Below are 144,179 nucleotides of genomic sequence, written 5' to 3'. Positions count from 1 at the left end.
CCATCATCACAGGATCATTAGTAACAAACACAGTAGGAACGAACAACATTTTTCTTCATAACCCAAGCCCTTGCTAGAGTTCAAGGATAAGACAGGGTATGTCGTACCTGTGAGGCAGCCCTCACCAATCACTGGCTGGAGAGAAGCCTGTGACATATGCGATTTGACAGAGCTGTATAACTTTGCTTTCAGGGGATTTGAAAGTTTGGACGAAAGTGCTCAAGAGGCGTTTTGCCAAGAGACATTGCATATAAATCTTAAATTGCCTTGACACTGCAGAAAAAGGTTACAATAATATATATATAGTTTTGAAGATGATGATTCTTCATGTCAATTTCAATGGTTCTTTAGATAAAATTTAAACATCAGCCTTAATTATAAATGATAATTTCAGCACATTATTTTTATTGACATTTTTACCCTAATAATTAATCCAGTTAATTAGTATACTTTTTTTTTATCCTACTGTGCTGTGTGTTTTCTGGCATAGTTCAGAGAGAAACCTTAAAGGAACAGTAACACCAAAAAATGAAAGTGTATAAAAGTAACTAAAATATAATGTGCTGCTGCCCTGCACTGGTAAAAGTTGTGTGTTTACTTCAGAAAGTCTACTATAATTTATATAAATAAGCTGCTATGTAGCCATGGAGGCAGCCATTCAAAGGAGAAAAGGCACAGGCACATAGCAGATAACAGATAAAACACTATTGTATTCTACAGAACTTATCTGTTATCTGCTATGTAACCTGTGCCTTTTCTCCTTTTTTCCAGCTTGAATGGCTGCCCCCGGGGCTACACAGCAGCTTATTATATCAATTATAGTAGTGTTACTGTAGCAAACACACCAGCTTTACCAGTGCAGGGCAACAGTGCATTATATTTTTATTACTTTAAAGCTCTTTCATTTTTTAGTGTTACTGTTCCTTTAAAGCATGAGGTGGCCATACACGGGCAGATTTTTTAGGGTGGGCTTATTAGGGAAAGATCCTCTCATTTGGCAACATTGATTCCAAAGGTCATACATTGTCAGCTATTGTACCGTGGTGCTTTTTTGAGAGCACCTCAGTGATGAGCGAATCTGTCCCTTTTCACCGAAAAATTTGCTAAACGACAGGGAAATTTGTGAAATGGTGAAAAATCCATGAAATGCATTTGACAAGCACGTTTTTTTGCCCATGCCTATTTTTGATGCGACCGCACCTATTTTGATGCAACCATGTCTATTTTCGCAACTTTTTTTGGTGGCGAAGTTTTGCAAAACAACTTGCTAATGGCAAAATGCAGAAATTCGATACAAATCCATGCCTACCTAAAACATTCGCTCATCACTAGTGGGCATCACTAAAAGGGGTCAAGCTAAAAAAAAGAGCTGCATTTATTGGACATTAGTGATGAGCGAATCTGTCCCGTTTCCCTTCACCAGTAAATTCGCGAAACAGCGCAAAATCCGTGCAACGCATTTGTTGAAATATTTTTTGTCGGATGCATCTTTTTTGTTGGCCGCGTTTTTTTCGCAACCGTGCCCAATTTGACGCACCCGGCTTTTTTTGTTGACAGGCGATGAATTTTTCAGCAGCAAATCTCCACAGAAGTTTCGCAAAACAATTCGCCAATGGCGAAATGTGGAAATTCACTGCAAATCCATGCCTGTTGAAAAAATTTGCTCATTACTATTGGACATGTATTTCCTAATGAAGAATCACAGCAAGCAAGCCCAAGGGGAAATACGGAACTATTTTGCCTCCTTAAACCAACTCCTATATTCCATAACATAATGGGATCAAAGCAATTTCAACGTGTTTATTAAGTCTACAATAAAAAATAAAACCAAAACCCATAAAGCTAAGTTCAGAAATAAATAACGGGATCCCTCCAATAAAGATATCAATATAAAATTCCAGTCATGTTCAGTTGATAAAAAGGTACATTTTGCTAGATATAAATACAACAAAGAGTGCGAAGAACTGCAGCGTCTTAAAAACTTTTTGAAAATATTTGCCCATAGATGCCCAGGCATGGGATCTGTTATCGGGAAACCTGTAACTGCATGAAGGCCATCTTAATTAGACTTTATTTTATTCAAGTAATTTACATTTTTAAAAATTGTTAACGTTTTCTCTATAATAAAACAGCACCTAACACTTGATCCCAACAAAGATATAATGAATCCTTATTGGATGTAAAACAATCCTATTGGGTTTATTTAATGTTTAAATGTTTAAATGTATTTTTTATTTTTTTTAGTAGACTTAAGGTATAGAGATCCAAATAATGGAAAGATCTCTTAACCCCGAGCATTCTGGATAACAGGTCCCATACTTGTATTATATTTAATTAGTGTAACATAAATACTTGTTGTCATTTGAAGACCTGAATGAAGCCAGGTTGAGATGGAGGACAGAAGTGAGGGCTGGGTGCTTATGTTACTATATAATTAAGGTACCTTTAGTACATTTCTAACACCACTTTAAAGGGCAACTAAACTTTCTGGTTTGGTAACTGTCGCAAATGCCACAAACTAGAAAATTTTGCAGTTTACGCCACAGCTTTATAAATCATTAGGCCTATGTTGTATTTTCTTTTCTAATATGTATACACTTCAGGATTGGGTTCCAACCAAAGACATAGGGATCCAGGCTTTGACTGGGATTCAAAATAGGCTCTGGCATTTCAAGTACACAGAGGCCCAAACAGCTCCCACCAGCTTAAAAGATAGTGACGGTCTGTGGGAACATAGAGCAGCCCCTCTGGCATTTGCCATACCACAGTTTGCCAGTCCCGCCCAATAAACATAGTGAATAAAAAATCAAACACAGAAACTGTTCAATGTGCCATTCTCTGACAATCACAATAATGATAAGAAACAGTTGACCTGAGGCATATTTTCCTTATGAGTTGTCCTATTTTCCTTTCTTACTTTCAAAATCAGTTCTTTTCATTTAAAATGTTGGGGGAGGAGGACTTGCTGAGATCATATACAGAACAACAAATTCCTTGCAGATCTGATAATCCTCCAAGAACATTCTGACTGGGGAATAGAAAGAATAAATGTATTTCTAAAACCGTACTCTGGCTGATCTTATTCCTCGTAAAACATTCCAATTATACGGCAGATTATCTTTGACTTTAAAATACTGAGACAGACGAGTTTGACACAGAATTATTACACAATGTTCGCAGTCCTTCTATCCAAAAAGAAAATAAATTCCGAGCTAGTGTTTCAAGCTCTGCCCTATCTAAAATATACCTTCCATTGCAGTCTGCCTGCAGGCTCTAATAAATAATCATGCTGCAATAATTTGATCTCCCCAGCTGTAAATGTAGATAGCTTCCAATAGTTCTGCAGAGTGATTGTTCACTGTACTAACAAATAACAGACTGGAACAATTGGAGGAAAATGCGGTTGTTCTAGTGTAAAAATAATAAAACTAACCGTAATAGGAAGTTAAACATATAAAAGTATAAAATAACTGTTCAAGATGTGACCATTTCAAGCTGCATAAATCATTCAATTATATAGAATTGAGACAACTTACCTTAAAGGGGTAGTACACCTTAATTTGTATATGTTATAGAATGGCCAATTCTAAGCAATCGGTTTTCATTTTGTATTTATTTATTTATTTATTTTATAGTTTTTTCATTTGCCTTCTCTTTCCAGCTTTCAAATGGGGGTCACTGACCCCAGCAGCCAAAAAACTATTGCTCTGTGAGACTACAATTGTATTGGTATTTTTATTTGTATTCCTTATCTTTCTATGCAGGTGCTATCCTATCCATAAACCAGTCTCTCATTCAAACCACTCCCTGCTTGCTAAGATAATTTGGCCCTAGCAACCAGATAGCTGCTGAAATTCCAAACTGGAGAGCTGCTGCAGAAAGCAAAATAATTCCAAAACCAAAGATAATAAAAAATGAACACCAATTGCTTTAGTACCCCATGACTGCTGGAATGTGTTAAGACAAATAGACGGACCATACCAACACTGAAGTAGTTCAGATGGACCTGAATTAATAATAGTTACAGGCAGATCGCAAATATCACGAAAATGCTTACGAAAAAATCGTATTAGTCACGATAATATCGTATTGGCGATCCGAAAGTCACTAAATTTCCGTACCGTACTATTGTAAACAGCAGCAAAACCGGTCCGAGTTTTTTGCGCTAAAAATACGAAAAAGTTGCGCAACCATAGAAAAAGTTGCGAAAGCGCTGAAAAGTCACGCAAGTGTCGAAAAAGTCGCACAAGGTACTAAAAAGCTGCGGAAAATACCATTGGACTGATTGAATGAATGCTCGGAGCGTTCGTGGATAAGTAATTGTGCCCCTTAGACTGGAGAAAGAGTGAGAAGGGTGCCACCAAGTTGTCTCAAGTTACCTTTCAGTGGCTTAGAGCATATCTCTTGCTATTGCACCAGGAGGCCATTTTGAGAGTGCACATTGATACAACATTAATGGGCTTATGTAATAAAAGGCACTAATTTTGCCCAGGAGCAGTAACCTATAGCAACCAATCAGCAGAAAGCATTTACTGATCACCTGTTTAAAAGCAAACATCTTATTGGTTACTATGGGTTACTGCTCCTGGGCAAACTTAGTGCCTTTTATTACATTTGGGGGGATTTACCTTAAACGCTCCCAAGAAACCAATGTAATTGTATCTTATTTCAGAAGAATGCTTTATAAACATGGATGTATCTACATATAGCAGATCAGATTTTAACCTTTCTGCAGATTCTAGTATCTAGTCACTATGCTACTTATGTACTAGCAAAATTAGATGTAACATTTGCAACTTTAGAAGCTGAATCATTGGTTGTTTAGATTAAATGGGAAACCAAAATGTCCATTAAGCCAACAGTGTAACAAGGTACCTACAGTAGTCGCAGCCCCCCTCCCTGCCTACTCTTATGTGTATGCTCACCTACTGCTTATTGTTTGCAGCGGGTGTGCATAATTTACGATACTGGAGCAGCTATAAAGGGAGAAGACCACACGGTCCAGGCCCCCCTATCCCCCGCTTCCCCCGTGACCACGGGGTCTGCTTCCTCTATAGTTACGTCATTGCATTAAGTGCTATGCAAAAAGGGAAAAATATAGGGAAAAAAAAGAAAGGATGAGGCTAGAAAAACTAAGAACAAAGGAATCTTGTTCAGGGCAGAAAATGAAAACGAAAAATGAAAAAGTGTCAGAAACACTTTAAAGGGATTGTAAAACCAATAACAACACTGTCCCACTGCACCCCCTAGTTTTGCTATATTAGTTGCCGAAAAACATAATTATAGATGCAAGGAAATTCACCAATGAGAATTCTACTGACCAAGTGACCAGTGAGAATGCTGATTCCCAGCACTATGTCAGGCATCTTGCTGTTATCTTTCATATAGAGATAATTATATATTTTTTCCCTTCATTATATGACACTGGAATCAGACATGGGGATAAAGAAGAGACATGTTCAGTTCTGTGAAACTGCTTATTGCTTCCAACTTCAATTGCAGAACCAAAGAACAGGGAACCGTATTTGCACAGATCCGCTGGGATTCTCATTGGAGGATTTCTTGCATTTTAATGCAGCTGGCCCTTGAGATTTCATGCAGCAGGGTACCCCTTTAATAGAATTTAAGAAAATGAAAGAAAAATAATTCTGGAAGCTTCTCTTGGTGAATACAGTGTAAATAAACAATAAAGTTATACCTGTATGGGTCTTTTGTGCAAAGACTTAGATAACCACTGCCATTTACTTTAGCTATACTTTCTGCTAAAACATTAAATTACTGCTTTAATCCTCTGAAAAAGTCTCTCCTCCCAGCCTTGAATTCCTTTGTGTCTCTTTTGCAGTGGCACAGGAGATGTCCCTGCTCTCATTCTGCCAGTGATATCCTCATTTAATCTTTAAGACATAGATGCCACAGTTCATACTTGACCATAGTTACCACTATTTACTATTGCTTTGATGGTATTGAACAATAATTGCCATCATTCTCAGTTTCGTCCATCTGCATACTTATTGCTGCATACTTATAGCTGCATACTTATAGTTGCATACTTATAGTTGCATACTTATAGTTGCATATTTATAGCTGCATACTTATAGCTGCATACTTATAGTTGCATACTTATAGTTGCATACTTATAGTTGCATACTTATAGTTGCATACTTATAGCTGCATACTTATAGCTGCATACTTATAGCTGCATACTTATAGTTGCATACTTATAGTTGCATACTTATAGTTGCATACTTATAGTTGCATATTTATAGCTGCATACTTATAGCTGCATACTTATAGCTGCATACTTATAGTTGCATACTTATAGCTGCATACTTATAGTTGCATACTTATAGTTGCATACTTACAGTTGCATACTTATAGTTGCATATTTATAGCTGCATACTTATAGTTGCATACTTATAGTTGCATACTTATAGTTGCATATTTATAGCTGCATACTTATAGTTGCATACTTATAGTTGCTTTTCCGCATTCATATGGTCCCTGTTTCTATCTAGGTAATACATTTGCACACTGGGCCTGACCAGATACTGTTGAACTCAATTCCCAGCATCCCATGCAATCTAATTTTACAAATCAGCTGCCAAAGGCAAAATGGACATATTAAAAGTTGAATATTAACATGATATCTATCACCTAAGCACACACAAAGCAATGTAGTACAGTGTAGGGAGAAGTGCACAGATCTATACATTGGGGAGACTGAACAAGCACCCAATAAATGAATGGCCCAGATTGGAAGGACTAACTCCTCAAGGTGAGACTCAGTAATACTTTGCCAGGTCTCCAGAGCCAGCAGGCATCACAAAAATGCAAGAAAATGATACCTCCTCTGTTTACACCTTGTATGAAATAACCAGCACCCTGTTGTTTGCTCCGATAATCAGAACTGGAATCTTTAAACAGAATTTTTTCTAGCGCTGAATGGATGATTACAGTGTAGTAGCCACGAGCTGAAATTGCACAGTAATCTCTCTGTGCGATAACAAGATGCAGCACTAGTTTGGCAGATTTTAAATGCCTTTTTCTTTTATATTCATGTTTTAAAGGGCACTAGAGGAAAAAAGATGTCTTATCCCACTTTTATGGAAAATACAACTTTCTTTTTTACTGCATTGTCCATTATTTCTTGTTGTTGTGCTATAGAGATTCAAATGTTGCACTGTGTGTCTTTCCTCTCTCGTGTATGTAGAATATTGCTTTCCTCTGAATCCAGACGCAGATGTCATACATACATACATACAGGGAGATTTCCAGGATGCTTTACCTGTGTAACCACACCATCTGCATCATGGAAGGTTTATATTGCCCTCAGACTAGTAGTTGCTAAATAAACTGGATAATGATTTATGTATTATTATAGCGATCATAATAGTTGAATACAGTTTTAATCCATCTGGGAAGGAATATAGTGCTATTTGCACAGGCTTGTGCGTAGGTTGTGGTTTTGCCTATATACCTTGGTCATTCTTTTGTCACTGAGTTCCTTTTCTCTGTAATAATCAAACAGTACCTTGTACTTGATCCCAACTGAGATATAATTACCCCTTATTGGGGGCAGAACAGTCCTATTGGGTTTATTTAATGGTTAAATGATTCCCTTTTCTCTGTAATAATAAAACAGTACCTGTACTTGATCCCAACTAAGATTTAATTACCCCTTATTGGGGGCAGAACAGCCCTATTGGGTTTATTTAATGGTTAAATGATTCCCTTTTCTCTGTAATAATAAAACAGTACCTGTACTTGATCCCAACTAAGATATAATTACCCCTTATTGGGGGCAGAACAGCCCTATTGGGTTTATTTAATGATTAAATGATTCCCTTTTCTCTGTAATAATAAAACAGTACCTGTACTTGATCCCAACTAAGATATAATTAATCCTTATTGGGGGCAGAACAGCCCTATTGGGTTTATTTAATGGTTAAATTATTCCCTTTTCTCTGTAATAATAAAACAGTACCTGTACTTGATCCCAACTAAGATATGATTACCCCTTATTACATAGTTACATAGGGTTGAAAAAAGACCATTGTCCATCAAGTTCAACCCATCCGAGTAAACCCAGCACACAACCTATACTAACCAATCTATACACTCACATACATAAACTATATATATACAACCACTAATACTAACTGTAGATATTAGTATCACAATAGCCTTGGATATTCTGCTTGTTCAAGAACTCATCCAGGCCCCTCTTAAAGGCATTAACAGAGTCTGCCATTACCACATCACTAGGAAGGGCATTCCCCAACCTCACTGCCCTCACCGTGAAAAACCACCTACGCTGCTTCAAATGGAAGCTCCGTTCCTCTAATCTATAGGGGTGACCTCTGGTGCGCTGATTGTTTTTATGGGAAAAAAGAACATCCCCCAACTGCCTATAATCCCCTCTAATGTACTTGTACAGAGTAATCATGTCCCCTCGCAAGCGCCTCTTTTCCAGAGAAAACAACCCCATTATTGGGGGCAGAACAGCCCTATTGGGTTTATTTCATGGTTAAATGATTCCCTTTTCTCTGTAATAATAAAACAGTACCTGTACTTGATCCCAACTAAGATATAATTACCCCTTATTGGGGGCAGAACAGCCCTATTGGGTTTATTTAATGGTTAAATGATTCCCTTTTCTCTGTAATAATAAAACAGTACCTGTACTTGATCCCAACTGAGATATAATTAATCCTTGTGAAAGACAAAGCAATCCTACTGGGTTTATTTCATGTTTGGATCAGATTTTAGCAGAGGTATAGAGATCCAAATTATGGAAAGACCCCTTATCTAGAATGTTCATGACCTGGGGTTTTCTGCATAACAGGTCCCATACCTTATATGGAATATGTGGATAGAAATGCTGCAGTATATAGAGGAGTTAATGCTTTATTTCCACGCTAGGCAGCTGCAGTATTTTAAACAAGATCACTTGTTTCAGTTGTGTCAAATGAAATAACTTTCTTTTAAATATTCATCTTTCTCCTTTCATATCACGATACGTGAAAACCTGGCACAATGAGGCTGACCCTCTCGCCTTATGCCACAATTATCAGGTTCCTTTCTGGAGATGTTGATCGACCCTTGATCTAAGGAAGGTTTCCCGCTACCTTTCATGTTGCTAATTTATTCATCAACATCTGGTTCTGCCAATGGTACGCTGCCTTTACCTCTTTAGCTTTTAAATAATAAGTTAATGTTGCTCTGCTGAGAAGATGCTAATTATTACATTTCTGTTTAACCCATATTTTTTTTTCTTGTGCGTTTGTGTGTTTATGGGCAGATGCAGGTGTTCAATAAAGCTGTATTTTACTATGCAGTTGAGGATGCATCCCTAAGTGAAATTGAATATGTTATAGAATGTTCTATTCCCAACAAGTTTGCAATTGGTCTTCATTATTTATTATTTTTTTTTTTTTTATAGTTTTTGCATTATTTGCCTTCCTTTTCTACATCTTTTCAGCTTTCAAATGGGGGTTACTGACCCCGGCAGCCAAAAAACTATTGCTCTGTGAGCTTACAATTTTATTATTATTACTTTTTAATCCTTATCTTTCTGTTGTGTGCCTCTCCCATTCATATTCCAGTATCATATTCAAACCACTGCCTGGTTGCTATGGTAAACAAGACCCTAGCAACCAGATAGCTGCTGAAATTACAAACTGGAGAGTCACTGAACAAAAAGCTAAATAACTGAAAAACCACAAAAAAATTAAAATGAAGTCCCATTGCAAATTTTCTCAGAATATCAATGTCTATTTTTATACTAAAGGTTAATTTAAAGGTGAGCAACCTTAAATGAATATCTGTTGAACCAAGTGGATGTATCACTGAGCCTGGGATCAACGAGGCCCCAGTAAGTGTTCTGCCCTAGTCCTACTCTCATAAGTCTTACTTTCCGGACAGAAGATCACAACTTTGCCATCTTTGTGTCTTTATTGTTGTAGCTCTATATTTATATTTTTTCAGAGATTTAAACAGAATGAAATATGATATTGTTACATTTGTAAGTGTTATGATATTCTTGAATTTATAATCACATTGTGGTTCTCCAGAAATGTTCATGTCACCATGGAATAGGAAAACCTATCCTTTAAAGGAACAGTAACACCAAAAAATGAAAGAGCTTTAAAGTAATAAAAATATAATGCACTGTTGCCCTGCACTGGTAAAACTGGTGTGTTTGCTACAGTAACACTACTATAATTTATATAATAAGCTGCTGTGTAGCCACGGGGGCAGCCATTCAAGCTGGAAAAAGGAGAAAAGGCACAGGTTACATAGCAGATAACAGATAAGTTCTGTAGAATACAATAGTGTTTTATCTGTTATCTGCTATGTGCCTGTGCCTTTTCTCCTTTGAATGGCTGCCTCCATGGCTACATAGCAGCTTATTTATATAAATTATAGTAGACTTTTTGAAATAAACACACAACTTTTACCAGTGCAGGGCAGCAGCACATTATATTTTAGTTACTTTTATACACTTTCATTTTTTGGTGTTACTGTTCCTTTAATAAAGCAACGTGTAATCCTGAAGTACCATTTAAGATGTATGTGCTGCAAAGAAAATGAAACCAGGAATAGTGAAAATACAACTTAAACTCATGTTTGTAGCTCTGAACAGACAGTAGTATATTAACTCCTATTAAGCCTGACTATAGTAAACTAGTGTGTACTATTTGGCAAGCAATTATCACATGATATATAAGTATATATATAGCTTTGTGTAAAAAAAAAAATATATATATATATAGTTTATGTTGCTGCCTTATACACCAATGAGTATAATAAGTAATGATGACAGATACTATTAAATGATTGACATAGTGATAGAAGGGGGCATAATTAAGGTGGCATACTGATCATTACAAGTTAGGTGACATAAAGGAGTGATTTCTTGTAAAGGTAAATATATATCTTTTATATCATAGTCCTTTGTTAAGAGAACATATTTAAAAATGTGTGTGAAAACCATGTTGAAATAGCCCAAACATAGCAACATAAACATACTTTTTTTTTGCATAAAAACAAGCAACATAAACACCAAATGCCACCACTTTTCATGCAAAAAATTCCTTGATGCTTACATTTGTTCTGTTGATTTCAATCAGTTAAAACAGGTGATGCAAAATAGTCATTAGCTTGGTGTAAAAAAATTCCTTCCTAAATACACAGATGAAGTCCTTGGATAGTTTGCATGACCAAGATGCATTCTGTTAAAAAGGAGACTAAAGGTAAAAAACAAAAAAAAACTAAATATTATCTTTTAAAGAATATCAAGGTTTGGGTGTTGGGATGGTGTGGAGTTTATTTTCTGTATCTTACATAGACTATTTATCACAAACGGAGCAGCACATCTGCAGTTGCCCTGTGGGCAGACAAATATAATATAAATCTAATTGGTTCTACCCGGTCTAAACAATGATTTGAATAAGTTAATAATTTGATTACATGAAAGGCATTCTTTACATAGCATGCTCCTAGCAACTGACTAATCATAAGAGTATGAGGCAAGGACTATATTAAAATACAACAGTAGGGACAGGGGGAACTCAATTGCCAAAAATCAGAAAAACTTGGGAAAATGTATTGTTCTATTTTTTGAAATCTCCAAAAATGTTTTTTCATTTTTACAAATTCACCTGTTTAAAAAAATTTGAAGAATAAAATAGTTGAAGACTAGTGATGGGCAAAATTTTTTGCCAGGTATTAATTTGCAGTGAATCCCCACGTTACTCCACTGGCAGTTTTTTTTCACGAAACAGGTGACAACATTTGCCATGGAAAAATTTGGCGTGCAACAATTTTTGGGGCGCATGTAACATTTTTGCCGTTTCATGGATTTTTCACCGTTTCGAGAAACTTTTGAATGATTCGCCAATTTTTTGCCAAAGTGAAATGGCACAGATTCTCTCATCAGTACAGGTATGGGATCCCTTATCTGGAAACCCATTATCCAGAAAGCTCCTAATTACAGAAAGCCTGTCTCCCATAGACTCAATTTTAATCAAATAATTCTGAATTTTAAAACTGATTTCCTTTTTCTCTGTAGTGATAAAACAGAGCAGGTGTAGGACCCATTATCCAGAATGCTCGGGACCAAGGGTATTCCGTATAAGGGGTCTTTCCATAATTTGGATCTCCATACCTTAAGTCTACTAAAAAATCAATAAAACATTAATTAAACCCTATGGGATTGTTTTGCATCCAATAAGGATTAATTACTGGTATATCTTAGTTGGGATCAGTTACAAGATACTGTTTCATTACTACAGAGAAAAAGGAAATCAGTTTTAAAATTCTGAATTATTTGATTAAAATGGAGTCTATGGGAGACGGGCTTTCCGTAATTCGGAGCTTTCTGGATAATGGGCTTCCGCATAAGGGATCCCATACCTATACCTTGTAATTGATCCCAACTAAGATATAAATAATCCTTATTGGATGCAAAACAAATCCTATTGGGTTTAATTAATGATTTATTGATTATTTAGTAGACTTAACGTATGAAGATCCAAGTTACAGAAAGACTCCTTATCCGGAATACCCTTGGTCCCGAGCATTCTGGATAACGGGTCCTATACCTGTACTATTATTACAAGCATCAGTGGTAAGCAAACTTTCAAATATTGGTTAAAGTAAGGACTTTTTGATTGAAATATGTATATATTTATATTGGATATGGTTATTTCAAGGTGAATTGTAACTGACAAACCAGCTGTGTCCAATTCTTTGCATAGCATTGATGATAAAAATAAACGTAAATATAAAATGCCTATTATAGTTAATAAAATGAGAAGGATACAGAGAGCTTAACAATGGGTAAGTATTTACTTCCAACTAAAAAGACTGCTTGAAAAATGGATCATATTCTTTTATTGCAATTTCTGATGTTTATTAACTTAATATATTTATGTGAAGTTTGTGAATCCTGTTTTGCTTGCAATTTTTATTGGATTATTGACTGGTCCATCACATTAAAAAAATAACCCAAGCATGGCAATTTTTACATTAAGATCATTTTTTAAAGGAGACATGATCCTTTTCTAAAAGTATAGATGTACAAAATCCAGGATTAGGTTTGAGATCCAGCCACATTCTTGCACTTCTTGTCCGACTGGGATTCCAATGAGTGATAGGTGAAATTATTTGCCACGCATGGATTTGCGGTGAATTTCTGTGTTTCACCATTAGCGCATTGTTTGGCAAAATGGGCGTCAAAATTCGCCACAGGCATCCAAAAAATGATGCGTGTCAAAAAAACTGTTGTGCGCAGCAAAAACATGTTACGTGTGTCCCAAAAAATGACGGTGCCAAATTACTTTTTTGCCGTTTCGCGGATAGTGATGAGTGAATTTTTACAGCAGGTGTGGATTCACAGCAAATTTCCGCATTTCACCATTGGCGAATTGTTTCTCGAAAACTTCTGTGAAAATTTGCAGCGGAAAAATTCGGGCATCAAATTGGGCATGGTCACAGCAAAAAATTGTGTGCACAACAAAAAAAGATGTGGGTGACAAAAAAAGACAAGTGCCCCAAAAAATATTTTGCGTGAAACGTGTTTCGCGAATTTTCCACTGTTTTGCGAATGTTACTGTTGTTTTGCAAATTTTTCAATGTAACGAAACGGGACAGATTTGCTCATCACTATTTGCAAATCTTTTGAAAGGTTTGTGAATTTTTCAGCAAAGCAAAACCGAACAGATTCGCTCATCACTAATTCCAATCCTTAGGGGCAGATTTATCATTATTTGGATTTTCATGGCTGTAGAGTTTTTTAAAACCATGATTAATTTCCACAAAAACCACCGATATCTTGTCATTTATTAAAAGTCCAAAATTGAAAAAGCACAAATGAAAAAAGGTACTGAAGAAATGCGAACAACTTTTCTGTATTGTTGCACATGCACCCGGAAACCTCTACATAATCTCGACAGCTTTTAGATGGCGTATTTTTCCTTTCAGATTTTTCGCAGTTTTGTGACAAAAAATGTTTTTGTAGTGAAAAAAATGCTTTTGTTTATGTGACAAAATTGTAATTTTGCAGAAAAAAAAAGCAATCATAAAAAAAAAATTAACTTAGTAAATGTTCCCTTTAGGGGCAAGTTTATAAAAGGTTTAATATTGTGTTTTTCAGTAAAACTTCAGAAAATTGCGACAAAAACTAACTAAAATCCGGCAACTAAAACCTTTTATTGTAGTCAAAGGGAGGTGAATTTTCAACATTCAAACATCACAGCTATGGAAGGCATATGCGCCTTTTAATAAATAATCCCCTCTGGTGTTTCTACTTAAAGCAACACTGTCATGGGAAAACATGTTTTTGTCAAAACACATCAGTTATTAGAGCTTCTCCAGCAGAATTTGGCATTGAAATCTGTTTTCAAAAACACAAACAGATTTTATTATATTTAGTTTTGAAATTTCCCATGGGGCTAGCCATATTCTTCATTTCCCAGGGTGCCACAGCCATGTGACCTGTGCTCTGATAAACTTCATCACACTGTACTGCTGAGTCGTGAAGAGTGAATCTGTCCCATTTCGCCGAAAAATTTGCAAAACGGGGAAAATGTCATGCGACAAAAAGATACGTTTGAGAGGCAATTCTTTTTGGTGCAAGACAATTTTTTTATGCCAATTCAATGAGAAATTCGATGAGAGAGACAATTCTTTTGATGTGCGACAATCCATCCGACTCTTGCAACAATACATTTATTATTAACGTATTAACGATTATTTTGCCACGGGCGACAATTTTAAGACACGCGGCAAATTTTTTTGTGGTTTGAAAAAAAATTTGCCAATGATGAAACTCGTAAATTTGCCACGAATACGTGCCTGGTGGATTTTTCCGCTCATCACTACTGCTGAGCTGAAAGTTGTAGTGATTTCACCCCCCCCCCTCCCAGCAGCCGATCAGCAGAACAATGAGAAGGTAGCAAGATAGGATAGCAGCTTCCAGTAGGAATCAGAATAGCACTCAATAGTGAGAAATCCAAGTCCAGCTTTGGACTCCTCCATTTACATGGGAGTGGGAGAAACTCTAAAATAACAAAGCAAAGACAGATTTTCCAGTTCTAAAGGACACCTGCCATTGACTTCTACATAATCTCGACAGCTTTTAGATTGCATATTTTTGCTTTCGGATTTGTCACAGTTTTGTGGCAAAAAAAATTGCTTTTGTTTGTGTGACAAAATTGTAATTTTGCAGAAAAAAAAACAATCATATAAAAAATTAACTATTAGTAAATGTTCTTTTTAGGGGCAAGTTTATAAAAGATTTAAGATTGTGTTTTTCAGTAAAACTTCAGAAATTCGTAAATTTGCTGCGAATACGTGCCTGGTGGATTTTTCCGCTCATCACTACTGCTGAGCTGAAAGTTGTAGTGATTTTACCCCCCCTCCCAGCAGCCGATCAGCAGAACAATGGGAAGGGAGCAAGATATCAGCTTCCAGTAGGAATCAGAATAGCACGCAATAGTGAGAAATCCAAGTCCGGCTTTGGACTCCTCCAGTTACATGGGAGTAGGAGAAACTAAAGGTTACCTGAAAGCAGTTCTAATGTGTAGCGCCGGCTCCTTCTGAAAGCTCAGACTCAGGCACAATGCACTGAGATGGCGCCTACACACCAATATTACAGCTAAAAAAAAATACATTTGTTGGTTTAAGAATAAAATTCAAATTGTACAGTGAACTATTAACTAGTATGTAATTTAGAAATAAAAAGTACACTATAAAAATCATGACAGTATCCCTTCAAATATTGTTTTAAAGGCAATATAAACCTTCCATAGCAATGCTGATCCACCTAAATGTTCTGGACTATATTTCTCAGCATTTTCTTAAATATTATCAGGTGTTAAACCATAAATGGAGCTGCTGTCAACCAACAATAAAACAACTACACCATAAAACTTTTCCGGTTTTCTGTAGGGCCAGCAGCCCAATTGATGCAAGAGGATCTTCCACTAGAATCTTTAAAAAAAAAACAATGTGGGGGCCCTTTTAATTTCCAGTTGGGTTTGAGGAACCTATTGAATAAAGATTGCGAAAAAATTTCCACCCTGATATCTTTTATTGTGTCTTTTTAAGAGCTTATATCTTTTTTATCCTGTGCCGGTGGATTCGGAAAATAGCTTTAATATTGTTTGATGGAATTCTGATTGTTTTTTGTCCATGTGATGTAAACAGAGCACATCTGAGCGAAGAGCACTTTAAATTGACAGTTAAAATGCTCTTCTTTCTGAGCGTGATATGACCAAAATTGACTTTGTAGCTTTGATGCTCCTTCTTGGATAGACAGAAAGCTCTTTCATTTTATGAAACCCCAATGGTTCTGAGTTGTGTTATAACACATCTTAAAAGACTGTACAAAATCCATTCTTCTTTCTTTGAATGAAATCTGTCAATTCTTTTTTTGGCTTTACAGCCATAAAATATGTTTTAACCAGTAGGGAATAACTCTAGTTTGTCAATTAATGCAGCGTGCATAAACAAAGCAATTTTTCTTGCACTATTTGTCTTTTATAAAAGAGCATTTACCCTGTTCTGTTTATTTCTCCCCAATACATGGCAAATATTTTTCTATTGAAATGAGCTCACTAATTTGATTCCACATGGTACAAGTTTAGGACCTGTTACCCAGAATGTTCGGGACCTGGGGCTTTCCAGATAAGGGGTCAAACTTTCTGGATAAAGGATCCTGCACCTGTATATACTATATTTTATTTGAGGGTGTAAATGACTCTTTAAAATGTCTCCTGTAAAGTGCAGCCAATTCCATTACTCTTAGGGGCAGATTTACTAATCCACAAACGGTCCGAAGGTGTTTTTTTCACAATGATCGGTATTTTTGCGACTTTTCCGTCGCCGTCGCAACTTTTTCGTATATTTTCCGCAACTTTTTCGTATATTTTCCGCAACTTTTTCGTATATTTTCCGCAACTTTTTCGGCGCCATTGCGAAAAAAAATCGAATTTAGTTTTTCTGCCGTTTACAATCGCTCAATACGAAAAAATCGCGCCGGCGGCGAAATAGTCGCCCAAAATATGATAAAGTCGCGGCAGAGACGAAAAAGTCGCGACAAATACGAAAAAGTTGCGGCGGCGACGAAAAGACGGCAAAATTTTAGTTTCCAATACAAATTTTTGCCATTCGGGATTCGAATTCGTGCTTTGGTAAATCTGCCCCTTAGTTTAGGTAGATTTGTTATAACTGCTTCCCTGAGTGATTAGTAATTCATTTATTTTATATAAATATCTTAGTGGGGGATGTAAGATTATAATGATACCTTCTCATTATACATCAAGTTATACACCTATCAGGGGCACTAGCTGAGGGAAGCCAATGTGCTATGTAGCCTCTACCACATTTATTGAGGTTTAACATGAAATGAGTGTTTAAACAAAAAGTTAATAAAACTAAAAAATAAGTGTCCAGCAGAAAAAATTAATGAGCAGACAGAAAACAAGTCAGGTGGCAACCAATCAAAGTTCAAGTATTAGGCCACAGATCAAAACCAGGGACAAGGCCAGGCCAGGAACAAAACAAGGCCAGGCCAGGAACAGACTTACAGAAGTCCTGAAGGATTTCAGGATACAGGAACTAAGGAACTGTAGGATTGGTGACACCAAAGGTTTAAATAACCCCTTTAATTGGGCAGTTGCCTGCAGCTGGATTCCAACAGTTTGAAGTATCAGCCCAGGAGAGCAGCAGCAGGGGCAAAAGTCATTCAATGTAACTGCAAGTTCAAACCCATACTGCTTCCCATGGCTAAACCCAAAGGAGCAGCTGGCAGGAAAAACAGGGTCCTTGGTTCTAGACCACAGAGTTCCTCACCACAGAGATCCTGTTTTGCTTGTGAAAAAATTGTGAAATGGCAACAAATGCACTGAAGCCAACGAGCTTCAGTTTTTTCACTGCAACTTTTTCCATATTGCGCTACGTTTTTTTTTACCGCTTAAATTTTTTTCCCAACCTTGGAAGTCTATGGGGCTGATTTACTTATCCACGAATCCGAATCCCGAATGGGAAAAAATTGGATTGGAAACGAACATTTTGCGACTTTTTCATATTTTTTGCGATTTTTTCGTAGCCGTTACGACTTGTGCGAATTCTCGACTTTTTCACAGCCATTATGACTTTAGTGAATTGTCGCAACTTTTTCATAGCCATTATGACTTTCGTGAATTGTCGCAACTTTTTCATAGCCATTATGACTTCGTGAATTGTCGCGACTTTTTCATAGCCATTATGACTTTCGTGAATTGTCACGACTTTTGCGTAGCCATTACGACTTTTGCGAATTGTCGCGACTTTTTCGTATTGAGCGCTCGAAAAGTTAGCAACAATTCACGAAAAAGTCGCAAAATACCGATCATTACGAAAAAAACGCATTCAGACGCTTTTCGGACGTTCGTGGATTAGTAAATGTGCCCCTATGGGTTGGTTTTTTTTGTACTGAAACCTGGTTAACAAATTTCGCTCATCACTGCCTACTAATACTGGATAGTCCTGAAACTTTTAGGAGAAAGAGAAATACCTTTTTCCATCCCCCAACTTGGTGCAACATGGAAGCACTATGTTATTACTTCCCTCACTCACCCTCTGGACTTAAGTGAAAAACAAAAACTTTTCATTGTGATGCCAAGAGATCCATAGTAACTATTCATAATCAATACATATATAATGAGTTGCTATACATATTTTCTCTACTATATCTTTGTACTGAGTCGCTGCACAAGAACACCACCACTTAAAGGAACAGTAACACCAAAAAATGAAAGTGTATAAAAGTAACTAAAGTATAATGTGCTGCTGCCCTGCACTGGTAAAAGTTGTGTGTTTACTTCAGAAAGTCTACTATAATTTATATAAATAAGCTGCTATGTAGCCATGGAGGCAGCCATTCAAAGGAGAAAAGGCACAGGCACAAAGCAGATAACAGATAAAACACTATTGTATTCTACAGAACGTATCTGTTATCTGCTATGTAACCTGTGCCTTTTCTCCTTTTTTCCAGCTTGAATGGCTGCCCCCATGGCTACACAGCAGCTTATTATATAAACTATAGTAGTGTTACTGTAGCAAACACACCAATTTTACCAGTGCAGGGCAACAGTGCATTATATTTTTATTATTTTAAAGCTCTTTCATTTTTTAGTGTTACTGTTCCTTTAAGAGTACCATCTTCTGGTGTATTCCAGCTCTGTTGTCTTCTGGTGTCATGGACAGCTGAAAGATGGAAAGACCCTGGAACCATCAACCAGGAAAGGGACACCACAGAAAAAATTACACATCTTCTGGCAGTGTTCCAAAGAAACATTATGGGGAGCCATCTAATAGACTGTATTGACAATTTTATGGAAGGTGAGTTTGCTCTACAGTACAGTACAGTAAGGCGTCAAACTAGAAACATATTATTTCTGCCTTAATTGGAACCTTAATGTAATAATAAAAGTCATGATTGACTTGGAAACTTGCTTCAATAGGAATTCAGCCATCCATTATTCTATCAAATATAGGAAAAAGACATTATCAAGCACTGATATAATCAAAGTGGGGGGAAAAAAATATTTTTTTTTTAGTGATCTATATCTTTAGTTAAAAGTAATGTAGCAGGAAATTTAAATTACCAATCAAATCAGCATTCAGAAATAACTATACGTGTGATTAGTTGACGTTTTTACTTGATTTGATTTTTTATTCATTTGTTACAGATTAAACAGTCACACTTTAAAGTAATTTCTAAATTAAAGAATCAAAGATGATTTAAATGAAATCAAATTTACTGATGTACTCAGTAAATTTTTCTATATGTGTTAGAAATAGAATCGCACATGTGATGTGCTTAACCATGAAAACTGCTCTATTGGAAATAATGAATAAGAAATATATACAGTACAGGTATGGGACCTGTTATCCACAATGCTCGGGACCTGGGGTTTTTTGGATAAGAGATCTTTCTGTAATTTGGATCTCCATAATTTAAGTCTGCCAAAATTCATTTAAACATTGAATAAACCCAATAGGATTGTTTTGCATCCAATAAGGATTAATCATATCTTAGTTAGGATCAAGTACAGTGCTATGACAGTGCTTACATACAGTGCAAAATAATAAAAGTGCAAGGTTTCCCTTACCTGATATCTAAGCAATGAGATATACATTTCATCAAACCTGTGTGGGCCATGCAATCTAACCAGCCAGTTCTTAAATCTGTTCACAGACAGTGTTGAACTGAATGCAACAGATGAAATGCATTTGTTAGACCAGAACAATAATACTGCTAATAAAGTCTCAAGATTGTTTTTCTTGTTCTTCATTCGGTCCCATCACCCAGAGCCCACCCTATCGCTTTCTTCTTATACTGGACTATATTCTGCATACTTGGTATAAGGAAGATGTTTTTTTCCTTGTTGACCTGTAGTGGGAAATTATGTCTGTGCATTAGCATAACCCTATTAAGAGAAAAAAACATTTTCTTAGATCTGTCTCTTGTATAATGATTTTTGATGGGATGGATGAATATGTAAAAGCTCAGTAATCACGTGTATACCTTGAATCTCATTATGCAGTATATGGGTGTCATCATAAATTAAAGATAAGATATATTCATCTGCACATTTTCATCAGTATAATGGGATTATGTTGCATCACAAGGCTATGTTTTGTACCTGGTTAGGGTGTATAACATTTACATAACAGTCAATTATTTGAAGCTAGAATACTGATATTTGTATTCCAGGACCAGAGTTAGATATGCTTAGGTCCAGGAAAGTATTTAGGTCCAGTGCCACCCTAGGCTCCAGACATAAGTACGGCCCAGAGGGTGGAAGTGACATCACGTGCGCCTGCACTTCCGGTGCGTGCAACATCACACCCAAGCAAAGGATTTTCACTGGTAGGTCTTGCAGCAGCTGGGGAGGGTTCTTATTTTTCTCAATTTTTAAGCTTTATTGATTATATAGGCACCAGAGGCCACAAGCCCTCAGGTGCCTAAATATAAATATGGTTTTGCTTAGGTCCCCGTATTTGGGGGTTGAATGAACACATGTGAAAACACATAGTAAAATTCTAGCGCAGAGCCACAAAATTTATTTGCAAAGTGAGAATTTTGCCGCAAGTGTTTATCAGATGCAAAATCCTCACTTTGGGTTAAATAGTAAAAAAAAAAAAGTTTTTTTTTGCACTTTGCAACCTGATAATAAAAGATCCCATGTCCCAGCGTGTGTGGTACGCTGACTTTATAGTTACTTCATTTTGTCCAGCATCCAGGCAATTAACTACATGTTTAGGGTTATAAATATATATATATATTCACCAAAGAGAAGTCGCACTGCTGCAAACTCTAGGTGCAAAAGGACTTAGCCCAGTGCTACAGGCTCACATACAAAAATCCACAAAAGAAAGCCCTACACTCCAAACTTAAAAACACATAAAAAAGGCAGTGCTTCAGAGAATCCTACTCCTTTTTCAAGCGATATATAATACAATAGATGCCACACTTTGTGAAGGTTTTACTCTACCCTTTTCACATCATAATTGAATACCTTCTATTAACCCTTTTATGCACAAAACACATGTTCTCCTATTATCATATATCCATTTATGATTTATGATCCATTTATCTGTTAAAGATTTGTGTACATTTTTTTTTTTTTGTGAGGTTTCCCTTACCTGATATCTAACAAATGAGATATACATTTCCTCAAACCTCTGTGGGCCATGCAGTCTAACAATGTACTGCCTGTATATGTGTACACATGTATATATACACACATATGTTTTGGGGCACTGTGTACATCTGTATTTCCAATGAACTTGCTCATGGACAAACAGGAAATACAAAAATATGACAGCAAAACTAGCTAGATATTAAAAAAAAAAGTTCCTGTAACCAGTAATTCATATAAACCAACATTTGCCTGATTCTATGGCTGACACAATATCCCCAACTGAATGACTTATAGGAAAACTATACCCAGAACAAGGTAGGTCTCTATAAAAATATATTGCATAAACAAGCTCATATGTAAAACCCTGTTATATCTGAATAAACCATTTTTCATTTTCATAAATATATATTTTTTAGTAGTATGTGCTATTGGTTAATCCTAAATAGAAAATTGCCATTTTAAGAATTAAGGGCCGCCTCCTGGGATCATAGGATTCACAGTGCACCCAAACAAGCCAAGGCACACATACATGCTAGGCCCCATCAGCCAATGAATGGACAGAGGTCTGCCTTTTACTCCCACACTACTTCCTGTTACAGTTAGAGCTGCATTATTTCTGATCATGTGATCACACATCCCATCACTAAATGGTGGCTCAAGGGAAAGGATGTAAAAGGGCGATATTTACTGATATATATTTCAGTTTGGTAAGATACTTTAATAGGTCACTTAACATAATCTAAACTATTGGTTACATATTCATTCTGTGGGGGTATAGTTTTCCTTTAAGATATTTCAAGCGTTAAGCATCCATAGTACTGCATGAGTGGCTTGGTCAATAATGATAGCATTTATGGGATTAGAAAAAAGAAAAACTATATCAAAATGTATTTTATTTACTTTGACCAACATGACCATTTTCCAAGGAGCCTATCCATGCCACAAATATATACCTGCCAGCAACAGAGGGATATTATATAGAAGAATGTTTATCCAGGGTCCAAATGGATTCTGCACAGACAGTCAGTAACCTTGAGCCAGTTCTTATCTATCTGCCTGTGTGACAGGATTTCTGTTATTTAAAAGTCTCCCCTGGGACATATCCTCATAAGGGCAGACCAAAATAGAATCAGGAAAACATAGTGTTGGGATGAGAATGGTTTAGCTTAAGAGCTTCCTTTCCGTTTTCTTAAACGCCACTGACAAGTGACCATGCTAAAGATAGCCGAACAGAGACAGTCTAATAGATGCAATGCTGCCATTACTTAGAAATAGAGGGCTGAGAAGAATTAATAAGGACTCTGGTTTTCCCCTTGTTTGCATATGGCTAAGATGGAGAGGTGCATTATGGATAATGTAACTTTTCCTAACAAATCATTCCGTGCGTTCTCTGAATTCATTATCATAAATGAAAATGCATGCCATTCAACCAATTGGTTTTATAATTGCTAACTGCCACGGTGACACCGCCCAGATGTTGTTTTTATCGTATGCAGCACATTCGCAGATATAAAGCTCCATATGTTTTTGCTGGTACATTCGAAGCAATTTATGCTAATGGGGATGCTGTGCTATTTAATACTTTTCAATACTAATTTGTAAAATTATTGGTATGCCCTTGAAAAATCCTTTTATTTCCAAAAGTTTTTGCGACGAGATGCCATTGGATGAGATAAAGTTATAATAACTAGCTGTGGTGCCTGTGAGTCTTCTCTTGTTGGACTTGTTGGACATGGGTTGAACTGGATCTTCAATCCTTCTCCAGAGAGGGGTCTCTTGTTGATTTATAAGGTGGTCTAATGCCTCCATGGAACTGTGCCGCTTAGTGCAATCAACCATTTTTGAATGATTATTTTGGGGCTTCTAATGACTCAAACCACTGTGGCAAACCTTGAATTACCTCCATGTTCATGGTAGTGTTAGCTCCACAGATCCATAGGACCTCAAGGACACTTAATTCAGCAGGAGAACCAGGACAGATGCAATGGCACTTAGTGCAGCTTATATAGAAGTGCTAGGAGCATGTTTGGATTCATTACCTTTAATTAAAGTGTCAATAACGGCAATGTTTGCTTCCATTTTTTTCAGTTTTTTCCCTTCTGGCAAAACAAAATACACAAGGTTGCAGTCACGTTCCCAGACACAGTGAGCAAAGTGCAGTTTCAAAAGTGCATGTTTTTTTCCCTGCAATGCACCATTTTTTCCCAGAATTCATGTGTCATTGTAGATGCAATCTGGGCATTGAATCGGATGCAGTTGCGCTGCTTATGACTCAACTGAAATGTGTCTGGATCAACTACATCCTGCCCATCAAAATGGAGGTAACTGAGTATGTGCCGTATCACAAATCGGATGCAGTTGCACTGACTATTTTTGCAGTCTGCCTGGCATCATTTCTGGTGTTTGGCGAGCAAATAACATTGGCAACCTATACTTTAGTCGCAAGTGTGCTGCATCTATTGACGCAGGGCACTGAGGGAAACCTGGAGCTGCCACCTAATCAGGAGGTGATTGTAGCTCCAGGGTTGGCACAACACTGTTTGTCAAAAACCCCAGCAGCAGTTGATTTAGAATGGAAGGCAGGAAGGACTAATCAGCCCAGCACCAGGCCAAGCCAGCTTGGCACCTTAGGCATCCTGGCTGGCCTCAAACACGCTCACACCTCTGCGTATGCATGGACAAGTGTGCAGGGCTATACTGAAGGGGGGTGGAAAGTAATACAGGCATTCATGTGATGGGGGGACCTGCAGGTGGTGGGGACCAAGGATGAAAGTGGTATGTGCCTAGTGCCCTGCCACTGTTGTGCCCTAGGCACGTGCCTCTTCTGCTTACCCCTAGTTCTGGCGATGGAATGGTAGTGAGCTGAGCGCATATGATTGCAATTACTCTCTGTGGCAAAAAGAGCAAGTTGCCCACTGTGTCTTCGGATGAAAATGAGCCATATGGTACAATTCTAACATAAATTTAGCAAAATTGTCACTGAGAAAAAAGATTTACTCATCCCTACATCCCTAGTGAATATTTGCAAGTGACATTTTCCATCTGGTACAGATTCGAATGATCGAAAGTGGTTCTTAGCAATAGAAAAAATGGCAATTCCATTAATATAATTTCTCTCTATGCGTTTGGTTTTACCACACTGGGAAAAAAAACAGCCCTTGGCCCCAATGCATTTGGCAAACTTTTAGGAACATTTCATCATTTTGCAAATTTTGTGGAAAAAAGATGGCTCATCAGTAGTTAACAGTATAACTTTAAAGGAAAATGATAAAAAATAAATCATTGACACTGCATAGATTTCTTTTGAGAGCAAACCGGATTGTATTGCTGTAGCCAGTAAGCCGATAGCCACGAGGTGTGTCTGTGCATTCACGTTCCACAATAGAATATTTTTATATCAAGTTCACACTTTCACAGCAATGACCCAGAGGTGAGTTTCCATTACATGCCGGTTACAACCCGGTTTGAACTGCAGCATATATTTATCACAAACTCCTGCTTGTTTTATGGCCAAAACTCCAATTCTCGGAATAGCAGAAAGCTGCTGGTTTCTACCATTTATACTCTGACCATGTGAGCAACATAACTGTAACTGGTTCTTTTTCCAGTAAAACACGGTGTGTGTTTACTTCCTCACCCATGTCCATCCCCCCTGTGAATGGGATATTAGCCTAAAAGTCATTTTCAGATATCCATATTAGTGTCAGAATACATTCCTAACTCATGACTGCAGATAATGTTACGGTAAAAATGTATGTATGTATATATATTTATAAAGAGAGACAGAGAGGCTGGGAATTCACTTAAATATGACAATAACTTTTTCGAAGTAAAGAGACAGTGACATCCAGGGTAACTTCAAGTATGTATTCTATTGTGTCTTAATCAAGGCAAGTTTTTTTTTCCAGTAAATACATATTTCAGTGGTATATTTGCATATGCAACAGAGAAATCAATGGTAATTTGTGAAATTAACCCACTGTTGCGCCCTAGGCAGGGGCCTTTTCTGCCTACCCCTAGTTCCGCCCCTAGCTCTGCATATATAGGAAGCTTGATCCTTGATAGGGCTTCAGCCACTACTAAGACAAATTGTTCCATAAAAATTACAATACTTAACTTGTATTCCTTTTTCCTCAGTTTATACAAACTGCACAAGCTAATTGCCTCATTTTTGCTTCCTACCTCCTGGAAGAAAGCTCACTCATTCCAATGGGGCACTCCAATGGGCCTACCCAGTCAATATTGGTTAATCAGACAGGTTTAAAAATCTCATCAGAGCGGTGACCATATTGGCTTGTTGATGTGGTCTTCATCCAGATGGTCTATCGCTCCTCAAAAAGAATTGTCGCTCGTCAAAAGAATTGTCACACGTCAAAACTATTTTTTTTGACGCACAACATTTTCACACCGGAAATGACGCCGGACATCGTAATTGCATTTGATTAGTGATGAATCGCACACACAGTTGTGTTATTTTTGACAAATCGGATGCAATTGCATCAGGTGCAGCTCAAAGATTGACGAATCCTGCCACCTATGGCTGAGAAACTTTGCTCTCAAATACTGAGGTTCTCTTGTACTACTTCCCCCGGGCCAGTGTGAGTAAATATAGATGTATCCTTATAAAATGTATCCTTTATCTCATGTGTCAGTCATCAGTATATACTGTAGCTCTCAGTCGGTATAAAACAGCTTCCCTTCAGGAATTCATTTACACAAACTACTTTACCTTGTACATAAACAAATGGCTTTTATGTTTCATTCTTCTTTATTTATTTATTTGAATGGACTGCTGTCGCTTATATATAAACCTGCTATTTGTAAGAAAAACCCCTGTAATCTGTTTCTTCAAACAGTATGAATAAACACCATTTTTATATGCTGAAATCCAGCTACAAAACAGTTCTTCTCTGTCTGCATCATTTGAAACCCTGGCAGGGGAGGAGGATCTAAAACACTGATGTTACAAATTGTAACAACTTCTCCACAGCTTACAAACAGCATGCAGGAACTACATAACCCACAATGCATTGCGCTGTGATATTTCTTTCCTTATTGACATCACGGGGCAGATTTTTCAAAATGTGAGTTTAGAGCTTAAAACATAAAAACTCACCCATGTTCTGTTCATTCCTATGGGACTTTTAGAAGTGTATTTATAAGTGGATGAAAATGAGAATTTACCAATTGATAAATATGCTTCTTAAAATCCCATAGGAATGAATAGAACATGTAAACTGTGGGATTTGGAGGATGCAGTCTGAAGGCAGGCTGAGGACAGTTGAGAGCAAATGAACAGGGGGACAGGCCTAGGTAACTATTATTATTACATTTTATTATTATATTATTAAATGAAAAATCGTGAAAAGGCTGAATATTTTAAATTGATATATTTTGCAAAGTTGCTTGAAATTATGCTTACTTTTCAAAAAGCTTTGTTTGGGTGGAGTTCCCCTTTAAAGGTTACTCATAGAACGGATGTTGGTTCCCCTCCTAGATTAATCAGTTGAGCCATTTACTGTGCTAAAATCCTTCTAATTCAGTTACGTTTTCTAGCAAATTTTTATAATATTTTCCACCTAACATCTGCTGGAAGAGTGCAGGGGCTTGCCAAGAGAAATATTTAGACCAAGCATAATTTCATGAATGCGGCTTACTCAGTCTAAATCTACTTGGAAGTGCAGATGGTAGCTCATAGCATTTTATAGTTAAGGAGAACTGAAAGATGATATGTAGATGCTGTAAAATACACTGACTATTCATTGAGCTTTTGTACTATACACGTATGGGGGTCTCTTATCCAGATCATCTACAGTTTTAAAGGATAAGTAAACCTTGAAAAATAATGTAAAAATGCTCTTGGGGCTTTTCTAAGCACACTTGCAATTTACATTGATTATTAATATTTTTTTGTTTCAAAGTTATTTAAGTTTTTATTATCTGCTAATATAATAAATTTTGTAACCACAGCACCACCTGCTGGTCAGTTGCTGTAGCTGTGCAGTCAGAGAGATATACCTTCAGAAGGAAAACAGAGAAGTGTTCTGATGTTGCTCTGCTCAGGAAGGAGATGGGAAAGGGCATCTAAGGCGTCCAATCTCTTTCCTGAGCAGAGCAACATCAGAACACATCTCTGTTTTCCTTCTGAAAGTGCATCTCTCTAATACTACAGATATAGGAACTGATGGCGATGTTGTTACAAAATTAATTTTATGGGCAGTTAATAAAAACTTAAATAGCTCTCAAACTGAAAAACATAAATAATTTATGTAAGGGAGGGAGCGATGGAGGAAGGAAAAAGAATGGGTTAGTTGAAATGAACTCTGGGTAATGGTCTTTCTGTATCAGTGGCATAACTAAAGGAACCTGGGCTTCTCTCACCTGAGCTTGGGGACCGATAATATCAGTTGATATATAAAAATAAAAACCACAATTAAAGGCTAATTAGTGATTAATTCACTATACATCTGGCATTTCTAGCCATATTAATTTTTTGGCTTTAGTCGAGCTATTGAGCTCCTAGAAAGTGACCCAATTTAGAAAATTCCAGCTGCATAAATTGTAATGTTCCATAATATTTGACAGGAGAATAATTTTAGCAACCGTTTAGTAGACCTTTTTAAGTTGATGTATCACTAAACTGTAGCATTTATGAACTAAAAACCCCAGCTGTTTTGAAAATGAATGGTGGTTATCCATATATAATGGAAATATACAAAAATAAACCTTTCTTTATATTTAGATTCAGCATTCCTTCTTGTTATATAGAAGTTATTTTTACTTATATGGAATTTAATATAGGTTTATGGACATGTTGCAATGATATTAGTCAGCCCTACGCTCTTTTTAGCTACAGTCTTAATTTAATCAGCATCCTGAATTTTGATTGGACATTTGTGGGTTAGCTTAGTCCTTCCAGGACTGGGGGGGTCAGATGTATCACTGCTGTTCAATGTTCCTTATGATAAATAGTTCTGACTGAAGCCTTGGCACAAATTGTCATGTCTTTGTGCAGACTAGCTTGCGGTATGACCGTAAGGGAATATACAAGTAATTTAATGAAGATATAAGCTGAGGAGGATGAAATTTGCTAAAAGGAGATAATTATAGTTCTCAAGGTCAAACAGAAAAAGTAAAAGGGATGTTATGAAAATGAAGTTTGTTTTAGATCTTGAAAATAATGTGTAAACTTTATACTCAAAAGAGTATTATTTCAGCATCCATACACAAGGGGCATTTACAATCACAAGGTCATTTGCCAGACCGGTGGTATCTCCAGGGTTCCCTGCATAAATAGGCACAGCGTATTTGTGTCTAAAGAGTCAAGCACATGGTGTTTTTATGCCAAACACCAGAAATGATGCCACATGGACTTGGAAGACTATGAGCAATTACATCCAATTTGCCTCAAAGTACGAGCAAAATTGTGTTCATTTTGATTTTATTAGACCCTGGTGACTGTAACGCCACTTGATTTTGGGGGAACAAACTGCATTATGGGAAAAAAAACATAGTGATTGTGCTCAAAATTGCACCAAACCCATTGCACTTGCAGTTGTAAATGACCCCTAACATGTCAAAGAGAAAAGCTCTTTCATTTCACAGTGTACAATACTAAGCCAGCATGTGTCATAAAAGGCTTGTGCATAATATACATAGCAGAAAGCGACGGAGTTAGAAATGTAGATGGAACAGCCCTTATATCAGTAGAATTCAGTTTATCTTGAGTATTGTCACAATATTTCTAGCAGCTGAATATATGGCTGATTATGGCACATTTTGGACTGCTGAAAAGCACCACAGTTTGCAAACTGCTCACTTAATTGGGAGATGCCTAAAGGCATTAAACTTTGTATTCTACCTATGACACCTATGTGCACGTCCAAGTGGACCAAGGGGCAGATTTATCAAAACACGAGTTTGAATCCCGAATGGGAAAAATTCGGATTGGAAACGAAAATTTCTGAAGATCGCAAATATCCCGAAAATGCTTACGAAAAAATCATATTAGTCACGATAATATCATATTGGCGATCCGAAAGTCACAAAATTTTCGTACAGAACCATTGCAAACAGCGGCAGAGCCTTTCTGAATTTTTCGCATGGACGCTCGAAAAAATTGTGCGGACGCGCAACTTATTTTGCGCGAGCGTGAAAAAAACGTCGAGAATATGCTCGGACGTTCGTACGTGTTCGGGTCTTTGTAAATCTCCCCCCAAGTGTCCAAGGGGATGCCTTTGTGCCGCCCCTCACATGAAAGGTGGAAGCAAAAACTCTGATGTGAATATGCTGGAAAGCAAGATGGGTTACACTACTAAGGATAACCATTAATGATGGATTTCCTTGTATATAGAAGTTTGGGCCTGATTTGGAAAGCTAAAGAGCACAAGTCTATTTGATAAAAAGTTTCCTGCTCCTATAAGAGAAACTAATTCTAAAATCTTATATATCAAGTCTTCTGCTTTAATTAAAGTGTTTTTCAGTAATACACACAAAACACAATGCGTCGCTGTTAACCGTATGCTAAAATCGATAACTCAATAAGGTTACTTTTGCTTAACAGATCAAAGGGAATCACAATTGTGCTTCTTCTCAGTAAAACTGTCCTTTTTAATGGAAGCGCATCAACAATTTATAGGAAAAAAAGTGTCACTGAGAAAAAGGCACGGCAGATTTCCCTTTCTATGGTCTGAGCAATTAATGATTTTGTGCTTTCACAGCTGTTTTACACTAGTGAGTGAAGGAGACTGATGGAAAGATACCATGTACTGTCTCTTCTCTGTTCCAAAGGGTAAAATGAAACATTACAGAGGATTCGCTGCAGATAAAAGGGATGCTGAAGTTTCAGGTGAGCCAAGTGTATTGGGTGGATAGTGAAATTACCTTTGAATATAGCAGATACTAAAGGTAACGGCCTCCTGTTTGAATCATGGGTAAGTACGCATATTGGCACAGGGGATCCCTGGTCCCTCTGTCACAGCATCTTACAACTTTTTCAGCCCAGTTGCATTCTATTTGAGACGAAAATGCAAGGACTATTGCGCATTTTAAAGCATAATCTGCCTTTATGCCGGACGCACAATAACACTACAATTGTGTGTGAAAAATGCTGTGTGGTTAGGGTTTCCATCTAGCCGGTTTGACCAGCCTAGCTGGTAAATTTGTAATGCCCATTAAATCCCTCCCTTCCCTGACCCTCTCCACTGCAGATCACCCCTTATACCAGTTCTACCTCTGCTTCACATATTTCCCCTCCAGGCTGCAAATTTCCATACCAATATTCTGGCCCCATCTTCTTCTTTTCCACCAAACCCAGCAATTTTCCCACCCCATACATCATACCCCAGTCCCCAAGTGATGTCACAGCCCACCCTAGACCCAAAGGCCAGTATTAGTACAGAAAGAAAGGTAGCAACGCTTTACATGGTGAGTAATAAACATGGTGAATGGTGTCCAAAATTGCATTTGTGTTTGTAAATGACCCCTAGTGATTAGGTAAGGAAGAGCAGGATGGGAAGCTGCAACTTGCATTTGCACCCTATTTATCAGAGCAAACTGGACAGGCACATTGACTCTCCCCTATGGTATTTGCAACTTGCAAAGTGCATGTATTGGCGCAAGTGCTGTTTGTGAATAGCATCAATGTGCAATCAGTTTTGCATCCAAATGAGTGCTTTGTTCACATAAACGAGCCCTTTATTTAAAGCAGTGTTGGATGTTGCTCCCAGTGGCCTCAAACCAGGTGCTCATTTTTGAATTTCTGGTAAAGGAGGCACGTTTTGCAGCCATAAAAAACAAGTATAATGCCAAACAGAACCTTCTATAGGCTGCCAGTCCACATAGGGGCTATTAAATAGCCAATGATAGCTCTCATTGGCACCTCCAGGAACCTTTTTCATGCTTGTGTTGCTCCCCAACACTTTTTCCACTTGAATGTGGCTCACAGGTATAAAAGGTTGGGGATCCCTGATTTAAGGGATCATGTGTTCAACCACCAGCCAACTACAGGTGGTTTTACATACAAATATTCTTTGCAGAAACAGTGTTGCATGTCTTACAGTGAACATTATAGGGGAGATGTATCAGATGTATTTTTCACAATTCGAGTTTTTTTTGTGCTAAAAAAAACCCTGAATGTCTGACATTCATTAAGTGCAAAAAACTTTAATACAAAAATTCTTGGCCGTATTTTCAAATTGTTCAAGTTTTTTTATTCAAACAAGCAATTCCGTATTTGATTTAGAAAAACAAACAAATTCAAAATTTGATAAATAAGCTCATACCTGTTTTTATGCACTTTCATTTCCTACTGTTATTGGTTGTCCAATTACTGTCTATATGGCTCCCTTTTAAACTGAAGGATAAAGGAAAATAATCCAGTTTTTCAGTACATTAGCTAAATAAGGTGGCTATGGCACAAGCATGATCAAATCAAGATGATCAAATGAGATTTTCAGCGATACACAGGGGCAGCTTTACGGAATGCAAATGAAAAGAAGACCAATGGGATTAAGAACGAGTTTGTCCATTGCTTCTCTATGGTTAAAAAGGCACTTAAGGAAGGAAGATGATGGAGCTGTGACAGCTTTGGAAATGAGAAATGAGCTCCCATAAATGTGTGTACATGCATGGTGTGACACAAGTGCACACAGAGCCACCGCGCTATGAATGCTAATTGCACTGGGTAGGAAAATTACGCACAGCCATGGAAAATTCAATTTTCTTGCAGGACTCAATAGATGCAGAGTGGTTCAATCCCCATAATAAAAGAGGATAAAGGTCACGTCTTTTAGATGATTGGTTTCATTGCCCTGTGTTTTACAACACAATAATAAATGTGAATGATGGATTCGAAATGATTAATTAGTGTGCGATGAGCTCCTGGACTGAACAGAAAGTCATGTATTAAAAATAATTAGAAAACTATAAAAAATAGGTAATAATTGCTGCTGGTTGACAATATTAAGTGTTTCATTTTAAAAGGTATTTGTTGGTTCTCTAGTCTATTTATTCAGTCTTTTATTTGGATTTTTTATTAGCTAAATTGATGTAGTGCAGTATATGGACAATCGTAGATAGGCACCTGCCTGTCCAACATAGACTCTCAGGGGCTGATTTACTAAGACACGAATTCGAATCCGAATTGGAAAAATTCCGATTGGAAAACGAACATTTTGCGATTTTTTTCGTCGCCGTTACGACTTTTCGTAAATTGTCGCAACTTTTTCGTAACCATTACGATTTGCGCGAAAAGTCTCAACTTTTTCGTAACCGTTACGATTTGCTCGTATCTTGTCGCGACTTTTTCGTATTGAGCGCTCGTAAGCGGCGGGCGAAACTTTCAGACTTAGCATGATTTTGGAAGCCTCCCATAGGACTCAATGGCACTCTGCAGCTCCAACCTGGCCCAAGAAAAGTCTCCCATAGGGCTCAATGGCACTCTGCAGCTCCAACCTGGCCCAAGGAAAGTCTCCCATAGGGCTCAATGGCACTCTGCAGCTCCAACCCGGCCCAAGGAAAGTCTCCCATAGGACTCAATGGCACTCTGCAGCTCCAACCTGGCCCAAGGAAAGTCTCCCATAGGGCTCAATGGCACTCTGCAGCTCCAACCTGGCCCAAGGAAAGTCTCCCATAGGGCTCAATGGCACTCTGCAGCTCCAACCCGGCCCAAGGAAAGTCTCCCATAGGGCTCAATGGCACTCTGCAGCTCCAACCTGGCCCAAGGAAAGTCTCCCATAGGGCTCAATGGCACTCTGCAGCTCCAACCCGGCCCAAGGAAAGTCTCCCATAGGGCTCAATGGCACTCTGCAGCTCCAACCTGGCCCAAGGAAAGTCTCCCATAGGACTCAATGGCACTCTGCAGCTCCAACCTGGCCCAAGGAAAGTCTCCCATAGGGCTCAATGGCACTCTGCAGCTCCAACCTGGCCCAAGGAAAGTCTCCCATAGGGCTCAATGGCACTCTGCAGCTCCAACCCGGCCCAAGGAAAGTCTCCCATAGGGCTCAATGGCACTCTGCAGCTCCAACCTGGCCCAAGGAAAGTCTCCCATAGGGCTCAATGGCACTCTGCAGCTCCAACCTGGCCCAAGGAAAGCCTCCCATAGGGCTCAATGGTACTCTGCAGCTCCAACCCGGCCCAAGGAAAGTCTCCCATAGGACTCAATGGCACTCTGCAGCTCCAACCTGGCCCAAGGAAAGTCTCCCATAGGGCTCAATGGCACTCTGCAGCTCCAACCCGGCCCAAGGAAAGTCTCCCATAGGACTCAATGGCACTCTGCAGCTCCAACCTGGCCCAAGGAAAGTCTCCCATAGGGCTCAATGGCACTCTGCAGCTCCAACCTGGCCCAAGAAAAGTCACCATACTGAAGCTTGAATGAATCCGAAACTTTCATACTCGGCGCGAAAGCTGCGAAAAAGTTGCGACAATTTGCGCAAGTCGTAACGCGACATTTTGCGAAACATTCGGCCCGTTCGTGCATTAGTAAATGTGCCCCTTACACTCTCTACTCCTCTGCCGCCTTTCCATGAGAACATTGTTGAGGGAACTTGTTTCCTTTTATATGTAAGAGGTTGGGTGAGAGAAGGCTAATCAATTCATCTCATAGGTTTTCAGTTTGGTTGAGTTCAGGCTCTATATAGACAGGCAAGTTCTACCACCCCCATCCTGTATAGACCTGGCTTTGCACATTGGGGCATTATTGTGCCACAAAGTAGAAAGTATGGCATTATCAGGGTCATCATTGTATAATCTAGTGGTACCTGTGTTAGCAACTATGGGTGTGGTTTAAATAGCAAATTCCAGAGATGCCCACATGTTTATGACAGTATATTGTAGTATACTGTAGCACTTTCTTTGCCCAAAGCAAAGTTCCTAGCAACTGTAATGTCTCCTTGCCCTGAGGTAGGTCTTTTGATGATACCCACCTTGCTTTCCATAGGAGCTTTGGAGCCGGTTGAGGGAAGAAGGCAATTGCCCTTTCTGCACTAGAAGTTACAAAATTTTGATTGAAAAATCTGAATTTCAACTCCTAAAGTTTCCAGTAGAGGCTTTTTGTTGTCCCTGGTAACTTGGGAGGTGCTGCCTCCTGAGACAAATTTTTCAACTCTCTTCATGGTAACAGTGCCTCTGTGTGAAGCATTATGATTATGCTGTGTGCCCCAAGCCCCCCAGCAGCATCCACTATCTTTAGAAGCCATGTGCTCTCAGTTTCAATTAAACATGTCTCAGTCTAAACTAAACATGAACAAGAAATAACAACCTCCCTTGGCCAATAAGGAACACTATCCCATTCAGGGGCAAATTTTATTAGCCATTAGGGAATTTCTAGAGCCAGTAGGTGACTTACTCTATGGCTCCCTACAGTACCTTTAGAACAGTCATCCCCAACCAATGGCTCGCAAGCAACATGTTGCTCACCAACCCCTTTGATGTTGCTCCCAGTGGCCTCAAAGTAGGTGCCCATTTTTACATTCCTGGCTTGGAAGTAAGTTTTGGAAGCACAGAGACAGTTTTACTCCAAAAAAAGCCTCCTCTAGGCTAGTAGTCAACATGGGACTACCAAATAGCCAATTACAACCCTTATTTGGCATCCCCAAAGAACTTTTTTCATGCTTGTGTGGCTCACCAACACTTGTGAGTGCTCACAAGTAAAAAAGGTTGGGGATTGCTGCTTTAGAATCTTGGTGATGCCTGAATAGTTTCTTCTATGGCAAGGTACCCTTACAAAAATTTGCATTTGAACTTAGATTTGAGCTTCCTACAGTATTTTAGAGAGTTGTGGGGGATATTTATGAAGGGGGTACTGCCCCTTTAACAACACAACTGCATTAAATTGGTACTTTTTCTGCCAGGTATTTGCTGCCAGTATCTCAAAAAAAAAGAGTAATGAAGCTATTTCACCTTTGGCTCCAAGTCTCGTGCAATTATTTATAACATAAAATACAATTAAGGAGGGAGCATGCATGGAAAGAAGTATCTTTGTTATGTGTGAATGTAGTGTTGTGTGTACAGTATTAACTAATTGTTTCGGGGTGACAGGTTTCAGATGGAGAGGGAACGCCGTATATCTGTATTCTATGAGCAACTATACCAGAGGCCCGGAGAGATCAATAAACACCGCATCACTTACTGCTCTATTTTGAGAGAACATAAGATGGTGTCTGACACTGTAATTGTAGCTGAGGCCGGGCTGCATCCTGAATGGATAAAGAAGCAATTAACCCATAATGTCCCTTCTACCCCCTTTCTAGTCTGCCTGCTCTGCAGCAAAAGTCTTAATTTTTATGAGCTGTTAAGTAAGCTCTCATAACTCCATGCTGATGGCAACATAATTCTCTTGGGTTTTTAATGGTTAAATGGCTTTTAGTTACCTTGAAAGGACAATTTTCCCTCAGAAAACATATAGAGGCTCATTTTCAAATGAAGGCGAGGGTGTGCTAAAATGGATATAAATGTTGTATGTATTAACACCATTCATTGATACCTGTACTTGTGTCCAAAAATGCTCCTTGTAACTCCAGAGTGTTGAGTGTGGGGGGAGTGGAAAACGGGGTTCCCACATCGGCCTGCGTCACACAGCGGACTTGCACCTAAACAATCATGCTCAGACATTTTGACGCTGATCGCCAGTTGCATTCAGTTGCGTAAGTGCAATTGCTAAAATTTTAGATATTTTTAGAGAAGTATCTTGAGAGAAGTTGTCTTTCCTTTCCTTCTTATTCTGTAATTGCTCCAGTTTTGACTCACCAGACACCCCAGGTGCATCATCCCCTCGTGGTCACTATTGTGCTGGAATTGTGGGAAAAATTGCTGCATTGTGGATAAAAAAGCATGGCGATTTTTTCTAAAAATGTTACTCTGTGCACTATACAGTAATTACTATACTGTAATGCTGTCCTAAGGATGGGTGATTATTATTAATAAACATGCATCATATCTCTACATTAATTCACTAGTATTATATAAATAAGATCTGAAAAAGCCCAATGTATGCCCATGTTGGCATGCCCCTGTACCATTAGATGTCACCAAATCTGTCTTAAAAAGCATATTTATTTAATATACACTCATCCTAATTGGTTCATAATGGCATCCAGTGAGACATTTTGATAAGTGATGAGTGAATCTGTCCCGTTTCTCTTCGCCATAAAATTTGCGAAACGACAAGAAAATTTACGAAAGGGTGAAAAATCCCCGAAGCGACTTTTTTGTCACCCACATCTTATTTTTGTTGCCTACATCTTTTTAGATGTGGCCGCACCCAATTAGATGCGACCGCGACTTTTTTTGACACACAGGGAATTTTCAGAAGTTTAGCGAAACAAATCGCCAATGGAGAAATGCGGAAATTTGCTACGAATCCATGCCTGCCATAAAAATTATTGATGTGTTAAGTGCAAATAAAAAATTAGGAATAGTTGGGGGGGGGGATGTAAATCAAAGGACAAATACATACAATACGAACAATTTTGCCTTTGTGAGAGGAAAATGAATTTACAATTCTACAAAGGTAGTTATCGTTTGTGTCATTGCAAAGTGTATAATGGAGCCTCTTGCTGGAAAATTTGTTCTGTAAATATTACCCTGCAAAAAGTGCCATGTACCGACATTATTTCACATTTAAGAAGAAACCTTTATTATTATTAGTCCTTATTTATATAGTGCTGACAGGCTGGCGTCTGGTTTTTTTTTTTTTTGTGTGTATACTTTTCACCCTTCTCCTCCATCCGTAAGTGAGTCCTATATTCCATTGTGCTTTGCAGAGATAATACATCATTCCCATCAGTCCCTGCCCCAGTTGAGCTTACAATAAGTGGAAGGGGGTTGTGGGAGCACTCCAAGGCTAAATAGAGTATACAATGGAAGTGCGACTGATCTGGCCAAATTAACTACGAGCATACAAAAAAGAAAGGGGGATTGATCAATGCACATTCCCTGGTTCCCTGTTTCAGAAGTAAATTATCTATGCTAGTGCATGTATTTACAAAAACAGGGGTTTTTTGTTACAAAATAATGATCATAAGGTTGGTAAGCCATCAAGTCAAGGTAAACCCCGTATGGTGGTCCTATCTATATTCGTCTGGTCATATTTTTCAAAGGCTGGCACTCCCATGCACAGTAGCCATTCTTGACCTGGGGGCTGGTTTGAGTCATAGATAATTTACTTATGAAACAGGGGACCAGGGAATGTGCATTGATCAATCCCCCTCTCTTTTTTGTGAGCTTACAATTAGTGATGAGCGAAATGGATTCACAGCGAATCTCCATGTTTTGCCATTGGCAGATTTATTTGCTAAACAAAAGGACTGCAGTTTGCAAATAAGCATTTATCTTTGTTTTAAAAATGCCATCTTTGGCACTCTGGTTTCTATTTGTTATATAAACTGTATATGTCCAGGTATAAAACCACAAACATTTTGAAAACTGACAAGGACATACTCTGAAAACTGGGGATGAGCTTAATTGACTGCAAAACTGGAAATTCAGCTTCTAGTGCAAGGAGCTCACTTGCTTTCTCTGCACTAGTGATGTAGACCTCCAATGTTGAAAAGGTAAGGGTGAGGTCAGAGGTGGGGGTGGCATTGAGAAAACCACCTCAGATGGCATTAGGGCTAGAAATGCCCCTGATCAGATGTAAATAGCACTGTCCCACCAAACACCAGATAGGACACCAACCAAGTTGGCAAGTTGCAAGCAAAGTTGCATTAATCTTTACACATCTCCCCCTGACGAGTTCAACAATGCTGGAATTCTAGGGGAAAACGCTGCATCATGGGTAATAAACATAGCGATTGTGCTTGAAATTGCACTTTGCTCACTGCACTTGCGCTCATAGTGACCCCTATAGCGTTTGGACAAAGTTTTCCCTGTGCCTGGCATGTTGTTTTATCTACACCCCTTCTGTTCCAGTCTATCCTCTTCCCATGGCTAATGAGCTATGTACCAATCCCTACTCAACTGGCTTCCTTTTTTTGCTTTGATATTTAATAAGAAGCTAAGTTGCTATTTAGATAAATGAAGAGGCTGATGCATAGCAGGCTATTCTGCTGTTTCAACAGGCTTTCTCTGAAACTGCTGTGTTGATCTATGTTATTCTCTCTATTTCTATCACTAACATTGTTGGAGTTGATGTCTCCTTGCACATAAGATGAGCAGAACAACTGCTGTTACCCTGTGGGCAGATGCATTTGCTACAAATCCAATTGATTCTAATTTGTTGATACATTTAATAATGTAATTATTTGCATAAATTAAGTACCTTCTCCAGAAAAGATGATTATAAAGAACAAAGAAAAAAGCTTTCATGCCTCTGCCCAGATACACACAAAGGGCTATTCTAGGGTTTTAATAGCAGCTTATGGCCATAGTGCTTACCATGAGTGGTTCCAAAGTGCCAGGCTGGCATCCCTAGGGGTCTCAGCTTAATGGCCAGTTAGGGTGAGAGTTGGGAGTAATGGCCATTTACTCTCCTAGATACAATTGAAAGGACACTATTATCAGAATATCAATTAGGGTGAGATTTAGGGGGCCGATTTACTAATCCACGAACGGATCGAAAGCGTCCGAATGCGTTTTTTTTGTAATGATCGGTATTTTGCGATTTTTTTTTTCGTCGCCGTTGCGACTTTTTCGGAAATTGTCGCGACTTTTTCGTAGCTGTTACGATTTGCGTGAATTGTCGCGACTTTTTCGTAGCCGGCGAGAAAAAATCGGAAAAAGGTTGTAACGGCAACGAAAATGTCGCGACATTTCGCGCAAGTCGTAACGGCTACGAAAAAGTCGCGACAATTTGCGCAAGTCATAATGGCTACGAAAAAGTCGCGTCAATTCGCGCAAGTCGTAACGGCTTCGAAAAAAATACGAAAAAGTCGCAAAATGTTCGTTTCCAATCCGATTTTTTTCCCATTCGGGATTCGGATTCGTGGATTAGTAAATCTGCCCCTTGAATATGTGAATATGTATTTGTTGTCCTAGATATTGTTGGAACTATGGTTAATTATGCTTATGAATTATATACCAATATTTTTCAATTCATGTACCCATTTAATCAGCAGAGGTGAGCCCTGACCAAAGGTCAGGCCTTCAAAGGGGCACTGGACCAAAGGCTGCATCTTCATGGGGTGCTTTTACTGAAATAGTTTGACAAGCACTGCCATAAGCACATATCTGCTGAAAGGGTCAGTGGCAGTTGATCAGAGTATGCTTGTGGTCTTGGACTACTGTAAAAGTAGTAAGGGCAGTGTATTTGGGCATTAAAAGGTTTAAAGCAAAGCCTGTTTGAACCACCTAAGGACACACAAACCACATCCTGTTGAGTAGAGGAATAACTGAAAAATTACATTTATAGTTTTAGTTATACTTTAGACTTCCACGTAGAGGTTAATAAACAGCTCAAAGTTTATTGTGACAAAACGTTTATTAGTGCTATGGGAAATACAATATTTCACTCAACACTTGAAATGAACTGTAGAAAAACTGCTATTTCACAGTTGTTTTGCTATTCCAGCCATTGAAAATACCTGTTCTGCTTTGTTCCCAATGTAAACGTTGCTTCAGTGGCAAAATAGCCCTATTACATGCACATGAGTTAAGGAATATGGTTTTAAGTTAATAGAGTAATAGAGATTATAGAGTAATTGATAGAGGAAAGAGAAAAAAACACATTATGGGTATAGAAAGAATGTAACTGCTGCTATCAATCTCAGGAAATTGATGCAGATTAACTTCACAATGCACCTCCATTGTCTCGCTGTCCCTTTGTTTTACCAGATCCTTTAGGGCTCTGGCACACGGGGGAGATTAGTCGCCCGCGACAAAACTCCCTGTTCGCGGGCGACTAATCTCCCCAAGTTGCCATGACCCGCCATCCCGCCGGCGAACATGTAAGTCGCCAGCGGGATGGCACACGCGGCAGCGCGATTTCCCGAAATCGCTGAAGAAGCCTCGCGAGTCTTTTTCTGCGATTTCGGGAAATTGCGCTGCTGCGTCTGCCATCCCACTGGCGACTTACATGTTCGCCGGTGGGATGGCAGGGGTAGGCAACTCGGGGAGATTAGTCGCCCGCGAACAGGGAGTTTTGCCGCGGGCGACTAATCTCCCCGTGTGCCAGAGCCCTTATGTTCTTGGCTGCACCTTCACTACTCATTACAAACAGTTGTTTATTGGCAAAGGCACTGCCCATTAATATCTGATAATGTGTTTATAAGAACCCCCTATGTGTCTTTTGATAAATTGAATTTCACATAATTTTGAAACACTGCCACTTTCAGAAAGAAAGCAAAACACACCTACATATTATAGAGTAAGGAGCAGGATGAGTTGGAAGTAAAATAACCATAGAGCGGAAGGATCAATGGCCCTTGATGATCAAGATATACAGATTAAGCCTGAGTGCTGTGATTTAATTTCTTAGCTATTTTCAGAAACCTCATTCCATTAAAGCAATTGAACAAATGACAGATTTTACTTACGACTTGACTAGCAGTCAATAAAGGCCTAAGATGAGATAAAAAGGAGTGCAAAGAAGGGAGAAATTAGTTGAATTAAAACCATTAAAATCCAAAGACAAATGGAAGGAAATTTGCTATGTCACATTCACCAGTTATGTTAAACCCCCAAGATGTATTAAAGGTTGATTAAAGGCCCATCTTTAATGTGCAGGGTTGCTGTATAAATTACACTACAGGCATCAGCCCTATTCAGTAGAGACCTGCAGCAAAACGGGTATATGTGGACCAATGAAAATTGGTTGGGTTCAGGCGAGTAGCCTGTTAGGGTATCTGGGTAAACTGGGTTGATCCACATACAAAGTAACGGCAATTATAGTCCATGGTGACACCACTTCTGGTTTAGCGGGTACCTGCCATTGTGGGTGGGTTTGGGTAATGGGTCTGTGTAGTGGACATAGGGTGGAGTGTGTGGTCAGGTTGCAGGTCAGTCTTTGCAGTTATGGATATGTAATATGATGCATTTTATCCTCTGGTGGAAAAATACAACCTTACTTTAAAGGGGAAGGAAAGGCTAAGTCACTTGGGGGTGCCAAAATGTTAGGCACCCCCAAGTGACTTAGATCGCTTGCCTTGTACCCTGGGCTGGTGCCCCTGTTAGGAGAAAAAAGCACCAGCCCAGGGACCTTTTTCTTCTGCCGGTGAAATCCTTGGGCCGGCACATGCGCAGTAGAGTGAAAAGCCGACTTTCTTGTTTAAGTTCGGCTTTTCACTCTACTGCACATGCGCGCGGCGAAGACGGAAGGAGGAAGCGCTCGCAGGTACCCCGGGCTGGTGCTGTTCTCTCCCTACAGGAGCACCAGGTAATCGATCTAAGTCACTTGGGGGTGCCTAACATTTTGGCACCCCCAAGTGACTTAGCCTTTCCTTCTCCTTTAAAGGAGAGAGAAAGGCATTTTGGAATTTTATTGGCAATAGATCAGTCACTATAGTACAAGCTAGAATGCAATATTTATTCTGTAGAAAGCTTTACCATACCTGCTGCAGCTCTAGCTACTGGTAACTCAGATTATACAGCACAGTTGGGAGGGGGAGCAAGAGATGATGGGAGGGGGAGAGAGAGGAACAAACTGAGCAGACTAGTGCCACACTCTAAAGGATTTTTCTGAGTGCAGGAGGTCTGATACCAAAGAACATGTTTACACAAAAGAAGAAAAGAACTCCTGTGTTTGGTTTTAGAGGGCTCAGTGCAGCTTTTCAGTGAGTGTTTATGGCTTTATTTACATAATCAAGCCTAAAGTCAAACACTAATTTCTATATTGTTGTATCAGTTGCCAGGTCATTCATTCAAAATAAGATGCCTCTAAAATGTAAGTGTTGCAGGGCTGATCAGTGGTTACTTTAGTAGCATTACCAATTTTGCATTATGACTAAGTAATAAGTAAAACATAGTGACGAGCAAAATTTTTCTCTCCAGGCATCCAATTATGGCAAGATTCTGCTTTTCCCCAATTTTTTTTTGTAAAACCATAGCAGATAACTTTACTTTTAATGCATTTTGTGCAAAAGATGAATCAGCGCAAGACACCCATCGATCTCAATGCATTTTACAAATGTTGTGGTGAAGCAAAAGAGGATGACCCATCAAGCTCTACTATTTTGGAGTAAAGACTGTTATACTGTACTGCATGACCAACAGGTGCATGTACAGCAAGGTTGGGGCAAATTTTGACACATAATCCTGCTATCCTGGTGAATTGAGAATTATCTGTCTTGATGGAAATTTTCTGTTGGCTGCATAACAGCCACAGCATTATAAAATGCCTACAATTAAAAAAATATCAAATCAAAACACTGTCTCTAATGGCACTTTGTAGATGTACATTGCCTGGCTACATTCATTCAATAATATGCATCAGCTCTAGCCCAAAACATAAGCTACAATAAGCTACAATATCTCTAGCCCTATCCTTTTTTAAGCTTTGCTTCCCCTAGTAAATATCTTTGGCTTCATTTCAGTATTTAGTTTTATAAACATATTAAACTATTGACACACAAAAATAGTCTTAAATAAAGGTAACATTTAGTAGCCAATGACACACTGACCACCATTCCAATAATGCTGGCTACACTTAGAAGGTCAACAATCCCACAAGACTGTCAGGTGGATATTTGTGGGTTGGATGGATGACGATATTTCACTGATGGATCAGGACCGTATAGTTCTGATCTATAACTAAAATGATGGCAAGGCTTTATTTTTGTAGAACAATCCTAAAAGAATTTTAGATTGCAATCTGTTGGGCTCTGATATATTAACGTATACTAACACCCTGATGGAAAGTTGTGATGCTGGCACTTTGGAAATAAGAGAAAATAAAATAATAGTGATTAATAGCCCTTTTCTACTTTTCTTTCTTAATTCACCATCAGCGCCATAGAAATATATTAAACATGTCGGCAATAAAGGAAACGACTAGAGGGTGTCTAGCAGAGTAACTGGAAATGCTTTCCCAGCAATATAACTAAGCAATGTGTCCGGCATTCCATTTGCTAATGGTAGACAGCAAATGAGATAGTTCAGGGGAGTAGAAAATAGCAATTAGTAACATGTTCAGCAGTCGGCAGGAAAATCAATTAATCTCCTTGCAGTGTAATCACCTCATTTAGATTGCAAGCTCTTTTGGTCATAAATGATTTAAGAATATGTCAGTCAGCGCTACGCTGCTCTACACTGACTGTCAGTTTATGTCTCCTAGGAGTTCCACGGGGGGAAAAAATGATAGATATTTTTAGAGCACCTTAATTCAAAGATCTCTTAAAGTATAACTCATTTTATTGACCTACAAAAACCACAAGGCACGCAGTTCTTGAAGGTCAATCGCTGACATGGAATAAAATCAGACTTATCTCTCTTTAGGCTTAAGGTAACATAAATTGAAGTTCTAGTGGTGTTCAGTTGATAGTTTGAGACTGGGTTTCTGAATGGCAGCAAATATTTCATTCATTCATCACTGATACAGTGGCTGAGAAGGTACTAAGGGAAGGTGGAAAAATACAGCAATGAAATTGATGGAGGGAAGATGTCAGTATTAAACTTCTTGCAAATGTCTTTATGTTCTAGAAGTAAAAATTTTCTTTAAATATATTGGCAACAATTTTAAGACAAAAAAATGAAGAGATTTAGAAACAAGGGGGGGTCATTTATCAACACTGGGCAAATTTGCCCATAGGCAGTAACCAATCAAACTGTTGTATTTATTGTTCTACTTGCAGCTGGCTGAAAAAAAGCTAATTGCTAATTGGTTGCTATGGGTAGCCCAGGGGCAAATTTGCCCCGTTTTAATAAATCAGCCCCAATGGGTTTTGAATAACTACAGTATACTCTAAACCAGGTTGTAGGTGACCCTGTTAGAAACTGTTATGCTCTGAGCTTGCCAAAAGGCTTCATCTACTTTTTTTGTATGGCATCAAATCTAGCAAATTAGAGTTTCAATAAAGACTGACATTTATCAAGTTCAACCTTTTCTCCAAGTGATATTTGTGAAACCTCTAGTTCTGCTATCAGGCTTCTGACGATTTGGCCTCTGAACCTGGTGCCTGGCCCAAATAATAGAACATAGATAACAAGCCCAATTCATGGGAAAAAAAACCCTGCTCTAGTTCAGTGCCATCCAACTTATTACACCTAGTGGGCTGAATATTTTTTACATAACATGTTAAATGATAATGTCATACATTGAAGTATATGGAATCTTTAAACAGACTGGGGCCATAAGAATTCTTTGGAAGGGCACTTCCAGTTAGACAGCCCTGCTCTAGTTTATGTAGCTAATTTCTTATGGCCACTACAAAGTTGTCCCTATCTACACCACCAGTCCTCTTCCACCCCACTTATTTTATTGACAGGCCACCAGCGATTTTCTTTTTGACTACATGAATAGCTAAAATGTACACTTGTCGAAACTTTTTATCAACTTGGGAAAACAAACACATAAATATAGTTGGGTCATGTGTTGATTCTTTTAGGAACAGGCTATTTGAATGCCCAGGTGAGCATTGCAGAAGCTGGGGAAGAACTGAATATTGAATACATGGATAAGAGCTGGGGTAGGGGCATCATTTTTAAGTTAGAATAATACATATATTGGACAAAAATTAAGACAGGCACTCCAGTAGGGATTCCAGCATCAGACTCTTTCTTTATTTTACTTTTGAAGTTGCCAACATGTACATAGAATATGTAGATATTTCTATAGTGTGAAGGAGCAGTAATGTGTAAATGGTAGTAGTCAGCCAGCACCCTCTGCTGGGGCTCTAGTTTTTAATCACCTTCTAGATCATTTCTGAAAAATGCACATAAGAATTATTCACTGAGCAATGCTCACCGCATGTGTCTAATTCCACAGATTTCTATCCTTTAAAGACAATGCACCTGAAGAAGGCTGTTAAGCCTAAACATGTAGTGCAATGATGTCTCCACAAATAAACAACACTGTTATGAAGTATTAAGATACAGTGTGCTCTCCGGGTCATTGGTCTACGCATTTGTGTAGGGTGGCTAGGGGAGTGAAATAGTAGTGCATCATTATAGGTGTGGCTAAGGAGAGAAGCAGGCGTTTTTTAGTAGAAGATGGGGACATGCATATTTAAATGAATACTCTCATGGGAAAACAAGGTATTTTTTCAAAATGCATCAGTTAATAGAGCTTCTCCAGCAGAATCCGGCATTGAAATCCATTTTTCAAAAATGCAAACATTTTTTGTATTTAATTTTGAAATTTCACATGGGGCTAGCCATGTTCTTCATTTCCTTGGGTGCCACAGCCATGTGACCTGTGCTCTGATAAACTTCAGTCACACTTTACTGTTGAGCTGCAAGTTGGAGTGATATCCCCCCTCCCCTCCCAGCAGCCGATCAGCAGAACAATGGGAAGGGAGCAAGATAGCAGCTCCCAGTAGGTATCAGAATAACACTCAATAGTAGGAAATCCAAGTCCGGCTTGGGACTCCTCCAGTTATATGGGAGTAGGAGAAAGTATAGGTTACCTGAAAGCAGTCTAATATGTAGCGCTGGCTCCTTCTGAAAACTCAGACTTGGACACAATGCACTGAGATGGCGCCTACACACCAATATTACAGCTAAAAAAAAAAATACATTTGTTGGTTCAAGAATAAAATTTTAAATGGTAGAGTGAAATATTTGCAATGTAAACAGTGTAACTGAGAACTAAAATGTATACCATAAAAAACATGACAGTATCACTTTAAAAAGTGCAGTTTATATTTCTGAACATTTATTAAAACAATGGTTTAAGATCTCTTTCCTTGTACTGTATGTTACATATAAAAGCCACACCCTCACCTGTTTCCCTTGCAGCATTACGCCTGGTTTACCACCTCCACATCCTAAGGGACTCCCATGTCCTTTGGGTAATATTAGTTCCAAGGCTTTTGATGACTGCTGTGAATCCTTATGATACACTTGAAAAATATATTAGAACCCCAATTCTACATTCTCGGATTTTACTATTTCCCAGATTTGGGAAAGGTAAAATTGGGGTGCTACTGTAAAGGAAAACAAATATATTGATATACAAAACTGCTTAATGACATGAAATAAAATACTTTTCATAATTTCTTACTCAAACTTGGCTTAAAAGATCAAACAGTGATATTGGTTTGAACTATATGGTACATTAATCCCCAAATAAATGATGTGTCGTCTGTGACCTTTCCTGCTAGATTATATTTATTTACTTTGGAAAGTTTCTGTCTATATTTCCCATCATTTGCAGCACTTTTATGTCAGGGTCTAGCCTTTCTGCTCTTGACAAGATATTCAGCACCTTTTTAAATACAGATTAAAGGAAGACAAGTTGAAGAAGAAAAAAATATAAAGGCTCCTTTAGAGGAGCAAGTTTAGCTACATAAATGGGTGCTGAGTTGTGCCGTGACATGCCATACAAATGGAGCTTGCATATATATCTATTCTGTATGCCACTCTGCAGTGCACAGGAGGCCTATACATAACATCTGCCTTGCCCAGGGGGTAAGTATAGAGCTCCTTATATTTGTTGCACCTATAGGTGCTCCATGTTGCTTCAGGTAGTTGAAGTATCATCCAGGTACCTTCTGAGTACTGAGCCTACCCTCCAGTTGAAAGGGGTGGCTATTTAAGTGTAAACTGCCTTTCTAAGTAAGTTGACACGTTCATATTTTGGGCTTAGATCCCCTTTACATAGTTACATAGGGTTGAAAAAAGACCAGTGTCCATCAAGTTCAACCCATCCAAGTAAACCCAGCACACCTAACCCACACCTACCAATCTATACACTCACATACATAAACTATAAATACAACCACTAGTACTAACTGTAGATATTAGTATCACAATAGCCTTGGATATTCTGATTGATCAAGAACTCATCCAGGCCCCTCTTATAGGCATTAACAGAGTCTGCCATTACCACATCACTAGGAAGGGCATTCCATAACCTCACTGCCCTCACCGTGAAAAACCACCTACGCTGCTTCAAATGGAAGCTCCGTTCCTCTAATCTATAGGGGGGGCCTCTGGTGTGTTGATTGTTTTTATGGGAAAAAAGAACGTCCCCCATCTGCCTATAATCCCCTCTAATGTACTTGTACAGAGTAATCATGTCCCCTCGCAAGCGCCTCTTTCCCAGAGAAAACAACCCCAACCCTGACAGTCTCACCTCATAGTTTAAATCTTCCATCCCCTTAACCATTTTAGTTGCACATCTCTGCACTCTCTCCAGCTCATTAATATCCCTCTTAAGGACTGGAGCCCAAAACTGCACTGCATACTCAAGGTGAGGCCTTACCAGGGGCCTATAAAGGGGCAAAATTATGTTTCATCCCTTGAGTCAATGCCCTTTTTTATACAAGACAGCACTTTATTTGCTTTAGTAGCCACAGAATGACACTGCCTGGAATTAGACAACTTGTTATCAACAAAAACCCCTAGATCCTTCTCCATTAAGGATACCCCCAACACACTACCATTCAGTAGATAGTTTGCGTTTATATTATTTCTACCAAAGTGCATAACTTTGCACTTATCAACATTGAACCTCATTTTCCAGTTTGCTGCCCAGTTTTCTAATTTTGTCAAATCGCTCTGCTTAGCAATGGCATTGTGGGCAGTATTTAGCTATATAATAAAAATCGGGTTCATTTGAAACTGCCCAGTTAATACAGATTATTTATCAGTTATAAGTGTATAGCAGACAATTTTTTGTGTGTGCTGTACCACAATATTTTGAACAGTATTGCTTATTATTCGGCATGTACACTTTTTGACAGGACCTGGCTCCAAATGTCAGCCTGGCTGTGCCTGCGATCCTGTTTGTCTGCAGGGCTCTCCCGCATTCCTGTGTTAGTCACTAATGCCTAGCTGCAAATGGACTGTGTGTTCTCATTCCATGTCCTCAAGAATCTGCACATTTCTGCCTATTATCACTGTCCAAACAAACAAGGGGCTTTTTATAGTGGTTCCCACACACACAATGCATTTTATAGTGAATGTCCTTTAAGCAATTATTTTTGCAGACAATCTTCCTTTCCTCTGGTTTGTGAACTTTCCCATATTATAGAGCTAACCCCGTCTTGCTCACCCTAGTGAAGCTTACAATCTAAGGTCCCTATCACATTCGCACTCATCGTGGTCTGTTTTATTAGGGGCCAATGAACCTGCCAATTTAGTCGGTAACTATAATATATGGGTACACTTCCAGCCTTAGAGAAATACGATACCCCTGAACAATGTAGGTCTCTATAAGAACATATCACATAAAACAGCCCATATGTATCTGCTTAATCAAAATAAACCATTTTCATAAACATATACTTTTTTGTAGTATGTGCCATTGGGTAATCCTAAATAGAAAACTGCCAATTTAAGTGCTAAAAGCCATGATTCACTGTGCACACAAACATGCCAAGAGCACACATACAGGTGATCTCTGAGGGAGCACACAGACCAATATATACATATAAATATATATATTCCAGTTTGTTAACTCTTTAATAGGCCACTTAATATGATGGGTCAGTTGGTCAAGTATTTATCCTGAAGACAGGGTAGGACTGGGCTGCCGGGACACCTGGAAAATACCCGGCGGGCCCCAATGCCCCAGACCCGATCCCCGCAGGGCACTATACCGAGCCACAGGTCTACCTCCCGCCTCCCCCCCACACGCTGACTGTAAGTAGGTGGTCGGACGGGTGACAGGGGGCCATTGGGGGGGCATGGGCCCCCGAGGCAGAAGCCCCGGTGGACCCTGCACCCCCAGTCCAACCCTGCCTGAAGGTATCAATTTCCTTGAAAATAAGACAGCCTTCTCTTTGAGGCTGTTTCAGATCATGTGGAGGTAAGGGCATTTGTGGGACTCTTGTATTTCTAGTCCAGCAACAAGTGTTATCTTCTATAGAGAACCAAGGAGTAGAGATGAGTACATTTTTTCGCCTGGTATGGATTTTTTTTTTTTCAAGTGCCAAATATTTTTGAAAATGTGTGCTAGAATTTGACCTGAAATTTTCACCCGAATTTTTGAAGTGTCAGGAAAAAAATGCAAGAACAAATTCCTATTGACTCCAGTGCAAGAACACAGCTAGAAAACAACTATTGACTGGAATGCATTTGGCGAAATGTCACCATTTACTCATCACTACTAAGGAGGGCAGAGGGGCAGCTTTTTAGGGATGAGTTTGGTGTCCCAGTTTGTATACCCTAGGCTAGGGCAACCCTTTCTTTCATGGATGTAAGTTTATATACTGTATGGTCCAGGGTCTTAGAAAGGATAGCCTGTCTCACTGCTTAGACATGAACTAAGAGCCAAACCTCCTGTTTAAAGAGAAAATAAATCCTGCCTAAAACTGATTATTTTTTTACCCATAGCACTCCTAGATCTTGCCTCTGGCAATACTCAGTGCAACTGGAGGAGTCAAGGCTGGACTAGGATGTGTTACTATGGAGTGCAATTCTCTACCACTAGGTGAGGCATGGGAGCATTTGAAATGCTCTTTGTAAAAACAAATTTAATGCAGGATTCTGCTGGAGGAGCGCTATTAACTTTAAAGATAAAAGATAGCTTTAAATATATATTCACTCCATTGGAATGCAGCTAATCCTCCTCCTGCTGTGTATACCCATTCTCTGCATGGTTTAAGAGGTAGGCAGGGCGAGAGAGTGGCTATAAAGGGCGATAGAGGAGGCTAGGCTCCACAATGTTACAACTGTTCAGTCTAAGTATGAAAGCAATAAGAGAACAATTAAAAAGGCATATAGGACCTACATCTAAACTGTTTGATTATAAGAAAAAAGAAAGCTTGATATTTCCTTCTATGCAGTACTTCATCAGAATATATCAGCGGGGGGAGCGGACTACATTTCAGATAAATGTAGGCAGTGGAAAATGCATTTTATGAATCACACATTGGACAGAAGGGGTTAAAGAATGCTTTTGGCTTTGGGGCCTTTACATCAATAATAATTTGTCTCTTTTGCAATGGAAAACAATTGTGATATGTCTCTAGTGCAAAAGATTTGTTTTTTTTTTATTTGGTAGCTCTGTAGCTGGGAAGACCCAGAACACAGATGTGATCACGCCTAATCAGTAATGGAATGACTTCAGACAATTGAACATTTATTAGTGTTTTCCCCTGTGGCTTCCAACCCAGCCTAACAAATGGATTCGACTGTATCTTTTCCACACAGGTTTCAGTGGGAGGCGGAAAATGCAAGCCTTCGGTCCTGTATTCAGATCCTGTTCTCTCTACTAGCTCACTATGTCCTGGAGCTCAGACGAGAAATAGCTAGAACAAATATATTTCTATTCTACAAAGAAAGACATTTTCCAGCATGGAAAATTCATTGTTTAATCCTAGTTTTAGTATTGTTTTGAAGAGTGGTAACAATTATTTATAGTCATATCAGTCATTCATATTCACCTTTATGTAATAATATGGGGAGCACCAATTGATACCAGATAACACTTCTGTTAGATTATGGTAAATTATGACAGTAAATGATGCACTTGGTTTAACCCCAGCCGCTTCATGTGTTGACACCAGGAAGTCTTGACGGAAGCATTGACACTTGTGTGTGCTGGGTTTACTGGGAAGGGTTGCCTTTGATGGACTCTGGTCATTTTTCAACCCAACGTAACTATGTAATATATGGAACTACAATATGTGCGTTGGGTTTTAAAGCAGTTGCCATCCATGATTGTGAAGTTGCCTTTACCTACTCGGTGTGCAATGATAACCCATGAACTGGATCTTTAGTTTCTAACTTGGTTTCTTAGACTCTCATTTTTGCTGCCTGCTGGGAACCTTGCCATGAAGTTCTGCCTATGTATTCTGCCCCCAGCCCATCCTTTGATGAATCCTGATTTGGCCTTATCTGGCACTTCTTCATTAGTTCTATCTCTGTTTCACCTTTAGAATTAACTGTTTAGTTGGAGGTGTAGAACATAAAATTGGTAGTACACATCTATGAGTGATAGAACAAACTGTTAGGTGCTCAGTTAAGGGGTCACCTTTGAGATTCCCAATATAATACAAAATAAAATACTAACGGGTAACAAAAATAAATGATTTTATTTTATTTATTAGTGATGAGCGAATCTGTCTTGTTTCACTTTGGCAGAAAATTTGCGAAACAAGCAAAAAATATGTTGGTAGCTCAACGTCTTTATTTGACGCAGCTGATTTGCCGTGACTACTACCTTTTTTGACTCACGCATTTTTCAGCAGTGAATTTTTGCGGAAGTTTCATGAAATTCGCTGCAAATCCATGTCTGGGGACAAAAATTCGCTCATCACTATTATTTACACATTAATCCAACACCTTTTCATCCTAAAGAGAACATTAGGGGGGAAGGGCTGCATTTTCTGTGCCCCTGACAAAGAACCCCCCTTCAATTTTCTTGGGGGTCCAAACGCATTGGGTTAATATGTAAATAAAATACAGTGGTGACTCAGTGCAGCTCTGTGATACTTATAGGCCAATGTAAAAGTAACCTTGCTATTCTCTATGTACAATTCCCATTGTATATACTGTATTTTAAATACATTCCTTAGCAACAATTTTGAGTTTAATAGTACAGAGTACACTATTCCCAGCAGTAGTAATACTATTATAGGAATTGCCTAAACAAATAAAAAAAAAATGTCTGTAATGAACCCTATCACTGCACATGATTACCCAATTCCATGCTTTTTAACTGCATTATAAATGTAAATACAGTCAACTTAATGAGTCCTCATTGTGATAGAATTAATATCTCAAAACCAATACTATTCCTGTTTGCATGGTACTGACAATGCAATTAGGATCCGACACAAATGTAACATTTTCATTCGGCGCTGCGGAACAATGAAATCGGACCTACATTCGTCAAGGGTTATTGCACTAGGAACATTTTATAGAAAGTAGATTAAAACCAGGAAAATCCACTAGCTGCAACTGAAATTTAGATGATTATGATGACATGTCTTAATTTTGCTAATATAGACTTAATGAACGCTATAATGACCCACTAAAGAAGCAATCTTCAGAATGCAGACATTTAGAAGCTTAGTAACATATATATAGCAGATGAGGACTGCAATGAATTCACATTTCTGTTGTGTTCTTGCTGTGGTCCAGATTGTCCTAATAACAAGCCCCTCGCTGAACGTGGCCATACACACAAGATCTATTCCTTTAGCAAATAATATATTCACCTTAATAGGTTATCTGATTGGACTGATCAAATTGGTGGCCCATGTGGACCTGTCATTTATGGACCTCATCTACACCTCATGAACTTATTTTCAAGGTTAGTGATGGGCGGAAAAATTCACCAGGCGTGGATTTGCGGTGAATTTCCACATTTCGCCATTGGTGGATTTGTGCGTGAAATGGGCTACAAAATTCACTGCACATTCAAAAATTGTCATTACATATTGTAACATATTGTCGCGCGTCAAAAGAATTGTCTCTCTCATCAAAAGCATTGTCTCTCACATCAAAAAGAATTGTCTCTCATCAAAAGAATTGTCGCGAGTCAAACATATTGCCGCACAACATTTTCCCTGTTTCACGAATTTTTCAATAAAGTGAAATGGGACAAATTCGTTCATCGCTTTTCAAGGCATCTTTTTCCATACCTAAGCAACCTTCAGTGAGATATAAATAGAGAAGGGTATAGTGTTGGGACACATATGTGTCAACAAGTATATGGTCATCATTGAGCAAATGTCATACATAGTATTACATAGTTGTCCCCATTTGAGACGTCTCTACCCAACTCGCTTTTAATCAGCTGCCATCGCTCACCACACAGAATTTCCACTTTTGCACTAGTCACCTAATCAGAACAAAAACAAATGCTGGATACAGTATGCAGCCCTTGCAGTATGCCTCACAGTAAACAATCTACCATGTCTGATATTTTACCTGGGTGTTAAAGGGTAAATAATACATTTTGGATAAGTTAAACTGTTCTTTCTGGTAGACTGCAATGGTCCCAGGCAGAGATTTGTAAAAGTTTATGCTGTGGACCAGTGTTTGAAATGCAGTAAAGTTTAATGAAGCATCTCCTAGAAATAAAAGGCCACTTCATGGGTATTCCATAATATATTGTCTATTTTCACAATAAATTTGAAAATAATTGGACCATTACAAAGAAGAAAGTAGCAATGCAATAATTTATGATGATGGTTTCCATGAATGCGTTTTACATAAACTATACAAATTTCACTGGCAGCTGGATACTTGCTTTACAGAAAGATCTAGACTGCATTGTCAGAGACAGAAAAGGATTTAGGAATAATAGCAGAGAGCAAGCATGTCCAAGAGCCCGTTCCAAGGCTAACAAACTGAAAACTATAAATATGACTCCTTACAACTACTGTCATACTGTTAGGCAAACTTTTTAATACACTTTGGGGCTTCCTAAAACACAAAACCATTCCATGAAATGAACTTGATGAGCTAGAAACTGTAAAAAAACTAAAAATCAATGCAATTACAAGATGGCAGTAGTCTCAGTGCATTTAATGTAAAAAATACTGAACTTTGAGACACTTGTTATGTTGCTCATATATTCCTTGTTAATGTCGCAATCTCAGCTTTCATAACTATTTGTATTTTATTTTTTTGTACAGGTATGGAATCCGTTATCCAGAAAGTTCAGAATTACAAGAAAGCCATCTCCTTTAGACTCTATTATAATCAAATAATACAATTTTTTTTTAAATTATTTCCCTTTTCTCTGTAATAATAAAACAGTACCTGTACTTGATCCCAACTAAGATATAATTACCCCTTATTTGGGGGCAGAACAGCCCTATTGGGTTTATTTAATGGTAAATGATTCCCTTTTCTCTGTAATAATAAAACAGTACCTGTACTTGATCCCAACTAAGATATAATTACCCCTTATTGGGGGCAGAACAGCCCTATTGGGTTTATTTAATGGTTAAATGATTCCCTTTTCTCTGTAATAATAAAACAGTACCTGTACTTGATCCCAACTAAGATATAATTACCCCTTATTGGGGGCAGAACAGCCCTATTGGGTTTATTTCATGGTTAAATGATTCCCTTTTCTCTGTAATAATAAAACAGTACCTGTACTTGATCCCAACTAAGATACAATTACCCCTTATTGGGGGCAGAACAGCCCTATTGGGTTTATTTAATGGTTAAATGATTCCCTTTTCTCTGTAATAATAAAACAGTACCTGTGCTTGATCCCAACTAAGATATAATTACCCCTTATTGGGGGCAGAACAGCCCTATTGGGTTTATTTCATGGTTAAATGATTCCCTTTTCTCTGTAATAATAAAACAGTACCTGTGCTTGATCCCAACTAAGATATAATTACCCCTTATTGGGGGCAGAACAGCCCTATTGGGTTTATTTCATGGTTAAATGATTCCCTTTTCTCTGTAATAATAAAACAGTACCTGTGCTTGATCCCAACTAATATATAATTAATCCTTATTGCAGTCAAAATTAGTGAGGAGTGAATCTGTCCCGTTTCACTTCGCTGAAAAATTTGTGGATCTTTGAAAAGATAAAATGCAAAATGGTAAAAAATTTGTGAAACTGCAGAAATAGCGTGCAACTAAAAAATTTCGCTTTTTGACATAAATTTTCGGTACCCGTTTCGCGAAACAATCCACCAATGGCGTAACGTGGAAATTCAATGTGAATCCATGCCTGGTAAATAATTTGACTCATCACTAGTCAAAATAATTCTTTTGGGTTTATTTCATGTTTATATGATTTTTTAGTAAACTTAAGGTACAGAGATCCAAATTATGGAAAGGCCCCTTATCTGGAAAACCCCAGGTCCCGAGCATTCTGGATAACAGGTCCCATGCCTGTATTTTAAAATGGCATAAGCCAAACTACCACTGTTTTTCTCTTTGGTCTCATGATATTACCTTGTTATATGTATTTATGCTGAAATTATACATTATATTTGGGTTGAAGTAGAAAGTGTGGACCAAAGACTGCTACTAGACCCTCATATCTTGTACTATTCCCCATATATCAATAGACTTTTATGACTCTTGAACATTCTTATGCTGTGGAATTTAACCCAAGGGGGGTGTTTCTGCAGGAAGAAACAATCTAAGGCCAAAATGTTCTAAATCATACTGTTGAGATCATGAGGACATAAAAAGAAATCAACGCAACCTAAGTATTACGTTAAGGAAAACATTAAGAACTTTTAATTGTGCATTATATAATTGCAACCAGCTTCTTAAAAAGAAATCATTTTAGAGATTAATACAATTGGTGGATTTTAACAACCCTGTTGTTTAAAAATGGGTTTAATGTGAATAGTAAATTCTGCTTAAACAATGTGGTGCCATTATGGCTCAGTATGAATTCCTTTCTGATTTCCGTTTGTTACTTGGATTCATCTTTATCAAAGAGTTTCTAAAGCACACCCAGTAGGCTTATTAAGTACTTGACTCCCAGGGGGACTGTAAATGGTAGATGCAATTTATGCACCACCTCAATATGTGTAATACAAAATATGAAAATTGTACCTTTCAAGTAAATTCTAATTCAAAGACATTTCAAACACTAATATTTGTATTATTATTATGGATTGCATGCTATTAACCTGCAACTTTTTCAGTTCATCGCAATTTGTATCTTATTGCCTCCCTGGTTGACATTGTTGCATCTGGCAAATAGAAAAAATCAGTGGTAGACGAAGTGTTGTTGTTCTACTTTGACTTTGGATGTGTCCTATGTCGGGCCAAGCCCCCCACCCGGGTGTGTGAGCGTGAGCTAGGGGTAGGTGAAAGAGGTACGTACCTAGCACCCACCCCTCCTGTTTGCCCTAGGTATATGCCTCTTCTGCCCATTCCTAGTTCTGGCCCTGGATGTGTTGACTGTTTACTGCCACAACAAGTTACACTGCACAACAAGAGCACCAGACCATCATAATACAATGGGCCGGTACCTCATTACCCCCAAAAGGGCATCACAGAGCCGACCGTGTAATCAAAATGCAAAACCCATACTGTGTATTCAAAGTACATAATAAGAAAGTTCACATAAAAATAGTAATCCCAAAAAGAATATTATGATCAAAAAAAAAAATTGGGGGGGGGGACATTGTCATGGTCGGGATACACACAAGTATGCTTGGTTGTATATTTTTTCTGACCATTAAATAGGTCCCCAAAAGAACTTACCAAAATTGGTTGAAAGTGGACCATTGGCAACCTTCCCCAGTACTACTAAATACTAAGTTACTTGTGTTATACATGGAAAAATGGTATACGTCATAAGGCTCAAGATGGCTGGTAGCAAAGCTATATCTATGGCTGTCAAGAGGATTAGTAATGGTAGGTATAAGGGACCCCATGACTCCTGTTATAGAACAATCTAAAGTGTTAGGTAGACAGAACGAGCTAGTAATAGCAGTTTTAACTTCTACAGAACAGATTGTAAAATAGTTCCCAGTTGACAGGAAATTTAAGGTGCCAATCTGCCCAGGGCAAAAATATTACTGATGGGCACCAAGCAGCTGTCCAAATAAATTTGTGATAGCACTACATTCAAGCATGTGAACTAGAATATAATAAGTCAGGAAATAAAGTGATTGTCTATGTTTAGTACAACGTAGAATTTGGGGTGCAGCACCCTGAACTAACAGGATATACCATAATTAAAATGTGGGCAAACAAAAAAAATTGGAAAAACACACAGAGAGATTATATATATATATATATATATATATATATATATATATATATATATATTAGTATAACTCTTGACCTGCCTGAGTGGATTAAAATTAGGGCCTACCATTTCAGTTTCCACATCTATGGAATGAGTGATGCTCATTGTGAACTTGGTGTATAATGTGATATTGTATAAAATCTACTGTTCCCGCCGGCCACCTTTTTGCAAGAGTGACAGTTTTGAGAATTTTAGCTCAGCTAGAAGACTCCTATCCAATACTTCTATAATTGTCCAGCTCAGGTAAGAATTTAAATGTAACCCCTTGAGAGAGTTTAGTATTACAGGTATGGGATCCCTTATCCGAAAACCCGTTATCCAGAAAGCTCTGAATTACGGAAAGCCGTCTCCCATAGACTCCATTTTAATCAAATAATACAGAATTTTAAAACTGGTTTCCTTTTTCTCTGTAGTAATAAAGCAGAACCTTGTAAGTGATCCCAACTAAGATATAAATAATCCTTATTGGATGCAAAACAATCCTATTGGGTTTGATTAATGTTTTATTGTTTTTTTTAGTAAACTTGAGGTATGGAGACCCAAATTACGGAAAGACCCCTTATCCGGAATACCCTTGGTCCCGAGCATTCTGGATAACGGGTCCTATACCTGTATAGCCAAAAAGCGTTATACACAGACAATATTATCTAATTAGCCAACGGAATATAAATATTCTTTACAGACAACAAAAACACAACTAGAAAGTAGTATAAGATGATTCAAGCAAACTTTAAAATAGACACATACAGTATATGAAGCCACGCACACACAGATTATAAGCGTATGGTATGTGCATATATAAAGACCTCTCTATTGCACTCTCTCAGCTGGATTCCCAGCCCTCTCTGCTTGAGTCGTGCTGATGTATAGTCATTTACATTCACAAAACTGCATTAGGATGAGACATCTTTGAGGGTTGAGCTCTTTACTGCCATACAGTAGTATCTTCAGGCTGGTCGTGATATTAAAATAGTAACTGGAAAAATACATTATTGTAAGGGGCGTAATGCACATCTATTACTTGTATTTAAAATACAAACACACATAGTTTATATCATCTTATATATAAATCAGTAATTATTACCCTTTTATATGTTTTCCCTTGAGCCAACATTTTGTAATGGTCTCTGAACTCTCTCAGCAATCACCTGACAGGAAGTAATGCAGCTCTAACAGGAACAGGAAGTAGTGTGGCAGTAAAAGTCATTCCATTCATTGGCTGATGAGTGCCCTTGCACTGTGAATCATATGATCCCAGGTGGCAGCCCGTAGTACAGGTATGGAACCCATTATCCAGAATGCTCAGGATGGGGTTTTCCGGATAAGGGATCTTTCTGTTATTTGGATATGCATACCTTAAGTCTACTAAAAAATTATTTAAAAAATAAATAAACCTAATAGGGGTGTTCTGCATCCAATAAGGATTAATTGTATCTTAGTTGGGATCAAGTAGAAGGTATTATTTTATAATAACAGAGAAAAAAGGAAATCATTAAAAAAAATTAGAATTATTTGCTTATAAGGGGGGTCTATGGGAGATGTACTTCCCGTAATTAAGAACTTTCTGGATAATGGGTTTCTGGATAACCCAGTGGCAGATACTAATAAAAAAGTATATTTTTCTAAAAATGGTTTATTTAGATGAACCAGGGTTTTACATATGAGCTATTTTATGCAATATATTTTTTTTTTTGAGACCTACATTGTTGGGGTTTTCCTTTAATTGAACAAGAGAAGTGGCATTCATGCTGAAAAGGGGTTAATTAAAAGTTTGCAGTGTCCTTTCTTGTGGAGCTCCAAGTACAAGACTATTGTGCATTAAATAATACATTGCCTTTCTCAGTTAGGTGCCTTTCCCCCCTTTATCAAGGCTTCCGTTGAGATGGGCTGATACGCGGAGTGATTCTGAAAATATATTATTCTCACAGGACCAAATGATTCAACTGCAAAGTCACTGGACCATGGTAACTTGAAAAACCTTCCATAATAGAACCTTATCCCTCAGCCCCCCTGTGGTAATGATTATACCTGTTACCAAGGAAAATAGAGCTCTGAGCATAGCAATACCAGATTCTGTATATATATTTTAGCAAAGGCTGCCAGCGAATTTTGGAAGGTCTATATAGTATATTTGCTGCAACAAATATTTCAGATTACTGAGCATGAAGGAATAGGAAATTTGGAGAGGCAGGTATATCTATATAATGAAATGCTGAAATGCTTTAACATAATAGGGTTTTCCATAATTTGGGTACAGGTATAGGACCTGTTATCCAGAATGCTTGGGACCAAGGGTATTCCGGATAAGGGGTCTTTCCATAATTTGGATCTCTATACCTTAAGTCCACTAAAAAATCAATAAAACATTAATTAAACCCAATAAGAATTCCTTATATCTTAGTTGGGATCAATTACAAGGTTCTGTTTTATTATTACAGAGAAAAAGGAAATCAGTTTTTAAATTCTGTATTTGATTAAAATAGAGTCTATGGGAGATGGGCTTAAGATACTGTTTTATTATTACAGAGAAAAAGGAAATCATTTTGAAAAATGTGAATTATTTGATTAAAAAGGAGTCTATGGGAGATGGCCTTCCTATAATTCTGGATAACAGATCCTGTACCTGTACACTTTGGAGTTAAATTGCCTTTCCAGAACTACATTTCACCATACAAATTTGGAGTTTTTTTGGAGTTATACTCTATTTTGCTGGTGATAACATCAGGCTCAATAATATGAAGGCATAGTGGTTAAATTGCTTTACTCCAAATTTTTGATATTAATTGATTTTCTGAAAACACTTTACTTTACTCCAATCTAACTTCAAATTCAGCATAAAGGAAAGTATAAATGACTGGCAAATGTTAGGCACCCACTGTGATTGTTATTACTTGTGTGATACCCCAGACCGGTGATTTCTTGGAGCAGAAAACTGCACCGACTCTGCAGCAAGCACCTTGGAATGATCCTATTCCTGCTTCTTCCTTCTTTGCACAAGTGTGTATGCCTAGTAGAGCGAAAAGCTGAATTTAAACAAAAAAGCCATTTTTTCACTCTACTGCACCTGCATTGGCCCTGGGGGATTGAAGTCAATCCACCAGGGCCAATGCAGGTGCAGTAGAGTTAAAAAAAAACTAGGAAAATGAACCCCAGGCCAAGGCAGTATTCTGATAAAGAAGCACTGACTCGGGGTATCAGGTAAGTTATAACAATCACTGGGAGGTGCCTTGTATTTTATAGGAACACTAAAACCTACTCTGCTCAACTGCACTTTACTAAGTTGTTGCTGGACTATAAATGCCAGCATACGTTAACATATTATCAGGGTTAAGCCATGCTGGGTGCTGTAGTACTTCAACATCAGGGTCATATTCTTAAATTAATATTGATCAATAACACTTCTCCCCAGCTCTCCAGGAGCAGCGGCTGCATTAAAACACAAAATAATCCACCAATGAGAATACCAGCTCATTTGTATAAATCTATCTCCATGTTCTTTGTTCCGGCAATAGAGTTAAAACTCTAGTACAGTTTTTCTAGCACTGAATAAGACTGTCCTTCCTTCCCATGTCTGATTATAGTGTTATATAGTGAAGCCAAAATGGCAGAATAATCTCTGTATGTAAGGTAACAGCAAGATACCCGACAGTTCCCGGAATCAGCATTCTCATTGGTGCACAGTACAGTACTTCTTTCTCTCATTTCTCTGGCTAATAGCTTATTTTTGGCACATTTTTGAGTACTTTTAGCTACACCTAATAGCACGTCTAAAAAGTATGTACATGCAGCACAATATCACATGTAACTTTAATTCATAAAAACTATTTTTGACAGCTGCTAACATAAGTTAGCCAAGTCTAAGCTGCCAACACTGTTGGCCATTTAGTCCACTGTTGGCTATCTTCTGCATTTTCACAAGTGACAACATGATTCTAAGATTGTACAGTGCAATATGTCCTTGTAGCACTTCATAAATGAAGTTATACATACTGTATTTGCATGGATACGGTGAGCCAATTCTCTTTATTACAAAGGTATTTTCAGGCTTTTTCATTGGGAAACAAAATATTTCATATACCATTACCCTAATTAATAAGCTAATGATCAATGTGGTTTTCCACATACCTTTGTGCTAGTGACCAAAATGTTGCAAGTTGCAAAATTCGCATTCTTGTCAAAATGAACCTATAAGCAGGGGCGGGCCGAGCCGACCAGGCGCCCTAGGCAACCCAGTCGGCCACCTCGCCCCTGCACCTGTGCTAACGCAAACCCCATCCCCAACTATTGCGAAGCAATAGTTCATTGCCCCCGCCGAGCAATCACAAGCAGCGGGGGCAATGAAAATGGAGCGCACAGACTAGGGGTAGGCAAGAGAGGCTCCTGCCTGGCACCCACCCAATTGTTGCGCCCTAGGCAGCTGCCTCTTCTGCCTACCCCTAGTTCCGGCCCTGCCTATAAGGTACAGGAACCTTCAACTCCTACAAATAGTCCATAGCAAAACATAAACCCAAAATCTGTTCAGTAAACTGCTGTCAGGTCTGGCAGGTAGGAGCGCGTGTTCTAAATAACTAGAGATACACAGAGATAATGACTGTAAAGCCATGGTATATTGAAGACAAGATTTAATAAACAAGGAGGAAATTAACTAAATTATATGAGGTGCAAATGGAGAAACAATAAATACAAATACAGGTCTGGGGCTGAGGCTAGAGGTAGGCAAAGGCAGAGTCCAGTAACAGGCTGGGGGTCAGGGCTGGTAGAAGACAGGCAAAGTCTGAAAGGCAATTTGAGGTCTGGGCAGGCAACAGGCAAGTAGAAGCCAGGGGTTCCACAACAAACAAGGACATGGCACGATATGGGAACTGGAGAACATGAACAAGGAACCAGGCAGGGATACTCAGGAGTTCAGATCAGGTTCAGGAGCTTTAATGATCGAGCAACTGGGAGTCACATGAAGCTGGCTTATAAAGGCTCTTAACTGATAATTTGAAGCCAAATGTTATGCACAATTCAGGTGGAGGAGAGAAAGTAGTAGGGATTGATATCAGATGTACATCAGGATAACTGATCAGCATTAGCTGGCTCCAATGGCTCAGAATATTAAAGCAGGAGCAGTACAGCACATTGCCCTGGGCTCAATTCCAGTTCCTGCCATTTGCAATGTTAGAAACCCTGTGTGGGGGTGCAAATCATATCAAGATGTGTGTTTATATGAAAATTAAACTTTCCAAAGTAGTGTTTTTGCACCCAACTTCCAGTGTTCTTAAGAATATTAATAAGAGTTACAGCAGTATGGCTTCACAATGCAACACTGCACAATAAAACATTTTACAAATCCTCCAGAACCAGTGACCCAACAGATAAAGGTGAATCCTCCATTGAGAATCCTGCTCGCTTGCACTCTCGTCTTGGCATCATACAATCATTTCCAAATACAGCTCAGTGGGGTTTATTTATAAACAATGAGCAATTTTGCACCTGGGCTGTAACTTATGGCAACCAATTAGATAATGGCTTTCAGCTGGCTGGAAAATTCTAACCACTGATTGGTTGCTGCTGATTACTGCCCAAATAACCTTTTAATAGCTGAACCCAGAACTAGTGAAGAAAATAAATATTCCTTCATGGGACCATATTTTTGTTAAACCCTGTGACAAGGGAAAGATGCTACCTTGCCCCATCCCTGGTACATGAACACGCGAAATGAGCAACATTGGTTTGGCTAATGATGGCACCATATGGATTCCTTCACATTTCCTTGCCAAATTAGCTCAGTCTGTTTTCTTTAGAATGATGCAACGTGAATTTAACCATGTTTTCCGTTTCCCTTTCATTAACCAAGAAATGTCTCAATTACATGACGCCTGCTGTTTAAACATTCCGTTTAATGCCCGTTCAGAGCTGTTACTTCCCTGTAGTTGAGTTTAATAAAAGAGAAAAGACAAAGAACTCAAACCAATCTCACACAAATGACACGGTATGGGATAAGGAGGGTTCCAATCATACTAAACAGAAGCAGCAAGGATGTGTACATTAATAATGGAGTGAAATATGTTTGTAGTTGGATACCAGTGCACATGTGGGTTGCAATTCATTTCAAGACTACCATAACGTTGCCTTTTATTTTGTGAACCATGAAGTAAATATATCTACCAGTCACTCGAAATGACTTCAGTTCCTGTGTTTCTTCATAGAAAGAAGTGACACCTAACGAAGGATATTTTTCCATTTATTACTGTTTGAAAAGTGCAGTTGCGTTTGCACTTTGCTTTAAATTAGACATAATTGCACCAGTCTCGTTCACGTTATTTCCACTGTTTAGCATGATATGTGTACCCTATTCTTTAGGTGCAAGTGCACTACACCCATTGACCCAAGGGCTCTTAGGGATCCCTGCAGCTATCTCCTAGTCCAGAGGTGGTGGTAGTGCTAGAGTTGAACTTCATAAATTGGTGCAAGTCAACTGCAATTATATGAAAGTGCAAGAAGGCCATTTCATGAATGGGGTTTTAGGTGCAACTGACCGCAATTGCGCATATGGTCACAAATGACAAAAAAAAAAATTGCGAATCTTTCAAAAGATTTGCGAAACGGCGAAAATGTTGCGCATCAAAAAAAAATTGTCGCATGTGGCTATTATTTAGTCACACGGTTATTCTTTTGTCGCCCACGGCTATTATTTTGTCACGCGGCAAATTTTTTCATCCGTTTCGCGAAACAATCCGCCAATGGAGAAATGCAGAAATTCGCTACGAATCCATGCTTGGCGAAACATTTCGCTCATCACTAATATTGATCCAAGGATGCAAGTGCAAGAGCACTAAGTGGCATAGGTGCAGGGCATAGTGTGGGCAGTTTGTACAGGAAGTATCAGCATGCTGTACCCACAGGTGCATCTTTAGGTGCACATTAGGGGACAGGAATGGGACACACCTCATCATGAATACAGTGCTGAGGAATGGAGGTAGCTCTGAATTCTTGGGGGAATACTCAGGCCCGAATTTGTTGAGAGGCTACAAAGACCCGGGCCTAGGGCGGCAGAAACTTGGGGGCGGCATGCCACCCTGCCGCACAAAGATCTAAAAATTTGTGTTCCCATACGGAGCAATGGGGACTTCTCCCCACTGCTCCGTATGCAAGTTTGGCCTACGGCGCATGCACGCTCGCACCCCTCCCCCCGTTCGCGCACTCGCACCCCCCGCCTGTTCACGCATGCACCCACCCCCCCCGCGCTGTTCACGCACGCATGCGCACTGGGGGGGGGGGGGCGTGCGACCGGGGGCGGCAAATTTGTAAATCCGGCCCTGGGAATACTGTCTCATTTTGGAGTATAGAAACTTGCAGCCACTATTCTATTGCAGGGCACGGCACAAGGTGCAAAAAGGTGGATTGCACCTTCTTTTTGCATTTTACACCCTCTCTTGCATATAGTAAGTTTGCTTCAGATTGCTCTGGTCTTAGTCTGGTTGCTGAAAATATCTTGGATTAGTCGTTGGCCACATACAGTATGCCTGGTATTGACCCATTTTTTCAAAGGTATTGTTATTGACCACATCCGGCTTTTGGAATTCTCACCCTCCAGCTTCTCTCCCACAACTCTCAGCTCTGTCTCATCTTCAGAAGCCGTCGTGTTAGTGGGGAACTGCTTGAGTTGCGCTTCTCCTCCATTGAGCTTCTCTAGAGAACTTCACTGACACCGACTCCCTAATCGAATGCAAAGCACCCACCTTTGATGTTGAGATCTATACCTTTTATTTCAAATTTTAATAAATCGTCTCCCAAGTTCACTTATTTTAAAATGCTGTTTTGATGTTTTCCCATTTGAAGGCAGAGTGTGATTTGGCAAACAAGCCACATTATTTACAATGGTTCATATGCCACGATACAAATGTTCCAGCGAATATTGCTTTGATTAAGCAAAAAGCATCATCTCTTTTATCCTGGGATAGAGGATTTTCAAATATTAATATAATAACATGTAGGGAGCATTAAATATATTACAGGCACATCGCTTTTCTTTCCCCTCAGTAAGGCATCTGAGAACTGTTTTTATCTATGTCAAATTCTGTTTTATTTTTTTTTTTCTAATTAAACTCGCTTTCATGCTGTAGAAAGGGGCATTTCTAGTTCATCTTTAGTGCTGTAAATATAACTCTTAGATGGGATTAAGTAATAAGTCCATTACCCAGCCTACTAAGTGAATGAGGAGGGTCCTACTCTATACAGACCAGTCCAGCTGGACCTCTGAACAGCTGCAAGGGGTTCACCACCTTCCATACGTTTTTTCAGTTTCCTATAGGTTACAGGGTTAGTTGCCACCTTTCTTACTGGGCAGGGCAGGGGGTGGGTCCATGACATGGGGGTGTGGAGCAATAGCATAGGGCAAGGCATTAAATCAGTGGGTCTCATTCAAGGGAAAATACAGTAGTTTGAGGGTGGGCCAGAAAGGGAGCTGGGAGAGTGCATAGGAGGTGGGCTTGGGGTGGATTAGAGATGGGCCGGGGGCAGAGGACACTATATTACAAATTTACCAGCAGATGTCAGTAAACTTGTAATACCAGCCCCGGCCTTGGCTGGCATTCTACTGGCTAGGCCAGGTGGAAACCCTACTTCTTAGTCTGTCAACATCTTATGAATGTGTGTGACCAGATTTAGCCATAATATCCATGCAAGAAAAGTAATTAACAAGAAAGACATGGTACCAATGCAAAGAAAAAGGAGTCTGTAATTAAAGTGTCCACATGCGATATGAGATGTACCAAAGAGATATACAGCAGCTTGTCACAGTTTAAGCTTCAATGCAACTTGGACATGCAATAATGCAATTAAAGCACCTTAACAAAGTGCCTCAACTGGCTCAGTAGCAATGACTGCTATGGCACAGATGGAAAAGGCTCAGCTGAGGGAGAAGCCATCCTCCCTAGGTTCCAACAGTTGTACCTTAGGGACATACCTCCCCCTAGTTCCAGCCTTGAACAGGCTACATCTTTACCCCCCTCTTCTTCCAAAGCACCAACATATTGTAGCAGACAATTTTTATGTTTCTGTATATACACAATACAGCAAGCCAAAGTAAAGTCTCTGTATAAAGGAACCCTCGTCCTGTTGCCGCACTACAAATCCCATAATACTTTAACATATTATTAAGGTTCAGGCATGTTGAGATCTGTAGTGCAGCAACATCAGGGTTGTATTCTTAAAGCAACATTGCTTAATAATTTTTTTTCCCCAGCTCTCCTGGGCCTGCGGCTTCATTAAAATGCAAAGTGATTCTCCAATGGGAATCCTAGCTGATCTCAAACACAGGGCTCCCAGTGTACCGCTGCTTTCTTTTGATACCGTGAATTAAAACAATAGTTACAAAAATGATGTCTACCACAATCACTATTACAGTGAAATAATTAAGTCTAGATTGCCTACATTGGAAAGCTAAGGGGACCAGAAGTTGTTGGCAATAAGTACCCCTCTTGGGACAAATTAACTCTGTACACATCTAATTGTTGGTTGCTGTGGGCAAACTTTATGCCTTTTATTACATAGGGAGGTGTTAAAGTTATTATGAAGCAGAAATTGCTTTTTTAGCTTGCATACTAAAGTCAAGAAGTCAGTTTGTGTATATACCCAGAACAGCTGGATATTATCTGCATAGTTATATTTGTCTCATTGATTCCTTAACAAATGCTGGCTTCCCACATAACCCACAGACTTATATTTTTTACATGGGATTTAATCGCCTAGGCAAGGGAACGGTAATGTATTTTGCTAGAAATTACTGACTTAATCGCCCATGATAATATTCTTCAGCTACAGGTGTAGTAAATTAGCATCTCATTAAAAAAAAATCCTTTTCAGCGTCTAATAAGCCTCAGCTATATATGTGTGTGTATGTTATAAATGAAGCTACAAAGTGAAATAAAAGCAATGTTAGTTTTAATAGTAGTTTCAATATCATTGGTTCTTTGGAAAAACTGCTTTACTTTGTTACAAAAAAAATGTTAAAAAACAGTGTTTAATAAGTTGTGCACAGAGAGGTGTTTATCGTGCCAAGTAAATTAAAGGGGACATAAACATTCAAAAGCAGTTTTGCGCCACCAAATTGTTTGGTTAAACCACAAAAAAAATCTTAGTCCAATATATTATCAAGTGTAAAAGGAGAACTAAAACTCAACAAAGGAGTGGTCTAGGCTTGTTACACCAAATACTTTGGATTCTGTACCAGTTCGAGGCCATTACAGCCCTTAAGCAGTGAAGATCTGTGCCTCTCAATATGCCCCTTTAGCTCTTATTCTGTGGTGATACACAAGACATGTTCTGGGCTGCTTTTAGTTGTCTGAGCTTAGAGGCCGACTCAGACAATATACAGGATAAATACAATATAAAATTAAAGATACATACATAAAAATTCACATTACATGGCAGCAGAGAAACCAGTTCATCCCAAATCAGAGTTGAATAATAACCAATAGTGATGAGTGAATTTTTTTTGGCAGACATGGATTTGCATCGAATTTCCCATTGGTGAATTATTTTGCGAAACTTCCGCTAAAATTCAGCGTGTGTCAAATTGGTCACTGTCACGACCATTACTTAAACTTTTCATTCAGCACTCACTTTCCCCCTCTCTCCTCAGCATATAACTGTGTAGCCAGTGCATGGACATGGGTATCAGGTCCCCCATTCTGGCACAGAAACAAGATTTTGGGGTTATACAAAGCTTGTCTTAATAACAGTGCCCACAAAATGGCAGCTGCCTGCTTGCTGTGATTGTGAATTCCTGATGACTGAAGGAAACCAGATTTAGATTATTTATATAGTGAAAGGGAAGGTTATTTTGCTTGACAAATGCAATAGATAACAATTTGTAATTATTTCTTAGGGTGACAGGTCCCCTTTAAAGTTCTTTCTTTTGTCTCAGAACTTTAGAGATTTTCCTGGGTTTTGTCCAAAAACTTGAAATTCGATAAAGTTGAGATTTTTTGCGGTGACATTTTGAAAAAGCCGCGTTTTTTACGACTTTTCTCACACTGACTTTTCCTTGCAACTTTTTTTTTTAGTAAATATTAGACATTCCGGAAAACAAATTTAGTCAAATTTGAAAATTACAAAAAATGAGAAATTATTGAGTTTTAGTAAATCTGCCGCCAAAATCCAAACGTGTACAGGTATAGGACCTGTTATCCAGAATGCTCGGGACCAAGGGTATTCCGGATAAGGGGTCTTTCCATAATTTGTATCTCCATACGTTAAGTCTACTAAAGAATCAATAAAACATTAATTAAACCCAATAGGATTGTTTTGCATCCAATAAGGATTATTTATATTTTAGTTGGGATCAATTACAAGGTTCTGTTTGAATTATTTTATTAAAATGGAGTCTATGGGAGACAGGCATTCTGTAATTCGGAGCTTTCTGGATAATGGGTTTCCGGATAAGGGATCCCATACCTGTATATCCACCTTGAGATTTTCAAACCTACATGATAGTGATAAGCACATTTTTTCACCAGACATGGATTCGCTGCCAATTTTCTGAATTTTGCCATTGGCGAAACTGCCACAAAAATTTGCCAAGTGAGAAAAAATTGTGTCAAATAAGTTGAGGTTGTGACAAAAAAAAGTCACGCAGTAGGTGCATTTCATGAATATCTCTCCATTCCATGAGTTTTTCAGTAGTTTGAAATTTTTCAGCAAAGTGAAATGGGACAGATTTGCTCATCACTACTGACATGTATCTGCCCAATATTTACCAGGGTAGGAAGGACCCCAGAGAGCGGTAATTGAGCTGCTGACTCGGTGTGGGGGAGACAGCTTTTATCGCCCTGTGTATTGCCGGCTTAATGTAACAATATGAGAATTATACAGTTGGAATCCAGTATCATGCTACATTTTGCACTGCCATGTCTGGTAATTCTTTATCACTAAAGAAAAATCATAGACTGTTTTTGACATTCCGTAATCACCATGACTCCAGTTTTACCATGCTGTGGTTTCCAGGATGCTTAAACCCTTATTGACATGTGCAAACATATATCAACGTCATAGAAGTCTGGATTTCCCCAGAGGAGCAGCTGTTGAGCAAATATTGTTTGCCTATAAATCTTCAGTCCCATGTTAAATGGGCTGTGCATAAATTCAGTTGGCTCTGTACCAGTTGTGCTTAAAAAGTAACAGGGTTAGTGGTAGCCAGGGCTGGAACTAGGGGTAGGCAGAATCATTTCTTTGGCTAAAATTATGTTTAAGTGAAGTAGAATGATGGAAATTTTGTAATGTCAAAATTATGACAGCTGTAGTGAGAGCTATAGTTCAGATATCTAGATATCTAGAGGGCAATGAAGTAAAGCAGTAGCTGTAATTGCTTTCCTAGCCTGTTATGACATCAGTACAAGTGGAGACAAAGAAGAAAACTCTCCACCTAAACATGCGTGTGGTTGCAAGGTCTACACCTGGTAGTGTAAGAGGAACAGCCAGTCTAAAAAAAGCAATGGATCCCAAGCTTGGATCTGTATAGGCAACTGATTGTATAGGTTGTTAAAGGGGTGGTTCACCCTTAAGTTGAGTTTAAGTGTGCTATAGAATGTCCTAGGAACTTTGCAACTGGTTTCCATACTTATCTTATAGTTTTTGATTGATTTGCCTTCTTCTTCTACCTCTTTCCAGCTTTAAAATGGGGGTTACAGCAAAAAAACAGAGAGACAATTATTTAATTGATTTGGGTACTTTGTATTACTTATATTGCTATTTAGCACCCCTCCTAAACTTGTCCCAGTCTCCAGGGGTGGGCCAAGCCAACCGGGCGCCCCAGGCAACCCAGTTGGCCACCCGCTCAGGTCATTGTCCCCACCTCTTAATGACAAGCAGCGGACTAGGACTAGGTAGGCAGGAGAGGCTGCCTGGTGCCCCCCAATTGTTGCGCCCTAGGTGGGTGCCTCTTCTGCCTACCCCTAGTTGCGGCCCTGCCAGTCTCTAACGCAAACCTCTGCTTTTTGCTAGGGAGAATAGGCCATGGCAACCAGATAGCGGTTAAAATATCAAACTGAAAAGCTGCTCAATAAATAAATAAATAATTCAAAAAAACACGAGAATTCAAAAAAGGTGAACTTCCCCATTTAAAGTTTAACACAGAAACCAATAATGATTTTAAAGAACAGGGTGACATAGAGGGGAAGGTAAGTACACAGTTGTTAAAGTGTTGGTCACCAAAAGGTATCTTAGTTTGTGACAAATCCATACACTCATAATGCCACCAATTTATAAAAAAGTGTCATATACATGATAAACAGTTGTTGTCATTGGTCAGAGAAAATGTGTTTGTGCACCAAAAAATGTTCTCTATGCAGACTTAAGCTAAATTAACCTATCAACAATTTCCCCCCATTTTTTGTTATGGCGGATACACTTTGATGTAAAAAATGGCTGTAAAAATGTTGTGGTTACAATTTATACACAAAAAGTTGTACATACTCACAAAAATAGCCACGCCTACTTTTTAACAACATTTTAGGAAAATTGTCAGTAGAGGTGGAAAAATTACACAATAACATTGGTCTTTGAATAAGTCAGCACAAATACAACATTTTTATACAGGTATGGGATCCCTTATCCGGAAACCTGTATCCAGAAAGTTCAGCATTATGGGAAGACCATCTCCCATAGACTCAATTTTAATCAAATAATTCAGATTTTGAAGAATGATTTGCTTTTACTCTATAATAATAAAAGAGAAGATAGAATTAATCCTTATTGGAGACAAAACAATCCTGTTGGGTTTATTTAATGTTTAAATGATTTTTAAGTAGACTTAAGGTATGGGGATTGAAATTACAGAAATACCCGTTATCCAGAAAACCCCCAGGTCCAGAGCATTCTGGATAACATGTCCCGTACCTGTACAATATTTTTTCCTTACCGACAGTTTTGTCAATTCACCCTATAGAGATGAATTCATAAATAGTGATGAGCAAATTTTTTCGCCAGACATGGATTCGCTGTGAATTTCTGCATTTCGCCATTGGTGAATTGTTTTGCAAAACTTCAGTGAAATTTTGCTGCGAAAAAAGTCGCGGACGCATAAAAATGGCCACGGTCGAATAAAAAAACACGCGGGCGATAAATGCATTTTGTGGTTTTTTCGCCATTTCACTAATTTTTCTGTCGTTTTGAGAATTTTTTGTCGAAGTGCAAGGGGACAGATTTGCTCATCACTATTCATAAAGCAATCTTATTTTTTCTATATATTTAGTAGCCTTATGGTATGGTGCCCCATATTATAGAGTAGTGCTGTCCAACTTCTGTTGTACAGAGGGCCGGAATTTTTCCGGCCTACGTGGTGGAGGGCCGATAATGGAATCCAGTTTTGACCACTCCCCTTTTTGAAACCGCACCCACTTGAAACCACACCCATGTTATCACATGACCATACCCATATTAATGGTTGTAGTACAGCAAAAACCTGCCATACTCTGCCTGCCCTACCCTGCCTGTGTGCCATACTCTGCTTGCCCTATGCTGCCTGTGTGTATGGCACACACAGGCAGCCAACAGTGACACAATGCTGGCACTGCTCCTACAGTCTGCACAATAACTATATATTAAAAAACGTTTTAATTGCAGTACCACCTCAGTATATGTTCTTTTTGTAGTATGCAGGGATTATTTGTGGGTTTCTACTGCTTCTGAGGTGTAAACAGGGGAACAATGGGGGTGATTACAGCCTGAGCCTGAGGTGTGAACACTGCAGGGGGTGAACAATGCAGAGATTAAAAGGTGTGAACAACACAGGGGATTACATATTTAAACAATACAGCCTGATTACAGCCTGAATCTGAGGTGAGAACCATGCAGGGGGGGCAGTTAATCACAGTACTGATACCATTTAAAGCTTACACAAGGGTAAGCCATCAAAGCAGCCAGACAGGTGGGGGGCCACACAGAGGGGGGTCGCGGGCCGCCAGTTGGACAGCACTGGGAGCATCTATAAACTAAAGCCTCATACTCCAAGTAGTCTGTATAATAGATCCCATCCCACTTAAATGTCTAATAAAATAAACCATTGCAATGAATAATGATAATATTAATAAAACTAACAAGTTGAGCTATGTTATTATGTGCTTCCAGGGTCATTTGTGCATTCATACTAATGTGTGGCAAAAAATATAAAGAAAGGAATGAAAACATTGTTTAAACCTTCTAATTAAGCTGACAAAGAAATGCACGGGAATTCAAATGCTTAAGGTCGTGAAATTTAATAAAGTAATAACGAGCAAACGATCAGTATGATCACAGTAAATGACAGGTTACTCAGAGGTAATTAGTAGGCGGGGCTACTGAAACAAGAATGAAATAAATATTGGCTGCATTTGTGGATAGAATATGAGGCTTTCCCTCTGTGCTGCTGCCTCCCATGCGGAATCTCTGTCTTGGCAAAAAAGATTTGGCCGCTTACAATTAAGATGGCTTTTAACGACAAAGAATCTCATTATTCTCCTTTAAACAAATGTTCCTGGTACTGAAAGTCCCTTATACTTAGGGAAGGCAGCGGCAAAATGAAAAATGGCCTTCTTTTCATCTTTGATCAGCATTATCTGTCTAATGAATGGTCTGCTACTTTTATCTCCTCTCGCTCCAGAGCAGGTACTTGAGTTTACTGCATTAAGCCTTCTGCTGCCCGTGGTTTTACGGGTAAATCTGAAATTATAAAGATAGATTATCGTGGTTACATTTAGAAAAAAAAAATTAAAGATAGATTATCGTGGTTCAATTTATAGAAGAAAAATTATGTTTATCTTTAAACAGCTGTAAATATTATTATATTGCAATCTGTGGTTGTATCTTACCACAGTAATCCTGCTTGACTTGCTTTTGTTTGCGGCTATTCTCTGTGTTTCTCTAATAAATAACATTTCCTAATCATTTGTCCTGCTGCGGTTTCGTAATGCAATACATAAAACAGCTGATGTTTAACCCAAAGACACATTATTATAGGGATGTTTTTCTGTTGGCTGAGTCACTGGACCAATCTGTAGATCTAGGGTCAAAGATGAGTAAAAAAAAAAAGTTGAATGTAGAGGGGTTCATTTTGTTAGTTTGTTTTATTTGTTATTCCAGTGGGATACCCAACCTTTTTCACTGAGCCACACTCAGATGTAAAAAGTGTTTGGGAGCCACACAAGCATCAAAAACGTCTTTGGGGACACCAAATAAGGTCTGTGATTGGCTATTTGGTAGCAACATGGGGACTGCTGGTCACTGTTGGAGTAAAATTGTGTCTCTGTGCTTCCAAAACTTGTCTCCAAACCAAAAATGTAAAAATGGGCACCTACTTTGAGGCCACTGGGAGCAACATCAAAGGGGGTGGTGAGCAACATGTTGCTTCTGTGCCATTGGTTGGGGATCACCTTTCTAGTTTATTCTACATAGTTACATAGGGTTGAAAAAAGACCAGTGTCGATCAAGTTCAACCCATCCAAATAAACCCAGCACACCTAACCCACACCTACCAATCTATACACTCACATACATAAACTATAAATACAGCCACTAGTACTAACTGTAGATATTAGTATCACAATAGCCTTGGATATTTTGATTGTTCAAGAACTCATCCAGGCCCCTCTTAAAGGCATTAACAGAATCTGCCATTACCATATCTCTAGGAAGGACATTCCCCAACCTCACTGCCCTCACCGTGAAAAACCACCTACGCTGCTTCAAATGGAAGCTCCGTTCCTCTAATCTAAAGGGGTGACCTCTGGTGCGCTGATTGTTTTTATGGGAAAAAAGAACATCCCCCATCTGCCTATAATCCCCTCTAATGTACTTGTACAGAGTAATCATGTCCCCTCGCAAGCGCCTCTTTTCCAGAGAAAACAACCTCGACAGTTACTAGAGGGGTAAAGGTATCCCTGGTTGAAAGGTTCTAGAAGCAGGGGTCCCTCAGTGTTATTTAAGAAGGAGGGAATTGTCCTGGAAGTCCACAGAAGAAAGTGAGTAGTAGCCCCAAGTCTCTCTGGCTGAGGAAAGGAAGAACTGATGATACCTGAGGACCAGTCCAGGCAGGCATCTCACTAGAGTGCTTGTGTTGAAATCTAAATTGCCTAGGGTCCACCAAATTAGCAAGATACTGCATTCTATGAGATAAAATGTTGGTAATAGAAGGTATGGTTGAGATAGAGGCTGGATGGGTCAAGTGCAGACTTTTTATGAATAAAGGCCTGTTTGAAACATTCAAGAACCAGAGAATAACTGGATGTATGGCTAAAAGTTGGAGTAAGGACAGGATTAAGTTGAGTATTAACATCAAACGAAGATATAAGGGAGGAGAGGTTATATGTGAAAAAGGTAAACAGAGCTAATAAATCAACAATATGAGTATTCCAAACCAAGACAGGGAGGACATTAGATAAAGGATAAGAGCATATCCCCAATGTGTAATAAAAGTCACTAAGTTGTCGCAGGAGCAGTAACCCATAGCAACCAATAAGATGTTTGTTTTTAAACAGGTGACCAGTAAATTCTACCTGCTGATTGGTTGCTATGGCTTACTGCTCCTGGGCAAATTCAGTGCCCTTTATTGCATAACCCTTTAATGGAAAAAAGGCAAATATATTTTATTCTAGCTGCAGTCAGACAGGTTCAGGAAACAAAGAGGTGGTTCTGGCAGGGGGGAGGTCAAGCTGCTGGTATTGCTAGATCTGCCACCTTAATCCTTGGACCTACACTTGTGTCTTTTCATTGTGACCCCGCTTCCCCCGTGACATATGTGCCACCCCTATGTCTGGTTTCAAGCCATGGAAAAAATGTAGAATACCTTTTGTGTAACAAAGGTAGAGCAACACTGATATAAAAGGTTTATGTGCCCTTTAAGAAGCACTGGCATACCTACAGCAATTAATAGAAGTTATCATCCCTGAACAGAATCACACAAAACTTGTAAAGGAGCCTACGGAATTGATAACATTTCTGCCACAGGAGAACATATGGCAAATAATGATCTTTCCCTTATGTCATGCAGAGATTAGAGAAAACCAATAAATGTTTCTGTATAATTTGTTTCTTATTCTGTATTAATTAAAGTAGATTTATGCTGCAGGTCTCTTTTTGATCACAGAGAAGCCATGGAAGCTGCTCATTCAGTATGCAGTTTTCTGCCAGTTTCCAAATAATCAATCTTTCTGCCTTTGTTTGCAGCGTCTCGCTTGAAAGATCTGTCCTACAGTAACATAAATCCCAGCACTTTGAAGGGCCCAAAATATGCGTTTATGTTTTGCACATGAACATGTTTTATAGTTACTTACGATTATCCCTTCAAACTGTTTCAGAAAACCGGACTTGATAGCTCGTTGTCTGTTGTTTAATTCACATTAACAGGAATTGTTTTGCTGCCAAATTTGACAGGGAAACAAATATCAGAATGTACTTGAGGGATCATTTACATCCACAACGCACGGGGCAACTTGGGATTTTCCCAGCAGTAAATTGTAGCCTAAATTCGCTGTCATATACCTCCCCAAAACCACTTTGCACCCCCAGCTATCCACAGTTGCCATTTCAAACTTAATTACATATGTAAAAGAATTCGCTAATGAGAATCATTTCTACTAGTGCTGAATAGGCGTTCAGAGCTTAATATGTTTAATGACTACAGTGAAGATCATAGACCATCGACCAAGAACTAATCTTGTAGGCAATTATGAATAATATATGGTGCTGGTTTTACTTTGCTCTAAAATGAATCCTATCTGTAAAAATGACGCCTTTATTGGAGTTTCCTATAGATCCTCTCAGGTCTCTGATCGTGTTTTAAATAAGGGGTGGGCATGTCCTAATGGTCTCTGCCAGAAGGAGGGGGATAGCCAATCACAATAGGAGGGGGAGAGCCAATCACAGCCGTGCAGTCACACAAGCAAAGACAAGCTGCGGTTGCCTATCAGGTCAGCCTAGCTGCTGATTGGTTCCTATCCTACAGTGCAGCGTGCTGAGAGCCGAAGGCCCCCCCTGCATATCCACAGAATTTAGCCAGCAGGAAGTGGAACAGATGGGCAGGAGAGTAAGGTTCCTGAAAAACTCGAATATCTCAAGTTAAAAATATGGCTTGACTTTGCATAGGTCAACTCCCATTGACTTCTTCATTAATTCTCAAGATTTTAGTTGACAAATTTTACATTAAAGTTTTTCAGATTTTTTTGCACCTAATAAATAACAGATATTCGAGTTTTTAAACCATAACTCGAATTTTAGTGCAAAAAACTCAAATTGTGAAAAAAAATCAAACATTGATAGATTGCCCCCTTAGTTTGTTATAGAATGTTATAGTCTTATTAACTTTACAATTGGTGTTTGTTATTTATTTTTTAGCTTTCAAACAGAATCACTGACACCAGCAATAAAAAAAACTATTGCTCTGAGAGCTTACAATTTTATCATCATTTTTATTATTCATTCTCATTTAAACCACTGCCTGGTTGCTGAGGTAAACACGACCTTAGCAACCAGATACAGTAGCTGCTGAAATTCCAAACTGTAGAACTGCTGGACAAAAAGCTGTAACTACTGGACTACAATTCCCATCATATTATACCACCTCTTGTTATTTTGATGCAGAATTCTTAAAATTGTAGTAGTCCAGCACTAAAATGGGGCAACATCTTTGTCAAAAATAACACTTTGGATGACAACCCAAGGAAGTACAGCAAAATGTAACAGAACAAGTAGTATTCTTGTTGGAGAATCCTGTCAGGGTTGGGGCACTGGGAAAAAACCCATGGGACCCCCAGCCCTAGTGGGCCCGACGGCCCAGACCTGATCCCTGTCGGCTCTGTCTGTGCGTAAGCAAGCTCAGGGAGGATGTTGGGTGGGGGCCCCTGCAGGGGGTTAGGGGGGCGCAGCAGGGGGCCCTGTGGGGGATGCAGGGGACGCGGCCGACGGGGGCACCGGGATCCTGTGCTTAATTGTTGGCACTTTGCACAGTATTACACAGTATATTTTATAAACCTGTTAGAAAACCTCAGAAGACAACAGGATTGTAGAACCTGCACGGCGCCTAATAAAAGCTACAACAAACAAGATATAATTTACCCTTCGACAGCCTTCTGAATTTTATTAACTAGACACTAACCTTCAGGCTATGTACAAAGGCAAATAGAATAATCTTAACGAGTAATAATTGTTTCATATTAATTATCTGAACATGTGACTGTCACCAAGGTTACTGCCAAGGTTGTCCCTCCATTATCTCTTTTTTATTTGTAAAACGAGCTTGGCTATAGTTGCTGTAAGCTTTAATTAGAAGTGAGGTATATAATATATTGTCTGCTTTGGTGTACACAAGGAAGAACAGTTAATGACTTTTGCTTTGATGGTTAACGAAAGACAATTATTAAAGGGAATCTTAACACTGTTGCAAATCCTAGCATACTTTAGCATATTTGGAAGGGTTAATGCATGCTGGGAACTATTAGAACTGTGCCCAAGACCCTTGATCGCACTGTTCCCCCCCATCCATAAGTGCACACTGACTGTCAGAGTAAGAGCTGGCTATTTTGCACACACAACCGAAATTGCATTTCAGTGCGGACATCCGCTATGTGTGCCTGCATGCATTTGTCACCATAAAGCAGCTGCACAGGGTTCCATTATCTCCCAGTTATGTAGCAAGGAACACCTTATTATAAAGGTTCCTTTGTACTATTGCAAAAAAAAATCCTTTATATAGCATATATAGGTCTTATTCATAAAACTGGAGTAAATTCAAATGCACAAAAGTTGCAAAGAACACTGCTTGAACTTTGTACTTTGTCCCCCATGTTATGCTAAAAGGGACAAGTCCTTTAATCCTTGCTTTTCCTTAAAATAAAATTTGTTTAGAAATGGCTGGTGGAACCAGCAAGCCCCCGGAATGCACCCCCTATTGTGTGGTATTTAGTTGCTCTCAGGTCCAGGCTGGAAGTCTGGGGTTTCTGGTAAATGCCAGAGGGGCTGCTGTAAGATGCCATAGACAGTCACGATTTATTGGGCTGGTGGGGGGCAGTTTGGGCCTCTGGGTAGTTGAAATGCCAGGGCCTATTTTGAATTCCTTTCCAGATCTGGATGTAATGCTCTGCAATGTCAATGCACAGGGTCGGACTGGGCCATCGGGACACCGGAAAAATACCCAGTGGGCCCCAGCCTTAATGGACCCCAGCGGCCCAGAACCGACCCTGTTGCCACTTCCCCTGGCTGCCAATGTCCTCCCCTGATGCGTTTCACATTCAGGGGAGGATGTCGGACGGGGGCCCCTGCAGAGGACACGTCCGGTGGAGGTAGCCCCTGCACCCCCCAGTCTCACCCTGTCAATGCATAGGCACAGAGTAAAGCCATTGCCCCTAACACAGCTGCTTTGTGCATAACGTTTAGGGTGTTTACATTGTGTGTCCCTTTGTGGTGTTGCACATGCATTCAGGCTAATAATAAATGAGCCCCTATATACTCGTTTCGTAAAAATCACAAATTTTGCATACGATTTAGAAACCATTAGCAGCCAGATGCTTACTTGCAAGTAGGCGGCCAGTAAATGCTACCTGCTGATTGACTGATATGGATTACTATACCTGTGCTCCCCCCACCCATGTTGATAAACTTAAACAAACACCTGAAACTGTCAGAATTATTTTCCTTATAGGAGTATGTATCTTTCCGTAAGTGCAAGAGCCTCCCATTTGCTTACTGTTTACACAACCAGAGTTTCATAAAAGCAATGAAATAGTCTTTGTTTCAATCCAGACATTCCCATCTGCAAGTCATCAACCTTAAGCTAACAGACATATAATGGACATTATTATTTATGACAGGAAAGATTTTACAAGAACCAGTGTCTAAAACGTCTTATTTTAATATCTGAATTGACAGTAAATGGTAATAATTCCCAGCTGGCAGTGGAGTAGATTAATCAATACTTATATATGCTGATGTGGCCTTATCTGAAGCTGCGTCTCTGTGGCTGAGATAGACAAACAGCACTTTTAATATTTTTCATATCTATGTACAGTTCAACTACTGTATGCATAATATGGGGAAGATTTCCTGAAGGAATATTGTACAGAATATTTTATGAACAATGAAACGGTCTTTTTACATTTTAAAGGACGGTCACATAAAAAGGTAACGTTTCAGCTAACGATGATTGAATCTAAACGGCAAAAAAATCATGAAACGTGAAAATGTTGCACGCTTAAAAAAAATATCGCTTGCATCACGTGAGCCAATGGCAAAACATGGAAATTTGCTGCAAATCCATGCCTGACGAATGATTTTGCCCATCACTTGGTCCAAACCTGGGGGAATCTGGCGTTGGCGCTTTATAAATAAATGTTAATAATAATAATACTGGATCCACAACCTGATCCATACGCTGCAAGTCCAATTGTTTCCCTTTGGGGCCTGTCCCCGGTTTACCACAAATTTACTCACAACTTAAACTTGTAACCAGCACAAGTCCCTAAACAAGGAAAGGCATCATTAGAGGGGCAGAATGGGGGTATAAAGAGAGAAATAGGTGCTAAATCCAGCCCAGAGGATAGGGAAGAACATACAGAGATAATGTTATAAGAAGGGTTTTTTTTTTACTTTCTAAATTTATTTTATTACTGTTGTTTTGACCCAACCTGCCCCCTCACATTGTGAGAAGGTAAAATATGCATAAAACATTGTTCTATCAGTTATCCTACTACAGTTCCATGAACTTCTATAGCAGTACATAAGTGTTCACCATAAATATCAACCTAATTTTTCATAAAATTGTGATTCCAAGAATACTTAGGGCAAAACAAAAGAAAGTTAACCTGCGATCTCACCCTCATTTATCTTTTAACTGAGCAGTCATAAATAGCCCCTTGGCACCCATCCTAGAGTTGTACAAACCTGTTCTTAAAAGGGAATTTAAATACAGCAGTTCCGTCCTGCTCAGCCTCACTTTAGACAGTTGCTACTGGTCCTGGACTACATATCCTAGCGTATTTATTATTACCATAGTCCAGCAACAATCTAGCTCCTGCAGTTGGAGCTTAAAACATTAAGCACATTTTAATTAAATACGGGTATAGGACCCGTTATCCAGAAAGCTTGGGGCCAAGGGTATTCCTGATAAGGGGTCTTTTTGTAATTTGGATCTCCATACCTTAAGTCTACTAAAAAAATCAATAAACCATTAAACACAATAGGATTGTTTTGCACCCAATAAAGATTATTTATATCTTAGTTGGGGTCAATTACATTAAATGAATGCTGTTGTATTACTACAGAGAAAAGAGAAATCAGTTTTAAAATTCTGAATTATTTGATTAAAATGGAGTCAATGGGAGACAGGCTTTCCTTAATTCGGAGCTTTCTGGATAATGGGTTTCCGGATAAGGGATCCCATACCTTACAGTGTAAAATAATAATGCCAAAATGACACATTACCACAGCAGCACAGCATTATTGTCGGGTATTTGCTGTGTACTCTTATTTTGGCCCACACATTACTCATGATGGAAGTAGAGGTTCCATGGTATCCGGTAATTAAATTTAATTGCCATTTCTGGTGGCGAATGGCAAGACTTAGATTTTAACTGACACCAGTCTAGACTGAAAGCCAGGGCATTAATGAGACAGAAGTGGTCCTCAAGTATCTAGAATAAAAGTTAGGGATGCACTGAATCCACTTTTTTGGGATTCGACCGAACCCCAAATCCTTTGTGAAAGATTTGCCGAATACTGAATCGAATCCAAATCCTAATTTGCAAATGCAGTTGCGTATGAAACAGAAGGGTTAAAGAGAACAATTTTCAACTTCCATGTACTGTATATGTGAAGAAAAGCCCAGTGATTCTAAGGATTCGCATTTGGTTTGGGCAGGCACGTGGGTTCGGCCAAATCCAAATCCTGCTGAAAAAGGGAGAATCTTAGCCAGATCCCAAACCGAATCCTGGATTTGCTGTGTCCCTAGTGTGTGGGATCTAGAGGGAGTAGTTGTCCTCCCAAACTCTTCTGGTACTCAGAAACACCACCATTTTACTCTACTGCTGTGGCTTAAGATGGCCATACACAGGCCAATGAAAGCTTCCGACAGACTGAGTAGCTTATCAGCCTGTGTATGGGGCCCTTAGCCAGATGTCGATCATGCAGGTTTAAAATTCCCGGGGGTAAAAACACACTGATACGAACCTTGCCCCAGCAGCCTACATCCCATAAATGTTATTTGATTGTTTGGCTCTTGCCAGTTTAATCCGATATCACACACTTCAAGGTGGGCATACCATGAAATATCTACTCGTTTGTTGAAGTCACCAAAGTTTATGGCCACCTTTAGACTAATAGATACATAAGTGTGCCATCTACTAACAATGAATTAGCTGTCCTGCTCTCTTCACAGTACCCAATCTACAAGTTACGGTAATTTTCTCTTCCTATGCTCTCTATGAGGGACTACTAAATAGTAAGCCCTTTTTAACTATAATTCCTTTGGAAAGCCTGTTATTGCAGACATTAAAGGGGACCTGTCACCCTAAAAAATAATTCCAAATACTTTTCTATTATGTTAGTTGAGCAAAATAAACTTAACTTACACTATATAAACTATTTATATTGTTTACCATTCAGTCTTGGAGTTTACAGTCACAACAAGCAGGCAGGTGCCATTTTGTGTACACTGTTATTAAGGCAAGCTTTGTAACATCCCAAATCTTGTGCGTTTGTCATCTAAATAATATCTAGGAAGTGCTGAATGGAAAGTTAAAGTAACTGTAATTAAAAATCTGAGCTGTCAATCATATATTGCCTGCACTGTGGCATAGAGGCAGAATAGGCAATATACGATTGACAACTCAGATTTTTTATTGTGCTAACAGTCATTAATTTGTGTTAACAGTCATTTTACTTGTACATTTTAGATTAGAACATTTTTCTAATGAACTCCCTATATTTGTCTTAGATCTTGGCCACGATGGGTCCAAATTATACAAAATTCATTCATGTAAAAGTCAAAATGGAAATTCAGAAAACCATGTCTCAGGCCTCGCTTATCAATAAAGATGCTTCTATTTAGAGATTTTGTTCTGAGTATTACACATGGCACAGATCTCTAATGTTATTGCAGTCTCAGTGTCTGCCGGTGCCGGGTTTATATCACGCTTCCCAGAGATATAATGAAGGAGTGGAGTGTTTCACATCTCAGGTTCCCCTGTACCATAATTGATTTCCCTCTACCACTTCAGAACGGCAGATCAAAGAGTGTTTACTTGTTTTTATCTCTATCAGACAGAGCACTTAGGCACAGTCTTATTAGAAACCAATATATGCTGGATGCCCTTTTTAGAAAACCGTAAGTAATGGTCCCACAATCATTCTCTCTCTCCCTCGATTTAAATAGAGAGGATATGTTCCCATTACAAATAATTGGTTTAACCAGCCATTTAGAACATGGCTGGCTAAAGATAATAGGAAATGCAGTTCAGCAACAGCTGTATACCCAAATTGGGCTTCTCTGATTTAGCGAGTCCAAACACATATCCACGAAATCTTTCATCATTCTAACTAGAAATCATTTAAGAAGTTCCAAATCCTAATCAAGTGCTCTTCATACTGTTAGTTATGTTCTGCAAGACCCAATTTGGATTCTACAAGTATAGCCAGTGTTGTACATAGTTTCAGGCACATTATGTCTCTAATAAAATGTTACTTTTAAAAGGCAGAGATGCTCCCATGCTCCTTATCATTCATTCTTTTACACATACTGATCACTTTTTTTATTTAAAGGGGTAGTTCACCTTAAAATTACCTTTTAGTATGATAAAGACATTTCTATTCTAAGACAATTTGCAATTGCTTTTTCAGCAAATTGGGGTTTTGTTCACCAGCTCTACAGTTAAACTTACAAATTTTTTTTGACACGCGTCCTTGTTTTACGCAGACAACAATTTTTGGTCGCAAATTCATGCTTGACGAAAAAATTTGCCCATCACTATGAATAAGTCTTAGAACAAACAAGTATAATGTTTTCCTTCCATAGAAGACCAAAAAAAGTTACATTTTTGAGAATGTTTTCTCAATATAACCATAAAAACAGCATTTATTTTTTATGAAATGCTATCAAGGTTCCAGGAGAGAGACCTTTATTATTATTATGATTATTGTAATTAATAACATTTATTTATAGATATACATCAACTTCAGCTTGTACACCCCCCAAACTTCAGCTTCAAAGCTGTAAGAGTGGCAGCAGTTTGAAAATCTTCCCTGTCAAAATCAATGGGAAAATTGGGGGGTTCGGAGGCGCCACAAAAAGATGGGGGGTGGGGGGGCCCTTAGAAAAGCACAAGCAACCTGCTCCGCTATAGGGCAAAGAAGTGTGGAGAGTTTGGGTGTTGTACCCCTAAAACTGTAGGAGAAGTAGCATTTATAAAATGGGGGGCGCTAAGAAGACAAAGCGGAAGAATATGCTAAAGTAAAAGAACGGTATGTTGTGTTTTTCAACCTAAAATAATAACATTTATTTACAGATATACTTCAACTTCAGTTAATAACATATCCCATAATGGAATCTCTATAATAACAATAATGGGTCAATCTTAGCCTATGAGGGAACTTGCAATACCTTCTTCACAGTTTCATTCCAGGTACCAGAGATTGATATACACATGACATATGTGATGGCTCCAGATCCCCTATGGCCCATCCTCTGTTATCTTCCCTTGTATCTGATGTATAGGGAAATAAAGCAATGTATGACCCTCCTTGGAGATCTACGCTGAATAGCAATAAAGGCTTGGCCCTGGGCATTCCAGTTGCACTGCTGTGTAGGGTATTGGTCAGTAAACAGTATAATTCAAGATTGCAATCTCTAATTTACAAAATCAGCTTTGCCAGTGAATTCCGATCCTAATGAACCCTTCTCACTACACAGAGCCCGTCTCCCTAACTTGTCCATCTCCCTAACTTGAACATCATTAAGAAACCCAAGTAATGGAGTGGTGGCAGACCCAGGCTGCAATAGCTCCCTGTACTTACCACCTTATGGCTCTTACGCCCTTAGTGCTACTATTGCACTTTTATCTGGGTCTTTGTAAATGATCCTCATGTTGTTGATCTGACCATACAGTTAATCAAGTGTTAAAGCATGTTCAGGACTAGAAGTCCACAAAATGATCAAAGCGTATTCCTTGTTCCCAGGTTTTGTTAGCAATTTATCCTTTGCAGTTTACCCATAAGAGTTACTTCTAGACCACGGTAACATATATACAACTGAATCACAGGTAACTAGGTAAGCAGCAAAGGTAGAAAAGGTACAGGGAGCCAAAGTTCTGTTGTATCACTGGATTCATAAAGCAGCGCCGTGTTCTCCCTAATTTAAATTTTATATTAATTTGATTAACAGATGAGCGTTTTTACATTACAGCTTTAGCCTGTCTGATTAGCCCCATGTATAATTGTTTGTCTACTTGCTCTAAAACTCAAGTATCCTCTTATTTACATATCTTTAAGTATCTACACACAATTATACACCTTACAACTAATGTTGAACTACACCTCTCTAAACTGAGCACTTATAGCTGGCAAGCATATATGAACTCTATGGGGCACATTTACTTACTCACGAACGGGCCGAATGCGTCCGATTGCGTTTTTTTCGTAATGATCGGTATTTGGCGATTTTTCGGAAAATTGTTGCGACTTTTTCGTAGCCTTCGCGCCGAGTACGAAAGATTCGGATTCATTCAAGCTTCAGTATGGTGACTTTTCTTGGGCCAGGTTGGAGCTGCAGGGTGCCATTGAGTCCTATGGGAGGCTTCCAAAATCATGCTAAGTCTGAAAGTTTCGCCCGCCGCTTACGAGCTCTCAATAAGAAAAAGTCGCGACAAGATACGAGCGCATCGTAATGGCTACGAAAAACTCACGTTTTTTCGCGCAAATCGTATTGGTAACGAAAAAGTCGCGACAATTTCCGAAAAGTCGTAAAGGTGCTGAAAAAAACGCAAAAAAATACGAAAAAGTTGCAAAATGTTCGTTTTCCAATCGGAATTTTTCCAATTCGGATTCGTGGGTTTGTAAATGTGCCCCTATATGTAGTCTCATATCACCCCTCAGACTTAGTCCAGACAGGTAAATGTGCTCACATCTGAATATGTTAAAAACGGTTCCAGCTAAGAATGTAACACGCCTGCGGCTTTATATATGTATTATATGGGCCTCAATGTTCTCACTTGGAGTGTGAATCTGTACGCTGGGATGTAGATTGCACATGATGTGGTACAGATACAATCTGCACTAATGGAAGAAATTCCTTAAATGTATTTGTTTGCCAATTAAGGAGTAAAACATCAGCAGCCTGAATTGATACGAATTTAACCATTGGGATTCAAGTGCAGCCCATAACCGTAGAGGGACGTACATAATTACACTGACAATTACACTGCCTGGCAATACAGTGCATACAGGTGTACAAGTATATGGTCACAGTAAAATAAACACACACATGGCACTCTTCCAGTCAAAACTATGTTTTTTAACTAATGGCTTTTTGTCTGCATCAATTAGATTTGATCTATTTATTGATTTATTATTTGGCACTGTAACAGTTATAAGACATTTATACACCCCAATAAATAAAGAATAACAAAGTATGGGTACTTCTGAATTAAAGGCTGTGTTAATGTATCAGAATTAGTCACTGCAGCTAAAAATACTTGACTGTTCTCAAACATAATTTTCTGTTACATTGTCTTCTTTTAATTAATATTTTTAAATATAAATTTTATAACAAATTTGAAGGGCTGAAGTCCATATACATTTTATATTTGTATCCATGGCAACTGTGTACTGGATACACTAGAGAGGTATGCTTGGTCATGTGACATGATGCAGACATTGTGACATCACAATGCCCAAGAAGGGTTACACACATCACAGGCACAGTGGGATCAGTCTATACTCAGACTCAGTGACTGGCAGAGGTGAGTACAAGTTGGTCAAATATGTTTATGTTTAATTTATTAACAAAGAATATTCTAAAAAATGTGTATAAACATTATAAAAATATATATAAACCTCAAACAATGAATAATAACAAAAGCACTTTCAATGTGAATTAAAGTCTGTATTAACACGACTTAGTCGCTGCAGCTAATATTACTTGATGGTTCCCAAACCTGCCATTGTTGTAGAGTCTTGTTGTAATATACTTCAATACAGCAATTTTACAAACATTTTATATTTGTATCCATGTTCGATACATTTCAGGAATTTTACTTGAGTATTAGCTACACTAGAGGTATTTATATATATATATATGTGCCTATTATATATGCAATTGTATGTAATTCAGTTAAACATCATAAAGAGTCTTATAATTGCTACAATGACAAAACTGAAATTCCAGTTTTAGATTTTAATACTGTAACATTTATATGACTCGTTATGATGTTTATCTCTAGTTCCACAATGCTTGGTCATGTGACATGATACAGACATTATGACATCACAATGCCCAGGAAGGGTTACACACATCACAGGCACAGTGGGATCAGTCTATACAGACTATACAGACTATACAGACTCAGTGACTGGCAGAGGTGAGTACAAGTTGGGGTCAAACGTGTTTATTTTTAATTTATTACAGTTTGCAAATCTGTATACACTGGCAGAGATGAACAAAAGCTTTAGAAAAGTTGTGTTTCAGAACTGATTGTTCTCTTTATTGCTTATTAGAAAGTATGTTATTCATACATAAATAAAGAAAGTCTACCATGAAATTACTATAAATAAATGTATAATGACATAAGGGCTTACAGTTTGCATTAAAAGCGGCATGAACACATATTAGAATTAGACACTTCTGCAACAAATACACAGGGATTGACAAGTGCCAGCTACAAGTTCTAATATGCTTAAATATAGAATTGAATGCAATTTAGTACAGGTATGGGACCTGTTATCCAAAGTGCTTAGGATTTGGGGTTTTCTGAAAAAGGAGTCTTTCCCTAATCTCCATACCTTAAGTCTACTAATAAATAATTTCAACATTAACTCAGCCCAATAGGGTTGTTCTACTTCCAGATAGATTAATGATATCTTAGTTGGGATCAAATACAAGGTACTGTTTTATTATTAGAGGATAAAAAAGGGAATCATTTTTAAATATTAAAATGATTTGGTTAAAATGGAGTCTATAGAAGGTGGCTGTACTGTAATTTGGAGCTTTCTTGATAATGGGTTTCCAGATAACTGTACTGTTACACTTCTTTTGCATTTTATATTTGTATTCATAGGAATTGTTTAACACATTTCACTTATTCTTGAGTCCTGATTACACAAGAGATTTTTATATACAGTATGTTTGTGTGTGTTTGTGTGTGTGTGTGTGTGTGCAGAAGCACGTACAAAAAATTATTAATGCATATGTATGTAATAGTTAAAGATCTTAAAGAATCTTATAAATATTATAACGACAAAATTTGCTTTAACCTGAACCTGATATTCAAATTGTAATGCTCTGATCTTTAATTCCAGTACCTAAATACCTTGTCATGTGACATTATCATTACATGACTATAAAAACCAATATACGCTAGCAGCATAAGGTTTTAGCAAAGTTGCGCTACAGAACTTATATATAGTAATGAGCAAATATTTTCGGCAGGCATGGATTCGCAGCACATTTTGCCATTGGCCTCATATAGATCATTTACATCACAATTTTTTATATTTAGATTAATTGTGCACTAGCTGTGTATGAGTGCATGATAGTTATTGTTACATTACACTAGTGATCATGAGAATTAGTAGACTTTTTAAGAACTTGCTTTTAATAACATAATTACTAATTATAATTTATCTTTTCCCCTTTAGACTGTGGTTATACCATGGCCTCTGTTAGGCGCTTTGGCTGTATCAGACGGTTTTTTAAACCTTTTATTAAACTGTGTAACATCAAAAATTCAACAAAAAATGAATGTAGTGCAGAAGATAAAGCGAAGACAAAAAAGCGTTCTGGATGTTTTTCAAAGTTTTGTTTTTTTAAGAAAACAAACAAATTAGAAGAAGAACCAGAAACCTGCACCGATATAGAAGTGCTAAACACTGCCGTAAGCTCCTACACAACAGAGGAAGTGAGAATTGAGCTCCCCGTCCCCTGCAAAGCAGAGCAAGAAAGAAGCTCAGACTTCAGTGCCTGCGCAGATGAGGAACAGGTATGTGAGCTCCCCACCCTCTGCTTAATAGAGGAAAGCCCCAAAGAGGCAGCAATTGTGGAATCTGTAGAAACCACAGAATCCAATAGCGAAGATGAAAAGGAAAATAATCTTTCAAATGTGGAACCTGAAGAAACCACAGAACCTGAATGCAAAGATGAAAAGGAACAGAATCTCTCAACCAACAGCCTAGAGGAAGAGAGACCTGAGACATTCAATGAAAATCAAGATGATTCCACCACTTGCAAAAAGGAGGAACAGAAACCTGAACCTAATTCCCCTCTTTGCAAAATAGTGGAACATCAAAGCAAAAAGCAGAAAAAGACCAGAAAGGTTGCAAAGAAAGGAAAGAAAAATAACAAACAGACCATCAAGGTTGAATTAGAAGAAAAACCCTCCACTATCTGCCTAAAGGAGGGAAATAGCAAACAGATGGCCAGAAAAGAAAGGAAAGCTAAGAAACGCCTTATCAAGGCAGAAATAGAGAAAAAACCAGAATGGGACTCTGTGGGCTTATACAGACCCCTGTATGCCTGCACAAATGAGCCATCAACTTACAAAATGGAGGAAATGAAAACTGAACCGGATTTCACTCCTTGGATGAATAAGGAGCATGAAATCACACCCTTCTTCCATGAGAGAAGGGACAAAAAGGAGGCAAGGAAAGGAAGAAAGTACAACAGACAAACTATCAAGGCCGAGGAAAGGAATAAGAGAGAAAAGATAGCGGATGAATACAAATCACGCACAAAATTCTATGCGGATGAAGAGAACGAATTCTCTGATGATTCTTGCGAGTACATTGGAGTTCCAGGCCAGCCCTTCTTTGACGGGACTGATGCCTGGATCCCTGAACTGAACCTGACACAAGAGCATAAAATGGCCCTGCGAGGCAGGGAATGTCTGGACGACAGAATCATTGATGCAGCTCAGTCCTTGCTGAAAATCCAGTTTGAGACAGAGGGGCTTCAAAGCTGCCTCCTTTCCCAAATTGGATTTCATGCAGTTAAAGGACCATCAGTACAGATACATTATGACAGTGTAGCGAGACATTGGTTGACAAGCTGCTTTAAAATGGATCATGTGGAGATTGCAGACAGTGCTGTGACTAACCACGGTACCTTACTGAGGAAACAAATAAATGAATGCTATAGCGAACTAGTGAATGATCCTGAAGGAACTATGGAAATACTGGATGTTGATGAACAAGACAACACTCATGACTGTGGGGTTTATGCTATTGCTAATGCATTTGAATTCCTGTCCGGTAGAACCCCCATCTGCAAATACGAGAGCAAGAAAATGAGAAGACATCTCATTGGTTGCTTTGAGAGAAGGAAGTTTACTGAATTTCCTAAAATAGTAGATGCCTGTGTGGTTGAATTGGAACCCGCACTAAACATTACATGGCTGGATAGAAAATAAGCTGCAACATAATGAGAATCAGCTTCTGAATCTAATCTGCCAAAAGATAAAGATACTGTAAGTTACTTCTACTAAGTCAAAAAATGAAGTCAGTATCATGGAAAAGGCCAGCCAAACGTTATATTCTCTCAGCAAACGTTAATCCTGTAATACTGAAGAGACCGGAGAAGAGGCTGACGAAACCCGGTCTGTAGTTGGGAATCTGATCAGCTATTATCCTGGCTTTTGCTTCAAAAACCCAGTGGGGGAGCTTTAGCCTACAGGATAAACCCATGTAAATGGGATTTTTTTAGGAGCCTTCAGGAATTTGTTCCCAGACTCCTGGCTCTACCGAAGCTGATCAGAAAACCCTGCACTACACTGATGAGCCCCAAGAAGGGCGAAACCGGTCTGTAGTTGGGAATCTGATTGTTCTAAAAAATTGATAATAAAAAAAACACACAAATACAAGAGTATTGTAGAAATGATACCTATATTGGCTAACAATAAAAATACATTGCAAGCTTTCGGAGCTCTAAGGCCCCTTCGTCATGCAAAATACAAATGAAAAACAGACACAGTATGGCAAGAAAAACTATGGTACATCATTTCCACAGAATAAACTATGATTTGTATGCATGTTATCATTGATATCTGAATGCAACAGTATGTATAGATCTTTCTGCTTAAACATAGCAAAAATAGTAAAAAAAAGAAACAAAAACCATAGAAATGACACAAATATGAATTTGGATCTATCCATGCTGCTAAGGATCTGCTAAATCTGCCCCTTGATGCCTTCATACAGGATTAATTATACATGTGGGAGAAATTTTCTGATTTATAAAACTGCTCCTCACAAACCAACACAATAAAATAATGAACCTTGCAAACAATCTGCTACACTCCTAAATCTAATCCATAGAATAACCAGAACCCATAACTTTGCCGAGAACACAGAACTGGGAAACTGGCTCGCTTGTTATTCAGCTTCAACAGATCTGAGCAATAAGATTTTGTTCCGGGAAATACTTTTACTTATGCGCCGGCTCCTATGAAAAATAACAGAATGCCACATTTATTATTAAATACAGTTTTCGGAACGTATGGCAAACAGGATTTATATCTGTTATTTAAAGAAGTTATAGTTATTTGCTAAATATGAGGTGCCGGAATGTGATAGAATAATCAGGGATTCATCTGAATCCTATGGGATAACATTGTTGGTAGCCAGACTCCCACCTATCAGAGCAGAATTATAATACAGGTATAGGACCCGTTATCCAGAATGGTCAGGACCAAGGGTATCCCGGATAAGGGGTCTTTCCGTAATTTGGATCTCCATACCTTAAGTCTACTAAAAAATGAATAAAACATTATTTAAACCCAATAGGATTATTTTGCATCCAATGAGGATTATATATATCTTAGTTTGGATCAAGTACAGGTATCGGACCCCTTATCCGGAAACCCGTTATCCAGAAAGCTCCGAATTACGGAAAGCCTGCCTCCCATAGACTCCATTATAAGCAAATTATTCAGAATTTTAAAACTGATTTCCTTTTTCTATGTAGAAATAAAACTGTACCTTGTAATGGATCCCAATAAAGATATAAATAATCCTTATTGGATGCAAAACAATCCTATTGGGTTTAATTAATGTTTTATTGATTTTTTAGTAGACTTAAGGTTTTGAGATCCAAATTACGGAAAGACCCCTTATCCAGAATACCCTTGGTCCCGAGCATTCTGGATAATGGGTCCTATACCTGTACAAGGTACTGTTCTATTATTACAGAGAAAAAGGAAATCAGTTTTAAAGTTCTCAGTTATTTGATTATAATGGAGTCTATGGGAGACAGGCTTTCCGTAATTCGGAGCTTTCTGGATAACGGGTTTCCGGATAAGGGATCCCATACCTGTACTGACAAACAAATAATTCAAAAGCTCGTAATAATAAATAATGAAGACCAATTGAAAAGTTGCTTAGAACTGGCCATTCGATAACATACTAAAAGTTAAACCACCCTTTTAAAATCAAGTGACTTTTTGTCACAAACAGTGAAGCTGTTTGGGAAGTTGGACTTTTTCTCCACGCTGCACATGTGGTTCTCTTTAACCCTTCCATACTGGTCTCCATGAAGACCAGTTACAAAGTTGTTTGGAATGGGACATTATATAACATACTAAACGTTACTTAAAGGTTAACTACCCTTAACACTCTCACAAATCTCTCATATGATCAAGGGTTACAGCATGTTGGGTTGTATTCTTAAAGCAATCGTGTTCAATAACAATTCGAGCTCAGCTCTCACACAGCCGTATTAATGGCAATAGTGCTCCAATGAGAATCCCAGCTAATCTGTGTAAATCTGGCTCCATGTTCTTCCTGTATTTGTAGCATTAAGCGCAGTTTTCCCAACATTAAACAAGTCTGTGCTTTATCCCCAAGTCTAGTTACAGTGTAATATAATGAAGCTAAGATCTGCCAAGTGAGGAAAGTTGCGGTCATGGAAAAAAATGTTGCATGTGTTAAGAAAGTCACACAGTTGCCACATTTCACAATTTTTTTAGGCATTTCACTAAATTTTTCAGCATTTTCGCAAATTTATAGGCAAAGCGAAACAGGACAGATTCGCTCATCGCTAGTATTTACATATAAACCTACTGCATAATAATTAAAATGTACATTGTAAGAAGAACAGCATGTTTGATGCTTCATAGCTTTTTTCCCACAAGACCGTGACTTTTTGTCGGCCAAATTTTTGCAGCAGTGAAGGAGCTGCAGTTCAGCTCTCCCTATTGTTGAGAATGCTGATTCCCAACACTGTGTCAGACATCTCTCTGCTACCTTACATACAGAGATTATTCTGTCATTTTGGCTCCATTATATTACACTGGAATCAGACATGGGGAGGAAAGACAGACTTGTTTAGGGCTGGGGAAACTGTGCTTAATGCTTCCATCAAATACAGATGAAAAGTGCATGGAGGCAGATTTATACAGATCAGGTGGGATTCTCATTGAAGCATTTTATTGCAGCTGTTGGCTGTTGAGAGCTGGGGGTTGGGTTTTATTCATAAATATTGCTTTAAGAATACAGCCCTAATGGTGCTAGATTACAGCTCCCAGCATGCTTTACCCTTGAATATATGTTATATATAGAGAGAGAACAGAGAGGAGCACACCCTAACGAGTCCAAATGCCCTGTGTGCAGTTTTACTGGGAAATTATATAGAAAGGGTACCGCACACACAGGGGTTTGATGTACCTGTATAAGAAAAATGTATTTATTGAAAAAATTCCAACGTTTCGAGCATGACCGGTTCTCTTCCTCAGGGACAAAAAATCCTCCCGTACCTGAGGAAGAGCACCGGTCATGCATCAACCCCTGTGTGTGCGGTACCCTTTCAATAAAATGATACTTTTAAAAGGTAGAGAATGCTCCCATGCTCCTTATCATTCATTCTTTTACACATACTGATCACTTTCTTTATTTTAAGGAGAAGGAAAGGCTAATAAAGAGTTAATCTCAAGCTCCAGGCATACCTTCATTTCTCTCAATAATGCCCTTATGTCTCCCCATATTTCTCCTTTTCAGAGGATCAGAAGCCTCATAGGAAAAGAAAACACTAAGCTGTGTAAAGAAAGTTCCCATAATGCATCGCTCCTTCACCAAGACCCGTGAACATGCTCAGTTAGTAAGACTGGGGCTGATTTACTAATCCATGAACAGTCCGAAGGCTTCCGAATGCGTTTTTTTCGTAATGATCAGTATTTTGCGATTTTTTCGTAAATTGTCGCGACTTTTTCGTAGCCATTACGACTGTTTCGCAAAATGTCGCGACTTTTTCGTAGCGTTACGACTTGCGCCAATTGTCGCAACTTTTTCGTAGCCTTCGCGCCGAGTACGAAAGTTTCGGATTCATTCAAGCTTCAGTATCGTGACTTTCCTTGGCCCAGGTTGGAGCTGCAGAGTGCCATTGAGCCCTATGGGAGACTTTCCTTGGGCCAGGTTGGAGCTGCAGAGTGCCATTGAGCCCTATGGGAGACTTTCCTTGGGCCAGGTTGGAGCTGCAGAGTGCCATTGAGCCCTATGGGAGACTTCCCTTGGGCCGGGTTGGAGCTGCAGAGTGCCATTGAGCCCTATGGGAGACTTTCCTTGGGCCGGGTTGGAGCTGCAGAGTGCCATTGAGCCCTATGGGAGACTTTCCTTGGGCCGGGTTGGAGCTGCAGAGTGCCATTGAGCCCTATGGGAGACTTTCCTTGGGCCAGGTTGGAGCTGCAGAGTGCCATTGAGCCCTATGGGAGACTTTCCTTGGGCCAGGTTGGAGCTGCAGAGTGCCATTGAGCCCTATGGGAGACTTTCCTTGGGCCGGGTTGGAGCTGCCGAGTGCCATTGAGTCCTATGAGAGGCTTCCAAAATCATGCAAAGTCTGAAAGTTTTGCCCGCAGTTTACGAGCGCTCAATACGAAAAAGTCGCGACAAGGTACGAGCAAATCGTAATGGCTACGAAAAAGTCGCGACAATTTACGAAAATTCGTAACGGCGACGAAAAAATCGCAAAAAATACGAAAAAGTTGCAAAATGTTCGTTTTCCAATCGGAATTTTTCCAATTCGGATTCGTGGGTTAGTAAATCAGCCCCTATGAGTCAGCTTCCTGCTGATTGGCTCAGATCCACATTCCTAGGGGGGGAGGGAGTTCTTAGCATTCTTGAGGGACGGGGGAGCAGGAGAGAGGAGATAGCTGTGTGTCTCTGGCACAGGGAAACCAAGAGGCAACAAATCATGTTTCTTTTGACAGAGAATTCAGTGCAGCATTTCTGTGAGTGCTTATGGCTGTATTTACATAGCCCTTACTTGGTTTTTAAATTTCCTTCTCCTTTAAAGGGATAGTTTACCTATAAATTAACTTTTAGTATAATAAAGACATTTATATTCTAAGACAATTTGCAACTGGCCTTCATTTTTTATGGTTTTTCAGCAATTCGGGGTTTTGTTCCCCAGCTCTCCAGTTTGGTATCTTAGCAGCTATCTGGTTACTATGCTGCAATTTACCCTAGCAACAGGCAGTTTGAACAAGAGTTGGGAATATGAATAGAGGAGGACCTAAATAGAAAGATAAGTAATACAAAGTAACAATAACAATGAATGTAGCCTCACAGAGTAATAGTTTTAGCTGCTGGGGTAAATCCCCTATGTAAAAGCTGGAACGATTCAGAAAAAATGGCAAATAATTAAAAAACTATAAAAAAAAATAATTATCAAGGTAAAACTGGAGTAAATGTATTGCATCTATTATTAGGGAATCCATTTTCTGAACATCCGATGTGATATACAGTAGAGAACATGAGCGATTCCATTGAGAGAACAGCACCAGGAGGCACAGCCCAGCCTTATCCTTACTGCCTGCCCATGGGACGGGTCTCTGATGCAGGCTCCACCTCCTTTCGCTCCATACCTTGCATACATGCCTCCCCCACCTCCCCCTTTTTGAACCTAGTGCAGGCTACAAGGCTATTTTATTTTTAGTTATTTGCACAATGCCCCATGCAGTGGGCAAAATGAGACAAAATTGCTAGTTGTGGCCTTTTTTGCTCTTTGCACACCATGTAGGGTATTGCAAATGACCCCTCATATTATATTGGGGTTTTTGACACTGGCTTGTGTGCGACAGTACTAAAAAGTCCTACTTTTTATGGGACAAATTTAAAAAGTTGCAGTTTTTGTATTTTTTCCAAGATTTGTTTTCATTTGTGTTTTTTCAGTTTTGATCTTTTCATAAATGACTGCCATTCGTGGAAATGAGTTTATTTATGGTTTCTAAAATAAAAGACTAGCCAACCATACAGCATACGGGAACACTGCAAATGCTCTTCATGATACAAAATCTAGAGAAATATACTTCCCAGTCAGTGTTGTATTTAGTGCAATGATAATACAGTATATTTGAACATGAAGCACCCCAATGATAATATAAATCAGAATAATAACTTAAAACTGAATAAGTAGTGATGAGCAAATCTGTCCTGTTTAGCCGAAAAATTTAAACAAGTGTAATGTTTTCCTTCCATAGAAGACCAAAAAAAGTTCCACCTTCAAGAATGTTTTCCTTATATAACCATCATGCGAGTGTGTAAAAACAGCATTTATTTTTTATGAAATGCTATCAAGGTTCCGAGAGAGAGACCTTTATTATTATTATTATTATAATTAATAACATTTATTTATAGATATACATCAACTCAAGTTAATAGCATATCCCATAATGGCATCTCTATAATAACAATAATGGGTCAATCTTAGCCTATGAGGGAATTTGCAATGCCTTCTTCACAGTTTCATTCCAGGTACCAGAGATTAATACACACATGACATATGTGATGGCTCCAGATCCCCTATGGCCCATCCTCTCTTGTCTTCCCTTGTATCTGATGTATAGAGAAATAAAGCAATGTATGACCCTCCTTGGAGATCTACGCTGAATAGCAATAAAGGCTTGGCCCTGGGCATTCCAGTTGCACTGCTGTGTAGGGTATTGGTCAGTAAACATTATAATTCAAGATTGCAATCTCTAATTTCCAAATTTAGCTTAGCCAAACTCAAATTTTCAAAATTTATCTGTAAAATGTAAATGTGAATGAAGAAATGACTGATAACACATGTCAAGCTTCTAAATGGTAGTTGTATTTACAACATTCAAGCAATTATATGTTTCAAAATTTTAATTTTTTCAGTTTTAACAGATTTGTTGAAAATGATCTTTGGTTTTAGCTCAGGCTCAGATTGGGCAAGCAGAAAACTGAGAAAAATCCCAGTGAATCCCGATTCTAATGAACCCTTCTCACTACACAGAGTCCTTCTCCCTAACTTTTCCGTCTCCCTAACTTGAACATCATTTAGAAACCCAAGTAATGGAGTGGTGGCAGACCCAGGCTGCAATAGATCCCTGTACTTACCACCTTATGGCTCTTACGCCCTTAGTGCTATTGCACTTTATCTTTGAAAATGATCCTCATGTTGTTGATCTGACCATACAGTTAATCAAGTGTTAAAGCATGTTCAGGACTAGAAGTCCACAAAATGATCAAAGCATATTCCTTCTTCCCAGGTTTTGTTAGCAATTTATTCTTTGCAGTTTACCCATAAGAGTTACTTCTAGACCACGGTAACATATATACAACTGAATCACAGGTAACTAGGTAAGCAGCAAAGGTAGAAAAGGTACAGGGAGCCAAAGTTCTGTTGTATCACTGGATTCATAAAGCAGCGCCATGTTCTCCCTAATATCAATTTTATATTAATTTGATCAACAGATGAGCATTTTTACATTACAGCTTTAGCCTGTCTGATTAGCCCCATGTATAAATATTTGTTTACTTGCTCTAAAACTCAGGTATCCTCTTACATATATCTTGTATATCTTATATTTATATATATATATACACACGATTAAATTAGGTTGCTTTAGATGTTTGTCCTGCACCACATGCAGCTATCTCATTACAGGCTCATCCTTTAATCACCCACATACAGGCAAGATGATTTCCATCAAACATAGACTAACATGCACCTCGAAATTTGTCATTTACTTTACCAAATGTCCTTGTGGCCAATTCTATTTTGGCAAAACAATTACTACGTTTCGAGACAGGATGGCCAACCATAGGTCTGCAATTAGGGCAGCCCTGGACACTGGCAAGGCCGATACTCCTATAGCAGCCCATTTTCTTCATTTCAAACATTCATTGTCCAGCCTACGTTCTATGATCATAGACCATGTACCCCCCCCCCTGCGAGGAGGCAATCGGGAAAAACTTTTGTTACAACTGGAACTACGCTGGATACACAGACTTAACACTATCAATCCGTGTGGGCTTAATGAATCGGTATCCTATTCTTCATTCTATCTGCCATGAGTGTCTGTTTTCACCTTTGATCCGATATATCCATTGGACCTTTCTAATATGTATTTATGCTGCATGTACGTTTCATTCTTTAGTCACTAAATTCTTTATTTTTCAGTTATTTAATTCACGGTATCTAGACAATTTAACCATGATGTTGGATTTTTTGTGTTCACACTCCCGTATTACTTATTGTGACTATACCTTATATATATATTTAGTAATGTTGGGCCAGAGATGGTACCGAACCATGATCTAATGTAACTTCCCACTGTATCTTTTTGCCACTATGTGGTGGGTCTTTATGGGTTTTCCAGTTCTGAAAGCTATTCTCCATTGTTCAACCCTGTCGGCCTCTCCCTATTTTATTGAACTCATGCGGCTCGATTTGAGCCTTTCATTAAAATATGGGGACACCTGCCGGACGTTAGCTGCCATGTAGGAGGGATTTCTGCTGTTGGTACATTATCCCCACTGATACCATGAATGAAGGGTTGATACACCACAGCCATTACCTAATCCCCCTACCAGTTCCACTGTATTTTCTTTGATTTTGGGACAGTAGGCATAGCTACTGTCTCTCTGAACAGGACTAGGAAATGTCATATGGTGTCCTGTCCCACAAAGGTCCCTGACCTACATAAATGCACTAGTCTCTATGTGTACATGTATACCGATGGGCGTCCCGATGAACTATGGACGTGATACGCAAGTAATTCGGCTCCCGGCTCAATTTCCCCCTAAGTATAGTGATATTGACTGATACCTTATATATGCTGGCCCATACTTTTTTGTGGGCACCGACCGTAGCTGAACAATTTAGAGAATCGCGTTCACTGATTGGAGGATGATTCCAGTTCTTGAGTTTCCCCCTCTGTTCGGGTGGCTCTTTGCACGCTTCTCCCTGCTACACTTACCGTCTACCACCCGCTCTCCATTTTTCTGCCCTCTACTTTTGCACTAACCCCTCTGTACCATTTGCTCTTTATTTTTCACACTAACCCTTCAATTCTGGCTCGCTTCTATCCTGATTATTCCATTTTGGAGGTCTCGGCTCTGCGGTTCATGCATTATGTGAGCAACACTGGGACAATTGCCCCATTAGAGATTGCCTGCTATTCTGAATTATAATGGGCATAGTTAATCATGAGCACCCCTTGTTTAGGTCCAGCTTGGTGGGCTTTACATGTACCATCATACCAAGATCCGGAGTGATGGTGTAAAGTCATTGCCCTCCCGAGTAAGTCCGATGGTTTTGGGTCCTAGAAACAAGTTACTTTCCCCTGTAGCTTTCTATTGCGACTCCATGCGAAACTGTAACCTTTTTCCCACTACGCTACACTGGTTACTATTCACTTATAGTATTATAGATGGCAACAGTGGCCACAACAGCAGGTGCTGATACTCATGATAAATGTATGTGGTTTCTATTTTATCAGGATACGGACTAAGATATCCGTCATTCTCGCATCTCTCGCCAATTTGCCCGCGGTACTGGCTGCTTTTTATTTACAGCGCTATATATGATATAAGTCCTCTTCGTTATTTTGGTCTACTTTCTGACTTTTTCGTTAGCTAGTGGAATAATAACTACCCCTGATAACATTAACTCCCCCTTTCATAGGGAGATTAGCGATACTATATGCATACTGATACTTACCATTGCCACATCAGCTAATATGAACTTTAAAGAATCCATGGTTATGTAAGTTCCTGTTTTATTATTTATCTTTTATTTTTTATTTCTTATCTTTTTCATGTTTTGGAGTCTTGTTCTGTTATTTAGGATTTCTGTAATATTGTTTGTACTGATACTGAACGGATACTTACCATTGCCGCATTCGCTAATATGTACTCTATATGAACTCCATAGAATTCATGGTTATATATACTTTTATTATTTTTTTTTTTTTCATGAGTCGGATTTCTGTTTGGATATTTAGGATATGGGTAGTATTGTTTGTTTGTACAAGAGGGGGTGGTTTTGATGTCATCACGTTGTAGTTGAATGTTACACCTACACGCTACTGTCTGTTGGTTTCCCGCCAAACACAATATAAAGGTCTGTGTGATGTTCACTGTGTAACTTTGACAAAGGCTGCTGTGGCAGCCGAAACGTCAGTCATTTTGCCACTTTAATAGAGAACTTAAAATGATTCATAAGTCCTGTGTGCGCGGTTCCTTATTGTCGGATTCTATATTCAGTATCTACACACAATTATACACCTTATAACTAATGTTGAACTACACCTCTCTAAATTGAGCAGTTGTAGCTGGCAAGTATATATGAAATCTATATGTAGTCTCATATCTCCCCTCAGACTTAGTCCAGACAGGTAAATGTGCTCACATCTGAATATGTTAAAAACGGTTCCAGCTAAGTATGTAACACGCCTGCGGCTTTATATGTATATTTTATGGGCCTCAATGTTCTCACTTGGAGTGTGAATCTGTACGCTGGGATGTAGATTGCACATGATGTGGTACTGATACAATCTTCACTAATGATAACTGAGATACGTTTAACCCTTTGTAAGGAACTATTTCCCCTCCAATGGATGAAATTCCTTAAAGGAAAAAGAAAGGTAAAGTCACTTGGGGGTGCCAAAATGTTAGGCACCCCCAAGTGACTTTAACCGCCTACCTTTTACCCCGGGCTGGTGCCGCTGTCAGGAGAAAACAGCACCAGCCCGGGGTAGCTGCCGGCGCTTCCTCCTTCCGGCTTCACTGCGCGCGCATGCGCAGTAGAGTGAAAAGCCGAACTTAAACATTTAAGTCGGCTTTTTCGCTCTACTGTGCATGCCCGGCCACCGGCAGTTTAGGAAGTGGAAGGCGGAAGGCCTGCGCTCCAGGTGCCCCGGGCTGGTGCTATTTTCTCCTAACAGGGGCACCAGCCCGGGGTACAAGGTAAGCGGTTAAAGTCACTTGGGGGTGCTTAACATTTTGGCACCCCCAAGTGACTTTGCCTTTCCTTCCCCTTTAAATGTATTTGTTTGCCAATTAAGGAGAAAAACATCAGCAGCCTGAATTGATACTGATTTAACCATTGGGATTCAAGTGCAGCCCATAACCATAGTGGGACGTACATAATTACACTGACAATTACACTGCCTGGCAATACAGTGCATACAGGTGTACAAGTATATGGTCACAGTAAAATAAACACACACATGGCACTCTTCCAGTCAAAACTAGGTTTTTTAACTAATGGCTTATTGTCTGCATCAATTAAATTTGATCTATTTATTGATTTATTATTTGGCACTATAACAGTTATAAGACATTTATACACCCCAATAAATAAAGAATAACAAAGTATGGGTACTTCTGAATTAAAGGCTGTGTTAATGTCTCAGAATTAGTTACTGCAGCTAAAAATACTTGACTGTTCTGAAACATGATTTTCTGTTACATTGTCTTGTTTTAATTAATATTTTTAAATATACATTTTATAACAAATTTGAAGGGCTGAAGTCCATATACATTTTATATTTGTATCCATGGCAACTGTGTACTGGATACACTAGAGAGGTATGCTTGGTCATGTGACATGATGCAGACATTGTGACATCACAATACCCAAGAAGGGTTACACACATCACAGGCACAGTGGGATCAGTCTATACTCAGACTCAGTGACTGGCAGAGGTGAGTACAAGTTGGGGCCAAAATGTTTATGTTTAATTTATTAATTAATTTATAAACATTATAAAAATATATATAAACCTCGAACAATGAATAATAACAAAAGCACTTTCAATGTGAATTAAAGTCTGTATTATCACGACTTAGTCGCTGCAGCTAATATTACTTGATGGTTCCCAAACCTGCCATTGTTGTAGAGTCTTGTTTTAATATACTTCAATACAGCAATTTTACAAACATTTTATATTTGTATCCATGTTCGATACATTTCAGGAATTTTACTTGAGTATTAGCTACACTAGAGGTATTTATATATATATATATATGTGCCTATTATATATGCAATTGTATGTAATTCAGTTAAACATCATAAAGAGTCTTATAATTGCTACAATGACAAAACTGAAATTCCAGTATTAGATTTTAATACTGTAACATTTATATGACTCGTTATGATGTTTATCTCTAGTACCACAGTGCTTGGTCATGTGACATGATACAGACATTATGACATCACAATGCCCAGGAAGGGTTACACACATCACAGGCACAGTGGGATCAGTCTATACTCAGACTCAGTGACTGGCAGAGGTGAGTACAAGTTGGGGTCAAACGTGTTTATTTTTAATTTATTACAGTTTGCAAATCTGTATACACTGGCAGAGATGAACAAAAGCTTTAGAAAAGTTGTGTTTCAGAACTGATTGTTCTCTTTATTGCTTATGAGAAAGTATGTTATTCATACATAAATAAAGAAAGTCTACCATGAAATTACTATAAATAAATGTATAATGACATAAGGGCTTACAATATGCATTAAAAGCGGCATGAACACATATTAGAATTAGACACTTCTGCAACAAATACACAGGGATTGACAAGTGCCAGCTACAAGTTTTAATATGCTTAAATATAGAATTGAATGCAATTTAGTACAGGTATGGGACCTGTTATCCAAAGTGCTTAGGATTTGGGGTTTTCTGAAAAAGGAGTCTTTCCCTAATTTGGATCTCCATACCTTAAGTCTACTAATAAATAATTTCAACATTAACTCAGCCCAATAGGATTGTTCTACTTCCAGATAGATTAATGATATCTTAGTTGGGATCAAATACAAGGTACTGTTTTATTATTAGAGGATAAAAAAGGGAATCATTTTTAAATATTAAAATGATTTGGTTAAAATGGAGTCTATAGAAGGTGGCTGTACTGTAATTTGGAGCTTTCTTGATAATGGGTTTCCAGATAACTGTACTGTTACACTTCTTTTGCATTTTATATTTGTATTCATAGGAATTGTTTAACACATTTCACTTATTCTTGAGTCCTGATTACACAAGAGATTTTTATATACAGTATGTTTGTGTGTATGTGTGTGTGTGTGTGTGTGTGTGTACAGAAGCACGTACAAAAAATTATTAATGCATATGTATGTAATAGTTAAAGATCTTAAAGAATCTTATAAATATTATAACGAAAAAATTTGCTTTAACCGGAACCTGATATTCAAATTGTTATGCTCTGATCTTTAATTCCAGTACCTAAATACCTTGTCATGTGACATTATCATTACACGACTATAAAACCAGTATACACTAGCAGCATAAGGTTTTAGCAAAGTTGCGCTACAGAACTTATATATAGTAATGAGCAAATATTTTCGGCAGGCATGGATTCGCAGCACATTTTGCCATTGGCCTCATATAGATCATTTACATCACAATTTTTTATATTTAGATTAATTGTGCACTAGTTGTGTATGAGTGCATGATAGTTATTGTTACATTACACTAGTGATCATGAGAATTAGTAGACTTTTTAAGAACTTGCTTTTAATAACATAATTACTAATTATATTTTATCTTTTCCCCTTTAGACTGTGGTTATACCATGGCCTCTGTTAGGCGCTTTGGCTGTATCAGACGGTTTTTTAAACCTTTTATTAAACTGTTTAATATCAAAAATACAAGCAAAAATTCAACAAAAAATGAATGTAGTGCAGAAGATAAAGCGAAGACAAAAAAGTGTTCTGGATGTTTTTCAAAGTTTTGTTTTTTTAAGAAAACAAACAAATTAGAAGAAGAACCAGAAACCTGCACCAATATAGAAGTGCTAAACACTGCCGTAAGCACCTGTATAACAGAGGAAGTGAGAATCGAGCTCCCCGTCCCCTGCAAAGCAGAGCAAGAAAGAAGCTCAGACTTCAGTGCCTACGCAGATGAGGAACAGGTATGTGAGCTCCCCACCCTCTGCTTAATAGAGGAAAGCCCCAAAGAGGCGGCAATTGTGGAATCTGTAGAAACCACAGAATCCAATAGCGAAGATGAAAAGGAAAATAATCTTTCAAATGTGGAACCTGAAGAAACCACAGAACCTGAATGCAAAGATGAAAAGGAACAGAATCTCTCAACCAACAGCCTAGAGGAAGAGAGACCTGAGACATTCAATGAAAATCAAGATGATTCCACCACTTGCAAAAAGGAGGAACAGAAACCTGAACCTGATTCCCCTCTTTGCAAAATAGTGGAACATCAAAGCAAAAAGCAGAAAAAGACCAGAAAGGTTGCAAAGAAAGGAAAGAAAAATAACAAACAGACCATCAAGGTTGAATTAGAAGAAAAACCCTCCACTATCTGCCTAAAGGAGGGAAATAGCAAACAGATGGCCAGAAAAGAAAGGAAAGCTAAGAAACGCCTTATCAAGGCAGAAATAGAGAAAAAACCAGAATGGGACTCTGTGGGCTTATACAGACCCCTGTATGCCTGCACAAATGAGCCATCCACTTACAAAAGGAAGGAAATGAAAACAGAACCGGATTTCACTCCTTGGATGAATAAGGAGCATGAAATCACACCCTTCTTCCATGAGAGAAGGGACAAAAAGGAGGCAAGGAAAGGAAGAAAGTACAACAGACAGACTATCAAGGCCGAGGAAAAGAATAAGAGAGAAAAGATAGCGGATGAATACAAATCACGCACAAAATTCTATGCGGATGAAGAGAACGAATTCTCTGATGATTCTTGCGAGTACATTGACGTTCCAGGCCAAACCTTCCCTGACGGGACTGATGCCTGGATCCCTGAACTGAACCTGACACAAGAGCATAAAATGGCCCTGCGAGGCAGGGAATGTCTGGACGACAGAGTCATTGATGCAGCTCAGTCCTTGCTGAAAATCCAGTTTGAGGCAGAGGGGCTTCAAAGCTGCCTCCTTTCCCAAATTGGATTTCATGCAGTTAAAGGACCATCAGTACAGATACATTATAACAGTGTAGAGAGACATTGGTTGACAAGCTGCTTTAAAATGGATCATGTGGAGATTGCAGACAGTGCTGTGACTAAACACCACGGTACCTTACTGAGGAAACAAATAAATGAATGCTATAGTGAACTAGTGAATGATCCTGAAGGAACTATGGAAATACTGGATGTTGATGAACAAGACAACACTCATGACTGTGGGGTTTATGCTATTGCTAATGCATTTGAATTCCTGTCCGGTGGAACCCCCATCTGCAAGTACGAGAGCAAGAAAATGAGAAGACATCTCATTGGTTGCTTTGAGAGAAGGAAGTTTACTGAATTTCCTAAAATAGTAGATGCCTGTGTGGTTGAATTGGAACCCACACTAAACATTACATGGCTGGATAGAAAATAAGCTGCAACATAATGAGAATCAGCTTCTGAATCTAATCTGCCAAAAGATAAAGATACTGTAAGTTACTTCTACTAAGTCAATAAATGAAGTCAGTATCATGGGAAAGGCCAGCCAAACGTTATATTCTCTCAGCAAACGTTAATCCTGTAATACTGAAGAGACCGGAGAAGAGGCTGACGAAACCCGGTCTGTAGTTGGGAATCTGATCAGCTATTATCCTGGCTTTTGCTTCAAAAACCCAGTGGGGGAGCTTTAGCCTATAGGATAAACCCATGTAAATGGGATTTTTTTAGGAGCCTTCAGGAATTTGTTCCCAGACTCCTGGCTCTACCGAAGCTGATCAGAAAACCCTGCACTACACTGATGAGCCCCAAGAAGGGCGAAACCGGTCTGTAGTTGGGAATCTGATTGTTCTAAAAAATTGATAATAAAAAAAACACACAAATACAAGAGTATTGTAGAAATGATACCTATATTGGCTAACAATAAAAATACATTGCAAGCTTTCGGAGCTCTAAGGCCCCTTCGTCATGCAAAATACAAATGATAAACAGACACAGTATGGCAAGAAAAACTATGGTACATCATTTCCACAGAATAAACTATGATTTGTATGCATGTTATCATTGATATCTGAATGCAACAGAATGTATAGATCTTTCTTCTTAAACATAGCAAAAATAGTAAAGAAAAGAAACAAAAACCATAGAAATGACACAAATATGAATTTGGATCTATCCATGCTGCTAAGGATCTGCTAAATCTGCCCCTTGATGCCTTCATACAGGATTAATTATACATGTGGGAGAAATTTTCTGATTTATAAAACTGCTCCTCACAAACCAACACAATAAAATACTGAACCTTGCAAACAATTTGCTACACTCCTAAATCTAATCCATAGAATAACCAGAACCCATAACTTTGCCGAGAACACAGAACTGGGAAACTGGCTCGCTTGTTATTCAGCTTTAACAGATCTGAGCAATAAGATTTTGTCCGGGGAAATACTTTTCCTTATGCGCCGGCTCCTATGAAAAATAACAGAATGCCACATTTATTATTAAATACAGTTTTCGGAACGTATGGCAAACAGGATTTATATCTGTTATTTAAAGAAGTTATAGTTATTTGCTAAATATGAGGTGCCGGAATGTGATAGAATAATCAGGGATTCATCTGAATCCTATGGGATAACATTGTTGGTAGCCAGACTCCCACCTATCAGAGCAGAATTATAATACAGGTATAGGACCCGTTATCCAGAATGGTCAGGACCAAGGGTATCCCGGATAAGGGGTCTTTCCGTAATTTGGATCTCCATACCTTAAGTCTACTAAAAAATGAATAAAACATTATTTAAACCCAATAGGATTATTTTGCATCCAATGAGGATTATATATATCTTAGTTTGGATCAAGTACAGGTATCGGACCCCTTATCCGGAAACCCGTTATCCAGAAAGCTCCGAATTACGGAAAGCCTGCCTCCCATAGACTCCATTATAAGCAAATTATTCAGAATTTTAAAACTGATTTTCTTTTTCTATGTAGAAATAAAACTGTACCTTGTAATGGATCCCAATAAAGATATAAATAATCCTTATTGGATGCAAAACAATCCTATTGGGTTTAATTAATGTTTTATTGATTTTTTAGTAGACTTAAGGTTTTGAGATCCAAATTACGGAAAGACCCCTTATCCAGAATACCCTTGGTCCCGAGCATTCTGGATAATGGGTCCTATACCTGTACAAGGTACTGTTCTATTATTACAGAGAAAAAGGAAATCAGTTTTAAAGTTCTCAGTTATTTGATTATAATGGAGTCTATGGGAGACAGGCTTTCCGTAATTCGGAGCTTTCTGGATAACGGGTTTCCGGATAAGGGATCCCATACCTGTACTGACAAACATTTTCTTTAACATGAATCTGCCAAGGTCCCATGGGTTATGGGATGTCCCATACACAATGAATTCAACCTATGGTTTCCTTTATGTATTACTTCTATGAAACAACATAGGCTTACAAATAGGGATGCACCAAATCTAGTATCTAATTTGAATCCTAGCTATTTGGTTGCTAGTATCCAAATTACCTTAGCAACCAGGGTGTGATTTGAATAAAAAACTGATTTTAGTAGAGAACTTGAATAGAATAATAAGTACTAAAAAGTAACAATAACAATAAAACTGTAGCCTCACAAAGCTATAATTATTGTCAGTGTCCGAAGAAGAAGAAGGCAAATAATTCAGAAGCTCGTAATAATAAATAATGAAGACCAATTGAAAAGTTGCTTAGAACTGGCCATTCGATAACATACTAAAAGTTAAACCACCCTTTTAAAATCAAGTGACTTTTTGTCACAAACAGGGAAGCTGATTGGGAAGTTGGACTTTTTCTCCGCGCTGCGCATGTGGTTCTCTTTAACCCTTCCATAGCCTTATTTGCATATGCAAATTAGGATTCGGTTTGGTATTCGAATGAACTGTTCACAAATTATTTCGGGGTCTGGCCGAATGCCAACATTGCGTGCATCCCTACTTACAAAGCATTTTCTAATTTCCATGTTAGAATTTTGATACTGCTGTTTGTATCCCCAAATCTCCATGAAGACCAGTTACAAATTTGTTTGGAATGGGACATTATATAACATACTAAACGTTACTTAAAGCTGAACTACCCTTAACACTCTCACAAATCTCACATATGATCAAGGGTTAGAGCATGTTGGGTTGTATTCTTAAAGCAATCGTGTTCAATAACAATTCGAGCTCAGCTCTCACACAGCCGTATTAATGGCAATAGTGCTCCAATGAGAATCCCAGCTAATCTGTGTAAATCTGGCTCCATGTTCTTCCTGTATTTGTAGCATTAAGCGCAGTTTTCCCAACATTAAACAAGTCTGTGCTTTATCCCCAAGTCTAGTTACAGTGTAATATAATGAAGCTAAGATCTGCCAAGTGAGGAAAGTTGCGGTCATGGAAAAAAATATTGCATGTGTTAAGAAAGTCACACAGTTGCCACATTTCACAATTTTTTTCGGCATGTCACAAAATTTTTCGACTTTTTCGCAAATTTATAGGCAAAGCGAAACAAGACAGATTCACTCATTGTTAGTATTTACAGATAAACTTACTGCTTATAATTAAAATGTACATTGTAAGAAGAACAGCATGTTTAATGCTTCATAGCTTTTTTCCACTTATTTGACGAGACCGTGACTTTTTGCCGATCAAATTTTTGCAGCAGTGAAGGAGCTGCAGTTCAGCTCTCCCTATTGTTGAGAATGCTGATTCCCAACACTGTCAGGCATCTCTCTGCTACCTTACATACAGAGATTATTCCGTCATTTTGGCTCCATTATATTACACTGGAATCAGACATGGGGAGGAAAGACAGACTTGTTTAGGGCTGGGGAAACTGTGCTTAATGCTTCCATCAAATACAGATGAAAAGTGCATGGAGACAGATCAGGTGGGATTCTCATTGAAGCATTTTATTGCAGCTGTTGGCTGTTGAGAGCTGGGGGTTGGGTTTTATTCAGAAATATTGCTTTAAGAATTCAGCCCTAATGGTGCTAGATTACAGCTCCCAGCATGCTTTACCCTTGAATATATGTTATATATAGAGAGAGAACAGAGAGGAGCACACCCTAACGAGTCCAAATGCCCTGTGTGCAGTTTAACTGGGAAAATATATAGAAAGGGTACCGCACCCACAGGGGCTTGATGCATAAGATAAATGTATTTATTAAAAAAATTCCAACGTTTCAAGCACGACCGGTTCTCTTCCTCATGGACAAAAAAATCTTCCTTTGCCTGAGGAAGAGCACCGGTCATGCATCAACCCCTGTGTGTGCGGTACCCTTTCAATAAAATGATACTTTTAAAAGGCAGAGAATGCTCCCATGCTCCTTATCATTCATTCATTTACACATACTGATCACTTTCTTTATTTTAAGGAGAAGTAAAGGCTAATAAAGAGTTAATATCAAGCTGCAGGCATACCTTCAGTTCTCTCAATAACGCCCTTCAGTCTCCCAATATTTCTCCTGTTCAGAGGATCAGAAGCCTCATAGGAAAAAAAAAAACACTAAGCTGTGTAAAGAAAGTTCCCATAATGCCTCGCTCCTGCACCAAGACCCGTGAACATGCTCAGTTAGTAAGACTATGGGGCTGATTTACTAACCCACGAACGGGTCGAAATGAGTCCGATTGCGTTTTTTTCGTAAAGATCGGTATTTGCAATTTTTTCGTATTTTTGCGATTTTTTCGGCGTCTTTACGAATTTTTCGTTACCAATACGATTTTTGCGTAAAAACGTGAGTTTTTCGTAGCCACTACGAAAGGTGCGTAAAATCTTGCGATTTTTCGTAGCGTTAAAATTTGCGCAAAAAGTTGCGCTTTTTTTGTAGCGTTAAAACTTACGCGAAACTTCGCACCTTTTAAGTTTTAACGCTACGAAAAAGGCGCAACTTTTCACGAAAGTTTTAACGCTACGGAAAAATCGCAAGATTTTACGCAACTTTCGTAAAGGCTACGAAAAACTCGCGTTTTTATGCAAAAATCGTATTGGTAACGAAAAATTAGTAAAAACCGCCGAAAAAATCACAAAACATACGAAAAAGTCGCAAAATGTTCGTTTTCAAGTCGGAACTTTTCCAATTCGGGTCGGATTCGTGGGTTAGTAAATCAGCCCCTATGAGTCAGCTTCCTGCTGATTGGCTCAGATCCACATTCCTAGGGGGGGAGGGAGTTCTTAGCATTTTTGAGGGACGGGGGAGCAGGAGAGAGGAGATAGCTGCGTTTCTCTGGCACAGGGAAACAAAGAGGCAACAAATCCTGTTTCTTTTGACAGAGAAGTCAGTGCAGCATTTCTGTGAGTGCTTATGGCTTTATTTACATAGACCTTACTAGGTTTTTAAATTTCCTTCTCCTTTAAAGGGGTAGTTCACCTATAAATTAACTTTTAGTATGATAGACATTTATGTTCTAAGACAATTTGCAATTGGTCTTCATTTTTTATGGTTTTTCAGCAATTCAGGGTTTTGTTCACCAGGTCTCCAGTTTGGTATCTTATCAGCTATCTGGTTACTATGCTGCAATTTACCCTAGCAACAGGCAGTTTGAACAAGAGTTGGGAATATGAATAGAGGAGGACCTAAATAGAAAGATAAGTAATACAAAGTAACAATAACAAAAAATGTAGCCTCACAGAGTAATAGTTTTAGCTGCTGGGGTAAATCCCCTATGTAAAATCTGGAAAGATTCCTAAGAGAATGGCAAATAATTCAAAAACTATAAAAAAAATTTATCAAGGTAAAACTGGAGTTTACTAAAGGTATTGCATCTATTAATAGGGAATCCATTTTCAGAACATCCGATGTGATATACAGTAGAGAACATGAGCGATTCCATTGAGAGAACAGCACCAGGAGGCACAGCCCAGCCTTATCCTTACTGCCTGCCCATGGGACGGGTCTCTGATGCAGGCTCCACCTCCTTTCGCTCCATACCTTGCATACATGCCTCCCCCGCCTCCCCCTTTTTGAACCTAGTGCAGCCTACAAGGCTATTTTATTTTTAGTTATTTGCACAATGCCCCATGCAGTGGGCAAAATGAGACAAAATTGCTAGTTGTGGCCTTTTTTGCTCTTTGCACACCATGTAGGGTATTGCAAATGACCCCTCATATTATATTGGGGTTTTTGACACTGGCTTGTGTGCGACAGTACTAAAAAGTCCTACTTTTTATGGGACAAATTTAAAAAGTTGCAGTTTTTGTATTTTTTCCAAGATTTGTTTTCATTTGTGTTTTTTCAGTTTTGATCTTTTCATAAATGACTGCCATTCGTGGAAATGAGTTTATTTATGGTTTCTAAAATAAAAGACTAGCCAACCATACAGCATACGGGAACACTGCAAATGCTCTTCATGATACAAAATCTAGAGACATATACTTCCCAGTCAGTGTTGTATTTAGTGCAATGATAATACAGTATATTTGAACATGAAGCACCCCAATGATAATATAAATCAGAATAATAACTTAAAACTGAATAAGTAGTGATGAGCAAATCTGTCCTGTTTAGCCGAAAACTTTAAACAAACAAGTGTAATGTTTTCCTTCCATAGAAGACCAAAAAAAGTTCCACCTTCAAGAATGTTTTCCTTATATAACCATCATGCGAGTGTGTAAAAACAGCATTTATTTTTTATGAAATGCTATCAAGGTTCCGAGAGAGAGACCTTTATTATTATTATTATTAATAACATTTATTTATAGATATACATCAACTCAAGTTAATAGCATATCCCATAATGGCATCTCTATAATAACAATAATGGGTCAATCTTAGCCTATGAGGGAATTTGCAATGCCTTCTTCACAGTTTCATTCCAGGTACCAGAGATTGATATACACATGACATATGTGATGGCTCCAGATCCCCTATGGCCCATCCTCTGTTATCTTCCCTTGTATCTGATGTATAGAGAAATAAAGCAATGTATGACCCTCCTTGGATATCTACGCTGAACAGCAATAAAGGCTTGGCCCTGGGCATTCCAGTTGCACTGCTGTGTAGGGTATTGGTCAGTAAACATTATAATTCAAGATTGCAATCTCTAATTTCCAAATTCAGGTTAGCCAAACTCAAATTTTCAAAATTTATCTGTAAAATGTTCTTGAAAATGTGAATGAAGAAATGACTGATAACACATGTCAAGCTTCTAAATGGTAGTTGTATTTACAACATTCAAGCAATTATATGTTTCAAAATTTTAATTTTTTCAGTTTTAACAGATTTGTTGAAAATGATCTTTGGTTTTAGCTCAGGCTCAGAAAACTGAGAAAAATCCCAGTGAATCCCGATCCTAATGAACCCTTCTCACTACACAGAGTCCGTCTCCCTAACTTGTCCGTCTCCCTAACTTGTCCGTCTCCCTAACTTGAACATCATTTAGAAACCCAAGTTATGGAGTGGTGGCAGACCCAGGCTGCAATAGCTCCCTGTACTTACCACCTTATGGCTCTTACGCCCTTAGTGCTATTGCACTTTATCTTTGAAAATGATCCTCATGTTTTTGATCTGAACATACAGTTAATCAAGTGTTAAAGCATGTTCAGGACTAGAAGTCCACAAAATGATCAAAGCATATTCCTTGTTCCCAGGTTTTGTTAGCAATTTATTCTTTGCAGTTTACCCATAAGAGTTGCTTCTAGACCACGGTAACATATATACAACTGAATGACAGGTAACTAGGTAAGCAGCAAAGGTAGAAAAGGTACAGGGAGCCAAAGTTCTGTTGTATCACTGGATTCATAAAGCAGTGCCATGTTCTCCCTAATATCAATTTTATATTAATTTGATCAACAGATGAGCATTTTTACATTACAGCTTTAGCCTGTCTGATTAGCCCCATGTATAAATATTTGTTTACTTGCTCTAAAACTCAGGTATCCTCTTACATATATCTTGTATATCTTATATTTATATATATACACACGATTAAATTAGGTTGCTTTAGATGTCCGTCCTGCACCACATGCAGCTATCTCATTAAAGGCTCATCCTTTAATCACCCACATACAGGCAAGATGATTTCCATCAAACATAGACCATAAACATGCACCTCGAAATTTGTCATTTACTTTACCAAATGTCCTTGTGGCCAATTCTATTTTGGCAAAACAATTACTAAGTTTCGAGACAGGATGGCCAACCATAGGTCTGCTATTAGGGCAGCCCTGGACACTGGCAAGGCCGATACTCCTATAGCAGCCCATTTTCTTCGTTTCAAACATTCATTGTCCAGCCTACGTTCTATGATCATAGACCATGTACCCCCCGCCCCATGCGAGGAGGCAATTGGGAAAAACTTTTGTTACAACTGGAACTACGCTGGATACACAGACTTAACACTATCAATCCGTGTGGACTTAATGAATTGGTATCCTATTCTTCATTCTATCTGCCATGAGTGTCTGTTTTCACCTTTGATCCGATATATCCATTGGACCTTTCTAATATGTATTTATGCTGCATGTACGTTTCATTCTTTAGTCACTAAATTCTTTATTTTTCAATTATTTAATTCGCAGTATCTAGACAATTTAACCATGATGTTGGATTTTTTGTGTTCACACTCCCGTATTACTTATTGTGACTATACCTTATATATATATTTAGTAATGTTGGGCCAGAGATGGTACCGAACCATGATCTAATGTAACTTCCCACTGTATCTTTTTGCCACTATGTGGTGGGTCTTTTTGGGTTTTCCTCTTCTGAAAGCGATTCTCCATTGTTCAACCCTGTCGGCCTCTCCCTATTTTATTGAACTCATGCGGCTTGATTTGAGCCTTTCCTTAAAATATGGGGACACCTGCCGGACGTTAGCTGCCATGTAGGAGGGATTTCTGCGGTGTGAGCTGTTGGTACATTATCCCCGCTGAAACCATGAATGAAGGGTTGATACACCACAGCCATTACCTAGTACCCCTACCAGTTCCACTGTATTTTCTTTGATTCAGGGACAGTAGGCATAGCTACTGTCTCTCTGAACAGGACTAGGAAATGTCATATGGTGTCCTGTCCCACAAAGGTCCCTGACCTAAATAAATGCACTAGTCTCTATGTGTACATGTATACCGATGGGCGTCCCGATGAACTATGGACGTGATACGCAAGTAGTTTTGCTCCCGGCTCAATTTCCCCCTAAGTATAGTGATATTGACTGATACCTTATATATGCTGGCCCATACTTTTTTGTGGGCATCGACCGTAGCTGAACAATTTAGAGAATCGTGTTCACTGATTGGAGGATGATTCCAGTTCTTGAGTTTCCCCCTCTGTTCGGGTGGCTCTTTGCACGCTTCTCCCTGCTACACTTACCGTCTACCACCCGCTCTCCATTTTTCTGCCCTCTACTTTTGCACTAACCCCTCTGTACCATTTGCTCTTTATTTTTCGCACTAACCCTTCAATTCTGGCTCGCTTCTATCCTGATTATTCCATTTTGGAGGTCTCAGCTCTGCAGTTCATGCATTATGTAACACTGGGACAATCGCCCCATTAGAGATTGCTTGCTATTCTGAATTATAATGGGCATAGTTAATCATGAGCACCCCTTGTTTAGGTCCAGCTTGGTGGGCTTTACATGTACCATCATACCAAGATCCGGAGTGATGGTGTAAAGTCATTGCCCTCCCGAGTAAGTCCGATGGTTTTGGGTCCTATAAACAAGTTACTCTCCCCTGTAGCTTTCTATTGCGACTCCATGCAAAACTGTAACCTTTTTCCACTACGCTACACTGGTTACTATTCAGTTATAGTATTATAGATGGCAACAGTGGCCACAACAGCAGGTGCTGATACTCTTATGATAAATGTATGTGGTTTCTATTTTATCAGGATACGGACTAAGATATCCGTCATTCTCGCATCTCTCGCCAATTTGCCCGCGGTACTGGCTGCTTTTTATTTACAGCGCTATATATGATATAAGTCCTCTTCGTTATTTTGGTCTACTTTCTGACTTTTTCGTTAGCTAGTGGAATAATAACTCCCCCTGATAACATTAACTCCCCCTTTCATAGGGAGATTAGCGATGCTATATGCATACTGATACTTACCATTGCCACATCAGCTAATATGAACTTTAAAGAATCCATGGTTATGTAAGTTCCTGTTTTATTATTTATCTTTTATTTCTTATCTTTTTCATGTTTTGGAGTCTTGTTCTGTCATTTAGGATTTCGGTAATATTGTTTGTATGATACTGAACGGATACTTACCATTGCCACATTCGCTAATATGTACTCTATATGAACTCCATAGAATTCATGGTTATGTATACTTTTATTATTTTCTTTTCCAAGAGTCGGATTTCTGTTTGGATATTTAGGATATGGGTAGTAATGTTTGTTTGTACAAGAGGGGGTAGTTTTGATGTCATCACGTTTGTTGTAGTTGAATGTTACACCTACACGCTCCTGTCCATTGGTTTCCCGCCAAACACAATATAAAAGGTCTGTGTGATGTTCACTGTGTAACTTTGACAAAGGCTGCTGTGGCAGCCGAAACGTCAGTCATTTTGCCACTTTAATAAAGAACTTAAAATGATTCCTAAGTCCTGTGTGCGCGGTTCCTTATTGTCGGATTCTATATTCAGTATCTACACACAATTATACACCTTACAACTAATGTTGATCTACACCTCTCTAAATTGAGCAGTTGTAGCTGGCAAGCATATATGAACTCTTTGGGCCCGATTCACTAAAGTGCGATAAAAATTATCTCACTTTTTTTGCGTTAAATAAGTCGCGATAATTAGCGCGCGATTCACCATAGTATTAGTCGTCATTTTCGCATGCGGTATTTTCCGCACTAGTTTTAACGCATGCGTTAATTTCCGCGCTGAAAAGAATACGATCGCATGATTCACTATCACTTAGGCGCGCTAAATATCGCATTCGGTTATGCGAAAAATGAACACCTACTACAGGCAGGCGAAAAATTATAGAAAAGTACAGTAAATGAGTTTTGGCAATAAAATATGGACTTACAGTGTTATTTATTCAAGTATGTGTCTTTTTACTCATTTTACTAAAGTCTTGGCATGTATGGAATTTCGGTACTAATATACAGTACTATAGCGGTGAATATTTTGTCGCGATATTATACAGTACTATAGCGGTGAATATTTTGTCGTGATATTATACAGTACTATAGCGGTGAATATGTTGTCGCCAAAATATACAGTACTATAGTGGTAAATATTTAGTCGCACAAAATACATTACTAGGTATAATAATTATAGAAAAGTACAGTAAATGAACTTTTGTCAATAAAATATGGACTTTGCAGTGCTATTTATTCAAGTATGTGTTTCCCCTAGAGTGACGCAGCCGCCGGTTTGCAGGGAAATGGTAATTTTTAATACAGTAATTTTACGAAAGTATTGGCGTGTATGCCTAACATGGCGTGCGTTCATGAAATGTTTTGCCAGGCATGGATTCGCAGCAAATTTTTGGACGTGCGGCGAATTTTTCTGCGGCGAATTTTTTCATGCGTTTCGCAAAACAATCCGCCAATGGCAAAACGCATAAAAAAATTCGCCACGCAAAAATTCCACGCACGTCCAAAAATTGACACAGGCTTCAAAAAGCGGACAACAATTTTTTTGCCCGCACAACATTTTTGCAAAAGATTTGCTAAAATCTTGCTAAATTTGCTAAATATTTAGTCGTACAAAATACATTACTAGGTATATTTTGGCGATTTCTTATCTCGCGACTTTTTGAAGCCTTTGTCAAGTTTTGGACGTGCGTGGAATTTTCGAGTGGCGAATTTTTTTATGCGTTTTGCCATTGGTGGATTGTTTTGCGAAACGCATGAAAAAATTCGCCGCACGTCCAAAAATTCGATGCGAATCCATGCCTGGCGAAACATTTCATCACTTGTAGCCGCATATAAATAGTCACGCAAATGAACACATGCCATGTTAGTCATACACGCCAATATATATTTTTATTGGTTTTTGGGGGTTTTTTTTTTTGCAAATAAACATTTATACAGCACCTCTCTAGCACTCTGTGCTCTCCCAGGGCAAAATGTCGCCAGTTTTATGCTGCCGATTGTCGCGTGCGTAATGTCGCGACAATCAGCGCATGCGATAAATAGCGTGCATGCGAAAAATACCGCGCACGCTATTTATCACGACAAAAGTATCGCATGAAATACCGCGCGTAAAATAGCGCGAGTATGCTTATAGTGAATTGTGCGAAAAGTCGCGAAAATTAAGACGCGATAACATTTTTAGCGCACGTTAAATCACACTTTAGTGAATCGGGCCCTATATGTAGTCTCATATCACCCCCTCAAACTTAGTCCAGACAGGTAAATGTGCTCACATCTGAATATGTTAAAAACGGTTCCAGCTAAGAATGTAACACGCCTGCGGCTTTATATATGTATTATATGGGCCTCAATGTTCTCACTTGGAGTGTGAATCTGTACGCTGGGATGTAGATTGCACATGATGTGGTACAGATACAATCTGCACTAATGATAACTGAGATACGTTTAACCCTTTGTAAGGAACTATTTCACCTCCAATGGATGAAATTCCTTAAATGTATTTGTTTGCCAATTAAGGAGTAAAACATCAGCGGCCTGAATTGATACTGATTTAACCATCGGGATTCAAGTGCAGCCCATAACCGTAGTGGGACGTACATAATTACACAGACAATTACACTGCCTGACAATACAGTGCATACAGGTGTACAAGTATATGGTCACAGTAAAATAAACACACACATGGCACTCTTCCAGTCAAAACTATGTTTTTTAACTAATGGCTTATTGTCTACATCAATTAAATTTGATCTATTTATTGATTTATTATTTGGCACTGTAATAGTTATAAGACATTTATACACCCCAATAAATAAAGAATAACAAAGTATGGGTACTTCTGATCTGAATTAAAGGCTGTGTTAATGTATCAGAATTAGTTACTGCAGATAAAAATACTTGACTGTTCTCAAACATGATTTTCTCTTACATTGTCTTGGTTGAATTAATATTTTTAAATATAAATGTTATAACAAATTTGAAGGGCTGAAGTCCATATGCATTTTATATTTGTATCCATGGCAACTGTGTACTGGATACACTAGAGAGGTATGCTTGGTCATGTGACATGATACAGACATTGTGACATCACAATGCCCAAGAAGGGTTACACACATCACAGGCACAGTGGGATCAGTCTTCATTCAGACTTGGTGACTGGCAGAGGTGAGTACAAGTTTGTCAAATATGTTTATGTTTAATTTCTTAACAAAGAATATTCTAAAAAATGTGTATAACATTATAAAAATATATATAAACCTCAAACAATGAATAATAACAAAAGCGCTTTCAATGTGAATTAAAGTCTGTATTAACACATATCAGAATTAGTCGCTGCAGCTAAAATTACTTGATGGTTCCCAAACCTGCCATTGTTGTAGAGTCTTATTTTAATATACTTCAATACAGCAATTTTACAAACATTTTATATTTGTATCCATGTTCGATACATTTCAGGAATTTTACTTGAGTATTAGCTACACTAGAGGTATTTATACTGTATATATATGTGCCTATTATATATGCAATTGTATGTAATTCAGTTAAACATCATAAAGAGTCTTATAATTGCTACAATGACAAAACTGAAATTCCAGTTTTAGATTTTAATACTGTAACATTTATATGACTCGTTATGATGTTTATCTCTAGTACCACAGTGCTTGGTCATGTGACATGATACAGACATTATGACATCACAATGCCCAGGAAGGGTTACACACATCACAGGCACAGTGGGATCAGTCTATACTCAGACTCAGTGACTGGCAGAGGTGAGTACAAGTTGGGGTCAAACGTGTTTATTTTTAATTTATTACAGTTTGCAAATCTGTATACACTGGCAGAGATGAACAAAAGCTTTAGAAAAGTTGTGTTTCAGAACTGATTGTTCTCTTTATCGCTTATGAGAAAGTATGTTATTCATACATAAATAAAGCAAGTCTACCATGAAATTACTATAAATGAATGTATAATGACATAGGGGCTTACAGTTTGCATTAAAAGCTGCATGAACACATATTAGAATTAGACACTTCTGCAACAAATACACATTGACAAGTGCCAGCTACAAGTTCTAATATGCTTAAATATAGATTTGAATGCAATTTACTACAGGTATGGGACCTGTTATCCAAACTGCTTAGGATTTGGGGTTTTCTGAAAAAGGAGTATTTCCCTAATTTGGATCTCCATACCTTAAGTCTACTAATAAATAATTTCAACATTAACTCAGCCCAATAGGATTGTTCTACTTCCAAGATAGATTAATGATATCTTAGTTGGGATCAAATACAAGGTACTGTTTTATTATTAGAGAAAAAAAAAGGGAATAATTTTTAAATATTAGAATGATTTGGTCAAAATGGAGTCTATAGAAGGTGGCTGTACTGTAATTTGGAGCTTTCTTGATAATGGGTTTCCAGATAACTGTACTGTTACACTTCTTTTGCATTTTATATTTGTATTCATAGGAATTGTTTAACACATTTCACTTATTCTTGAGTCCTGATTACACAAGAGATTTTTATATATATGTGTGTATGTATGTATGTATGTGTGTGTGTGTGTGTGTGTGTGTACAGAAGTTGCGCTACAGAACTTATATATAGTAATAAGCAAATATTTTCGGCAGGCATGGATTCGCAGCACATTTTGCCATTGGCCTCATATACATCATTTACATCACAATTTTTTATATTTAGATTAATTGTGGACTAGCTGTGTATGAGTGCATGATAGTTATTGTTACATTACACTAGTGATCATGAGAATTAGTAGACTTTTTAAGAACTTGCTTTTAATAACATAATTACTAATTATAATTTATCTTTTCCACTTTAGACTGTGGTTATACCATGGCCTCTGTTAGGCGCTTTGGATGTATAAGACGGCTTTTTAAACCTTTTTTTCAATTGTGTTCTATCAAAAATACAAGCAAAAGTTCTTTTGTAAAAAATGAATGTAGTGAAGATAAAGCAAAGACAAAAAAGCGTTCTGGATTTTTTTCAAAGCTTTGTTTTTGTAAGAAAACAAACAAATTAGAAGAAGATCCAGAAACCTGCACCGATATAGAAGTGCTAAACACTGCCGTAAGCACCTGTATAACAGAGGCAGTGAGAATCGAGCTCCCCGTCCCCTGCAAAGCAGAGCAAGAAAGAAGCTCAGACTTCAGTGCCTGCGCAGATGAGGAACAGGTATGTGAGCTCCCCACCCTCTGCTTAATAGAGGAAAGCCCCAAAGAGGCAGCAATTGTGGAATCTGTAGAAACCACAGAATCCAAATGTGAAGATGAAAAGGAACAGAATCTCTCAACCAACAGCCTAGAGGAAGAGAGACCTGAGACATGCAATGAAAATCAAGATGATTCCAAAACTTGCAAAAAGGAGGAACAGAAACCTGAACCTGATTCCCCTCTTTGCAAAATAGTGGAACATCAAAGCAAAAAGCAGAAAAAGACCAGAAAGGTTGCAAAGAAAGGAAAGAAAAATAACAAACAGACCATCAAGGTTGAATTAGAAGAAAAACCCTCCACTATCTGCCCAAAGGAGGGAAATAGCAAACAGATGGCCAGAAAAGAAAGGAAAGCTAAGAAACGCCTTATCAAGGCAGAAATACAGAAACAACCAGAATGGGACTCTGTGGGCTTATACAGACCCCTGTATGCCTGCACAAATGAGCCATCCACTTACAAAATGGAGGAAATAAAAACTGAACCGGATTTCACTCCTTGGATGAATAAGGAGCATGAAATCACACCCTTCTTCCATGAGAGAAGGGACAAAAAGGAGGCAAGGAAAGGAAGAAAGTACAACAGACAGACTATCAAGGCCGAGGAAAAGAATAAGAGAGAAAAGATAGCGGATGAATACAAATCACGCACAAAATTCTATGCGGATGAAGAGAACGAATTCTCTGATGATTCTTGCGAGTACATTGGAGTTCCAGGCCAGCCCTTCCCTGACGGGACTGATGCCTGGATCCCTGAACTGAACCTGACACAAGAGCATAAAATGGCCCTGCGAGGCAGGGAATGTCTGGACGACAGAATCATTGATGCAGCTCAGTCCTTGCTGAAAATCCAGTTTGAGACAGAGGGGCTTCAAAGCTGCCTCCTTTCCCAAATTGGATTTCATGCAGTTAAAGGACCATCAGTACAGATACATTATGACAGTGTAGCGAGACATTGGTTGACAAGCTGCTTTAAAATGGATCATGTGGAGATTGCAGACAGTGCTGTGACTAAACACCACTGTACCTCACTGAGGAAACAAATAAATGAATGCTATAGTGAACTAGTGAATGATCCTGAAGGAACTATGGAAATACTGGATGTTGATGAACAAGACAACACTCATGACTGTGGGGTTTATGCTATTGCTAATGCATTTGAGTTCCTGTCCGGTGGAACCCCCATCTGCAAGTACGAGAGCAAGAAAATGAGAAGACATCTCATTGGTTGCTTTGAGAGAAGGAAGTTTACTGAATTTCCTAAAAATCTAGATGCCTGTGTGGTTGAATTGGAACCCACACTAAACATTACATGGCTGGATAGAAAATAAGCTGCAACATAATGAGAATCAGCTTCTGAATCTAATCTGCCAAAAGATGGAGATACTGTAAGTTACTTCTACTAAGTCAAAAAATGAAGTCAGTATCATGGGAAAGGCCAGCCAAACGTTATATTCTCTCAGCAAACGTTAATCCTGTAATACTGAAGAGACCGGAGAAGAGGCTGACGAAACCCGGTCTGTAGTTGGGAATCTGATCAGCTATTATCCTGGCTTTTGCTTCAAAAACCCAATGGGTGAGCTTTAGCCTATAGGATAAACCCATATAAATGGGATTTTTTTAGGAGCCTTAAGGAATTTGTTCCAAAACTCCTGGCTCTACCTAAGCTGATCAGAAAACCCTGCACTACACTGATGAGCCCCAAGAAGGGCGAAACCGGTCTGTAGTTGGGAATCTGATTGTTCTAAAAAATTGATAATAAAAAAAACACACAAATACAAGAGTATTGTAGAAATGATACCTATATTGGCTAACAATTAAAAATACATTGCAAGCTTTCGGAGCTCTAAGGCCCCTTCGTCAGGCAAAATACAAATAAAAACTGGAATTTTTCATTTTCTCCCAGACATAAAAGTCACATGATTCTGTGAGGCAGACACAATATGGCAAGAAAAACTATGGTACATCATTTCCACAGAATAAACTATGATTTGTATGCATGTTATCATTGATATCTGAATGCAACAGTATGTATAGATCTTTCTCAGAAATTTTCTGATTTATAAAACTGCTCCTCACAAACCAACACAATAAAATAATGAACCTTGCAAACAATCTGCTACACTCCTAAATCTAATCCATAGAATAACCAGAACCTATAACTTTGCCGAGAACACAGAACTGGGAAACTGGCTCGCTTGTTATTCAGCTTCAACAGATCTGAGCAATAAGATTTTGTTCCGGGAAATACTTTTTCTTATGCGCCGGCTCCTATGAAAAATAACAGAATGCCGTATTTATTATTAAATACAGTTTTCGGAACGTATGGCAAACAGGCTTTATATCTGTTATTTAAAGAAGTTATAGTTATTTGCTAAATATGAGGTGCCGGAATGTGATAGAATAATCAGGGGTGCATCTGAATCCTATGGGATAACATTGTTGGTAGCCAGACTCCCACACATCAGAGCAGAATTATAATACAGGTATCGGACCACTTATCCGGAAACCCGTTATCCAGAAAGCTCCGAATTACAGAAAGCCCGTCTCCCATAGACTCCATTTTAATCAAATAATTCAGAATTTTAAAACTGATTTCCTTTTTCTTTGTAGAAATAAAACAGAACCTTTTAATTGATTCCAACTAAGATATAATTAATCCTTATTGGATGCAAAACAATCCTATTGAGTTTAATTAATGTTTTATTGATTTTTTAGTAGACTTAAGGTACGGAGATCCAAATTACGAAAAAACCCCTTATCCGGAATACCCTTGGTCCCGAGCATTCTGGATAATGGGTCCCATACCTGTACTGACAAACATTTTCTTTAACATGAACCTGCCAAGGTCCCATGGGTTATGGGATGTCCCATATAGTATGAACCTATGGTTTCCTTTATGTATTACTTCTATGAAACAACATAGGCTTACAAATAGGGATGCACCAAGTCTAGTATCCAATTTGGAATTTGGTTGCTAGTATTCAAATTACCTTAGCAACCAGGGTGTGATTTGAATAAAAAACTGATTTTAGTAGAGAACTTGAATAGAATAATAAGTACTAAAAAGTAACAATAACAGACCAGAACAAGACAGGCAGACTTGTTAATAAAACGAATACCTGACAGTGAAATTGATGTACTAGGGATACACCAATTGTCATGATTGTACTGATAATGTATATATACTGTAACTAATTGTCTGATTACCCCACCCTTCTTCCCTTCTGTATCCCCATTATTTGTTACAATATAAAAAAAAGCAACAATAACAGTTAAACTGTAGCCTCACAAAGCTATAATTTTTGTCAGTGGCCCCTGTTTGAATTATTTGCCTTCTTCTTTCCAACTTTCAAAAGCTCATAATAATAAATAATGAAGACCAATTGAAAAGTTGCTTAGAACTGGCCATTCTATAACATACTAAAAGTTAAACCACCCTTTTAAAATCAAGTGACTTTTTGTCACAAACAGGGAAGCTGTTTGGGAAGTTGGACTTTTTCTCCGCGCTGCGCATGTGGTGCTCTTTAACCCTTCCATAACCTTATTTGCATATGCAAATTAGCATTCGGTTTGGTATTCGGATGAACTGTTCACAAATTATTTGGGGGTCCGGCCGAATGCCAACATTGCGTGCATCCCTACTTACAAAGCATTTTCTCATTTCCATGTTAGAATTTTGATACTGCTGTTTGTATCCCCAAATCTCCATGAAGACCAGTTACAAATATACTATAACATACTAAACGTTACTTAAAGGTTAACTACCCTTAACACTCTCACAAATCTCACATATGATCAAGGGTTAGAGCATGTTGGGTTGTATTCTTAAAGCAATCGTGTTCAATAACAATTCGAGCTCAGCTCTCACACAGCCGTATTAATGGCAATAGTGCTCCAATGAGAATCCCAGCTAATCTGTGTAAAACTGGCTCCATGTTCTTCCTGTATTTGTAGCATTAAGCGCAGTTTTCCCAACATTAAACAAGTCTGTGCTTTATCCCCAAGTCTAGTTACAGTGTAATATAATGAAGCTAAGATCTGCCAAGTGAGGAAAGTTGCGGTCATGCAAAAAAATGTTGCATGTGTTAAGAAAGTCACACAGTTGCCACATTTCACAATTTTTTTAGGCATTTCACTAAATTTTTCAGCATTTTTGCAAATTTATAGGCAAAGCGAAACAGGACAGATTCGCCCAATGTTAGTATTTACATATAAACCTACTGCATAATAATTAAAATGTACATTGTAAGAAGAACAGCATGTTTGATGCTTCATAGCTTTTTTCCCACAAGACCGTGACTTTTTGTCGGCCAAATTTTTGCAGCAGTGAAGGAGCTGCAGTTCAGCTCTCCCTATTGTTGAGAATGCTGATTCCCAACACTGTGTCAGACATCTCTCTGCTACCTTACATACAGAGATTATTCTGTCATTTTGGCTCCATTATATTACACTGGAATCAGACATGGGGAGGAAAGACAGACTTGTTTAGGGCTGGGGAAACTGTGCTTAATGCTTCCATCAAATACAGATGAAAAGTGCATGGAGGCAGATTTATACAGATCAGGTGGGATTCTCATTGAAGCATTTTATTGCAGCTGTTGGCTGTTAAGAGCTGGGGGTTGGGTTTTATTCATAAATATTGCTTTAAGAATACAGCCCTAATGGTGCTAGACTACAGCTCCCAGCATGCTTTACCCTTGAATATATGTTATATATAGAGAGAGAACAGAGAGGAGCACACCCTAACGAGTCCAAATGCCCTGTGTGCAGTTTAACTGGGAAAATATATAGAAAGGGTACCGCACCCACAGGGGTTTGATGCATAAAAAAAAGTATTTATTGAAAACAATTCCAACGTTTCAAGCACAACCGGTGCTCTTCCTCAGGGACAAAAAATCTTCCCGTACCTGAGGAAGAGCACCGGTCATGCATCAACCCCTGTGTGTGCGGTACCCTTTCAATAAAATGATACTTTTTAAAGGTAGAGAATGCTCCCATGCTCCTTATCATTCATTCATTTACACATACTGATCACTTTCTTTATTTTAAGGAGAAGGAAAGGCTAATAAAGAGTTAATATCAAGATGCAGGCATACCTTCAGTTCTCTCAATAATGCCCTTTAGTCTCCCCATATTTCTCCTGTTCAGAGGATCAGAAGCCTCATAAGAAAAAAATAACACTAAGCTGTGTAAAGAAAGCTCCCATAATGCCTCACTCCTGCACCAAGACCGAGACCCGAGAACATGCTCAGTTAGTAAGACTAGGGGGCTGATTTACGAATCCGAATGGGAAAAATTCGGATTGGAAAACGAACATTTTGCGACTTTTTCGTAGCCGTTACGACTATTTACATAGACCTTACTTGGTTTTTAAATTTCCTTGCAATTTTGCAATTGGTCTTCATTTTTTATGGTTTTTCAGCAATTCGGGGTTGTGTTCACCAGCTCTCCAGTTTGGTATCTTATCAGCTATCTGGTTGTTATGCTGCGATTTACCCTAGCAACAGGCAGTTTTAACAAGAGTTGGGAATATGAATAGAGGAGGACTTAAATAGAAAGATAAGTAATACAAAGTAACAATAACAATGAATGTAGCCTCACAGAGCAATAGTTTTAGCTGCTGGGGTAAATCCCCTATGTAAAAACTGGAACGATTCAGAAGAAAATGGCAAATAATTCAAAAACTGTAAAATAATATAATTATCAAGGTAAAACTGGAGTTTACTAAAGGTATTGCATCTATTATTAGGGAATCCATTTTCAGAACATCCGATGTGATATACAGTAGAGAACATGAGCGATTCCATTGAGAGAACAGCACCAGGAGGCACAGCCCAGCCATATCCTTACTGCCTGCCCATGGGACGGGTCTCTTATGCAGGCTCCACCTCCTTTCGCTCCATACATGCCTCCCCCTTTTTGAACCTAGTGCCGCCTACAAGGCTATTTTATTTTTAGTTATTTGCACAATGCCCCATGCAGTGGACAAAATGAGACAAAATTGCTGGTTGTGGCCTTTTTTGCTCTTTGCACACCATGTAGGGTATTGCAAATGACCCCTCATATCATATTGGGGTTTTTGACACTGGCTTGTGTGTGACAATACTAAAAAGTCCCAGTTTTCATGCAACAAATGGAAAAAATACAAAAACTGCAACTTTTTCAAAGATTTATTTTCATTTTTGCTTTTTCAGTTTTGATCTTTTCATAAATGACTGCCATTCGTGGAAATGAGTTTATTTGTGGTTTCTAAAATAAAAGACTAGCCAACCATACAGCATACGGGAACACTGCAAATGCTCTTCATGATACAAATCTAGAGACATATACTTCCCAGTCAGTGTTGTATTTAGTGCAATGATAATACAGTATATTTGAATATGAAGCACCCCAATGATAATATAAATCAGAATAATAACTTAAAACTGAATAAGTAGTGATGAGCAAATCTGTCCCGTTTAGCCGAAAACTTTGAACAAACAAATGTAATATTTTCCTTCCATAGAAGACCAAAAAAAGTTCCACCTTCGAGAATGTTTTCCTTATATAACCATCATGCGAGTGTGTAAAAACAGCATTTATTTTTTTATGAAATGCTATCAAGGTTCAGAGAGAGAGACCTTTATTATTATTATTATTATTATTATGATTATTGTAATTAATAACATTTATTTATAGATATACTTCAACTTCAGTTAATAGCATATCCCATAATGGCATCTCTATAATAACAATAATGGGTCAATCTTAGCCTATGAGGGAATTTGCAATGCCTTCGTCAGTTTCATTCCAGGTACCAGAGATTGATATACACATGACATATGTGATGGCTCCAGATCCCCTATGGCCCATCCTCTGTTATCCTCCCTTCTTTCTGATGTAGAGAGAAATAAAGCAATGTATGACCCTCCTTGGATATCTACGCTGAATAGCAATAAAGGCTTGGCCCTGGGCATTCCAGTTGCACTGCTGTGTAGGGTATTGGTCAATAAACATTATAATTCAAGATTGCAATCTCTAATTTCCAAATTCAGCTAGCACATGTCAAGCTTCTAAATGGTAGGTGTATTTACAACATTCAAGCAATTATATGTTTCAAAATTTTTATTTTTTCAGTTTTTACAAATTTGTTGAAAATGATCTTTGGTTCTAGCTCAGGGTCAGATTGGCCCAACAGAAAACTGAGAAAATTCCCAGTGAATCCCGATCCTAATGAACCCTTCTCACTACACAGAGCCCGTCTCCCTAACTTTTCCATCTCCCTAACTTGAACATCAGTTAGAAACCCAAGTAATGGAGTGGTGGCAGACCCAGGCTGCAATAGATCCCTGTACTTACCACCTTATGGCTCTTACGCCCTTAGTGCTATTGCACTTTTATGTGGGTCTTTGAAAATGATCCTCATGGTGTTGATCTGACCATACAGTTAATCAAGTGTTAAAGCATGTTCAGGACTAGAAGACCACAAAATGATCAAAGCATATTCCTTGTTCCCAGGTTTTGTTAGCAATTTATTCTTTGCAGTTTACCCATAAGAGTTGCTTCTAGACCACGGTAACATATATACAACTGAATCACAGGTAACTAGGTAAGCAGCAAAGGTAGAAAAGGTACAGGGAGCCAAAGTTCTGTTGTATCACTGGATTAATAAAGCAGCACCATGTTCTCCCTAAGATCAATTTTATATTAATTTGATCAACAGATGAGCATTTTTACATTACAGCTTTAGCCTGTCTGATTAGCCCCATGTATAAATATTTGTTTACTTGCTCTAAAACTCAGGTATCTTCTTACATATATCTTGTATATCTTAAATTTATATATTTATATATATATATATATATATATCTATACACGATTAAATTAGATTGCTTTAGATGTCCGTCCTGCACCACATGCAGCTATCTCATTACAGGCTCATCCTTTAATCACCCACATACAGGCAAGATGATTTCCATCAAACATAGACTAACATGCACCTCGAAATTTGTCATTTACTTTACCAAATGTCCTTGTGGCCAATTCTATTTTGGCAAAACAATTACTAGTTTCGAGACAGGATGGCCAACCATAGGTCTGCTATTAGGGCAGCCCTGGACACTGGCAAGGCCGATACTCCTATAGCAGCCCATTTTCTTCATTTCAAACATTCATTGTCCAGCCTACGTTCTATGATCATAGACCATGTACCCCCCCCCCCCCCCCTGTACGAGGAGGCAATCGGGAAAAACTTTTGTTACAACTGGAACTACGCTGGATACACAGACTATCCTATTCTTCATTCTATCTGCCATGAGTGTCTGTTTTCACCTTTGATCCGATATATCCATTGGACCTTTCTAATATGTATTTATGCTGCATGTACGTTTCATTCTTTAGTCACTAAATTCTTTATTTTTCAATTATTTAATTCGCAGTATCTAGACAATTTAACCATGATGTTGGATTTTTTGTGTTCACACTCCCGTATTACTTATTGTGACTATACCTTATATATATATTTAGTAATGTTGGGCCAGAGATGGTACCGAACCATGATCTAATGTAACTTCCCACTGTATCTTTTTGCCACTATGTGGTGGGTCTTTTTGGGTTTTCCGTTTCTGAAAGCGATTCTCCATTGTTCAACCCTGTCGGCCTCTCCCTATTTTATTGAACTCGCGCGGCTTGATTTGAGCCTTTCATTAAAATATGGGGACACCTGCCGGACGTTAGCTGCCATGTAGGAGGGATTTCTGCGGTGTGAGCTGTTGGTACATTATCCCCACTGAAACCATGAATGAAGGGTTGATACACCACAGCCATTACCTAGTCCCCCTACCAGTTCCACTGTATTTTCTTTGATTCAGGGACAGTAGGCATAGCTACTGTCTCTCTGAACAGGACTAGGAAATGTCATATGGTGTCCTGTCCCACAAAGGTCCCTGACCTATATAAATGCACTAGTCTCTATGTGTACATGTATACCGATGGGCGTCCCAATGAACTATGGACGTGATACGCAAGTAGTTCGGCTCCCGGCTCAATTTCCCCCTAAGTATAGTGATATTGACTGATACCTTATATATGCTGGCCCATACTTTTTTGTGGGCACCGACCGTAGCTGAACAATTTAGAGAATCGCGTTCACTGATTGGAGGATGATTCCAGTTCTTGAGTTTCCCCCTCTGTTCGGGTGGCTCTTTGCACGCTTCTCCCTGCTACACTTACCGTCTACCACCCGCTCTCCATTTTTCTGCCCTCTACTTTTGCACTAACCCCTCTGTACCATTTGCTCTTTATTTTTCGCACTAACCCTTCAATTCTGGCTCGCTTCTATCCTGATTATTCCATTTTGGAGGTCTCAGCTCTGCAGTTCATGCATTATGTAACACTGGGACAATCGCCCCATTAGAGATTGCCTGCTATTCTGAATTATAATGGGCATAGTTAATCATGAGCACCCCTTGTTTAGGTCCAGCTTGGTGGGCTTTACATGTACCATCATACCAAGGTCCGGAGTGATGGTGTAAAGTCATTGCCCTCCCGAGTAAGTCCGATGGTTTTGGGTCCTATAAACAAGTTACTCTCCCCTGTAGCTTTCTATTGCGACTCCATGCGAAACTGTAAGCTTTTTCCACTACGCTACACTCGTTACTATTCAGTTATAGTATTATAGATGGCAACAGTGGCCACAACAGCAGGTGCTGATACTCTTATGATAAATGTATGTGGTTTCTATTTTATGAGGATACGGACTAAGATATCAGTCATTCTCGCATCTCTCGCCAATTTGCCCGCGTTACTGGCTGCTTTTTATTTACAGCGCTATATTTGATATGTCCTCTTCATTATTTTGGTCTAATTTCTGACTTTTTCATTAGCTAGTGGATTATTTATATATATAAATATATTATTTATCTTTTATTTTTTATTTCTTATCTTTTTCATGTTTTGGAGTCTTGTTCTGTTATTTAGGATTTCGGTAATATTGTTTGTACTGATACTGAACGGATACTTAACATTGCCGCATTCGCTAATATGTACTCTATATGAACTCCATAGAATTCATGGTTATGTATACTTTTATTTTTTTTTTATTTTTCATGAGTCGGATTTCTGTTTGGATATTTAGGATATGGGTAGTATTGTTTGTTTGTACAAGAGGGGGTAGTTTTGATGTCATCACGTTTGTTGTAGTTGAATGTTACACCTACACGCTACTGTCCGTTGGTTTCCCGCCAAACACAATATAAAAGGTCTGTGTGATGTTCACTGTGTAACAAAGAACTTAAAATGATTCCTAAGTCCTGTGTGCGCGGTTCCTTATTGTCGGATTCTATATTCAGTATCTACACACAATTATACACCTTACAACTAATGTTGATCTACACCTCTCTAAATTGAGCAGTTGTAGCTGGCAAGCATATATGAAATCTATATGTAGTCTCATATCACCCCTCAGACTTAGTCCAGACAGGTAAATGTGCTCACATCTGAATATGTTAAAAACGGTTCCAGCTAAGAATGTAACACGCCTGCGGCTTTATATGTATATTATATGGGCCTCAATGTTCTCACTTGGAGTGTGAATCTGTACGCTGGGATGTAGATTGCACATGATGTGGTACAGATACAATCTGCACTAATGATAACTGAGATACGTTTAACACTTTGTAAGGAACTATTTCACCTCCAATGGATGAAATTCCTTAAATGTATTTGTTTGCCAATTATGGAGTAAAACATCAGCAGCCTGAATTGATACTGATTTAACCATCGGGATTCAAGTGCAGCCCATAACCATAGTGGGACGTACATAATTACACTGACAATTACACTGCCTGACAATACAGTGCATACAGGTGTACAAGTATATGGTCACAGTAAAATAAACACACACATGGCACTCTTCCAGTCAAAACTATGTTTTTTAACTAATGGCTTATTGTCTGCATCAATTAAATTTGATCTATTTATTGATTTATTATTTGGCACTGTAACAGTTATAAGACATTTATACACCCCAATAAAGAATAACAAAGTATGGGTACTTCTGATCTGAATTAAAGGCTGTGTTAATGTATCAGAATTAGTTACTGCAGATAAAAATACTTGACTGTTCTCAAACATGATTTTCTGTTACATTGTCTTCTTTTAATTAAATATTCTTTAATATTTTTAAATATAAATTTTATAACAAATTTGAAGGGCTGAAGTCCATATACATTTTATATTTGTATCCATGGCAACTGTTGACACATTTTGCTTGAGTACTGGATACACTAGAGAGGTATGCTTGGTCATGTGACATGATGCAGACATTATGACATCACAATGCCCAAGAAGGGTTACACACATCACAGGCACAGTGGGATCAGTCTTCATTCAGACACGGTGACTGGCAGAGGTGAGTACAAGTTGGTCAAATATGTTTATGTTTAATTTCTTAACAAAGAATATTCTAAAAAATGTGTATAACATTATAAAAATATATATAAACCTCAAACAATGAATAATAACAAAAGCACTTTCAATGTGAAAGTCTGTATTAACACATATCAGAATTAGTCGCTGCAGCTAAAATTACTTGGTGGTTCCCAAACCTGCCATTGTTGTAGAGTCTTGTTTTAATATACTTCAATACAGCAATTTTACAAACATTTTATATTTGTATCCATGTTCGATACATTTCAGGAATTTTACTTGAGTATTAGCTACACTAGAGGTATTTATACTGTATATATATGTGCCTATTATATATGCAATTGTATGTAATTCAGTTAAACATCATAAAGAGTCTTATAATTGCTACAATGACAAAACTGAAATTCCAGTTTTAGATTTTAATACTGTAACATTTATATGACTCGTTATGATGTTTATCTCCAGTACCACAATGCTTGGTCATGTGACATGATACAGACATTGTGACATCACAATGCCCAGGAAGGGTTACACACATCACAGGCACAGTGGGATCAGTCTATACTCAGACTCAGTGACTGGCAGAGGTGAGTACAAGTTGTGGTCAAACGTGTTTATTTTTAATTTATTACAGTTTGCAAATCTGTATACACTGGCAGAGATGAACAAAAGCTTTAGAAAAGTTGTGTTTCAGAACTGATTGTTCTCTTTATCGCTTATGAGAAAGTATGTTATTCATACATAAATAAAGCAAGTCTACCATGAAATTACTATAAATAAATGTATAATGACATAAGGGCTTACAGTTTGCATTAAAAGCTGCATGAACACATATTAGAATTAGACACTTCTGCAACAAATACACAGGGATTGACAAGTGCCAGCTACAAGTTCTAATATGCTTAAATATAGAATTGAATGCAATTTAGTACAGGTATGGGTCCTGTTATCCAAAGTGCTTAGGATTTGGGGTTTTTTGAAAAAGGAGTCTTTCCCTAATTTGGATCTCCATACCTTAAGTCTACTAATAAATAATTTCAACATTAACTCAGCCCAATAGGATTGTTCTACTTCCAAGATAGATTAATGATATCTTAGTTGGGATCAAATACAAGGTACTGTTTTATTATTAGAGAAAAAAAAGGGAATCATTTTTAAATATTAGAATGATTTGGTCAAAATGGAGTCTATAGAAGGTGGCTGTACTGTAATTTGGAGCTTTATTGATAATGGGTTTCCAGATAACTGTACTGTTACACTTCTTTTGCATTTTATATTTGTATTCATAGGAATTGTTTAACACATTTCACTTATTCTTGAGTCCTGATTACACAAGAGATTTTTATATATATGTGTGTGTGTGTACAGAAACACGTACAAAAAATTATTAATGCATATGCATGTAATAGTTAAAGATCTTAAAGAATCTTATAAATATTATAACGACAATATTTGCTTTAACCTGAACCTGATATTCAAATTGTTATGCTCTGATCTTTAATTCCAGTACCTAAATACCTTGTCATGTGACATTATCATTACATGACTATAAAACCAGTATACACTAGCAGCATAAGGTTTTAGCAAAGTTGCGCTACAGAACTTATATATAGTAATAAGCAAATTTTTTCGGCAGGCATGGATTCGCAGCACATTTTGCCATTGGCCTCATATAGATCATTTACATCACAATTTTTTATATTTAGATTAATTGTGGACTAGCTGTGTATGAGTGCATGATAGTTATTGTTACATTACACTAGTGATCATGAGAATTAGTAGACTTTTTAAGAACTTGCTTTTAATAACATAATTACTAATTATAATTTATCTTTTCCACTTTAGACTGTGGTTATACCATGGCCTCTGTTAGGCGCTTTGGATGTATAAGACGGCTTTTTAAACCTTTTTTTCAATTGTGTTCTATCAAAAATACAAGCAAAAGTTCTTTTGTAAAAAATGAATGTAGTGAAGATAAAGCAAAGACAAAAAAGCGTTCTGGATTTTTTTCAAAGCTTTGTTTTTGTAAGAAAACAAACAAATTAGAAGAAGATCCAGAAACCTGCACCGATATAGAAGTGCTAAACACTGCCGTAAGCACCTGTATAACAGAGGCAGTGAGAATCGAGCTCCCCGTCCCCTGCAAAGCAGAGCAAGAAAGAAGCACAGACTTCAGTGCCTGCGCAGATGAGGAACAGGTATGTGAGCTCCCCACCCTCTGCTTAATAGAGGAAAGCCCCAAAGAGGCGGCAATTGTGGAATCTGTAGAAACCACAGAATCCAATAGCGAAGATGAAAAGGAAAATAATCTTTCAAATGTGGAACCTGAAGAAACCACAGAACCTGAATGCAAAGATGAAAAGGAACAGAATCTCTCAAACAAAAGCCTAGAGGAAGAGAGACCTGAGACATGCAATGAAAATCAAGATGATTCCAAAACTTGCAAAAAGGAGGAACAGAAACCTGAACCTGATTCCCCTCTTTGCAAAATAGTGGAACATCAAAGCAAAAAGCAGAAAAAGACCAGAAAGGTTGCAAAGAAAGGAAAGAAAAATAACAAACAGACCATCAAGGTTGAATTAGAAGAAAAACCCTCCACTATCTGCCTAAAGGAGGGAAATAGCAAACAGATGGCCAGAAAAGAGAGAAAAGCTAAGAAACGCCTTATCAAGGCAGAAATACAGAAACAACCAGAATGGGACTCTGTGGGCTTATACAGACCCCTGTATGCCTGCACAAATGAGCCATCCACTTACAAAATGGAGGAAATAAAAACTGAACCGGATTTCACTCCTTGGATGAATAAGGAGCATGAAATCACACCCTTCTTCCATGAGAGAAGGGACAAAAAGGAGGCAAGGAAAGGAAGAAAGTACAACAGACAGACTATCAAGGCCGAGGAAAAGAATAAGAGAGAAAAGATAGCGGATGAATACAAATCACGCACAAAATTCTATGCGGATGAAGAGAACGAATTCTCTGATGATTCTTGCGAGTACATTGGAGTTCCAGGCCAGCCCTTCCCTGACGGGACTGATGCCTGGATCCCTGAACTGAACCTGACACAAGAGCATAAAATGGCCCTGCGAGGCAGGGAATGTCTGGACGACAGAATCATTGATGCAGCTCAGTCCTTGCTGAAAATCCAGTTTGAGGCAGAGGGGCTTCAAAGCTGCCTCCTTTCCCAAATTGGATTTCATGCAGTTAAAGGACCATCAGTACAGATACATTATGACAGTGTAGCGAGACATTGGTTGACAAGCTGCTTTAAAATGAATCATGTGGAGATTGCAGACAGTGCTGTGACTAAACAGCACTGTACCTTACTGAGGAAACAGATAAATGAATGCTATAGTGAACTAGTGAATGATCCTGAAGGAACTATGGAAATACTGGATGTTGATGAACAAGACAACACTCATGACTGTGGGGTTTATGCTATTGCTAATGCATTTGAGTTCCTGTCCGGTGGAACCCCCATCTGCAAGTACGAGAGTAAGAAAATGAGAAGACATCTCATTGGTTGCTTTGAGAGAAGGAAGTTTACTGAATTTCCTAAAAATGTAGATGCCTGTGTGGTTGAATTGGAACCCACACTAAACATTACATGGCTGGATAGAAAATAAGCTGCAACATAATGAGAATCAGCTTCTGAATCTAATCTGCCAAAAGATAAAGATACTGTAAGTTACTTCTACTAAGTCAATAAATGAAGTCAGTATCATGGGAAAGGCCAGCCAAACGATATATTCTCTCAGCAAACGTTAATCCCGTAATACTGAAGAGACCGGAGAAGAGGCTGACGAAACCCGGTCTGTAGTTGGGAATCTGATCAGCTATTATCCTGGCTTTTGCTTCAAAAACCCAGTGGGTGAGCTTTAGCCTATAGGATAAACCCATGTAAATGGGATTTTTTTAGGAGCCTTCAGGAATTTGTTCCAAAACTCCTGGCTCTACCGAAGCTGATCAGAAAACCCTGCACTACACTGATGAGCCCCAAGAAGGGCGAAACCGGTCTGTAGTTGGGAATCTGATTGTTCTAAAAAATTGATAAAAAAAAAACCACACAAATACAAGAGTATTGTAGAAATGATACCTATATTGGCTAACAATAAAAATACATTGCAAGCTTTCGGAGCTCTAAGGCCCCTTCGTCAGGCAAAATACAAATAAAAACTGGAATTTTTCATTTTCTCCCAGACATAAAAGTCACATGATTCTGTGAGGCAGACACAGTATGGCAAGAAAAACTATGGTACATCATTTCCACAGAATAAACTATGATTTGTATGCATGTTATCATTGATATCTGAATGCAACATAATGTATAGATCTTTCTGTTTAAACGTAGCAAAAATAGTAAAAAAAGAAACAAAAACCATAGAAATGACACAAATATGAATTTGGATCTATCCATGCTGCTAAGGATCTGCTAAATCTGCCCCTTGATGCCTTCATACAGGATTAATTATACATGTGGGAGAAATTTTCTGATTTATAAAACTGCTCCTCACAAACCAACACAATAAAATAATGAACCTTGCAAACAATCTGCTACACTCCTAAATCTAATCCATAGAATAACCAGAACCTATAACTTTGCCGAGAACACAGAACTGGGAAACTGTCTTGTTATTCAGCTTCAACAGATCTGAGCAATAAGATTTTGTTCTGGGAAATACTTTTCCTTATGCGCCGGCTCCTATGAAAAATAACAGAATGCCACATTTATTATTAAATACAGTTTTCGGAACGTATGGCAAACAGGCTTTATATCTGTTATTTAAAGAAGTTATAGTTATTTGCTAAATATGAGGTGCCGGAATGTGATAGAATAATCAGGGATTCATCTGAATCCTATGGGATAACATTGTTGGTAGCCAGACTCCCACCTATCAGAGCAGAATTATAATACTGACAAACATTTTCTTTAACATGAATCTGCCAAGGTCCCATGGGTTATGGGATGTCCCATATAGTATGAACCTATGGTTTCCTTTATGTATTACTTCTATGAAACAACATAGGCTTACAAATAGGGATGCACCAAGTCTAGTATCCAATTTGGAATTTAGTTGCTAGTATTCAAATTACCTTAGCAACCAGGGTGTGATTTGAATAAAAAACTGATTTTAGTAGAGAACTTGAATAGAATAATAAGTACTAAAAAGTAACAATAACAGTTAAACTGTAGCCTCACAAAGCTATAATTTTTTGTCAGTGTCCACTTTTTGAAAGTTGGAAAGAGTCAGAAGAAGGCAAATAATTCAAAAGCTCGTAATAATAAATAATGAAGACCAATTGAAAAGTTGCTTAGAACTGGCCATTCTATAACATACTAAAAGTTAAACCACCCTTTTAAAATCAAGTGACTTTTTGTCACAAACAGGGAAGCTGTTTGGGAAGTTGGACTTTTTCTCCGCGCCGCGCATGTGGTTCTCTTTAACCCTTCCATAGCCTTATTTGCATTTGCAAATTACCATTCGGTTTGGTATTCGGATGAATTGTTCAGAAAGGATTTTGGGGTCCGGCCGAATGCCAAAATTGCGTGCATCCCTCCTTACAAAGCATTTTCTAATTTCCATGTTAGAATTTTGATACTGCTGTTTGTATCCCCAAATCTCCATGAAGACCAATTACAAATTTGTTTGGAATGGGACATTCTATAACATACTAAAAATTACTTAAAGGTGAACTACCCTTAACACTCTCACAAATCTCACATATGATCCAGGGTTAAAGCATGTTGGGTTGTTTTCTTAAAGGAATCGTATTCAATAACAATTCGAGCTCAGCTCTCACACAGCCGTATTAATGGCAATAGTGCTCCAATGAGAATCCCAGCTAATCTGTGTAAATCTGGCTCCATGTTCTTCCTGTATTTGTAGCATTAAGCGCAGTTTTCCCAACATTAAACAAGTCTGTGCTTTATCCACACAGGACACTGAAAAAATAGTGTGATTTATTAGTTGTATAACAAAACTGACGTTTTGGCAGCTCAAAGTTATAAAGTGAACAGAGAAACAAACTTAAATACTGTGTGTGGCGGGAAACACAGGACCTGACGTGAGAGCATGACGTATAACTTACGTGACACTGGAGGTGAAGAACACAATAGAAAAAGTAAGTACAAAAAAGGGAACACAAAAGTAAAAGAACATAATACAATCAATATAATGAAATAAACTATAACAAATGGAATACAATACAAATTCCCGAAGCCACCGCTATCCTGCAAATTGATTTGTTTAAGATGAAAGCAAATATGGCGAAACAGTTAATAAAGTTTCTTGTTGAATAGCAGCATGTACACATAGCTAACCACTGATTGTTACCAATCCATATCTCGTGTACGTTGTAACGTATGGCACATAAGGCCGTGACTTGTAGGCATATTACTGGAGTCAATCATGCTTACGCGATCAATAATAATCGTTAGTGCAGTGGAGTTATGTGGAGTTAGGTGAATGCAAAGATGCCGAAGAGTGCAAGGAAAATCAAAAGGATCAGGACCCAGACTGTGGGAAAAATAATTGCTTGGTCGGGGTAAATAACTATAGTTTTAATCGGTACACTCAAGTGTCCAGATGTCACAAGGCAAACCCAGACAGGTGAGTGAGGGTGGGAACCTGCACTCATATTCAGATATGTCCTCAGTTAAGGGTACGTGTCACCAAGAATATTGAGCAATATATCAAGCTGGTAAGTATATAGAAAAAATTAAATAAATAAAGTGTACCATATAGAAAGGCTGGGTATCATATGGGGAAAACACGGTCACCACAACTCTGGAGCATGTAAAGGTACACATTCCAAAGGGAAATTCTGTGACCTTAAGTAGCGTCTATCGTTGCTGGGATCAGTGCGCTCCTCCGTGTAAGTATGGCCACCACATCTTCCGGGTCTTGGACTTGGTATAGCGTCATTGGAGATCAGATGGCTCTTAGTATGCCATGCGAGAGTTGGGGTATCGGATACCATAAGGAGCCCACAGATACTGTTAGCCTTCAATCGGGGACCATAGGTCAGGTACACTTATGTATAAAGACCTGTGTGGCAGGTTGTTAATCCCTCAATGTCATAGAGAGAATAAAAAGTACAAAATAAAAAATATACCAAATAAAAACTAAAACAAAATACGGGGGGCAGTTTCCACCCAAAGTACAACAGCAGAAAACCACATGGGTCAAGATTAGACCCTGATCCGGTTTAGAAATGTATGAAAGAATTGAATTCCCAGACAAATCAATTCCCAGGATAGTGGTAGCTTCGGTAATCTTTATTGTATTCCATTTATTATAGTTTATTTCAGTGTATTAATTGTATTATGTTCTTTTACTTTTGTGTTCCCTTTTTGGTACTTACTTTTTCTATTGTGTTCTTCACCTACAGTGTCACGTAAGTTATATGTCTTGCTCATGCTCTCACTATTTTTTCATAAGTCCTGTGTGGAGCGGCCCAATTTGTTCGATTATATATATATAATCAGCAACAACTATCTAAAGTGTGGTTGAGCAGTGTAGTAGTGTTTATAACCCCTTTAATACATGCCTATATAAGCACTGTGTTCATACAAAATGCGTCAGGCTTCAGCTTGTATTCAAGTTTGATAAAAATATGATGTTTTAATTGATCTGCATTTGATGTATTTTTGGAGTGGTGTTGGTGGCTTTGATTGTGACTTCAAAACAAGTCGATGTATTAATTTATCAAATGCTGTTGCCAGCCCTTGAATCCAATTTTATACTTGAGCCGTTGATCTGCCGGGACCCTCATATTAATCTGTGAGTTCCACAGGGAGCCTTAGTTGTACAGAGGAGTATAACAGAAGGACGGTCCCCAGCTGGACAACCCCCAACAAGATTTCTCTCTTCCAAGCTGACAACTTCAGCTAAGTTACCGTGAGAAAAGGTCTTGCTCTTGGCACTGCCTACTGTGAAAAACCTCAAATGACTTGCACAGATAGGAAGGCCTCGCTCTGTGAAAAGGAGGAAGACATCACGCTGAGAAGAAAGCTTTGGAGAGGGAAAGAACTAATCTGTTGGAAAAAAAGGGTATTGGACACGAATTTTAAGAGCTGTTATTTTTAAATTATATTTTGACATGAAAAGTTTCTAGGCGTGTTGTTCCAGCATCTGCTGCACTTGTGAATTGCTTTGAAGAATGTGGCGGCGGATGAATTCAGAACTAAGTAGACATTAGAACGATGAAATATAATCAGTAACTGTGGGTCAGTGATGCTTGGGATATAGCAGTCTTTTTTTAACCCAGATTAACTACATGTAATGTTTCACGTGTCACGGAATTCCTTGATCCCAAGCAGGTCACTATTATTCCTATATGATCATGCCATTTATGGACAAGTGTTTAAAGAATTAAAATCCCCTAAAACTACTGTATAGTTCCCAGAATAACATACCTGCATCCAGATTTATTTTGTTTCTCTATTACAATTCTATTCTCTACATTTTGTAACTCTTTTACTGACTTCCTTGTCTTGTGCAAAGCTCTGCCCCCTCTTGCTTTCTGAGCACTCGCTCTCTTTTTAACTATGATGACCTTAAAGAGGTGCCTACTGGGCATGCTTACTGCCTCTGCTCCAATGGAAATCAATCAGGCATATACAGTAGGCACCTCTTTGAAAGCAAAAGGGGGTGGAGCTTCATGCTAGACAAGGAAGTCAGTAAAAGAGCTGCAATTCAGCTGCTTGTAATAGAGAAACAAAATAAATCTGCATGCAGGGAGAAAGTTATGTTATTCTGTGGGTTGTACAGAGTAATTTCAGAGATGTTATTTCTTTTTTAAAGGTTAACTCTTCTTAATCATAAATGTACAGACTTGTTGACTTTGTATAATGCTCCAGTGTTCTAATGGTTTTGGAACATTCAAGATAATAACATAGTTTGATTAAAGACGTTTTAGTAAAGTCTGATCACAGCTGTATATCTAAATGCCTGGGTTCCAGGCCTGAACTAAACAGCCCCCCACCAGCCCACTAAAGAGTGACTGTCTATGGCATCTTACAGCAGCCCCTCTGGCATTTGCCAGAATCCACTGATTGCCAGTCCAGGCTTGCTGGGTTCTATGATATCATAAACAGTAATAGGTCTCATTTAAAATTTCAAGTACAGTATGGAAAGTGGAAAGTTTGGCAATTAAGAATAAGGGCATTAAACAAAAGGGTACATTTAACTGGTACAGTGCTCACATGGCTACTGGTTAAGGAGAATTAACTGAAATTTATTATATGTGCTGCTGGAAACCACAGTGGCCCAGTAGGGACAGAGCATGCATTGCTCTACTAACTAAAGTAAGAGACACACATGAGTATAAATAAGCTAGATTTTCCTATCCTAAATAGGACTGTGCTTTATTATAGGCAAAATAATTTCCTTATACACGGTCAGACTGGCCCACCGGCATACCAAGAAAACTCCCTGGGGGCCCAGGTGTCAGTGGACCCTCATGCTCAACCAACCATTTGTCATGTATGCCTATACCATGGCCATTACTCAATTACATGTGAGAGGAAAGAGAAGACATGAAGGAAAGGATAGATAATAGTATGTAAAAAGCAATAAATAAGAGATTAAAGAAAGTGAGTGAACAGAAAAGGAAATATGGTCTGGAGAGTGGGCCTGAGGTCTAAGGTTTGTAGTGGGCCCTTGGCACCTCAGTCCAACACTGTCCTTATACCTTGATAAACACTGACCAAGATACTTCAAATTATGCCAAAAATCTGCAATGCAATGAATTCATCACCTTTCTCAGATTTCATTCAATATTCTAAATTCTCCGCACTATTTGCTACAAAATATGAAGTCAATAACAAGGCAAAGTGCTGTGTTGTTCATAAAGGTATCAGCAGAATGAAACAGAGGGACCAAAATAGGGCAGAGGCAAAGGGAAAGGGTTTCTCTTTAATTTCACCGTCAGCAAAAAATCTCTGTTTGGCTTTTTAAATAGGCAAATAAGTCTATACTGTCAACATACAATTTAATTTTCATCAGGCTGTCTGAGTAAGAAAGGCCATTATGGTTTCCATTCAATGTGTGGAATCAGGTATGTGTAAAGGCCCCCATACACGGGCCGATAGAAGCTGCCGATATCGGTCCCTTGGACCGATTCGGCAGCTAATCGGCCCGTGTATGGGAAGAAACAAGCTGCCTGGCCGACCGATATCTGGCCTGAAATTGGCCAGATATCGATCGGCCAGGTTAGAAAATCCAGTCGGATCGGGGACCGCATCGGCTCGTTGATGCGGTCCCCGAACCGACTGCCCATGGCCGCAAATGTAATCCGATCGTTTGGCCCCAGAGCCAAACGATTGGATTATTTTTTTTTTAAAGCAACTTGCTACCCGATATCGCCCACCCGTAGGTGGGGATATCAGGTAAAGATCCGCTCGCTTGGCGACATCGCCAAACGAGCGGATCTTATAGTGTATGGGGACCTTTATTGTGTTGTTTCCAAGAAGATGTCTACCTATACTCTCTACCATCCTATCCATGACATTTTTTACACCAGTGTAACTTCTCTTGCATCTTTATAAGTTTTGGTTATCTACATTAGTGAACTGAAAAGTGTAGTGGAATAGTTTTGTCAAGGGTTAAGTTCATTCTGGCAGTTTGTTCTTACTGCTGTACATGAATATAACGTAATTTTAATGGTAACTTACCATGGAGGTAATGGACTGTAAGTAACTACGTCTCCTTTCATCTGCTCCTTATTGGAGAGAGAGAACCAGAACAAAGAGTTTTCTGAAGCTCATTGTTTTAACAGGACAAGTGAATAATATGGATTTGCTTTTGTCAGTGTCAGCACAGATTATTTTATCTCACACAGGTGGTGAAACCACTGAACAATGCATGAATGGGAACGATGGAAGCTATCACTTTGAATTAGGAAACTACATCACTGAAGAAGGATGTGGGCTAGACGGACTAATGTTTCCAAACTGGGCGTTGTCAGAAAGAATTTTTACTTAACTAAAGACTTACATTTATTCTTTTATTTAACATGTAGAGAATTTTACTTTCAATTTGCAGTTTCTGCTGTCACAAATAGTTATGAAAAACTCCATTGTGCTCATGGATTTGCTGTTATTATAGGGTATAATACATTTTAGACAGGTGTGAAAGCTATGTATCATCATTGCCGTTGTTATTCTCTACTACTTTTATGGGGGATACAGAGCTAGTCAGTTCTTCTTGGTATCTTTGTAATGGTTTCTGGTGGTCACACCAACATGTCAATACAGATGTTTAATAACTAGGGCCCCACTGGTTCTTTAAAACAATGGCTAATTTTTCAGACTTTTGAGTCTTTCAAGTGTTACTTTAAAATGTTAGAAGATAAAATTGCTTTAGGCTGATGGCCCACGGGCAATAGAACAATAGAAGTGGAAAGGCCTACACATTGCTTCAACTTTCCCCAAAGTTGCCTGCAGGAGAAAATTTTGCACGACCTAGGAAAGTCAAAGCGATGGGTAGGCATTTCCACCGGCAACTCCTGTTATTGCTGAGAACTCGCTCCGTGGGCCATCAACCTTACAGCATTTCAGTTTTGTTACTTTCATTGCGTTTAGCACAGGCAGGGGATTAGTAAAAGCCAGTAGTAGTACTTACTACCAATCCAGTCCCCAGAGTACAAAGCCCTTATGGTGGTTTTCCTCCAGAAATCTCTTTATACTTAGCCTGACCACTTGAGTCCCTACACCCAGGGTATTAACCCTTCTGCTCTTCTTATTGGAGCCTCTCGTTATTCTGCTAAATACCCTAAATCTGACTCTTAATCCTAGAGTTACAACAAAATCTAGCTACTCCAACTGAGGCCTCCTACCCAGTCCCAGATTTGTGGCGAGGCCACAAAGGCCCAGGTATAGGGTGGCACGCCGCCCTGCCGCACCGGAATATTTTGCCCGCATATGGAGCAATGGGGAGAGGACTCGCAGAAACTTCAGCGCGTCCTCTCCCCAATGCTCTGTATGGGTTAAGTGGCGCACATGCGTGCGGGGGAAACAGGCATGGACGAGGCAGGCTTGCGGCCTCAAGGCACCCCAATCAGAAATCCAGCCCTGCTCTCCAGTACCAACAGAGCTATTGATTGAGTGGGGGCCAAAGAGAAAAAACAAAAAAGGGTGACTCCCCTTGCTAAAGACCATGGGCACTTAACACTGCTGTATAAGGGAAGTTCTAACTGGTAAACAGGCACCTCCTTCTCAATCTGAGCAGGCCCTGCCCTATGCTGCATTAACCCTTATGTGGATTTCTTAAAGTACATGTGGACAAAAACCTATAATCTCCTAAATAACAAAATAAATGTTTGTATCTAGTGATGAGTGAATCTGTCCTGTTTTGCTTCACTGGAAAATTCGCAAAACTACAGATCAACCATGCCTATTTTGACATGACCGCACCCATTTTGAAGCAACCTCAACTAAATATTTTTTGATGTGCAACAAATTTTTTGGTGACAAATTTTCTTGTAAGTTTTGCAAAACAATTTGACAATGGTGAAATGCCGAAATTTGCTGCAAATCCATGCCTAACAAAAACATTCACTCATCATTATTAGTATAGGTTTGAGACCCATTATCCAGAATGCTTGGGACCTGGGATTTTCCGGTTAAGGGGTCTTTCCATAATTTGGATC

The sequence above is a fragment of the Xenopus tropicalis genome, chromosome 9 (genome assembly GCF_000004195.4).
Source record: "Xenopus tropicalis strain Nigerian chromosome 9, UCB_Xtro_10.0, whole genome shotgun sequence".
In the NCBI taxonomy this organism is placed as follows: Eukaryota; Metazoa; Chordata; class Amphibia; order Anura; family Pipidae; genus Xenopus; species Xenopus tropicalis.
The sequence above is the reverse complement of the archived record's forward strand: the minus strand, read 5'-3'. Positions refer to the sequence as shown.